We start from the raw sequence: 144,179 nt of genomic DNA on the forward strand, positions 1-144,179 counted from the left end.
AAAGCTTTTTGAAAAACTTATCACTCCACATTTGCAACACCTATGTAGTTCAATAATAACTCCGTGCCAGCATGGCTTCATGAAGCGCCGCTCCACCTCTACCAACTTATTGGAGCTAACATCTTTTATCACGGATGGCTTCCGCAATGGCTTACAAACAGACGTCATATACACTGACTTCAGTAAAGCATTTGACTCTGTAAACCATTCGCTTCTTATAAGTAAACTCAGTCTTTTGGGATTCCCAACTAATCTTCTTATGTGGATTTCGAGCTACTTATCAGGGAGAACCCAACGTGTTTTCTTTAAAGATGTTACCTCGCGTTTAGTCCGCGCCACATCGGGGGTGCCCCAAGGAAGCCATCTTGGACCCCTACTTTTTACTCTGTTTATTAACGACTTGCCCTTTGCCTTAACTAATTCACTTGTACTTATGTACGCTGATGACGTTAAGCTATGCCTTCAGTATAAATTCACTAGCGCCCAGTCTAGACTTCAATCCGATTTGGATAAACTTCAAAATTGGTGCTTAGCAAATAACCTAAAGCTTAATGGATCGAAATGTAAACTTATGTCTTTTTACCGATCTAGTCCTCACCGATCTGTCCTCCTCCTCATGTGATCTTGGTGTACTCCATATTGAGGACTCCAGACACACGATCCATACTCAAGAATCGGACGGACCAGTGATGTATATAACGTTTTAGTTATGTACGGGTCATTAAATTCTTTTGACCATCTTTTAATAAAACCAAGCACACCCATAGCTTTATTAACCATGGTAGATACATGGTCGGTAAATTTAAGTTTCAAATCTTATAGGACACCTAGATCGTTAACCTGAGTAAATCGTTCTAAGGCGTTCCCATAGAGAAAGTACATAGCCTGGTGAGGACTAGATCGGTAAAAAGACATAAGTTTACATTTCGATCCATTAAGCTTTAGGTTATTTGCTAAGCACCAATTTTGAAGTTTATCCAAATCGGATTGAAGTCTAGACTGGGCGCTAGTGAATTTATACTGAAGGCATAGCTTAACGTCATCAGCGTACATAAGTACAAGTGAATTAGTTAAGGCAAGGGGCAAGTCGTTAATAAACAGAGTAAAAAGTAGGGGTCCAAGATGGCTTCCTTGGGGCACCCCGATGTGGCGCGGACTAAACGCGAGGTAACATCTTTAAAGAAAACACGTTGGGTTCTCCCTGATAAGTAGCTCGAAATCCACATAAGAAGATCAGATGGGAATCCCAAAAGACTGAGTTTACTTATAAGAAGCGAATGGTTAACAGAGTCAAATGCTTTACTGAAGTCAGTGTATATGACGTCTGTTTGTAAGCCATTTCGGAAGCCATCCGTGATAAAAGATGTTAGCTCCAATAAGTTGGTAGTGGTGGAGCGGCGCTTCATGAAGCCATGCTGGCACGGAGTTATTATTGAACTACATAGGTGTTGCAAATGTGGAGTGAAAAGTTTTTCAAAAAGCTTTGGAATTGCTGACAATTTAGAGATGCCTCTATAATTAGCAGCGTCGGATTTTTTCCCTTTTTTATGCAGCGGAATAATGAAGGATTCCTTCCACATAAGGGGAAAGATCGAAGTTTCCAGCGATAGATTAAAGAGTTTAACAAGCGGTTTGCGCAGTGCCTCGGCGCAGTACTTCAGAACACAGCCTGGTACTCCATCAGGGCCTGGCGAATACACGGGCTTAACCTTAAGAAGATCCGATAACACACCACTTTGATCGAAAGATGGGCAAAATATAAGGTTGGCTGATTGGATATTATAAGTGTAAGGCTGAGCTAAACTGCTGCTAGGTGAATAGGTAGTTTGAAAAAACTGTGCAAAGAGATCGGCCATTGCCTGATCGGTGTTCGCATAAGAGTTCTCAAACGTAGGCAGTGGGGGAAAAGATACATGTTTACGCTTAGTGTTTACAAAGTTATAAAACTGCTTCGCATCCTGAGTAAACTGAATCCTGCAGCGGCGAATATAACTCCTATAACATTCTGCGTTATGCACGGTGAAATTGGACCGAGCTACTAAGTATCTTGAATAACTAACTGTACAGCCAGATAATCTATGTTTGTTTAAAAGTCTACTCATACTATTCTTTAAATTTATAAAGTGCCTTGTATACCAAGGCGGATTCGTTGAAGCGGACGGATATTTCCACGGCACGATGCGATGCTTATATCCTCGCATGCCAGTAAATCAGACCAATCAAATTCCAAAATTAACTTATTTAATTTCGTAAAGTCAGCGAAAGAATACGAACTTACTGAGATTTAACTGTAGACTTAAGGTCAAAAAAGTAATTATTTTCGATTGAAACCTCAAGAGTGGGATGATATGGATCCTCAGGGTTAGAAAGGGGCAAAGTTCTGGAAAGAGTAATTCCATCAGGATCAGAAACGAAACATAAGTCCAACAGCCGACCTAAAGAATTTCTAACGTGGTTAATTTGCCCGAGTGACATGTCGAACATGCCCTCAGGGAAGTCATGGTGGGAGTTAAGCTGTAAAGACGGTGAATTTTTAACATTGGACCACCTGAGTTCTGGGATATTGAAGTCACCCAGAGCTACTAGCTGGTCACCATCAGACAGACGATCGAAAACCAAACGAATAGCGGACAAATTTTCAGTATTTTTTTTTTTGTACTATATAGACGTTTGGTCCCAAAGAAAGTGAAATAGATATTTAAAAAACCCTTTCAACGGTGTAAAGCTCTTTTTAATATCTTTCTTAATTATAAAGTTATAAATTTTTTCATTAACAAAGTTTTTTTAATTTTTTGACGTAAGCTTAAGGTATTTTAAAAAGTTGTAGAACAATAATTGCTCATATGATAGTAACAAACATTTTCCAATTTTTTTCAGGATTTTTAAGAAAAAAATAGTGCAAACAGACAAACCGACAAACCGACAACTGGCTTCATTTTGAAGAAGAAGAAAAAATCGAATTTTTCGAATAACTTCTGAATGAAATGTCGGATCGGGTCGATTGTGGTACCAATCGACGCGTATTTAGCTCTAGAATGCGAATATATAATATATAAATATTCTATCTGCGGACTAAAATGTGTCCCCCAGCTCCATTTTAGTGATTAAAAATTTGTATTACTTTCACCCTTATTTCTCCCAAACAAAATAACTTTTGGAATATGTTTCAACAAAAATTATTTAATTGAAACAATACCTTTCGATTGGTATATCATTCATTTAGATCGGTTGCCTACAGAAAATTTCTAATTCTTCGGCTATATATAGAGTTTCCTCGCGCACGCCTAGGCATGCAGGTCGTCACCTCGTGGACTTCCGTCCACAGTGATTTAGCCTTTCAATTTTGGATAAAAAACCCAGTCAAACCACTGTACGGAAATGGACAGAGTTTTCTCCACAAGGAAACGTTTTCACAGTTTTTTTGTTGAAAGCTTCAGTAGTGTTTTTTTTTATTCATTTTTAGACATTTGTTTGCCTTGCCCTCTTAAAAGAGAGGTTAGTGAGAGGTAAAGAGAGATAACTTTATAAACCGTCTATCCGCTCAAACCACCCAAATTGACGAAGCTTCTTGTATAATTTTGAGGATTCTGTTTTAATTTTTTTGTGAAAATCCCTGTCTTTACTGAAGATGATGAAATCATCAATGGAGACAGTGGCGGCGCGAGGGGGGGGGGGGGGCGAAAGGGGCAGTCGCCCCGAGCGCCAAGACTAAGGGGCGGCAAAATTGGTGCAATTTTAGAAAAAAAAAAAAAAAAAAGCAAAAAAATTTTATCAATGCAAAAAAGGGCGGCAAAAGCGTCTTTCGCCCCGAGCGCCAACGAGGCTCGCGTCGCCACTGAATGGAGATATAACATATTTTACCAATATGTTCATGACGAATATCGTTTAGTACACGTTGAAAAATTTAAGGTGCTTTTTTTACACCAAATGGGATTCGTATTACTTATATTTGGCACAACTTATATTTGGCACTGTTGACAAAAAAAGTTGTCCTTTGCTGACAGCTATAGGATATAGTCGACGGATCCTTATGAAATTCCCATATACAAATCGGATTACTTTGCCCAAAATGGAATCTGCACCAAGTCGCATCCTTCTAGCTTAAAAAACACAAAAGTTATGCCAATTCCGATCGATCTATGACCGCTTATGAAATTTAGATAAAATATTTTGGCCAAATATAACATGTATCAAAAGTTCCAACCCTCTAACTTAAAAAACACCAAAGTTATGGCATTTCCGATCAATCAGTTATATGTCAGCTATAGCATATATTTGACAGATCCCTGTCGTTCCGACTTATATACTGTGATTCGTTTTAGACAGATACTCAGACGGACATGCTTATATCGACTCAGGATGTGATCCTGATCAAGAATATATATGTCTCCTTGACCAAAATTATAATACCCTCTGAAAAAATATAAAAGTGAACTTCCTGGTCTTTTTGTCTTGTCAACGTTTTCATTTCTGCTTCTTGTCCAATTTTGACGATTTGATAGAATTCTTCTAACGATTGTTGACCACTCTGAATTATGGTAGTCATTTGGTTTTCGAGAGTATCTGAAGATGTCCTCCCAATTTAATGGAACATTGTAGGAATCGATACCCTTATCTGCTTGTGCCGAAATTTTCTGCATTGCCGTATTTCTAGACGTTTTTCAAGAATTTGATAGAGTCTGGCTAGAAGGTCTAATGTACACGCACCATGACTTCCCCGTGGGTATGTTTGACATGTCACTTGGTCAAATTAACCACGATAGAAATTCATTAGGTCGGTGCTGGACTTGTGTTTCGTTTCAGATCCTGATGGAGTTACTTTTTCCAGAACTGTGCCTCTTTCTAATCCGGAGGATCCTGAAATTCATTAGGTCGGTGCTGGACTTGTGTTTCGTTTCAGATCCTGATGGAATTACTTTTTCCAGAACTTTGCCTCTTTCTAATCCGGAGGATCATACCACTCTTGACTTTTTACACGAATCTTATACTTTAATTGACCTTAAGTCTACACTTAAATCTCATAAAGTTCGTTTCTCTCATAAGGCTGAGTTTACGAAACTGAATAAATTAATTTTGGATTTTGACTGGTCCGATCTACTGGCATGTGAAGAATAAACATTGCCTTACAAAAATTTTATTACGCTTTGAATGTATTTTTCGACGTTTGCGTGCCGTGGAAATATCCGTTCGTTTCCAATAATCCGCTTTGGTATACAAAGCACCTATTAAATTTAAAGAACGTTATGAATAGACTTATAAATAAAAAAATCAACTGGCTGAACATTTAGTTTTTCAACATACTTAGTAGCTCGGTCCAATTTCACCGTGCATAACGCAGAATATTATAGGAGTTATATTCGCCGGGTCCGGATTCAGTTTACTCAGGATCTGAAACAGTTTTATAGCTCTGTAAACATTAAGCGTAAGCATGTATCTTTCCTCCCTTTGCTTGCGTTTTAAAATTCATCAGCGACTGATCGTGAACTGTCATCAACTCCATATCAACTCCTTTATACGTAATAAGTATAAAGACAATTGATATAATGGAAAAATCATCTGCTCAGGCGCCGCCTAGCAATAGAAGCGATAAATTTGAGAAGATGAGAAAAATAGCTGGAGCAGACCCTGGAGAAATAAGCTTCATAATCTGCGCCCGCCATTCAGATGTATCTATCTATCTGTATCTATCTGTAGTAACTATTCTACTACTGTTATCTGCATCATTATAAACGCCAAAAAAATATTGGGCAGTACTTTTACGTACACCGTCGCTGCAACTGCGGCCAGTAGCTTATGCTCAACTATGACTTCGCTAACAAATGTAGTAATTTTTCTTGGCGAATAAAACAAGTAATTTGAAATGTCTAAGCTCCTGGACGTAATGTCAGTCGAAAACGCAAAAACGTGGTTCAGCCCCCTTAACTGTTCGTAACTCGGCCCCAAACCACAAACTATGTTTCAGTCACATCGCCGCTCAACAAGCCGATTCTTCCTCTGCAAAGGCATAAAAATCGATTCGCGATTCTGGCTGCTGAAGCAGAACAAACGGAACACGATCTGGAGGATCTTGACTCTACACACGTGCCATTTAGTGGAGCTAAGAATGCAGGGATCTTGTTAGATTTTGCAGATTTCTCTGGATCTTATCCTTGGCTTCTTAAACTACAAAATTCGCACTTCAAAATCAAAGTGCGAAAGCGCAAAGAAGTCAAGGCCCACAGAGTTGTGCTCAAATAAATCCATTCAAAAGTACCGAAATATCGAATTGAACAGGGATTTACTGACAACGGCTTTGAGATTCTTAGCATATACTACCCCAAAACGACTGACTGGAAGAACATTCAGGTTAATGAACATGATAACAAAGCTTCAATAAATTATAAAACATATTTGTTTTACGTCAACCTTAAGCCTCAACCTCAAACGTAGCGGAATCCCCAAATTAACACAACTTGGGAGATACAGAGTCACTGTCGAGCGTGCTTCCTGTAGAAAGGAATTACTCCAATATCAAAGATGCCAAATTATTGGGCACTCTAAAAATTACTGTATCCTGGACCCTGTTTGTGGTAAATTTAGTGGCCATCAAGCTAATGGTTCCTTACTGTGGCCCACTTTATATACCCTGCAGAGGGTATATTGAATTTGGTTAAAAGTGTGCAACGCAGTGAAGGAGACATCTTCGACCCTATAAAGTATATATATTCTTGATGAGGATCACCTCCTGAGTCGATATGATCATGTCCGTCTGTCCGTATGTCCGTTTCTACGCAAACTAGTCTCTCAGTTTTCAAGCTATCGAGTTGAAACTTTGCACACACCCTTTGGACAAACTTATACGATCTGCCAAATTTTATAAGGATCGGCCGTCTATATACTATAACTGTCATATAACTGATTGATCGAAAATGCCATACCTTGGTTGTTTTTCAAGTTAGGACGATGAGAGTTTCCATGTATTCCTCTTTGGGCAAAATAATTCGATATGCCAAATTTCATAAGGATCGGCCGTCTATATACGATCCGCTATATATCTAATAATATAAGATGCGTGTCGCCACCTAGCGGACTGCGACTCAACTTCAAGGATATATAAACTTCGGCTCCGCCCGAAGTTAGCTTTCCTTTCTTGTTTATAGACAATTTTGTATAGCATTTTTTATAGCTTTATAGCCTATATAACAGTTTTTCGTTACCAAAACTGATATCAGATTTTTTGGCTTGGTATGCAGATTTGTCACAATTATTTTACCTCGTCAAGTGGCTTCCTTATATGATAATATATTATTAAGTTGGCCAAAGCTATAGATAGTCTCAAAGTTCTGTATTCAAAAACACCAAAATTTTGTCATTTACGATCGTTAATTTCCTTTTGAAATTAAGTAGGATCAGTTGATTGGATCAGTTGATCGAAATAGAATCTTATCTCTGAATGTACAAAAACACCTTTTGGATGTTCCGAATATACTCAGTGCAAAGAATCCAAGGATGTGGGCTAAGTTTGAAGGTTAAGCCTTATAGCTTTAAAACTGAGAAACTAGTTTGCGTAGAAACAGACAGACGTTTATGCTTATATCGACTTTGGAGGTTATCCTGGGTCGAAAAGGGGTATAAAAACTGAAGCTAAAAATCTGTTTTGCTTTACTTCACTAACTATTACTTGAAATGAAAGGAACTTGAAACTTGTAGCTTTATCTCTTATAGTCTCCGTTAAAAAAGGCTTAGGATATGAAATTAGGCGTCAATCAGGAAACCGAATAAAGGTCAATCTGATAGGGTCAGGATCTAATACTTCTTTCGATTTGTGGAATCAGGGCACCAGGTTTTAAAATTCAATTTCACAAAATGTTGCAAATCGGACTATAGACTTTTTATTCTGCTTCCTACATTTATTATTTCCAATGAATAAATAATTAAACCACAGAAATTTTTAAATACTGCGTTTTTTGTAACTTGTTCATTGAATTTTTTTCCAAAAAGCCTTTCTCTAGGGTATGTTTGACCAAAGTTATGCCAATTCCGATCGTTCCGAGCTATAGGATATAGGCGGTCGATCCTTATAAAATTTGTACATAAGATATTTTGGCCAAATATTATATACCATGTGTGGAAAGTCCCGACCCTCATAAACATCAAAGTTATGGGACCTCTGATCAATGAGTTATATGGCAGCTATAGGATATAGTCGACCGATCCCGGCCGTTCCGACTGATATTCTGCGGGCAAACAAAACGATAGCAACTCGATAGCTTTAAGACTGAGAGTCTAGTTTACGTAGAAACAGACAGACGGGCAGACGGACATGCTCATATCGACTCAGGAGGTGCTCCTGAACAAGAATATATATTCTTTATAGGGTGGGAGATGTTTCCTTCAGTGCGTTGCACACTTTTGACCAAAATGAAAATACCCTCTGAAAGGGTATTAATAACTCATATATTTTTGTATCTAAGAAAATTATAAATTATAAAAAGTTAAAATTTTAAGTGGCTATATTTTTTTCATTTGAAAAACAAAATTGAAAATTTTTCTCGTTCGCCGGCACATTTTTTGGGTTCCTGATTTCCAAATTCTTTTCGAAGGAACAATAAAGACGGGCATAGGCAGTGCCGTGGACATAATCATTGTATACAATCTGCAACCACGCGGGGAGCAAATTACACGGACTGACAACGGAAATTTTTGGGAGCCTAATTTGGCAAGTCCGGCACATTTTTGGGTTCCTGATTTCCAAATTCTTTTCGAAGGAACAATAAAGACGGGCATAGGCAGTGCCGTGGACATAATCATTGTATACAATCTGCAACCACGCGGGGAGCAAATTACACGGACTGACAACGGAAATTTTTGGGAGCCTAATTTGGCAAGTCCGTACAGTTGCAGTTTTCGCGTAAGTTATACTAAATCTCTGCACAGGTGGCAATTAGTAAAAGAAATATTGTGTTTTTATTTAGATCGAGGAAGGTAAGACTGCGAGTTGTTCAGACTGTTTGTGCATAATCAAACAAATCTCCAATCTTGCCGAATATGTGGTGGGGAAAATTAAAGCGAGGGATAAGTTTGCGGCCTGTAAAGGGAAAGCACACTCACCCACACCCACACCTATTCCTGCTCGGGAAAGAAATCATCAAAGTCTGAAGAAAGTGAAATAAATTAGTGAAAGTTCTGATGTTAATCAGCCCCTAAGAATGTGTTAGGGTAGGTCAGGGACCCGAGAGAACGAATTTAACCCTATTTTTTTTGCCTCTCAGCTCACAGCTGTTGTTTTTCTGAGCTGAAGAGAGTTCTTTTATTATAAAAATGTAAACAGCCAACAATATTGTAAAAAGAATGGCTAGTTGAATTAAAATTGAATTATTGATATAAAACTGTTGTTCAGTTACCGAGCGTTTTCGGGAGCTATATTCAATGTTCTAAATATTGGCTTTAGTAAAAACAAGCACAGTTCAATTTCATACAATTTATTTAAAATTTTTTGGCTTTATACAAAGTGATATATGTATGTATAGATGCGACTGCAAGGGGGTGAAGACCGAATTAGAAACAAGACGCGGGAGCGCGGCTCAACGCTTGATGCTGCGGAGCAGGATCGAGAGAGCTAGTGCATGACGGCAGATGCAGGTGGCCGATCGAATGCACGACGCGAACATATAAATAAACGAAAGTGACGTCACGAACTCAATAAATCATGCCGGCCAAACTTCTTTCCGGCGGATGCTTGACTCGACATACTCCCCCCGTTGGAAGATGGGCTTTCAACAGCATCATGAAGGGGCAGCAAACACAATTTGTTGGCACTATGTCATTTACTGCTATGCCTTGACCAGAGATGCGCCATTTGGACCGTTGCTGCAACAGTTAACTTTGTTACTATACTCTTCCTTCCATCTGGACCAGAAACACTGCTGAGGAAAGACGACACGTTGCCAAGCATCTTGCCGATTTATGTTAAGTTTCGTCAGGTCTGGCTCACTGAAACTAGAAGGAGGCCCTCCGTGCAGAAAATGATTAGGAATCAGGACATCCAGATCAGCAGGATTTTCAGAGAGTAGGACTAATGGCCTCGAATTAATCACTGCAGCTATTGTACACCAGCGTCTGCAAATCGTCGGCCTTTAGTACAGCCGAGCCCACGACCCTATAAAAATGATACTTGGCGGTCTTAACAGCAGCTTTCCACAAGCCGCCAAAGTGGGAAGAACTGGGAGGGATAAACTTCCACTCAATGGATTCTGGAAGGCAAAAATCCAAGACAGCTCTCTGGTGCCCGTCGCTAAAAATAGTCTCTTTAATTCCCTCAACTGGTTTTTGACTCCAACGAGATTGGTGGCGTTGTCGGACCAGATCTGTCGAGGCTTGTGGTGGAAAGATCCCTCACCAGCTCTAAATGGACGGCCTTTGTCGTGAAACAAATGAAGACGCTAATATAACATTTTATGGGAGCCTTGTTGCGAACCTCCGTCTTATATAAGAAAGGACCGCAAAAATCGATGCCGGTTACATCGAAGACTTGATAACCTTCCACTCTCTCCTTCGGAAGATCGCCCCTTACATGCTCCAACAAACGAGGTTTCATCCGAAAGCATCTCACACATTTATTTGTCGCCTTGAGCACAGTTTTTCTCCCCCCCATTTTGGATGGTTGACACGCGGTTAGCGACAAAAACATTAAACCTGGCAGGCTCATCTCGAATCCACGATAACACGGTTGAAGAGTCGCACCAACAAAAATACTTTGCTCTGTAAGCGCCTAGACTATGAACCTCTGCCATCATTCTCGCCAACAACTTAGCTCCTGCCAGCTCCAACTTCGGCACAGTTAACGTCTTAAGAAGCGATACACGAGATTTCGCACATAGAAGGCGGCTCTCAGCCCCTGGCGACCTGAAAACTATGTAGACACATGCTCCGTAGGCTTCAATGCTGGCGTCACAAAATCCATGAATCTCCACAAGTGCTCCAGACGTAAGTGCCAGCCGAGGAAATTCTGCACGTTGGGTGTGACTGAAGCTCCGGCAGATCTCTCAGATCACTCGGTGTAAAAACCCTGAAGTAAGCTTTCATCCCAAGAAAGATGCTCTCAGCACAGCTTCTGCAAGAATATTTTTGCTTTAGTAACCACTGGACCAACAAGGCCCAGCGGATCGTATAACCACGCTATTGATGACAGGACAGAACGTCGAGACGGCTTCGAAGTGGACCGAAGAGAAGAAAACGAAAGCAGAAGCTGATCTGTTGAAGGATCCCAAGCCAATCCTAACGTTTTCGTGAAGTTGCTGCCGACATCAAAAGTTAGATAAGACTCCCGATCCTCTTTAGGCCTAACTTCGCCTAAACGGTCCTTAGGCGACAAGCTTAAAAACCTTCGGCAGGAGTTTATTATGTGAGAATGGCCATCAAAAATCATGCATGCGGACGAGTTGGTAATCACAAATGCAGAGTTACCTGGATGAAAAGGTCTACGCCGGCCTACCGCAGGGCTTGGTGCATACGATGTCGTCGGCAAATCCATGCTCTCCAAAGTCCGGCACGTTAGAATGGAATCCAAGGAATCCGAGTCAGCTTACATTTCCTTCCACTTAGACTGCGTGGCATCATCAACCTTCTGCAACAGCACTTGGATAATGATGCAGCTAGCAATCTGCTTCTGCCCATGCATAACAGGGCTCGCATATGCGTATTAAATTTGTCCGAAAGCTCGCGAAGCCTCGTCGCCGATGCGGACTCTACGGCCCTCAGATTCATTATCTCATTAACATGAGCTTGAAAAATGAGCCTGCGATTACTAAACCTTTTGTTTAGCAGCTCCAATGCGACGTCATAATTTTTGCCCGTGAGCTCCAACAATCGAACAGTCTCCCAGGCCGATTCACGAAGGCAGGACCGCAACCGTTGAAGCTTCTTGACCCGACTGATGAATGGGTTTGTGTCCAACATGGTCGAGAACAATGACCGAAATTCAAGCCACTCCGCATAACCTCCACTAAAAGTGGGAAGTGGCAGTGGCGGCAAAGCCTGAAAGGTTCTGCCAAACGATGGATCGAAATTGGTGGCAGAAGATGGAGCGCCTCATAATCTCCGGATCCAGGATAAAGCGTGCCTCCCTCGCCGCATCGTTGAAGTTGACGCGCAGCTCGCTCCTGAGTTCTGAAACATCCATCTCGGACAGCTCCTTATGTGTGCTCTTCAAATCCGCAACGATTCCCTCCAATTCGCTGAACCGCACATTTAACATCGCCTCCGGAAATGTCTCCACTGATTTCAAGGAGAACAAAAATCCTTGAAGATCCTCAAAAAGAACAGCTGCACTTTGGCTCAGGAATACTTCCCGGAGAGGCACAATCAAAAAACGAATTCATTTTCGCACCAAAAAATTTATTTTATTTTGTTTATTTATTGTCAGCTCACGACCCACTGTGCCACTTCTATATAACGGGGTAATATATGTATGAGCGATTGTAGCACTCTGCAAACAGCGTATGTATGTATGTCAACAGATGCTAATATTTCGCGCACAAACCGAATTATGTGTTTTATTTGTTTATGTTTATATGTTTTAAGCCGAGCAGCTCAAATTTTCAACGGAAAATAATTAAACAACTTAGTTTCCTTAGCACAATCACGTCGGGGTTCACCAAATGTTCAGTTACGGAGCGTTTTCGGGAGCTATATTCAATGTTCTAAATATTGGCTTTAGTAAAAACGAGCACAGTTCAATTTCATACAATTTATTATAATGTTTTGGCTTTATACAAAGTGATATATGTATAGATGCGACTGCGAGGGGGTGAAGACCGAATTAGAAACAAGACGCGGGAGCGCGGCTCAACGCTTGATGCGGAGCGATCGAGAAAGCACGGGAGAGAGCGAGACAAACGCTAGTGCATGACGGCAGATGCAGGTGGCCTACAGAATGCACGAGAGCGGGCGACGCGAACATAAATATAAAGAAAGGACGTCACGAACTCAATAAATTATTGTTGGCTTCTTTCCGGCGGCTGCTTGACCCGACAATTGTAAAAATTCAATCGGAATAAATGTTACACAATAAATGTTACACTTTTCTCTAAAATCTTTAAAATTTAAATAGTGCCTTCTGCAAACTTATAAGAAAATATGTAAAATTCAAAGAAAATTTGCATGATTAGAGATGAAAGTTATTGACTATAAGCGAAGTACAATTTATAAGAATTTAAGTGAGGCAAATGGGTTTAGTCTAATCTTCTACTGTGGCTCAAGTAATTTGTTAAAATTCTGCACCAAAAATTTACAGCAACAATGGCCACGAGCCATAAGGCTCCTTTACAGCTGCACCTCGAGGATCGATCTTTCGTCGCAGGATTGTAAGAACTGTAAGTCATCAACTCCTTTATTAATTTATCTTTCTGTTTCTGACACCAGATTCGGAAAAGTCAGACTTTCTATAATTTCATAAGCCCTGGTGGGGATGATAAACTGTACCTCAATTAATTTCACCCTTTAAACATAGCTAAGTTAATCTTAATCAAATCAAAAGCTAAAGAAACGAAAGAGTTACGAGTAGTTAAGTTGTTACATTGTATTTAATTAAACAATTCATACATCTACAAATTCATACAAATTCAACTATTATTAATTCAGTTAAAATCCTAACATCATGAGTAGAAATAACTGTGCAGTGAACTCAGAGATGCATATATTAACAAACTGCAATAAAATCATGAATAGCTAAAATTTTTCGTTGACTGAACTCAGCTGGAGTTGGGCCAAATGTAGGGCGTATTAGAGATCACCAGAGCTTCTTGTATAGCAGAGTGTCTTGCTAAACAAGTAGTAGTCTCTCTGTCTGCCTGTCAATTCTCTTCCGAATTATTCTTCCGATTTAGTTCTTTTCAAAATCTTCAGTTTTTCAACTTAAAAAAATTTTCTTTGCTTTCAAATTCGTCCTGGAACACAGCTGTATAAAACAGTAGCGTTTGTAGCTGTCCGGAAATTAAGATTCAAACGAAAAGTTTCCTAAAAGTAGATGAGATGATAAGGTGATTCTTATACTGAGGAAGACAGAGCCAAAGTCGGATCTCAGGCCGAACCCTGTACCGGTTTAAACACCAAGTCATCGAACTAGCCACCGAATTTGACATAGTTTCGCCTTTGGCTGCTTGGCTCAACATCCTCCCCCGTTGAAGGATGGGGCAGTAGACACAACCTTGACACCGTACGCTTAGTCGTTCCAACCGCTGTCTTAAGTATGGCTACACGGTTCACTCCGTCACGCCCAGGAACCAGCTCCTGTACCCTGGCCAGAGGCCACCTCATTGGGAGTAGATTCTCATCTTTCACCAAGACTATTTCCCCAACAGAAATTACAGGGCCAGGGGTGCGCCAATTGACAGCGTGAGATACTCCTCCTTCCAACGGGCCAAGAAAACTTGCTGCAAGATGGAGACTCTCTGCCGGAGTTAGCACATTTAGGTCCGCAGGATTTTCTGAAGTCAACACAAGGGGTCTAGAATTAATGATTGAGGCTATTCGGCACAACAAAGTCCTCAATTCCTCGAAGCCAAGATCTGCGGGACCAACTGCCCGATAAAGGTGGTGTTTCGCCGTCTTTACTGCCGCTTCCCACAGTCCGCCAAAATGGAGGAATAAATATCTCAGTGGGAAGAGAACCTCTTGACAGTAGATTGGATGGGTTAAAAGCAGTAGGAACGTAACGCCATTTCATTGCCTTGGTGAGCTCCTGTATGGAAGAGACGCGATTAGAAACAAGCACGTTAAATCGAGCACGTCCATCTTGAATCCAGGATAGGGCAACCGAGGAGTCACACCAACAATAATAATCTCCTTTATATGTTCCAAGATAAGCAACTTTAGCCATCAGTCTAGCTAGTACCTCAGCTCCAGAAAGTTCTAGCTTTGGTGTTGTCTGAGTTATAATAGGTGCCACTCGACTCTTTGAGCATAACAGCCGACAATCAGACCCTGACAACACATATACGCAAGCTCCATACGCATCCAAGCTAGCATCGCAGAATCCGTGGACCTCCAGCCTTTCTTTGCAGGGAATGACTAAATGAGGAAAGTTAATTCGCTGAGTTTGGTACAAACTGGAACGCAATTGGAACCACTCGGAGAGTAGGGATTAAGGAAGGCATTCATCCCATGACAAATTTTCTCGGCACAGCTTCTGCAATAGGATCTTTGCCCTGGTGACGACAGGACCTACCAAGCCCATCGGGTCATTAAACCGAGCGACGGAAGATAGTATAGATCTCCTGGTTGGCTTGGCGGTGTGCTGAAGAGCTTCAAAGGAAAACTGCAGTAGGTCAGCAGAAGGATCCCATGCTAATCCAAGCATCTTTGTGAACGGACTGCCATCGTCAAATTTTAAGTATGACTCTCTCTATGGATGTTGGAGCACCCTTTCCTTAATTGAAACTGGCCCTTGTTCAACAGGCTCGATGTCTGAGCTATTATCTCAATGGCTTCAGTCTTTGTTGGGGCACCAGATATGAGGTCGTCCACATAAAAATCCTGGAGGACAACACGAGAGCCAACGGGAAAACCGGCACCTTCATCGTTAGCCAGCTGGTGCATTGAGCGAACAAATAGAAACGACGCTGGCTTTGTACCGTACGTCACGGTGTCGAGCTTAAAAACCTTCACGTCATCATGGATAGAATCTCTCCAGAGGATGCACTGCAGCAAACTATCATCCGGAAAGACCCTTACGCAGCGGTACATCTTGCAAATGTCTCCAGTCAAAGCTACAAGGTGAGACCGAACCTGAAGCAAGGTATGAAAAAGCTTCGGTAGAATCACAGGGCCGGACATCAGGACATCATAGAGGGAATAACCAGAGGTGATATAAGCTGAACCATCAAACACAACTCTTAGCTTAGTAGTGGAACTGTCTTCCTTCAGGACGCAGTGATGGGGGAGGAAATACTGGCACTTACCTCGCAATTCCTGCGGCACCAGAGACATGTGACCCAGATCCAAGTATTCCTTGATGAAAGACGTATATCGGGTCCTTAAATTCGGATGACGATCCAGCTTGCGGTCAAGTGAATGGAACCGCCAAAAAGCCTCCGCGTAGGATTCCCCCAACAGCTCCCCACTGTGCTTGTTTGGAAGGCGAATTGAATAAGCACCTGATTAAAGACAGACGTGGTACTTGACGAAGTGGGCCTCGCAATCGAGCTCCTCCTTATTAGCTTGAACGATAGGCGCAGTGCAGGCATCCAATTCCCAGAATTGGTGGAGAAAATATTCGTGGCGATCGTCAAAAGGGTTTTGCGGAGTCAGCGGGAATCATCTTACATGAGGCGGCCAAACGAGGTTTTCCTGGGGTGCCACCTCCTCCAGAAACTACCCATTCAAACCGTGTCTTCTGCACCAGACGTAGACCATCTCCTAGCTGGATTTTCCCGACTGAGAGCAGATCAAAAAACAGTCTTGCTCCAATTAGCAGATCCACACGCTGAGCTCTGTGGAAGTTCGGATCAGCTAGAACCACATTGGCGGGAACCTTCCATTTGGACACATCTATGTTCAGGCAAGGTTGACGCTCTATGATGTGAGCCGCCACAACTGCCTCAATGTACATAGAATACGTGGATAGGCGTGACTTTAGGCAAACGTTAACCGATGCTCCATCCGTAGAAATGGGCAAGAACACTTCTTCAACGCAGCGATCATGGGCAACAAGAGTATTAGAAGGAGGAGCCTGAGGGGTCGCAACCACAGCTTCAATGGACGGATCCAAACCGGAAGCGGGAACGAAAGTGGCGCTAGATAATTGCTCGCAAGGATGCAATAGCGCATGATGTCGACGATTGCAAGTTGGGCAGCGGGAGGATGAGCATCCGCGGGCCAAGTGCTCAGACTTGAGGCACACAAAGCCGAGGGCAAGACGTCGGACCTCATCGTATCGTGCCTCAACTGATAAGGCGAGGAACCTTGGTCAAGAAGGGATAGCGTGTGCTAGGATGCCGCACAGGGCATACGAAGAAGGCGGAGCATTCAGGAGCATGGAGGATAGGTTGTTGAATGGCCTACGTCGGCCCGCTTGATTCGCTGACAAATGCGGAGCTAAGGCCAAATCCACCGTCTCCAGGGTACGGCACCTTTGTTCCAGGAACCGAGCCATCGACTCCCAACTTGGTAGGCTGGCATCAGTGCTTCCTGCCAGAGAGTTTTCCCATTTCCCATTTTTGGCAGGGTCCAGCTTTTGGAAGATGATCTGGATGAGGAGGCACCCTCGAATTTCGGCCGACGTCCCGGAACTCATGAGGGCCCGCATATGTCCATTGAATCGGTCGGATAATTCCTCAACCACCCTTAGCTGTAGCATTTCGTTGATATGAGCCTAGAAGATTCGGTTGCTGAATTGGTTGCGCAAAAGGCCAAGGGCAACATTATAGTTCTCAAGCGCCCTCACAGTCTCCAGGTCTGAGTCCCGCAGACAGGAAATGAGCCACCTCAGCTTCTCCATCTTGGTCAAGTGCGGATGACTGTGAATGGTTGTCCTAAATAGGGCGCAGAAATTCAGCCGTCGCTAAATGTTGGCATTGGCAACGGGGGCAATGGGGGAGCAGGCCTGTATGGAGTGGCTGAAATCCCAGCACCACTGGTAGCATCCAAAAGCGTAGAGTGAGCAGCAACTCTCATGGAACGTTTGGCCACCACCTCCTGGATGTCAACGTGTTTAGTGGCACTTTCAGTGCTGGTCACCAAAATGTTGAGCTTTTAATATTTTTAAAAGCGGCCAAATAAATAAACGATTCCACAATTTTTTTTCAATCAAAGTTCCATGTTTTTATTTTGAGGGCTCAATCTAACTAAACTCGCAGCCGCTCAAGTTAGTGCCAAAAAATACAAGTCATCAAAGCTTAGCAATAGAAACTCAGAAAATGCATTTTTTTATCATTTCACTGGGAAGAGGCGAGGCGGGGAAACGCACACAAATGCAAGATGTGCTAGTGTACAGCAGCTCTACAAAAAAGCTCCTCAAAGCGCATGCGCTTTAAACAAAAACAGCTGATGAACCCGCCGGTGCCATTCAGATTTAGATGTTAATTATTTTACAAGCTTTCTGGACTTTCCACGTATCAGCTGATGGATACAAATCGTCCACCAAACCGATCTCTGCCGGAGTTCCCGAAGACAGCGTCCTCGGCCCTACCCTACCTGCATACAAGTACCTCCATGTCACTTTGCACAAAAAACTCACTTTGGCAGGCACATTACTTGTATCCAAAACTCGCACCACGCAATAAGCTGGCATTTGGATGTAAGGTCAAAACATATAACATGGTCCATATTAACGCCAAGTCTTTTCTACGGATTCCACGTTTATGGTATCGCCGCAGAAACCAACCTCATCAAAATCCTAGCGAATCCAAAATCCTTTTGCTAGCGAAAACTCTTTGAAGAATGTCTGGAGCTCCGTGGTTTATGCGAACCAGAGACATCGAACGTGATGCCAACGTGCCTTTGATACAAGCTGCAAAAAATTGCTCGAAAATACATGGAAAGACTAAATGAGCACCCCAACATCCTATCCAAAAAAACTTGGCACTGCTGCTGTTAGCAGCTCCGATCCAAGTAATCGGGTCAAAAAAAGACTGGTACGACTCACCTAGGGCTTTCTCTATGGGTACGCCTTAGAACGATTAACTCAGGTTAACAATCTGGGTGTCCTATTAGATTTGAAACTTAAATTTACCGATCATATATCCACAGTGGTTAATAAAGCAATGGGTGTGCTTTTATTAAAAGATGGATTTCATTTTTAGGAATATGAAACAATTTTAAGAAGGGATTGTGCAAAAAATATGTTAGCAAAAAATTAAAGAATGATTCACTATTTTATATAAATACATTTTTATAACAAATATATATATTTTATTTATTGAATATTAAAAAAACAAAGCTATTTTGAAATTTAATTGATATAAATTATTGTTTAAATATGTATATCTAAACTACAGAAACTGGTTTATCATTTCGAATATACTCTTCAAAATTTTTATCATCTAGAAGAGAAGGGTCAAAATCATTTATTATTTGGCTTAAAATTGGATTATCTAACATCGTTGTATGATTTCCTTCAATTACTTTCAGAGTGACTTTACCAGACGTCAATAGGGAAACACAATAGTCTTCTTCAACATCTTGTAAGGAGACTTCTGCTGGACGGACTAAGGTAATATCTGCTTTAAGGTTTCCAAAACTTTCCAAATCTAAATTTGAAGTCATTTTAACTCTATTAAACATAGCTGTTACCATTGTTTTGGAGTACTCTTTGGTATAAACATTTTGCTTCTCCACATACTCCATGAACAAAGCCATTTTATCATCAATATTGTCAATTTTTTGAAAAATTTGAGCTGCTGATTCTTTTGTTTCATCGGGAAATATTTGATTGACAATACTAGAAAAAAGCAAATTATAAACATCGTTTTCTGAAAAATGTTCTCCTAAGTGCAAATTTGTAAGACGTTTTAGAAAGTGAGGGGCTCCATCCAGCAACGTAATATGACCTCGGAATCCAGCCGTTTCAAGCAACTGCGCTATTTTTAAAGCCACAAGTGTTCCATATGAATACCCAATTATGTAATATGGTTCTGTTGGCATTAAAATTTGTTTGATATGCTATAAAATAGAAAAAGTTAAAAGACTGTGTATTTATTTAGTTAAGTATACCTACTTCAATACTCTTTTCGGATATATCGTTTACGGTTAGTAAGTTTGAAAATTGATGTAGTTGTAAGACGATGGCACGACTGTGTAAAGCAGACCCTAATTGATACCATGCTCGTCCAGCTGTACCTTCTAATCCAGGTATAATAATATTGGGAGGAAGACTTTGTTTTGACAGCGTCGCACGAGTAGCTAAGGGAACCACAATTTTATCACAGTGCGCTTCATCCCCTAAGTTTCGAATAAGTAAATCCATTCCTAAAAGCTTGCTTTCAGATGCAAAAATCATTGGAAGTCCATCAGTATTTTCCTTCTTCTTTGCATCAACAAACTCCTGAAGCTTTTGGAAAGTGAGCAAACGTAAATCTTGTGGTGTCAAAATCAATTCAAAGTCTCGTTCTAAAGTTTGTTTGATTTCAACTGCCATTAATGAGTCCATACCCATTTCTGATAATGTAGTTCCTAAAGAGACGGATTTTAAGTCTCTGATGCCCATGATATTCATAACAGCATCAATAATATTTTCATTGCCAGAACGTCCAGATCTTTTTTCGGCCACTACCATGCTTGAAACTATTGGATCTTCGGAACTCAATAAACGGTCCAGTTCTTGAAGGCAGGATGAAATTCTTTGCTGAAGCGTACCTCCAATCTCCATGTCTATTTTATCATCAGCCATATCAGCCACTAACCCCACTTCTCCAACAGCACCCCATTGAATTCCTTTAGCAGGTAATCCGTCCTTGTGGCGGCGTTCGATTATACGCTCCATTATAGAGTTAGCCATTCCATAGTTTGTTTGGCCAGCATTTCCTCGACCACATGAAACGCTTGAAAATATGGTGAAATATTCTAAGTCTGGGCAGGAAACTCGGGATAGCTCATCGAGATATTTCGTTGCTATAGCTTTAGGAGAAAAGCAATCAAGAAATTGTTTTGCACTTTGATTAGAAAAAATTCCATCGCGTAATGTAACTGCAAGGTTAAAGATTCCACCCACTGGACCCAAATTTGCTGCTCTAGAAAGCAGTTGCTGGCATCCCTCTTTTGTAGTTATATCATCTGTGCTAATGAGGACTTCACAGCCATATGTATTCCAAAGCCTAAAAAACATAAAATTAATATTTTTTGCATTAAAAATAGATATATAATAATTACGCAATTCTGTAAGATTGGTAATCTTTCGTTATTCCTCGACTGGAACTAAGAACAATTTTACGGGCCCCACGGATTGCCATCCAATCAGCTAATTCCATGCCGAAGCCGCCTAGGCCTCCTGGTATGATATAGGATAAGCTCGGCTTAAAGTAAATTTGATTTATAGCGCAAACGGGGAGCGTTGCAGCATCTTCCGGATCTTCACGAACTTGTATCACAACTTTTCCTATGTGTTTACCTCCGATGAGATGTCTAAAAGCTTGTTCAATTTCATGAGCCGGAAATACCGTAACTGGTAATGGTACAATAATTCCCTGAGAAATATCAGAATCAATCATATTTTTTAAGTGCTGAAAAAGTGGAATATTAAATAATTATTTTTTTTAAGGTTTGATTTTTTTTACCCAAATGTCCTGATCGGATGCTGTTAAAAGATTATCTGCAAGCACCGCATGGAAAGTTATTTCTTTTAGAAAGCAGCCCATTCCAAGCTTGCTGTCATTAGCCATGTCGAATTTACCAATTTCTAAAAAGTGGCCGGACTTTCCCAGACAACGTACTGAAGCAAGAAGCTTATCTTCTGATAAGGAATTCAACACATAATCAACACCTTTTCCGTCAGTCTCACGATGAATCATAAATTCAAACGATGTGTCTCGAGAATTTCCAATGTTACTCTCTGCAATTTTAAAAATTGAAACAATATATGTACAAAAAATATAAAATATAACCATTAATTTTACCTTTAAGTTTCGGAAAGGTATCCAACAAAAATTTTTTTTTTTTTTGTGTGCTGCATGTTGTAAAAACTTCCAAGTTATAAGCTAATGCTACTCGAATAGCCGCTAGCCCAATGCCGCCAGATCCAGCATGTATGAGTATTGTTTTTGCTTTCCTAATGTCGCCAATCATAAAGAAAGCGTAATAGACAGTTACATAAACTACTGGCACGGTGGCTGCTTCTTTTAATGACCAATGGCTAGGAATATCCCACATAAGTTTTGAAGGCTTTTCCACATATGAAGCTACTCCTCCTTTAACGACCATGCTCATTATTCGACGTCCTGTTACCATATTAATGCCAGAGTACTCAAATCCTAAAACACAGTTTTGATCTATTCGGCTAGATCCGTATAACTCAACGGCTAAGCGACCCGTAGCAAGCATAACATCTCTAAAATTTAACGAAGAATATGCAATTTTAATAATGCAGTTTTGTGGATTAAGCGGACCCTCAAGCCATTGTAAAGTGGATAGGTCCCCACGTTGAATGACGTTTCCATAGATATGATCCAATCTAGAGATACGTTTATCACATTTGGGCAACAATAGATGTCGATAGCTGCCCCAACGACCCTGTTAAAAAAAAAAAATGTCATATAGGTTTCAACATCATCATAATAATTAATTTTAATAATAATTATTATATAATTATCACAGTATAAATTAAGAAAGATCGGCTATAGCAAATGACGCATTTCTGAAAAGGAATAGTATGTCAATAATATAGTATGTCCTCTATAGGATGGAATAGTATGTCCTCTTCCTCTCTTTATCTTAAAGCGGACGGACGTGTTTTTTTTGTGCGCACTACGTTTTTGTAAAATTTGCAATAAGCTTTCTATAAACAATCGGTGTTTATTTCTTTACAGATATAAAAACAAATTGCAATTTTTTAGATCCGTATCGCGTCGCGTGTGCAGTGATATATTTGGAGGTAAAATAATAATTTATTTAATTTACTTTCCTTTAAACATAGCCCTGCTCTGCTTCTTCATCTCCTACGGTGTTGTTGCCATTCTTTTGCTTCTACTCTCGCTCAATAGAGATTCTTATCTCTATTTCTTTAAATCTTACTAAATTGCACTAACTGCTCTCTTTAATCTCCCTTTCTCGTTTCCTTGGTACAGTGGTTCAAGGTTCCTCATTAATAAAATCAAATAATATTTTTAAATTAATTATTAATTTTTTTAATAATTTTTAATAAATTAAATATTTAATTTTTAATAATTTTTAATAAATTAATTATTTAATTTTAAATAATTTTTACTAAATTAATTATTTAAATTTTTAATAATTATGGATTTTAAATTGGTCTGTGCATTAAAGTCTTGCAATAAGACAATCTCGTCTTCCCAGCCTACCATCCATTGCTGGCTCTGTGAAAACGTTTTACACGCTAAGTGTGCCGGGTTCACGGCCTCAGTTTCGGATGCAATCTCGCGTAGGTCTGGTCTCCACTTTTGCTGTGATGGTTGTCGTGCTGTTCAGGACGAAATGAGGTCGTTCATGAGGCAGACTAAAAGCGGTTTCAAGGAGTTGATTAGTGGTTTTCGAAAAATCAATGCCCAACTCTGTGCGCTTGATACACAGTTTAGTAGCCTTCAACTGCTAAATGAGTCTCGAAAGCGTAAGAAATCCGCTTTTAGTGATGTGAAAAAATCCGACGCTGCTAATTATAGAGGCATCTCTAAATTGTCAGCAATTCCAAAGCTTTTTGAAAAACTTATCACTCCACATTTGCAACACCTATGTAGTTCAATAATAACTCCGTGCCAGCATGGCTTCATGAAGCGCCGCTCCACCTCTACCAACTTATCTTTTATCACGGATGGCTTCCGCAATGGCTTACAAACAGACGTCATATACACTGACTTCAGTAAAGCATTTGACTCTGTAAACCATTCGCTTCTTATAAGTAAACTCAGTCTTTTGGGATTCCCAACTAATCTTCTTATGTGGATTTCGAGCTACTTATCAGGGAGAACCCAACGTGTTTTCTTTAAAGATGTTACCTCGCGTTTAGTCCGCGCCACATCGGGGGTGCCCCAAGGAAGCCATCTTGGACCCCTACTGTTTACTCTGTTTATTAACGACTTGCCCTTTGCCTTAACTAATTCACTTGTACTTATGTACGCTGATGACGTTAAGCTATGCCTTCAGTATAAATTCACTAGCGCCCAGTCTAGACTTCAATCCGATTTGGATAAACTTCAAAATTGGTGCTTAGCAAATAACCTAAAGCTTAATGGATCGAAATGTAAACTTATGTCTTTTTACCGATCTAGTCCTCACCAGGCTATGTACTTTCTCTATGGGAACGCCTTAGAACGATTAACTCAGGTTAACGATATAGGTGTCATATTAGATTTGAAACATAAATTTACCGACCATGTATCTACCATGGTTAATAAAGCTATGGGTGTGCTTGGTTTTATTAAAAGATGGTCAAAAGAATTTAATGACCCATACATAACTAAAACGTTATATACATCACTGGTCCGTCCGATTCTTGAGTATGGATCGTGTGTCTGGAGTCCTCAATATGGAGTACACCAAGATCACATTGAATCTGTACAAAAAAACTTCCTTACTTTTGCGCTTAGGGGACTTAATTGAGATGCAAATCTTTACCTCCCCTCTTATCATAGTAGACTTTTACTAATCAACTTACCATCATTAACAAATCGTAGAACGATGCTGGGTGTCATGTTTCTATATAATCTTATTTATTGAAATATAGACAGCCAGCATTTACTAACACGCTTAAATTTTAACATTCCTAGTAGAAGGACCAGAAACTTTCGTCCTCTGCTCCTCAGCCATTGTAGTTCGACATATGCCCAACGCGATCCGTTCAGGTTATTATGTTCGGACTACAATGGTCTCTACCACATCTTGTCACTTTGCTCTACTAACAATCTTAAATCGCTTATATTAACCGCCTTATCTGTGCAACACTCTTCCTCGTAATATCTTTCTCCTAATCCTCGCTTATCTATCTCGGATCTATTTCCGCGATTCGAGCCGTACGTTACGCGGCAGCGTCCCTCGGTCGGTTGGACGGGAGGTGGGCTGTACGTATGCAGTGGGAACCGCGCAAATAAAACTTGACAGTATAAACTTTTCTTGGCAGAAGTTTTGTTATTGCTTTTTTAACAAACTTCTGTCCAGAAAAGAAAAAAAATAGCATCTTTGGTTTTAACGAAACTATAAGGGTTTTAATTGTAATAATTGGCTGGATTGTGAAGACATATTGTATAATAACACGGTGCGACAGTGAAAAAACACTTGTGAAACGAGATAGTGTAGGTTGTTAATTTGGTCGAAGAGAACTCAAAAATATTTTTTTTATATTTTTGGAACCCTCCAATTTTTATTTATTAAAAAAAATCCGTTTTTCGGGACTTTTTTGCGCTTAAAAATTCCTGAACGCGTTTTTTTTCAACCGATTTCAAAATTTTTGCTGTTTTTCAATAGTTAAATGGTGTAGCTTTTGAAAAAAAATATATCTTCGATTTTGTTGAACAAAAAGGACAACATTTTTACACCTGAAACTGAAGTTTTCGACTTTTATTCGTGTTTTTCGGATTTTGATGCCAGTTTTTCGGTACAACTTACAAAAATTCGGCCGTTTTTGATACATATCAATGTTGTCTCATTCATTCTGAATAAAACGAGACAAATTTCATCAAAAAATAATGAAAATTGGTGAAGTTATAACGCTTTTCCCAAAAAAAGTCAATTCAACCTAGCGAGCGCTTCTCGATTGGGGCACTCTAAATGGGTCAAAACAGGATTTTTTGGAATTTGACCTTTTGGGTACCTACACGTTAAAACAAGGGACATCAGAATTCATTTTAGAGGTATGGTCTCTTGAGCAAAGATTCTTATTTTGATCCCTAGAATCCGAAAATCATATGTGCCTAAGCGATTTTTCAATCGACCCACCCTAAAACATACCATTATACTCTAGGTGTTCTTGGGTATAATAATAACATAAAATATAAATTGTTCATACTTACATTGTGAAAAACATTGAACGCCATTCCTAATGAAAGCTGTGTCGCATATAAAGGATGTGACAAATCAAATGCAGGAGCATTAATGTCATTAATAAACACACATCGAACTAAATTGCCATCAGGTTCTTTTCGTAAACAGTTTACAAACCCTAACACTCCGCTAAATATTTCATTAAACGAATAAACAATTACTGGCGTTTTTGTGGTAAGCGCAGTCTGTATATGGGAAATCCATTCAAATGCTTTATCATTTTCAGATACTTCTACAAGTATTGGCTGAATTTGTAATTTTTGTGGCACTTTTTGAAGTAAAACAAAAGTTTCATCATTTTCATCAATTGGTATAATTGTAATTTGTCGGAACTGATCTGATATTTCTGTTGTGTCCATATTAAACAGAGAGGTTTCTCTGACAAGTAAGTAGCCATTATCAACTAATGCTTTTTTAGAAGTTTCAATTACATCTCTATTATTATCCCCTTCAAAACCACTGCATATAACAAAGTGACAATTTGATTGAGTACAAAGCCTTCCATTTTCAATGTGCACACCTGGAATTTCATCTATGTTTTGTGAAGTCAACAACATATATTCCCCAGTAATGACTGGTAAATCTTCAATAGATTCTACAAAAGTATTTATCAGAGATTTTTTCCCATTTGTATCCACTTCGACAATCTTCATTTTCAATGTTGGATTATTCTCAAGAGCAAGTTGAACGCAAACCCTCGTGGCATTTTCAATAGAAAGGGCTGATGAAGCATACGGTATAAATAAATATTTTTCAAGAACGGGAATCCCGGGGGGCCTTCGTCTTTGAACAGGACTGGCATGTAGTCCAATAAGTTCGATGCCACCCGCTATTATGCGGTCATACTTTTGATCGACGTACACATCAAAAATTCTGTTATCTGGATCCATCTTAGTCATTAAATCAAAATGATGCACACCATTTATTCTAAGCTTTCTAATTTTTGTTGGCAGTAAAAGAGTTCGTGAATCTGTTCCAAGTATTTGAATTTGAAGCATAGCATCCATGAAGGTAACCCAATTGTAATGCCATTCAACCTGGCCAAAAAGTCCATCTGAACGAGCACTAAAAACTTCTTTGAATGCTCCATTGTAATGATATCCGCGCAATCTTAGTTCTTTATAAAAGTCCTTTTTCGAAATCATTGGAAAATTTGATTCTTTTTGGAAATGATAAACTTCGGGAATTGTAGGATTATATATCTCTCGAATATTTCCAGTGACAACTAAGCTTCCTGCTTCGGTTATCTAGAATAAAGTAATTTTAATATTATTAAGTTTAAACTTCATAAAATTATGCAATGGAAGTAACTTTATGCGATATACTTACTTCAAAACGGCCAGTGCCATAGTGAATCATTACGTTTAATTCTACTTCTCCGCTAGTTGGCATATTTGTAGCTCTTACAAAGCGTACATCTTCAAATTCAACCGGAACATCCATGTAACTAGGGCCATGATACATTAATGAAAATGTTTCCCAAACATATTGAAGATAACAGGTAGCTGGCACCAATATTTTTCCATCTATAACATGACCACTCATAAACTCTTCATTATCACTAGCTAAATTAACAGTAAATACGCGTTCTCCACTAGACTTTGTTTTCATATTTTCGTATTTGGTCACAAACCAATCTTCACTGTGATCCCAGCGAATAAGGGAGCTAATTTTGGGTGTGTTTCGAGAAACCGGGAAATCAATGGGGCTATATAATTTCGCAACCGGTACTAAGACTCCATTTTGATATATTCTACAAAGAAAAAAATATTTTATTATTACCCACTTTTTCTATGAAAATATTTGTAATTTAACTAATTAAAAATAAAAACCTTCATTCTTAAAACAAAATTTGTTTGCTTACGCATCCATTTTTAACAAGAGAGTTGTAGAGTAGTTACATGAAACCAGTTCATCGAGCTAGGGCTTTTAAATCGATTGGCTCAATACCCAGTTACTTGGCAATCACTTAAAATTTTGAATTCAATGTTTTATAAACAATACACTCAAAAAAAAAACAAGAATTTCATAAATATCCTGAACAATTTGTATACCCAATTATTTTTTTTTTAATTTTGGTCAAAAGTGTGCAACGCAGTGAAGGAGACATCTCCGACCCTATAAAGTATTATATTCTTGATCAGGATCTCTTCCTGTGTCGATATGAGCATGTTCGTCGCAGTCTGTCTGTCGGTTTCTGCGCAAACTAGTTTCTCAGTTTTAAAGCTATCCAGTTGCAACTTTGCACACATCCTTCTTTTCCTTGCAGGTGGTATGTAAGTCCGAACGGCCGACTATATCCTATAGCCGCCATATAACTGATTGATCGGAAATGCCATATCTTGGGTGTTTTTACAGTTAGAGGGTTGGGACTTTCCACGTTATATTTGTCCAAAATATCTTACCTACAAAATTTCATAAGGATCGGCCGACTTTATCCTTTAGGTGTTGTAGAATAATCGGAATTGGCACCACTTTGGTGTTTCTTAAGTTAGAAAGATGGGAATTGGTCCATTTTGGGCAAAATAATCCGATTTGCCAAATTTTACATGGATCGGACGACTATATCTTATAGACGCCATATAACTCAACGTACGGAAATGGCACAACCTTGCTATATTTAAAGTTGCTTGGGGCTGTTTCTTATATTTTTATTAGAAAATTGATTTAAGGGTGAAATTCTCATGAGGATCGGTATATATAAACCATCCGGTATCCGGTATATCGGTACCATCCGATATATATATATTATTTGCTGCTACTTTACTGTTAATGCGTCGGTACGCAACAGAGGTTGGATAGAAAAACGGTCTGAGTCGCGACTCAGAATCGGCTACATATTTTGCAACCACCTTTCGTTTGAACGGTCAAAATGTAAGCTATTTAGTACGGTATAAAGTACTGGTAGCAATATTGTAAGGTATAAATAATAACATAACTTCTTGTTGTGATCACGTCAGAATGGTCGACTTCAGAGCTATTTTTCCTTCGCAAAAAATTGTCTTTGCAGACATGCATTATTTAATGTATAATGAGCGAGAATACAAATTTAATTTGGAGAGGCATTTTAGTAATTGCTATTCCAAATTATCTGCATCTAAAGATGGAAGCTCAATATGGCCTCGCAGTAAAAAGAATTATTTAAACTATTTTTTTTACTGATGCTCGGAAAATTATTGAGCATGTTAAAATGAATTTTATTGAAATTAATAATACATTATCGGTTATGAAATTAATAATTAACAAGAAAGGAAAGCTAACTTCGGGCGGAGCCGAAGTTGATATACCCTTGCAGTTCAATGGCAGTCCGCTATGTGGCGCCACGCATCTTATATTATTAGATATATAGAAGATCGTATATAGTCGGCCGATCCTTATGAAAATCGGCAGATCAGATTGTTTTTCCCAAAATAGAATCTGTGCTAAATCCCAGGAGGTGATCCTGATCAAGAATATATATACTTTATAGGGTCGGAGATGTCTCCTTCACTGCGTTGCACACTTTTGACCAAAATTATAATACCCTCTGCAAGGGTATAAAAATCTCCATATGTAGCTTAAAGCAAACTTTTGGCGTGTGTACGGATGGGATTTCTGCCATGCTTGGTAGGAAATGTGGTTGGCTATTGAATTAAAAACTGGATACAAGTTTCACACACACCAATAGGCATTGTGCGCTAAATTGATGTGGTAATTACAATTTTCAACAGAATTAGAGGTAGGCACAATTTCCTTACCCATAGAACATTAAAAATTTTTTTTGAGGAATGTGAAATTGAATATGTGAATCTAGTAATGTATACGTAAATTAGATCACTCAATAAAAGTAAAATGTTTAGAAGGGTTTTTTAACTTCAGAAAGGAAGTGGCAAAGTTCATGGAGATGGAAAAACTTGACATGGTCCGCAAAATTAAATTTACTCACAAATTTTATATTTTTATACCCTTGCAGAGGGTATTATAATTTTGGTCAAAAGTGTGCAACGCAGTGAAGGAGACATCTCCGACCCTATAAAGTATATATATTCTTGATCAGGATCACCTCCTGAGTCGATATGAGCATGTCCGTCTGTCCGTCTGTCCGTCGGTCCGTCTGTCCGTCTGTCCGTCTGTCTGTTTCTACGCAAACTAGTCTCTCAGTTTTAAAGCTATCGAGTTGAAACTTTGCACACACCCTTCTTTCCTTTGCAGGCAGTATATAAGTCGGAACGGCCGGGATCGGTCGACTATATCCTATAGCTGCCATATAACTGATTGATCGGAAATGCCATAACTTTGGTGTTTTTTAAGTTAGAGGGTTGGAAGTTTCTACACATGTTATAAGGATCGGCCGACTATATCCTATAGCTGTGGTAGAAACGATCGAAATTGGCATAACTTTGGTGTTTTTTAAGTTAAAAAGTTGGGATTTAGTACAGATTCTATTTTGGGAAAAACAATCTGATCTGCCGATTTTCATAAGGATCGGCCGACTATATACGATCTTCTATATATCTAATAATATAAGATGCGTGGCGCCACATAGCGGACTGCCATTGAACTGCAAGGGTATATCAACTTCGGCTCCGCCCGAAGTTAGCTTTCCTTTCTTGTTAATTAAAATTATCAAATTAACAAGAAATTATCAAATTATCAAATTACCAAAATATCTTATGTACAAAATTTCGTAAGGATCGGCCGACTATATCCTATAGCTGTCATAGAACGATCGAAATTGGCATAACTTTGGTGTTTTTTAAGTTAGAAAGATGGGATTTGGTAGAGATTCTATTTTGGGGAAATCTGATTTGTCGAATTTCATAAGGATCGGCCAACTATATCCTATAGCTGCCATATAACTGATTGATCGGAAATGCTATAACTTCGTTGTTTTTCAAGTTAGAAGGATGGGACTTTCTGTGCATTCTAATTTGGGCCAACTTATATGATCTGCTAAATGTCATCAGGATCGGCCGTCTATATCCTATAGCTGTCATATAACTGATTGATCGGAAATGCTATAACTTCGTTGTTTTTCAAGTTAGAAGGATGGGAGTTTCAATGGATTCCTCTTTTGGCAAAATAATTCGATTTTCCAAGTTTCATAAGGATCGGCCAACTATATACGATCCGCTATATATCTAATAATATAAGATGCGTGGCGCCACCTAGCGGACTGCGACTCAACTGCAAGGGTATATAAACTTCGGCTCCGCCCGAAGTTAGCTTTCCTTTCTTGTTTTTTTTAGCATTTTCGACCGACGTAACATCACACATGAATCGCCCTTATACTTCTGTTCAAGGTAAAAATTAATGTGATTTTGATTTAATCAGTCAGGGTTCTTACAAAAATGTATGTATTTTTATACCCTTGCAGAGGGTATCACTGTGGACGGAAGTCCACGAGGTGACGACCTGCATGCCTAGGCGTGCGCGAGGAAACTCTATATATAGCCGAAGAATTAAAAATTTTCTGTAGGTTATAATTTTGGTCAAAAGTGTGCAACGCAGTGAAGGAGACATCTCCGACCCTATAAAGTATATATATTCTTGATCAGGATCACCTCCTGAGTCGATATGAGCATGTCCGTCTGTCCGTCTGTCTGTTTCTACGCAAACTAGTCTCTCAGTTTTAAAGCTATCGAGTTGAAACTTTGCACACATCCTTCTTTCCTTTGCAGGCAGTATATAAGTCGGAACGGCCGGGATCGGTCGACTATATCCTATAGCTGCCATATAACTGATTGATCGGAAATGCCATAACTTTGGTGTTTTTTAAGTTAGAGGGTTGGGACTTTCCACACATGTTATATTTGACTAAGATATGTTATGTACAAAATTTCATAAGGATCGGCCGACTATATCCTATAGCTGTCATAGAACGATCGAAATTGGCATAACTTTGGTGTTTTTTAAGTTAGAAAGATGGGATTTGGTACAGATTCTATTTTGGGGAAACCAATCTGATCTGCCAATTTTCATAAGGATCGGCCGACTATAAACGATCCGCTATATATCTAATAAAATAAGATGGGTGGCGCCACCTAGCGGACTGCGCTGAACTGCAAGGGTATATCAACTTCGGCTCCGCCCGAAGTTAGCTTTCCTTTCTTGTTTTATTTAACTTGAGAAAAAATTTTTAATTTTGTTTGCCTGAAAATTAATTTAACATTTTGGTTTTTGACTTGACTACAATTGAAATAACATTTAAAAATAAACTTTAAACCCGTTTTTAAAATTTGAAAATGGGAAAATGCTATTTTTTTTATACATTTTTTTATGAATGAATTATGAATTTTTTCAAGAAAGGTCCAAGAAAGGAAATCCACTGGAAAATTTTCAAAGTAGTGACCTGGTGCGCAGGACCTAATTGTAGGAGAAAATCCACTGGAAGGCAAGGCTCTGCTCATTACACTAAGAAAACGGCTCTCATAAAATTGCTTTGCAGGAATGACAATTTAACGGCAAAGAAACTCCAGCATCAACAGTGTTCAATGTTTCAAACAGCTACCCTGTGGCTGACTGTAAATTCTTTGGTCTGTATGGAAGCGAATTGGTGACACCGCTCCTGACAAAATGGAAGATAATGAGACCAGAAGAAATTTTTGGTTTCGGTCGTCATGGTGCATGCGGCAAATATAGCGCTAAACTGCGTTTACTGTTAACACATTGAGCTTACAGCGTTACTATTCGTCAAGCGTAAAGATCATGGTGCATGCGGCAAATATAGCGCTAAACTGCGTTTACTGTTAACCCATTGAGCTTACGGCGTTATTATTCGTCAAGCGAAAAGATCATCCCGATCCGTAACATTTATTTAGAAAGAAAGAACGCCTAAGCCGGTTAAAGTACGTGGTGCAAGATTTTTTATTTGTTTGGATATGCTCAGCGGGTTTCACCAAATCCCCCATTAATCTAAATTCTATAGAGCACACAGTGTTTGTATGCTCAGTGCACAGTCAATTCAAATTAAAAAAAAAAAGATAAGACTGGTCTTAAAATTTTTATCACAGACTGGATTTTTTTTAATTCCGCCAAATGCTTATTTCTTTATTCACCCATCAAATATCTTGTTAGTGAAAGTAAAGTTCCGCTAAATCCATACCACGAAACCGTTACTCCAATTGCAGTCCATTACTCATATAAGACAATTTATTTTCCTTCCTTCTTATTTTCGACAATTTGTGCGGAATTTTCAGAAATCATGACAGCTTTATTTTGTTCGAGCTGTAAAAAGTAATAAAAAAAAAATTATCAAAACTTTAACAGGTGAGCCCGTTCGATCGGATTTGATCCTGAGTATTACATTGAGCTGCATACTGATGTCAGTATACAAGGATACAAAGCTATTTTACTTCATAAAAATCGATAAAAAGCTTCACGTTAATGTTTATTTTAACAAACAAACTTCTTCATTGCAACAAAAAGATTCAGAGATGTCGCCCATTGTTTTTAAAATTCAAAACAATGAACTCGAGAAGAATTAATCAAGGAGTTATGGTATAAGTTAAGAGAGCTCAAAAATGTTCTTAGTCTCTCCGAGTTTCCCCAAGAGCATTTCGATATGAATTTTCCTGGTTTTAGGATATGGCCAAGTACGTCTGTAAACTTTTTGAAATTTTTATAAGTTGTAAGTAACTAAATCTCCTCCGGGATAGTTGCCAATCGAACCCTATACCCAAGGTAGAAATACCATGGCATACGATCCATATGGATATCACCGGAAAATTATGCGGCAAAACACATCAGAATGAATTTTATATTTCAAATGGACGCATTCACAAAGTTTTTTTATTTGCATCCATCGTTATTACTTTACTATTACTTTAATATTAATATTAATAGTAAAAGCTGTAAGACGCTTTGAAGTCAGCCATATCTGTATTTGGAATACCAATGTGAATCATTCCAGATCAGGTAATGGGTGTGCAAAAACGTATGTAACTGCTACTTAAAGTAGCCTACGTTCTTGAAAAGATGCCTTAGGAGACATACATTTTTTTTATAAACTGTAATGCGAATCGTATACCAAAAGCTTGACCTCTCGAATTACTCATTGAAAAGGAGCCCGACCTTTTAACATGTTGCCAATATGTGAAGAAAAAAAACAATTCCGAAATTTCCTAAGAAATATTTTAAAAGAAAATATGAAAACAACCTCATTGCATGGCCAAGCTAGGTTTGATAAGAACAAAGCTTAATTCAAAAAGTTGGCCATGCTAAAAAAGTTGGCAAAAAGGTTTCTGCGAGGGATCCTTGCAGAGGGTATTTTAATTTTGGTCAAACGTATGCAACGCAGTGAAGGTGACATCTCCGACTCTATAAAGTATATATATTCTTGATCAGGATCACCTTCTGAGTCGATATAAGCATGTCCGTTTGTCTGTTTCTACGCAAAATAGTATTTCAGATTTAGAGCTAACGAGTTGAAGCTTTGCAAACAAACTTTCCTTCTTTTGTTTGCAGGCAGTAATACTTGTATAAGGGCAAACTAATCCGATCTGCAACATTTTTGTAAGAAGAATTATTGAACATGGCACTACTTTGCTATTTTCAAAGATGCTTGGGGCTGTTTCCAACATTTTTATTGGAAAATCGATTTGATGGTGAAATTCTCATAAGGATCGGATAACTATATACTCTCCGATATATATTTATAATAATATAAGCAGCTACCTAACTGCAAGGGTATATCAACTTCGACTCTGCCTGAAGTTAGCTTTCCTTTCTTGTTTTGGTAATTGTTATAGTAATAGTTATAGTATTTAATAATGCAAAATGGGACACTATACTAAAACAGTGGACGGTAGGGTCCTTTGGTGGTATATGTTAACTTTGGTATTTTTTTAGGATAGAAGCATGAGTAATTTTTTTCAAGTATACAAAATTTCTATATAAAAGAAGCTAAAATCATCTTTCATTACAATTAATTAAATAAATATATAAACAAAAAAATATTATATATAATATATATACATACTTGCCCAACGCTGACATGAAAAACAAGGCATTGTTTTTATTTCCCCGATTAGTAAGTGGAATGTGAACTCCATTTGCCATTGATCGCTTTAAAATAGCACCTAATAGTCCATGAGGTGCTACTTCAATAGTCATCGAATTTTCGGGTAGCAAAGAAAATGTTTCCTCAAAAAGAACACTGTTCAACAAGTTGTTAGTATGATATTCTGCCGAGCACAGTTTTCTTGTAGGATGCTCCCATTCTAATTTCGGTACACTCGTACTTAGCCACTTTGAGCTTCTTTTCTTCGGATTTGGAATAATTTCTTTCATATATTGAAGTAACGGAGGGCCCATTTTTGCTATGTACTTAGAATGATAAGCAATATTTGAACATGGAACTTCTTTTGCAAAAATACCCTTTGCTTTAAGATCTGCCACAAAGTTGCTCACATCATCAATTGGCCCCGAAATTGTACAAGAATCTGGACTGTTGTGACAAGCCACTTCAATAGATTCAGGCAGCATATGTAAAATAGTCTTGTAACCAATACCAACGGCAGCCATGGATCCTTTTATTTTCTCCATGTCTACACTTACTCTGCCACGATAGTAAGCAGCTAAAATCATTTGTTGAGGAGTCAACCCTCCGTCAGCATAGGCGCAGCCTAATTCTCCAACGGAATGGCCAATAATAAAATCTGGTTCCAATTGCAAAGACCGTAGAACATCAGTTAATCCGATTTGTACCGCCGCAATTCCCACAAATGAATGCAAAATGTTCTGATATATTTCTGGGTTATCGGAAGTTAATATTTCTATAAGATTTATATTCTTTGATAATAATGTTTCATGACATATTTCAATTGATTCCCGAAATCGTGGTATTATCATAAGCGATTTTCCCATTTGGGTCCATTGGGAACCCATTCCGCTATAAACCCACACGATAGGTCTTTGAAGGCCAGTGTAATGTTGAACATCTCTCACTAGGGCTTTGGCGGGCTCCTTTCCTTGTTTGACAAACACAGAAAATCCTCGAAAAACCATTCCAGCCACATCTTCCTCTTGAATATTTTGAAGTAGTCCGATAAATTCTGCATCTAGGGGTCTTTTTTCTATGTCGCTAAAAATTTCATGCACTGCATCTTCTGTCCTACCGGCCCATGTAAGAAGTCGAGGTACATCATCCTCAGGAATCCCAAAATTTGTCTTTGATTTGGTAAAACCTTTCAGAAGTGCATGTGCATTTGCACCTCCAAATCCAAAAGAATTTATACCGATGTATGGCTTTGGTAGAGGCGTTTTATCTTTAACAACAAGCAATCTTCCTTCTGCTAGAGGTGCAATAATTGGTTTTACTTCTGCAAAATTTATATTCGGTGCAATCATGCCAGTTTCAAATGCAAAGCAAGCTTTAACAAGTGAGCATATTCCTGATGCAGCTTCGGAATGTCCAATATTTGATTTAACAGATCCAATTAATAAAGGCTCGCGTCTTTGGCTACAAATTACATTGTCTATTGCTTTGCATTCTTCTGGATCACCAACTACAGTTCCAGTACTGTGAGCCTCTAAATAGCCCAAATCTGAGGGGGTAAGTTCGATCTCTTTATAGAAATTTTCCAACAACTTTTCTTGGACTACCCCAGATGGATACGTTATACCCTCTGGCTTATATCCATCACAATTAGTTTTTGAATACACAACACTAGCATACACACGCTTTGCATCCCGTTTTCGTTGCAAAAATAGGCAATTGATAGTTTCAGATCTGGTATAGCCACTTGCATTTTTATCGAATGGACGACAAAACCCATCTGGAGCAAGTACGCCGAGTCTATGATGTTATGGAATTTAAAGTTTGTTAGGAAATAAAATTTTAAAAAAATCAAAAAGCTTACCGAGCAAATTGAAGAGTCACAAATGGATGAAGAAGTAAGTTGGAGCCACCAATTATTGCTGCATCTATTTCTCCATTTCGAAGTGCACTAAAGGCATTATCCAACGCGTACATTGAACTTGAACATGCAGTATCTAATAGAAAAGAAGGTCCCTCGAGTCCTAAACAGTAAGATATTCTATTAGCCATCATAGCCCGACTGCAGCCAGTTATTCCAAATCCACCAGATGAAACTTTTTCATAAAACCATGTTTTTTCTGATTCAGAAATACAAGATCCAATGTACACTCCAGTTTTTGATCCCCGAAGACTTTTTGGGTTTATTCCGGAATCTATGACCGCTTCATATGCAGTCTCAATCAAAATTCGAGTTTGGGGATCCATTGTATGAGCTTGCTTAAAATGAACTCCAAAAAATGTTGCATCAAATTTTTCAAGCTCACTAATTTTTCCAGATCGTTTTGGTATTTCCGGGTTAAAATGACGCCATCTGCGCTCATCATCGTCAACCATATCTATCTTAAAAGTTAAAAATTAATTAATAATTATAATAATATTTGGTAAAATGCGTTAATTTTTAAAAACGTATGATAAAATACAAATCTTTTTATGAAAAGGACAGCCTCTCTTTATCTGAAAGCGGATTTTTGTGCGTTATTATCAAATCTTTTATTAGCTAACAATCCAGTGTTTATTTTTATTTATTTACATTTATAAAAACAAACTTTCGCATTCGCAAACATCCGTATTGCTTCGCGTGTGCAGTGATATATTTGGAGGTAAAATAATAACTTAATTAATTTTCTTTCAAAAATAGCCCTGCTCTGCTTCTTCATCTTTTACGATTATGCTTCTATTCTCTCTCAATAGAGATTCTTATCTCTATTCTTTGCAGTTTACTAACCCACACTAATCGCTCTCTTTAATCTCCCTTTTTCATTTCACTGTGTGAAAACGTTTTACACGCTAAGTGTGCCGGATGCTATTTCACGTAGATCCGGTCTCTACTTGTAATGTGACGGTTGTCGTGCTAAAAGTGGATTCAACGAGTTGATTAGCGGTTTTCGTAAAATTAATGACCAACTCTGTGCGCTCGATATACGGTTTAGTAGTCTTCAACTACTAAATAAGTCTCCAAAGCGAAGAAATCCTCTTTTACCGACGATTATGCAGCCGCTTATATCTCTGGCAACCCCAAGGGCCGAACCTGAGAAAAATTCGGCTTCCGAATATCTCAAAATAAATGTGCAATTGTCTGATATGTCCTTTTTGGCATCGCTTCAAGTGATTCCAGACCCAATAATTCAAGACCCCTGAGAAGTCCGAACAGGGTAATCAAAAGTCTGGACCCCCGGTACGAACTGATGTCGCAGAACTAGTTACGACGGCACCGAAACTGTTGCAGGTGGTTCCTCCATCGAAACACATTTTTATTTCCCAGCTTGCCTCTGATACTTCTGAGATTGATATATCGGCTAACATCAAAGCCAAAACAAAAGCCGACATAAAGGTGGTGTATATTACAAAATTTAAATATTCATACACCAGGCACAGGTATACGTGTGCCCTTGCAGATATTCAAGACGATTTGTTTCGCCTGTTCTTGGCCAGAGAACATTTTCGTCAAAAAAAACAAAATGACCAAACCTGTATGAGTAAAATTGCCAGATGTTACAGCCACTAAACAACCTTTAATCTCATCTTCATCAGATTCGAAAAAATTAATTTTTGTTACTAACATTTACCTATCAGAATACTCCAGGGTTACGTAGTAAACTTCCCAAAATGTATTCTTATAGTTCTTCCTTTGCATCTCACATTAGGTTCTTTACATAAACTTGGTTAAAGCCGGAGATCTTAAGCTCTAAATTTTTTCCAAGTAAGTACATTTTGACGTCGACCCCTGCGAAAGGGAGGAGGAGTGTTAATTCTGTAAGTAATATCTCCGTGCCAGCATGGCTTCATGAAGCGCCACTCCGCAACTACCAACTTATAGGAGTTAACATCTTTTGTCACGATTGGTTCCGGAATGGCTTACAAACAGACGTCATTTACACCGACTTCAGTAAAGGATTTTTCTCTGTTAACAATTCGCTTCTTATAAGAAAACTCAGTTTTTTTGGGATTCCCAACTGACCTTCTTATCTGGATTTGGAGCTACTTATCTTAAAGAACCCAATGTGTCTTCTTTAAAAATGTTACCTCGCGTTTATTGCGCGCTACATCTTGGGTGCCCCAATCTAGACTTTAATCCTATTTGAATAAATTTCAAAATTGGTGTTTAGCAAATAAGCTAACGCTTAATGGATCGAAATGTAAACTAATGTCATTTTATCGATCTAGTCATCATTAGGCTATGTATTTCCTCTATGGGAACGCCTTAGAAGGATTAACTCAGGTAACGATCTAGGTCATATTAAATTTGAAACTTAAATTTACCAACCATACATCCACCATGGTTAATATAACTGGTTAATAATGGGTGTATTTGGTTTTATGAAAAGATGGTCAAAAGAATTTAATGATTCGTGTCACTGGAGTCCTCAATACGGAGTACACCGAGATCAGTTCAAAAAAATTTCCTGATTTTCGCCCTTAGTGGACTTAATTGGGATGCCAATCTCCACCTCCTCTCTTATATTAGTAGACTTTTATTAATCAACTTACCGTCATTAATAAAGCGTTATGTTTCTATACAATCCTATTTATGGTAATGAAGACAGCTAGCATTTACTAACTCGTTTAAATTTTAACGTTCCTAGTAGGCGGACTAGAATCTTTCGTCCTCTACTCTTCAGCCATTGTAGTTCGACATTTGCCCAACACGATCCGTTCAGGGTATTATGTTCGGACTACAATGATCTCTACCACATCCTGTCCCTTTGCTCCACTAACAATTCTAAATCCCTTATACTAAACGCCTTATCCGCAACTCTCTTGGTCGTGATATCTTACTCCTACTTTCTCGGATCTATCCCCACGATTTGAGTACGTTATGTGCAGCGTCCCTCGGTCGATTGGACGGGAAGTGAGATTCTGTCTGGGGCCTCTGGGGGCAAGTCGCAAGAAATTTCTGCTACTTAGGCTGCGCCCAAAGTTATCTTTTCTTTCTTGTGTTTTTTACTTTTCCATTTCCTGCGTACTGTTCTTTTTAATCAACTATTTTATTTCAATTCACAGTTTAAAAATGCTCTTGTTATGTTTTATTCACCAAATTTTTTTCATATCAGTATTATTAGATGGTTTTCCCCATTGGACGTTTTATTTTAAACTTTGTTTCTAACCTTGTTATATAGTTTAAACTCGTATTCCGATATGTTGCTACAGTTTGGAAATTTTCCGGCCATTCCAGAAATTACTATATCATCTCCGTCTGATTCTGGCAGAGACCGGGAATATTTCTTATTTTTTGCCATCTCCATTTAAGTTTTTGTTAAATTTCTAATTATTTAAAGTCGTTGATGTTTAAAACGGTGTATATGTTTGCGGCGTTAACATTAAATAAATTGAAAGCGTATTAACGAATTGCTAAGCAATTGGCAACTAACCCGTAAATACTCGAGTGTGAGTTTATATATGCGGTTGCAACAAAACTGACTTTATTATCAATTCCAAAAAAATATACCTAAAATACTTTGACCACAAACAATCCAAAGTAATTAAAATCGTGAACTGTGTAAATAGGCTTTTTCATGTAAATTCAAGAATTGGTTAACATTGAAATGTAAATAGATGAGAAATTGCAATAATGTAAGTATTTTGTATGTATAATTAATTTGGAAATTCAAATTAAGCTAAAAACACGAAAATTGGACACACCCTTATAATATGGAAATTTTAATATCTTTTTGTTGAATCATTTAGTTACAATCACTTAGTAACAAACAGTATCAAACAAAAGTAAAAGCGTTCTTGAAAGTGGATCAAAGTTATATTTTTTTGGCATTTATCATTTAATTTATATACAAATATTCAAATTGCTTTCAAGGTTGTTGACTTTTTAAGGTTGTTGCCTTTTGCACTTATGCGCTTCGGTTCGAAAGAATTGAAATGTCGTATCGCATGCCTTAATGTGCTCAAGGAGTATTAAAATGTTCATTCACTATATTTTTGGAAAGTTATAGTCACCATATCTATAAAAAAGTATTTCTTTCTTTATCTTTAATAACACTATAATATTGAATGCGCATTGATTGACATCTTGATATTCTCAATTTTTACGGCATTTACAATTTTTTTCACTTTTCTGTAAGCGGCTTTGTGGTGGCTTTGTAGCTTTCCATCTTTTTCTTTAAAAAATTATTTTTTTAATTTCTAACGTAAACAAATTATAACAAGAAAGAAAACTCCACATCGGGCGGAGGCGAAGTTGATATTTACCGGCTTGCAGTTAGTTGGCAGTTTATATTATTAGATATATGTATGTTGGAAATATCGTCAGGAAAATCAGGAATTTTTTTGTACAGATTCGATGTGATCTCGGTTTACTCCATAATGAGGGCTCTACTACACGATACTTAAATATCGGACAGACCAAAGAAGTTAAGTTAACTATGAAACTATGTTAAACGTTGTTGAGCCACGCAAAATTTTTTTTTATTAATTTTCATCGCCTATACTGGGAGCAGCACACGTATATGACATTGCTCTTCCCATATGACAGAGCAATCTAACAACAGGGCCATCCCTGCTCTAAATCGATAAAATGACACGAATTTACAGTTGCATACAATAAGTCTTAGGTTATTTTCAAAACACCAATTTTAATATCTGGCCAAATCGGATTGAAGTTTAGATTCGGCACAAGTGAATCCATAATGCAGATATACATAAGTAAAAGTGAATTGGTTAAAACAAGGGGAAAGTCGTTAATACACAATGTAAAATGTAGGATGGTTAACAGAGTCAAAATCTTAACTAAAGTCAGTGTAAATGGAACCCATCCGTGACAAAAGATGTTAGCTCCAAAAAGTTGGTAGTGGTAGAGTGGCTCTTCATGAAGGCATGCTGGCACGATCATATTATTGAACTATAAAGGTGTTTAAAATGTGGAGTAATTCGTTTTTCAAGAAGGCTTGCTGACAATTTAGAAATGCCCCTATAATTGGCAGCGTAAGATTTTTTCCCTTTTTTATGCAGAGTATTAATGTGAGATTCCTTCGACATCACACTGGTCCCAATGCCCCAAGTCAGCTGTTCGTTGATCGGAAACGTTGACTTTTTGGCGCGCTAAATAATATCACATTTTAAAGTAAGATTTCAAATGTTATACTGGATATTTTAAAACAACGTAAAATGGAAATTATTAGTGTAGGTATGTAAAATTTAAGTGTTTAATTCCATATTTGTTTAATGTGATGTGTATTTGTGTATAAGCGCATATACATATTGTAAAGTTGAATATTAAACAATTTCAACCTAGCATTTTTCATGGAATAAAAGTAGGTTGGATAGTGCCGGATTATAATTTATTAGATATATTGACCCAATTTTCAAGAATATTTTGTAAATTTTTGTCCCAGGGAGCATTGGATTCTATGGGGCAAAAAGAAAGTGGTGGCCCGATCGGCACAAAATTTTGTCCAGACTTTGCATATATATAATAACTATATAGTATAGCTTCATTTTTATACCCTTGCAGAGGGTATTATAATTTTGGTCAAAAGTGTGCAACGCAGTGAAGAAGACATCTCCGACCCTATAAAGTATATATATTCTTGATCAGGATCACCTCCTGAGTCGATATGAGCATGTCCGTCTGTCTGTCTGTCTGTCTGTCGGTTTCTACGCAAACTAGTCTCTCAGTTTTAGAGCTATCGATTTGAAACTTTACACACATCCTTTTTTTCCTTGCAGGTAGTATATAAGTCGGAACGGACGGGATCGGTCGACTATATCCTATAGCTGCCATATAACTGATTGATCGGAAATGCCATAACTTTGGTGTTTTTTAAGTTAGAGGGACTTTCCACACATATTATATTTGACCAAAATATCTTACGTACAAAATTTCATAAGGATCAGCCGACTATATCCTATAGCTGTCATAGAACGATCGGAATTGGCATAACTTTGGTGTTTTTTAAGTTAGAAAGATGGGACTTGGTACAGATTACTCTTTGGGCAAAAATATTCAATATGCCAAATATAAGATGCGTGGTGCCACCTAGCGGACTGCGACTCAACTGCAAGGGTATATCAACTTCGGCTTCGCCCGAAGTTAGCTTTCCTTTCTTGTTTTAGTTTATGCAAGAATTTTGGGTATTGGGACCAGGGTGCACATGAGGAGAAATATCTCAAATCTGCAAAGATATCTTTAACCAGTTCTTCAGAACACAGCCTGGTTCAATTGGGGCCTGGATAATACCCGGGCTCAACCTTAAGAAGATCCGATAATAAATCATTTTTATGAAAGGATGGACAGAAAATTACGTTGGCTGATTGAGTATTATAAGTGTAATGCTGAGCTGGAATAGTGGTGGCTCGGATGACAAGAGAGTCTTGCAACCGCGTTCAGGGTGCCACACACAAATGGAACTCCAAGTTTCTTTTGGATGTCCTTGTTGCGGATGTACAACTCTGCACCCGTGGAAAGCGTGGGAAACGGCATTGGAAATCTCGAATCCCGTTTAGGTTGGTCCTTGCTGCCACGCAGTATATGGCTAGGCCGTATTTTCATATTGGCGCAAGGATCGCCTTATAGATCCGAGTTTTATTTGAAAGACTCAGTTTTCTGTTACCTTTTATCAGTCAGTGGAGCTTTTTTAGCTTGTCTTCTAAGCTGGCCCTGACTCTTTTTGTGTGCGCCGCGAAAAACAGTTGCTTGTCAAGCGTAAGTCCCAAATAGGTGTGCTTATTTACCTGTGGAAGCACCGAGCCCCAGGCAGCAGTCTTTCCTAAAGTGTGAGAGCGTCATGGGTGATAAGGCTGTACAGGACGGACCCTAGGAATCTGCCCTAAAGATACCTGCTGAGATTGGCCTAGGCTTCGAGACTGCTCCATCTTGACATACTGACAAGGTCCTTCCATTTAGGAAGCTACCTATTATCTGAAAGAGCTGCGGGTGTAGCAGGCTTTTTAGCTTGTAGAGGAGACCCTGGTGTTAAAAGGAGACCTCACATCCTGTCAAAAGTATGCGGCCACTAAATAGTTCTTGCGCTGGAATCCATCCAGGATGAACTTTCCGACACGGTGCAGCTGTTCAGGGGTGCCGTGAGCTCTTCGGATCACATTCTCCACTCCGGGAGAGGAGAGTAAACGTGCCAAAGTCAGGAAGAAGGCTAATTGGGTATCTGCTTACGTCCCTCGGTGACTTTCCTTTTTGTGTATCCCAACAGTATTCAAGGATCGGTCCAACCAATTTATGAGCCAAATCAGAAATAAAATGGCTCGTTGAGGGAAGGATTTCAGGGCACTGTTGGTGATGCCACCAGGACCAGGATCTTTCCCATTTTTTAACTTGGCTACTACGTCCATAGTCTCCTTCATTGTGACAGGCCACGCAGGTAAGGAAAACTATAAGAGAGAGTGGAAGAAGTCTTCCACATTTTCGCATCTGCTCGGCGAAGCGGTCTGGAATGGCTTAAAGCGCTGTTCTAGATCCTGCGGGGGCCGTGCCCAGAAACCGTCCTCTTTCCTGATAGGGAACTTCTGGAGCTGCCTGCCTCTTGAAACGACCACAAGGCCACATGGCGAAGGTTGAGTACTGATTTGGGGTAGCTTCTTTGAGCTTCGATCCTAAGGAATTCGGCCGGAAGGCCTAAAGGCGTTTCCGTACCCTGTTTGCAAGCCTGCGACAAATTCTGTAACCTCCATATCCTGGGGGCGGATGAAGTCCTGCCTGAGCCGGTGTTTGAGTCTGAACAGGGAGACTACGGGAAGGAAGAAAACCAGGCAAGGATAGCCTAATAATAAGAGGAAGGTTATCCGAGTTTAAAGCCCGAGTATCTGTTATGTCCGCTCTCGCAAAGAGGATTCCACTACAGAGAGCCAATTCTAATCTATGCATCTATCAGGATAGAACGTAGGCTAGGACCTGCACAGAAATCAGGATTAATTCCTCAGCGGTGCTTGGCGTTGAAATCGCCTTCAACGATGAACCTTTCTCCTGACTGAACCAGGAGATCCCCAAACGCTTTTGCTGACCAGGAGATAGTTGGCGGGAGGTAAGACGGCAGTCTGATTTCGACCAGAGGAATAGGTAGGACTACTATTGTATAGGTGAAGATGCCTCAAGCGAATAGGCATTTATGATAGTGCTGGAAGGATGATCATACCAGGACGGCGTAACCACCTCTGGAATGGGCACCAGGATAATCAACTTTGTACAGGTAGTATCCTGGGAAGCCCACGAGATTCCCAGGCTTCAATAATGCCTCTGAGACCAGCAATACATTCATATCTCGATCGCGGAGGTACTGCTAGAGCTCGTCCTTGCTGACAGAGATGCCTCGGGCGTTCCATATGCCGATCTTGAACATCCCAGGCATCAGCTGAGTGAAGAGGTTGACGGCTGCTTTCCTCCTTCTTAAGCTCTGCTTTCGCTGTAGATATGGTGGCCATAGCAGCTGCCCACTGTGTTACGCAGATCCATGAGCATGCTCACTAAGCCTGTTATGTCTCACAAATCTATAGCCGCAGCGAAAGGTTGGGAAAGGTATGGCCTTGGCCTTTTCCTTGGAGAGAACCTAGGGCTGGGTAGTCTTGTTTAAATGAGACCGACTGTTGAGAGCAACGCTCCCGGCACCATGTGAAATTTTGCGAGTGGCTTTGCGCTGCCTGAGAAAAGGACTGGCTGGGATGTAGGCCTTTAGTGGACGAGTCAGTTGTTGCGATCGATGTCCTTGACGAAGTGGGATTTTAGGTAGCCTGGCTTGCATTTTCCTTATAAATATCCTAAAATTTTTGTCATAGGCCGCACGGTTACCACCACGCTTTAGCCTGACAGGTGGCTGAGCCGGTGAAGTGGCTATCACCACAGTATTCACCGCAGTAAATCCAAAACAGTGGTTGCATTGAACTACACCTGAATTTTGAATTTTTCCCTTCTGGATTCTTTGTATGTCAATTGGACCCGTTTAAGGTTCAACAACCAAATCTTGGGTCGCAGAGCTTCGGCAGCGCCTTCTTGCTGCGAGTCGCGGTGCCTACGTCCCCGTGTAAATATTAGTCACCGTGTGACACAATTACTCAAATTCCCGTAAAAGCACTATGACTGCCTTACGGCCAGCGACATCATTTAACGCGAGTTGTTTGCTGACCTATCAGTTCATTTCCCAGACCTGGGGACCACTTCCGAAACACGTTCGAACGGTTCGAAAGACAAATGAACGAAGTGTGAGTATGCTAAGTGAATGTTGTTTGAAAAAACTGTGCAAAGAAATCGGCCATTGCCTGATCAGTGGTTCAAACGTAAGCAAAGGAAGATAAGAAATTGATTACGTTTAATGATTTAAAAGATATAAAACTGCTTCGGATCCTGAGTAAACTGAATCCGGCAGCAGCGAATACAACTCCTATAACATTCTGCGGTATACACAGTGAAATTAGATTGAGCTACTAAGTATCTTGAATAACCTATTGTAGTAGCTCCAAAAAGTTGGTAGTGGTAGAGTGGCTCTTCATGAAGGCATGCTGGCACGATTATATTATTGAACTATAAAGGTGTTTAAAATGTAGAGTAATTCGTTTTTCAAAAAGGCTTGCTGACAATTTAGAAATGCCCCTATAATTGGCAGCGTAAGATTTTTTCCCTTTTTTATGCAGAGTATTAATGTGAGATTCCTTCGACATCACACTGGTCCCAATGCCCAATATTTTTAGCAAAAACCCATTTTATGAAGTTACGAAAGAAAAACATCTATCTCCTTAGAATAATATACATTTCATTTAAAATGGCAATTTCGTTACTTAAATGGCAGTCCTGCTAAATTCGGTAGCCTTAAAAGTCAGCTGTTCGTTGGAAACGTTAACTTTTTGGCGCACTAAATAATATCACATTTTAAAGTAAGATTTCAAATGTTTTACTGGATATTTTAAAACAACGTAAAATGGAAAATATTAGTGTAGGTATGTAAAATTTAAGTGTTTAATTCCATATTTGTTTAATGTGATGTGTATTTGTGTATAAGCGCATATACATATTGTAAAGTTGAATATTAAACAATTTTAACCTAGCATTTTTCATGGAATAAAAGTAGGTTGGATTGTGCCGGATTATAATTTATTAGATATATTGACCCAATTTTCAAGAATATTTTGTAAATTTTTGTCCCAGGGAGCATTGGATTCTATGGGGCAAAAAGAAAGTGGTGGCCCGATCGGCACAAAATTTTGTCCAGACTTTGCATATATATAATAACTATATAGTATAGCTTCATTTTTATACCCTTGCAGAGGGTATTATAATTTTGGTCAAAAGTGTGCAACGCAGTGAAGAAGACATCTCCGACCCTATAAAGTATATATATTCTTGATCAGGATCACCTCCTGAGTCGATATGAGCATGTCCGTCTGTCTGTCTGTCTGTCTGTCGGTTTCTACGCAAACTAGTCTCTCAGTTTTAGAGCTATCGATTTGAAACTTTACACACATCCTTTTTTTCCTTGCAGGTAGTATATAAGTCGGAACGGACGGGATCGGTCGACTATATCCTATAGCTGCCATATAACTGATTGATCGGAAATGCCATAACTTTGGTGTTTTTTAAGTTAGAGGGACTTTCCACACATGTTATATTTGACCAAAATATCTTACGTACAAAATTTCATAAGGATCAGCCGACTATATCCTATAGCTGTCATAGAACGATCGGAATTGGCATAACTTTGGTGTTTTTTAAGTTAGAAAGATGGGACTTGGTACAGATTACTCTTTGGGCAAAAATATTCAATATGCCAAATTTCAAAAGGATCGGCCGACTATATACGATCCGCTATATGTCTAATAATATAAGATGCGTGGTGCCACCTAGCGGACTGCGACTCAACTGCAAGGGTATATCAACTTCGGCTTCGCCCGAAGTTAGCTTTCCTTTCTTGTTTTAGTTTATGCAAGAATTTTGGGTATTGGGACCAGGGTGCACATGAGGAGAAATATCTCAAATCTGCAAAGATATCTTTAACCAGTTCTTCAGAACACAGCCTGGTTCAATTGGGGCCTGGATAATACCCCGGCTCAACCTTAAGAAGATCCGATAATAAATCATTTTTATGAAAGGATGGACAGAAAATTACGTTGGCTGATTGAGTATTATAAGTGTAATGCTGAGCTGGAATAGTGGTGGCTCGGATGACAAGAGAGTCTTGCAACCGCGTTCAGGGTGCCACACACAAATGGAACTCCAAGTTTCTTTTGGATGTCCTTGTTGCGGATGTACAACTCTGCACCCGTGGAAAGCGTGGGAAACGGCATTGGAAATCTCGAATCCCGTTTAGGTTGGTCCTTGCTGCCACGCAGTATATGGCTAGGCCGTATTTTCATATTGGCGCAAGGATCGCCTTATAGATCCGAGTTTTATTTGAAAGACTCAGTTTTCTGTTACCTTTTATCAGTCAGTGGAGCTTTTTTAGCTTGTCTTCTAAGCTGGCCCTGACTCTTTTTGTGTGCGCCGCGAAAAACAGTTGCTTGTCAAGCGTAAGTCCCAAATAGGTGTGCTTATTTACCTGTGGAAGCACCGAGCCCCAGGCAGCAGTCTTTCCTAAAGTGTGAGAGCGTCATGGGTGATAAGGCTGTACAGGACGGACCCTAGGAATCTGCCCTAAAGATACCTGCTGAGATTGGCCTAGGCTTCGAGACTGCTCCATCTTGACATACTGACAAGGTCCTTCCATTTAGGAAGCTACCTATTATCTGAAAGAGCTGCGGGTGTAGCAGGCTTTTTAGCTTGTAGAGGAGACCCTGGTGTTAAAAGGAGACCTCACATCCTGTCAAAAGTATGCGGCCACTAAATAGTTCTTGCGCTGGAATCCATCCAGGATGAACTTTCCGACACGGTGCAGCTGTTCAGGGGTGCCGTGAGCTCTTCGGATCACATTCTCCACTCCGGGAGAGGAGAGTAAACGTGCCAAAGTCAGGAAGAAGGCTAATTGGGTATCTGCTTGCGTCCCTCGGTGACTTTCCTTTTTGTGTATCCCAACAGTATTCAAGGATCGGTCCAACCAATTTATGAGCCAAATCAGAAATAAAATGGCTCGTTGAGGGAAGGATTTCAGGGCACTGTTGGTGATGCCACCAGGACCAGGATCTTTCCCATTTTTTAACTTGGCTACTACGTCCATAGTCTCCTTCATTGTGACAGGCCACGCAGGTAAGGAAAACTATAAGAGAGAGTGGAAGAAGTCTTCCACATTTTCGCATCTGCTCGGCGAAGCGGTCTGGAATGGCTTAAAGCGCTGTTCTAGATCCTGCGGGGGCCGTGCCCAGAAACCGTCCTCTTTCCTGATAGGGAACTTCTGGAGCTGCCTGCCTCTTGAAACGACCACACGGCCACAAGGCGAAGGTTGAGTACTGATTGGGGGTAGCTTCTTTGAGCTTCGATCCTAAGGAATTCGGCCGGAAGGCCTAAAGGCGTTTCCGTACCCTGTTTGCAAGCCTGCGACAAATTCTGTAACCTCCATATCCTGGGGGCGGATGAAGTCCTGCCTGAGCCGGTGTTTGAGTCTGAACAGGGAGACCACGGGAAGGAAGAAAACCAGGCAAAGATAGCCTAATAATAAGTGGAAGGTTATCCGAGTTTAAAGCCCGAGTATCTGTTATGTCCGCTCTCGCAAAGAGGATTCCACTACAGAGAGCCAATTCTAATCTATGCATTTATCAGGATAGAACGTAGGCTAGGACCTGCACAGAAATCAGGATTAATTCCTCAGCGGTGCTTGGCGTTGAAATCGCCTTCAACGATGAACCTTTCTCCTGACTGAACCAGGAGATCCCCAAACGCTTTTGCTGACCAGGAGATAGTTGGCGGGAGGTAAGACGGCAGTCTGATTTCGACCAGAGGAGTAGGTAGGACTACTATTGTATAGGTGAAGATGCCTCAAGCGAATAGGCATTTATGATAGTGCTGGAAGGATGATCATACCAGGACGGCGTAACCACCTCTGGAATGGGCACCAGGATAATCAACTTTGTACAGGTAGTATCCTGGGAAGCCCACGAGATTCCCAGGCTTCAATAATGCCTCTGAGACCAGCAATACATTCATATCTCGATCGCGGAGGTACTGCTAGAGCTCGTCCTTGCTGACAGAGATGCCTCGGGCGTTCCATATGCCGATCTTGAACATCCCAGGCATCAGCTGAGTGAAGAGGTTGACGGCTGCTTTCCTCCTTCTTAAGCTCTGCTTTCGCTGTAGATATGGTGGCCATAGCAGCTGCCCACTGTGTTACGCAGATCCATGAGCATGCTCACTAAGCCTGTTATGTCTCACAAATCTATATATCTAATCTATATAGGTGAAGATGCCTCAAGCGAATAGGCATTTATGATAGTGCTGGAAGGATGATCATACCAGGACGGCGTAACCACCTCTGGAATGGGCACCAGGATAATCAACTTTGTACAGGTAGTATCCTGGGAAGCCCACGAGATTCCCAGGCTTCAATAATGCCTCTGAGACCAGCAAGACATTCATATCTCGATCGCGGAGGAACTGCTAGAGCTCGTCCTTGCTGACAGAGATGCCTCGGGCGTTCCATATGCCGATCTTGAACATCCCAGGCATCAGCTGAGTGAAGAGGTTGACGGCTGCTTCCCTCCTTCTTAAGCTCTGCTTTCGCTGTAGATATGGTGGCCATAGCAGCTGCCCACTGTGTTACGCAGATCCATGAGCATGCTCATTAAGCCTGTTATGTCTCACAAATCTATAGCCGCAGCGAAAGGTTGGGAAAGGTATGGCCTTGGTCTTTTCCTTGGAGAGAACCTAGGGCTGGGTAGTCTTGTTTAAATGAGACCGACTGTTGAGAGCAACGCTCCCGGCACCATGTGAAATTTTGCGAGTGGCTTTGCGCTGCCTGAGAAAAGGACTGGCTGGGATGTAGGCCTTTAGTGGACGAGTCAGTTGTTGCGATCGATGTCCTTGACGAAGTGGGATTTTAGGTAGCCTGGCTTGCATTTTCCTTATAAATATCCTAAAATTTTTGTCATAGGCCGCATGGTTACCACCACGCTTTAGCCTGACAGGTGGCCGAGCCGGTGAAGTGGCTATCACCACAGTATTCACCGCAGTAAAACCAAAACAGTGGTTGCATTGAACTACACCTGAATTTTGAATTTTTCCCTTCTGGATTCTTTGTATGTCAATTGGACCCGTTTAAGGTTCAACAACCAAATCTTGGGTCGCAGAGCTTCGGCAGCGCCTTCTTGCTGCGAGTCGCGGTGCCTACGTCCCCGTGTAAATATTAGTCACCGTGTGACACAATTACTCAAATTCCCGTAAAAGCACTATGACTGCCTTACGGCCAGCGACATCATTTAACGCGAGTTGTTTGCTGACCGATCAGTTCATTTCCCAGACCTGGGGACCACTTCCGAAACATGTTCGAACGGTTCGAAAGACAAATGAACGAAGTGTGAGTATGCTAAGTGAATGTTGTTTGAAAAAACTGTGCAAAGAAATCGGCCATTGCCTGATCAGTGGTTCAAACGTAAGCAAAGGATGATAAGAAATTGATTACGTTTAATGATTTAAAAGATATAAAACTGCTTCGGATCCTGAGTAAACTGAATCCGGCAGCAGCGAATACAACTCCTATAACATTCCTATAACATACACAGTGAAATTAGATTGAGCTACTAAGTATCTTGAATAACCTATTGTATTTTTTTTATTGTTCATACTGCCATTTTTTTTTTATTAAGAGTCTTAGGGATTTTTTTTTAAATTTCGGTTGCGGTTGAAGAATATTTTCACGTAATGCAAGAGTCGAAAAATATATTCAAAGTGTATTCAAATTTATGTAAGGCAGTGTTTATACTTTTACAAGCCAGTAGATCAGACCAATTAAATTCCAAAATTGACGTAATTTATAATTTTTTTCGATTAAAATAGGGATGTTCAATCCTATTGCTCGTTTTCCTCCTTTTTTGTTGGATTGCTCTATCATATGGGAAAAGCAATATACGTGTGCTGCTCCCAGCATAGGCACAATTTTGCGTAGTTTAACAACAATTAACATAGTTTCAACACTTTTCGGTCCACATGTTTCAAAAATTTTTTTCAGCGATACTATACGAAATGAAACATAAAATCTCGTACTCGGTTAATTATCAACATTAGACCACATGAGTCAAATTCAGATAAAAGATTAAAAACGAATCAAATAGCGGACAAGGGTTTCCAGTATATGAACCGCCCAAGAAGGTGGTATGTCGGAACAGGTAACGTGGAAAGATTGATTGGATGAGATGATTTTATTGCAAAGAAATTCTTTGTCCCCGAACTCATGTGTTTTTACCTCTTCAGAAGCGAATTTTGAGTTTATAGAAATTAACACACCTCCCCCTAGAAGTCGATCACTTAGTTGGAAAAACTTAGCAGCTAACCTCCGGTTTTAACCAAGTTTTTGTAAAGATTAACCTCTTATTATGTGGAATGAAAGAATTATCAGATTACATTTAGTCAAAAAATTGATATTTGCAGCTAAGGGATGTGTGACTCCCACATTTTCTTCACAAAAAATTGTTTTCTTCATCGTACTTGGCTGATATACTTAACCCAAAATATTCTCTGACTAAAACTGACGGACGGATGACGTATAGGTATATAGGTGACGTAGACGTATATGACAAGTATAGGTGTTCGCCCCTTTTATGTCAGCTTTGGTTTTGTATGTGAGCCGAAATATCAATCTCAGAAGTGTGTCATGCCGGGAAATTAATATATGTTGCGATGGTAAGATCACCTTTAATGGTTTTGATGTCACAGTTCCTAATACTGAAACATCAGTCGGTACCGGGGTTCCTTACGGTAAATTCAAGAAAAAAATCTGTTTGAACGCTGGCTCTGAAATGCTTTAGAGATTTCGTATACAGCCGAAAATTTTTTGGACGAAAATTTAACTTACCTAAGTAAAATTTGAAGAGCTTTTTCATAAATTAAAATTAAAACCTTGTGTGCTCTACTAATTTAAAAAAGAAACAAAAAATCTTGTATTGAAAAGTTTTTTAAGATAAATCATTGAAGCAAAAAAATCATTTCAAACATGAAAGGAAAACTAACACAGTGGTGCCGAAGTTGATATACCCTTGCAGTTAAGGTTGTGCCATTTCCGATCGTTCAGTTATATGGCGGCTATCGGATATGTAACGTGTAGCGATTGGAAATGTTCAAAATAATCGGAGAATCTAACCTAGTGGTGCACGCTATAGGATACAGCTAGCTCGTCGGCTTTGGGGGTGGTGGTCTTTCTTTTGTCAGACTCTACTATTATTACACATTATTGTTACTAAAGCTGAAATGACAGACAGACAGAGAGACTACTACTTGTTTAGCAAGACACTGATGTGCTGTGCTTGCGAATTACTCACCTTACCTACGATCACGGCCGCTAGAGCATCGCTTTGGTGATCCCTAATACCTTAAATTTTTACTTTTTATACTCTTGCAGAGGGTATTATAATTTTGGTCAAAAGTGTGCAACGCAGTGAAGGTGACATCTCCGACCCAATAAAGTATATATATTCTTGATCAGGATCACCTCCTGAGTCGATATGAGCATGTCCGTCTGTCCGTCTGACCGTCTGTCTGTTTCTACGCAAACTAGTATCTCAGTTTTAAAGCTATCGAGTTGAAACTTTGCGCACATCCTTCTTTCCTTTGCAGGCAGTATATAAGTCGGAACGGCCGGGATCAGTCGACTATATCCTATATCTGATATAACTGATTGATCGGAATTGCCATAACTTCGTTGTTTTTAAAGTTAGAAGGATGGGACTTTCTATGCATTCTAATTTGGGCAAATTTATCCGATCTGTCAAATTTCTTAAGGATCGGCTGTCTATATTCTATAGCTGTCATATAACTGATTGATCGGAAATGCTATATCTTCGTTGTTTTTCAAGTTAGAAGGATGGGAGTTTCAATGGATTCCTCTTTATTTATCCGATCTGTCAAATTTCATAAGGATCGGCCATCTTTATACGATCCGCTATATATATAATAATATAAGATGCGTGACCTAGCGGACTGCGACTCAACTGCAAGGGTACATAAACTTCGGTTCCGCCCGAAGTTAGCTTTCTCTTTTTTTTTAATTCCATAGATTTTGACATTCAAGAATGTGGAATAATTAAAAACCTTTCCAAGGACGCAAAGAATTTTTCGATAGCTTCAGTGGCTCTGAAGTTTTACTTATTTTTAATTTACAAATTTAATTGGGGGAGAAACGCATGAGCTCATGTGCCGTAACTGTGTACACCGATGGTAGTGCGACTATACTCTCCACGTGAGGGCGGCTGGTAACAGGTCCCGGTAAGGTCATGTCTCTGCCGAGGATGCTGGCGAATTGTAGTCGGGCGGGGAGAAGAAAACTCCCTTCCTCAAATCACCCCAATCCAAGGTGGAACAGCATATGCTGAGGGATGCATGTCCGGGGGATGCACGGACGTTAATATGCGGACTCTGGGGGACCGGCCGACCCCTCAGTTTTAACCAGGCTTATCATGACAAGCGGGCTATGTCATTATGGACGAACCCCTTCCCGCCTACTCGTGGGTCCAAAAATGAACAACAATAATATTAAAAGAAAAACAAACAGTGGAGAACGGAACTCCCTAAGAAAGTCCGAAAATGGGATCTCGGATCCGTCAATCTCCAAGGCAGATAGAGGCCAAAGAGATGCTGGGATGGCGAAGCTCCCCACTGAGGGACAACATCCGGAGGCGAGCGGCGCCGGTGTAGGGGGAGATGCCAAGGCACCGACCCCCAAAACGGGGCCCACTATGGGACCACCAAACGGTGTGGGGGGTAAGATCCCTGAATCGAGCTCCTTTCGCACCGGCGGCACCCCTAAGGAAGGCCCCGGTCCGACGACTGCTGGCCCCCTGCAGCGGAAGGGCTCCTATAAAGATAGGAGGAGAGCGGCCTTCATCCTGATGAGGGCAGACCCAGAAATAGTAAAGTGGGCGAGGGAAATCCTGCCTGACTTTCAGCCAGCAAGAGCGGGAGCCAGATTGGACCCAAAGAAGCCGACAGGAGTAGGCGACTCTGCCAAGGAGAGTGCACAGAGTGCGAAAAGGCAGAGGTCGACCGACGGTGGAGCGCCCCTAGCTAAGAAGAAGAAGGTGCAGACACAAAGTAACAGATCCTTCGCCGAAGTTACCAAGGGCAGGACCATCATTGGGGTCATTGATAATGGCTCCAAAGATGGCCTGATCCCCAAGGAGCTTTGGCGTAAGGTAGTGAATGAGCTGCATGGGCGCTTCATGGAGGAGATGCTCAAGAGCGGAGGACCTCCACCGGCCTGCGAAGACGCAGGGTGGTACCAGGGTAGCATCAAGGTGATAGCGTGCCAAGATGCGAGGTCTGTAAGTCTCTACAAGCGAATGATTGCGTCGCTTGGGGAGGTCTACCCAGGAGCCAGACTGGAGGCGGTGGACTGGGACAAGATCCCCAGCAAACCGAGGGCCCGCGTATGGCTGACAGAGAAGCCGGCGGACCCTGCCACCATTCTGGCCATGCTCAAAATGTGCAATCCCACACTCCCTACGGCGGACTGAAGAGTCGCCAAGGTGGAGGAAGCAGTGGGACTGAGAAGGCAGGTTGTCCTCACTCTAAATGAGGAGACTGCGAAGATCCTGGAGGGTGCCGGTAGCCGTATCAAATACGGGTTCGAGCACGTTGCGGTGAGGATCTACAAGTCGGATGCGAAGAGTAAACCTGGAGGCATCGACTTTGAGATGGACGCACAAGAGCTAGACTCGGGGGAACCGACCGAAGAGGTCCGCCCAGAAGGAATGTCAGACGTGGAGGAGGACATTCTGGAAGGGTACACCTCAGAGGAGAGTGACCTGGCGCTCTGGGGCTCTTGGTGGCGTCGGCATGGAGGAGGACTCATTGCTGGGCTCCGACACCGAGGCGGAGGTTACTGTGGTGGAGAATCTAAAGGATGTCCCTGACATTCCTGCAGATAAACCTCCATCACAGTAAGGTGGCTTCCGCCGCCCTCCTGCTCCATCTTGCAGAGAATGGAGCTGACGTGGCCCTCATCCAAGAACCCTGGATCCACGGAGACAGGATTCTCGGTCTGGGGGCGTCGGAATTCAGGCTGTACACAGCCGATGTAACAGGTAAAAAGCGAGCATGCATACTCGCAAAAAAAAGCCTTAATACCTTCTTGCTACCAAATTTCAGCAATGAAGATCACGTAGCCGCATCGATAGAGGGCCCAGACGGCCATCTAAGAATATGCTCGGCATATATGGGTCACGACCACCTAGGACCTCCACCCCATTCGCTACTCAGGCGGCTTGTGGAGGACAGCGAAAGGAAGGACATCGACCTAATAATAGGATGCGATGCCAACGCTCATCACAATCAGTGGGGAAGCACTGACACTAACGAGAGGGGTGAGTCAATCTTTTTTTTCCTCAGCTCTAATCTTCTAGTGGGTAGCAGAGGTTCAGAACCCACCTTCGTAGTCAAGAACAGAAGGGAGGTTCTTGATGTCACATTATTCTCGCACTCCCTGGCTGATGCAATCACCAGCTGGAGAGTCCTTGACAAACACTTATTGCGACTAGTGCAAAAGCTTACAACAAGGCCTGCCCCAAGAAATGAATAGGTAGCAACAGATCGAAGAAGCCTCCGTGGTGGACCTCGTCTTTAGCCCCCTACAAAAAAAATGCACGTAGGGCCTTCAACCACGCGCACCGTACCAACACAGACGAGGCGTGGGAAACCTATAAAGCTGAACTTAGGCTATATAACAAAGAATTGCGCAAGGCAAAGAGGGTTGCCTGGGCCAATTTCTGCACCAACATTCAGGAGACATCAGAGGCCGCCCGCCTAAGAAAGATTCTCTCTACTACAGCCCCCATCGCAGGTTACATTAAGAACACGGAGGGGTGCCGGAAGAGTGCGAAGAGCTAGCTCACGTACTAACCGCCCTGATGACCAGAGACAAACAGATCAAGAAAATAGTCGTATTGCTATGTCAGAATTGCGTTCTTTAGTGAGTGACAATGTAGTAGATAGGCTTAGAATTCAGCGAGTTCGTGCACATCAAACACAACAACAGCAAGCTAGACATAATGGAATTGAGCGAATCCGCAGACGCAGTGCTCCTGTGATTATTGAACGTCCTGCATTTCGCTATGATCCGGCAATTGATTAATGTGCCGACAAATCGGTAATTGGAGAAATGAGAATAATTTGTAAATATTGTTATTGCTGGATTATGCTGTGCTGGAGTCAAAATAAAATGGCCACATCTGGTCCCTCCATCGGATCCTTTACACTCTTTAATTTTTGGGATTGAAAGGGGATTTTGGTGTGTTTCTAACGACGAAGGGTCAATTTTAAGTTTTTTACAGTTCCACAAAGTTCAAATCCAATCAATGTCCCGTTTCGAAATTAAACAAAAGTGAATCGCGATCGCGAAAAAATTTCAGAGTCACAATTGTAATAAGTCATTAGAAGTAATGTTTTTTAATTTATTTGGTCAGCTCCGCGAAACTTAATTTTAGCTATCTTCAGTTCTTACTGTATCAGATAATTTGTTTCAGTTTGAAAAATTTTAAATTTTGTCACAAAAGAAGTTTCTGAACGCAACAAAACAAAAACAACAGCTGGCAATACGAAGTCTGCCGGGTCAGCTAGTTTCTAATAAAAATATTGGAAACAGCCCTAAGCATCTTTAAAAATAGAAAGGTTTTTGATCGTTCAGTATGGCACGTATAGGATAAAGTCGGCCGATTTTTATGAAACATAGCATAAACATATAACAGCTATAGGATATAGCCGGCCGATCCTTATGAATTTTTCCCATAAGATGTTTTGACCAAATATAACATGTTTTGAAAGTCCCAACCCTCCAACTTAAAAAGCACCAATGTTATGGCATTTCTGATGCATCCGATGGGTCGGCCGATCCTTATCAAAATTTGTCAGATCGGATAATTTTTTGCCAAAGTGGGATCCATAGAAAGTCCCATCCTTCTAACTTATAAAAAAAAACAAAGTTATGGCATATCCGATCAATCATATAATAAACCGCCTTGATATACAAGGCATCTTATCAACTTAAAGAATAGTATGAGTAGACTTTTGAATAAACATAGATTATCTGGCTGTACAGTTATATTATTAGATATATAGCGGATCGTATATAGTTGGCCGATCCTTATGAAATTTGACAGATCGGATAAATAAAGAGGAATCCATTGAAACTCCCATCCTTCTAACTTGAAAAACAACGAAGATATAGCATTTCCGATCAATCAGTTATATGACAGCTATAGGATATAGACGGCCGATCCTTAAGAAATTTGACAGATCGGATAAATTTGCCCAAATTAGAATGCATAGAAAGTCCCATCCTTCTAACTTTAAAAACAACGAAGTTATGGCAATTCCGATCAATCAGTTATATGGCAGATATAGGATATAGTCGACTGATCCCGGCCGTTCCGACTTATATACTGCCTGCAAAGGAAAGAAGGGGATGTCATGTTTCTATACAATCTCATTTATGGAAATATAGACAGTCAGCATTTACTAACACGCTTAAATTTTAACGTTCCTAGTAGAAGGACTAGAAACTTTCGTTCTCTATTCTTCAGCCATTGTAGTTCGACATACGCCCAACACGATCCGTTCAGGGTATTATGTTCGGACTACAATGGTCTCTACCACATCTTGTCACTTTGCTCTACTAACAATCTTAAATCGCTTATATTAACCGCCTTATCTGTGCAACACTCTTCCTCGTAATATCTTTCTCCTACTTTTCGCTTAACTATCTCGGATCTATTCCCGCGATTCGAGCCGTACGTCACGCGGCAGCGTCCCTCGGTCGGTTGGACGGGAGGTGGGCTGTACGTATGCAGTGGGGATTTTATCTAAAATAAATGCGTAAAGATAAAAAATTAAAAAAAAAAAATGTTTTTCCAGTTTTTCTTTTTAAACCAATTGTTGAATGTAACAATTTATTTTGGGTGTGAGATATAAAATAATAAATATTAGAAAAGTATTGGCGGAGTTGGTTTGCCTGTTTTTTTTTAGCTTTTAATCCATGATTTGGCCCAAAAACGGTGGTGGCTGTAATTTAAGTAAAGCAGAGTTTTATTTATATGCATTATATGCTCAGTGGGGTCATATGCATATAAAGCTTTCTCCTCGTAAAATTGTGCATTTGTAACTCTTCACATTAAGACATGAGACACTGAAACCCAAAGCAGAATTACATCAACATTTTCCATCAATCAACAAAGTTTTAGGTTAGCCGAGTGGAGAGCGTTGTGGTTTCTAACACGGAGGCCCTGAGTTCTAGTCCTAGTTGAGGCAATGTTTCTATTTTACTTGTTAAGCCCTTTTTTATTTGGATTTTATTTTTAAATAAATAAACTAAAAGCTGAAAAGATATACTCCATATTTTTTAGGGTATTGACAAAATATATGCAGACTTCAAAAAGCAACCCTGCAGTACCAAAAAATCACTAAGGAAAATATTCCTCAACGATAGAGAGGGACACACTGAGAAAAGAGTGAGATGCAACGTCTTTAAAAACAATAGAAAATGCAAAGACAGTCGATGAGAGAAAAAAATTCTCTCAGCAAAGTAAGTGAGCGGAGAGGGAGAGTATGATCACATATTCTTGGGTTTCTAAATATTTTTCGCGTGAAACTTTAACCCAATGGTTCAATGGTTAAGATGTCTGCCTGTTAATCCTAGATCGTTGGTTCGATTCCCACCGGAAGACTATGAATATTATGAGTTTTCTTTATGTTTACTTTTATTTATTTTTTAATATCGCAACCTCAATATAAAATTTTACATTTATTCTTTTTTTTAAATGGGGATTTAAAAAATAATTGAGATTGATTGATATATACACCTTTGTAGAGTCATATTATTGTCAATCGCAGTCTACGCGCGATTCCTTGATAGCTTAGAGGCTTGCATGTTGGTCTATTAAACAAAAGCACGGAGGTTCGAATCCCAGTCCAGGCGAAAGTAAGTAAAAATAATACAATGTAGTTTATGATATTTGTAAAATGTTTCTTAACATTTAAACTCGTTTACGATTTGCGAAAACAAATTAATACATAAAAACATTGGTGTGGTGGGTTTCTAAAAATAGACAATGATTTTTTTTCAAAATGTCTTTCCAGGGATTTTTTTGCAAAAAATGACCAAGGAGTTCTTTGATGAGTTCTTTGCAAAGAATACCAAATACCTTCCCTAGGATTTCTTTGCAGGTATTCCTGGGGAAATTCCCTAACCAGTTAGGGAGAAAATTCCCCAGGTCACCGATGCATAGGACATCCCATACAAAAATTCCTTAACGAATTTCATATACCAGCACTGGGGAATTCCTAATGCATGGTGAGCAGGTAATGGAGAGTTCCACAAGGAACTCCTCAACACTGGAACTGCAGGGAAAGTTACCAATCAAATACACACACATGTATAAGTAAATGCAAGCTTCACAGGAGGCTGGACATAATTGGTAGCTGCACTTACAGGACTATATCTTGAGTTAACGAATTTTGCCAGATATGAGCGATATATCAAAAGTTGCGTCATCTCAAAAGCTATCTCCACGTGCAATATAAAAAGAATCAAATGAGCCAATTTTGAAAAATAATTTTTTTTCTTAAACATTTTCTTTATTTTCAGTGTATTTTTATACCCTTGCAGAGGGTATATAGTCCGACCTATAAAGTATATATATTCTTGATCAGGATCACCTCCTGAGTCGATATGAGCATGTCCGTCTGTCTGTCGGTTTCTACGCAAACTAGTCTCTCAGTTTTATACGATCTGCTATATATCAAATTATATAAGATGCGTGCTCGGGTGGTAAAAAAGGGTGCTCGTCTTCGCGCGTTCGATCGCTGAACAAAAGTGCAGACGCATTGCGCCGCAGGACCATCTCATTTTTTGGTGTGCGTCTAATTGCCGCCTTCGATGGTTCCTTGCGTGCCCAGTGGGGTATGGCTTTGCATATCCAGTGCATAATTTTTGTAATGGGGCTGGCGGCTGCACCTCGAACCGTTCGCACTGGATAGCCTTGTGGTGGACCCTTAGGGTTCGACACGAGTGCGTGCCAGTGGTTTTGTGCGCTGAGCCCCGCCTAAATAATAAATTTGATTCCTTCTCGCCTCTTACGTAGGAAGGTCCTTTATCCTTATTCCGTGGCGCCACCTAGCGGACTGCGACTCAACTGCAAGGGTATATAAACTTCGACTCCGCCCGAAGTTAGCTTTTCTTTCTTGTTTTAATTTACAAAGTTTTTGGAAGTGTGAAGGTTAGTTTAAAAATTTTTATTAAAAATTTGTCAAAAATTTCACAATTTTTTTGTAGTTAGCCCAAAAATCCAAAATTGTAATTCAAAAATACTCTATCTGGGAACTAAAAGGTCTCCTTCAGCCCTAATTTAGTGATTCAAATTTTTTTTTACTTTCACATTAATATCTCCCAAACCAAACGGCTTTTGGAAAATGCTTGAACCAAATTATCTAATTAAAACAATATCTTTCGATTGGTATATAATTCAATCAGATCGGATGCATACAGAAAATTTTTAACTCTTTGGCTAAATATAGAGACTTCTCGCGCACGCCAAGAATATCGAAAAAATATATCTCGAATAGCAATATTTCATCGATTGCCTTCGACAGTGATAAAGCAATTTTATTTGTTTGATTTCATTGAGAAATTGAGAAATTGAGAAATTGAGAAAAAAAAACAAGAAAGGACGACTATTGTCAAATTTCCCGATACCCCATACTTATTTTTGCCACCCAAACATTAAATTACCTTTCAATGTATAAACCAAAAAATGTTTTTTGCATATTTTTGTATGTTTTGGAATAAACCACCCAAATTATACAGTGGGGACAGTACCACTCTAAGCTGCGAAGTGTAAAGACGTGTGACTAACTACCAGTAGGCAAAAAGAAAAAACCAATCCTCATCAGTAAAAAAAACCAACAACTAAGCCAGTAATATATAAAAACAAAAAACACAAAAAACGAAAGCAAAAAGACGAAAAAAAGAGACAGAAAAAAAAGGGCAGGTGCCCAAAAAATATTAAAAAGTGCCCCCCGACATAAATAGACTATTTAAAACATCCAACACAGAATCGAAATTCATGACCATAAATAGAACAGACAATAATACATTTAAAAACCTGAACCCATTCTTTATTAAAAAAGTAATAGACTACACGTGCAATGGGAAAGTGGAGACAGTCAAGGTTACAAAAGTAGGATCATTAGTAATCTAAACAAAAAACAACCTGCAAGCACTAAAACTTAAAAAAATTACCACCTTCCTCGACTTTTCTGTAATAGTAAGCGAACACAAATCGCTTAATTTCTCCAAGGGAGTCATATATTCCAACGATCTTCGCAACATCGATGACGAAACTATTTTGCAGGAACTAAAACCACAAAACGTCTCAGAAATACGCAAAATTAAAAAAATTGAAAACAATGAAGCTAAAGAAAGTGGACTGATCATCGTAGCCTTCGCCTCATTAACCCTCTTAGAAACTATGATGATAGGATATGAGAGAGTAAATATACGCCCATATATCCATCTCCCAATGAGATGCAGAAACTGCCTTAGACTTGGACACCCCACAATCGCTTCAACATCAAACAAAACCTGCACCAACTGCTCAGCCGAACAACACACAGCCGTAGGCGAAATATGCTCCAACGACAAATTCTGCATTCATTGTAAATACAGTCTAACAGACAATAAGCACAGCCCATAAGACAAATCTTGCCCTGAATTTGTTAAACAAAAGGAATTGACATCTATTAAAACAATAGAAAAAGTGAACCACAAAACCGCACTTAATATGTACCATTTTCGACACATCTACCAGCCAACTCTATACTCCACCGTTTCAACCGAAAAATCTAAGCTCCTATTTCACCACTATACTCTTCCATATCGGAAGAACTTAAACTTAGAATCTACACTAACAAAAAGCAAATTAGTTCTATCAATCAGTCAAACCCAAAAAAAGAAAAAAAAATTTAAACAATGCTCAAAATAATTCAGTGGAACATGAACGGATACATTAACAACTACAACCAATTACAAATTATTATAAAAAACCATAGCCCTAAGATAATCTCCATACAAGAAACACACCTTCATGGTAATCAAAATATACCTATCCCAATAATTTATACACTCTATCAAGTAAACTCTGCCACAAACAGATTTGGGGGAGTTGCACTCCTCATCCCCAACTCAATGCAACAACATAATGAACCAATTAACGCCTTTGACTTTGACACAATAGCGGTAACAATATATTCAAAAATTAAATTCACCATAACATCTTCGTACATACCACCCAACAAGAACTTCACAATTCAAAACCTAAGAAACATATACGACAATTTACAACCTCCCCTACTAATCCTCTACTACATAAGCTGGGGTCAAAAACAACAAAAAAAGAGGTAACACACTATTTAAATTTATAAATCAATCCTTCCTCATAACATTGAACAACGGCTCAGCAACCCACTTTACCACACATCACACTTTCACACACATAGATCTCGCAATTGCTTCTCCCCCTCTGAATATGAACTCCAAATGGCATACATATAGCTCCCTGGCCTGTAGCGACCACTACCCAATACACATCGACCTATTCGAAGAACACAACATGAACAATCCCACTGAAAGACCAAGATTTAACCTTAAAAAAGCAAACTGGCCCCTATCAAGGATATCGCAGACAAGTTGTCAACTGACAAACCCCCTAGCTCAAATTTTAATAAAGAAGCCGCCAATATAACTAGAATAATAATTCTAGCCGCCAATGAAGCCATCCCCCAATCACACCACCCTAAGAGAAAGCGTTATGCGGCAACTACGTCAAACTTGAACTCGCGGGAGTAACGGTAGGTCCCGGAGTCGTAGTCAAGGAACGTAAATAGTCTGAGTAAATTTACCTGGATTCTGCAAGGGACTGCTTGGGTTGACCAGACGCTTGCTGTGATCAGGCTGGAGTTGATGTGCTTGAAGTCCTGGGGTGGTTTTCCTCAAGTACCGGTGGTGTGGTGGTTTGGCTGATTCCTTATCGGCCGGTCTTACTAGCGGTTCGTTTCACGGGAGCAACACTCGAAGTAGGTTAGGTAACGCGGGGTCTGCTGGTGGTCGGTTTCACGGGAGCAGCACTAGAACTAGACTGGCATGCCGCGGGGTCCCCTCGTGGTCCGTTTAACGGGAGCACCACTCGGAGTAGTTAGGTAACGCGGGGTCTACTGGTGGTCCGTTTCACGGGAGCAACACTCGAAGTAGGCTGGTATGCCGCGGGATCAACTCGTGGTCCGTTTCACGGGAGCAACACGCGAAGCAATGAGGTGACGCGGGGTCTACTTGTGGTCCGTTTCACGGGAGCAACACTTGAAGTAAACTAGTTTGCCGCGGATCCTACTTGTGGTCCGTTTACGCTGGAGCCACGCGAAGTAGAAGTGTGTAGAGCGTCCTACCTTGTGAATCGTTTTACACAGGATCACGTGATGTAGGTCAATTTTAAGTGCCGTAGTTTCAACACTGAGTAACGAGACGATTGATTCTGATTTCGCAACTATCTTTATTTCAGAAGAACAATTCTTATATAAGATGCTAAATTATACATTCTTAAATCTAAGGAAGGTCAATGTTATGGACGTGCTCAAACTTATGTTAATGCCAGGGTCACCCACCTCTGAGTCTGCTGACTCAGATTGCTTGTTTATGCATTGCTAGCACATGCTTGGGTTTTGCTTGGTTTTGGTCAGTCGGTCATTCTTCTTGCTGATAATGCTGATTTCTGCTTTTGGCGGCGTCTACTAGTGCTGAATTATTAGGTTGGATATTGTTTATGCTTATTACTAATTATTACTAGGTGTGTCAATAGGTTAGTGGGTTGTATATTGTATTGTATATTGCGACCTGCTGATTTATATTGGATCAAATTACTAGCGTGTATTTAGGGTAGTAGGTCTTGGCAATAGGTGCCAACATTCTCCCCCCCATTGAGGTACTCAATAATAGGGGCTGTTGTGTCATTCTATGCACCACTTTCAGTATCTCTCTTGATCATGTCGTTGCTCTTCTTTCAGGTTATTGGTCCTTACTGCCTCGTCGTTCCAGCCTGCCTCGTTGTCCACATCTTCCTGCGTCTGCTTCGTCCATGTTTTTAGCCCCTGCACATCTGCATGTAGTCGGTCTAGCTGGTCCAGTGTTGACTCCAATTTCCCTTCTGTGGTCCTTATCCTTTCCTGTGACGGCCATTCGTGAACATAGCTCCCTGACATCTTTACTGTTCCTTATAAGTTAAATGAGCTCGACCCAACAATGTGATTGTACGGCTTTGGATCACACAATCTGGCCTGATTGTCAGTTTGCCCACGCTTTTGATGACGATTTGATCTTTTTCGGCTGAGCATACATATGTCATTGTTATTGGCTTTGTGGTCCCATAGATCCAAGCATTCGGTTCTGTCAATTGAACTCAATAATTGGTCCCCTTGATTGGCTCTGGTTTACACTCCCCTATCTGATGTCTTGATAGTGCTGCCATTGTACACGGAAGTTGATGGGCATCCGGACCAAAGAGTGTCTGTTTGAATTCGCATACCTTATTTCCTTTCGTCCCGCTGATACACTGCTGAAGGTGTTCTTGACTGATTGCGAAGTGGTGTTTTCAGTGGTCGTCTATTGCCAGATATCTAGTTTCCGTCTTGGTTATCACCAAGCCTTCCCTCGTTATTAGAGGAATTGGTTCCATCCGATACACCGTGAATTCGACTTCTTCGACCAATGGGATGCTCGTATGGAACATTAATAAGTCCTCGGTTTCTTGTACCCTAGTGGTCGCCAGTCGATATAAGTCTCGTGCTGTCCCAATGGTGATGGGTAATCGTCTTCCCGGCGAAAGGTGTGTTTGTATTTTTGTGATCACCTGCTTTACTTGTTCCACCGACACCAATGCAGGGCTTAATTTTAATTCGTGTGCCCCGATTAGCACATTCAATACAGCATCCTGGCCTCGACGAATGTGGCTTGCCACGACGACCAATTCTAAGACTGCATGCGGATGATCGGCGCATGGCTTCTCACCTTGATTCTGGCCAGACTGGCTTCTAAGTCCTGCATCCTCTTCTGAGTTTCGAATGTTGATGGTGGTATCCAGATTTGACGTCTGGTTCTCCACTATTTTATGCGTGATGCTTTCTTGGGCTCTTAGTTTACCAATAATCTCTTCCATCCGTTTGGCATATTGATCATCGAGTACTCCGAACAGTCCATTCGCGATATCGTTGATGATGCATTAACTGATCGGCGTCTTGGATTTCCGGCACTTCCTGTTGCAATATTTGTATGATCGTGGGGCAGACCTCGTATGCCGTTGGGCAACATTGTTTTATCGATTGGATACCTCGTTTGACTGTCTCGATCTCTCGTGCCAGTTGACTGAGGTCAAAGAATGTGATGAGTGTCCATTCGGCAGATTTGATTGATATCCTATCGGTGGCTTCTATGATGGTCCCGGTCACGTTGTTGATTAGAGTGATGACAACCGGGTTACTAGCCTTCCTTTCTGGTGGTGGGGGTGTGGGCAGAGTCAGTCCGGGTATCACCCAGATGAGTATTATTGTTAGGACAAGCATTTTTTTTTTTTTTTATTGATTGGTTTCCTCCTTCTTATCGTTGATTGGTAGCACCGCCAGTCGATGTATGGCCCGTGTTATATTGCCGGATGTCGTTCGTATTTCTGCCACTTGGATCTCGCCGTCTTTACAAGGATGGACTGCTACGATGCGTCCGAGGGGCCAGTTCAACGGAGCGATGTTGTCTTCCTTTATTATAACCAATCTTTACCGTCTTCATGTAGCTCATGTAGATACTCGTGGCTCCATCGTGCCCAGAATTCTTTTCGTAGTTGTTCGATCCGCTTCCACCGAGTCAGTAAACCTGTGCTTCGCCTTGATTGGTGAATATCGGGTAATGCCGTTTGTTGTCTCCGGGACGTGTGGCCCCACGTTTCTTTAGCAAACACTTAATGTTCCTTAATAATAATCTTTATTAATCTTTATTAATCAAAAGCTTGAAACAAAAAGTGTAAAAGGGCGCTAAAAACCTTGCGTGTTTTATCCACACGTTAACTTCACCGTATTTTTCTTGTTCTTTCTAATAGCGATGGCCGACGCTTGCCTTCTTTTGGCCGTTACTAAACCTATCGATAAGTTTACATATGTGTGCTTATTCTAAACAATCCAAATTTAAATCAAAATTCTATTACGGCGGCAACATTCCCTCCCCCGTAATTGATCCCGGTTCGTGGTCAGTTACCATCCTCCAAGCCGCCGTCCAAAACCGCTATCTTCGTTGCTGGTCTTTCCAAAACGCGGTGCTGGGTCTTTATAGTCACTCGTCGAACTTGTCCATCCTTGGCCATCATTGTGTCGATCACTCGTCCCTTTAACCACAAGTTCCTGGGTAGAAGCTCATCTACGATGACTACGATGCTCCCAATGGTTATGGGAGGTACCTTCTCGAACCATTTGGTGCGCCTGGTTAATACGGGCGCATACTCTTTAATCCATCGCTGCCAAAAACGGTCCCCGAAGCGCTGAGTCTCAATCCATCTAGGCTGCAGATTCATCCCTTCCTTTGGTAGTGGCTTGTATCCATTCGCTGACCCCAACAGTAGGTGGTTCGGGGTCAGAGCGGCGTCATCCTCAGTGTTCAGACTTACGAACGTGAGCGGTCGCGAGTTGATGATAAATTGTGCCTCCACCAAGGCGTTTCTCAGGCCCTCGTCGTTGAAGGAGTAACTTGGGCAGATGTTTTTCAAAATTCCTTTTGTTGTACGGACAAGTCTCTCCCATGCTCCACCCATGTGTGGTGCTCCTGGTGGGTTGAATCGCCACTTTATGCCATCGAACTTAATGGTGATCTTATCGTGCTCGATCTTTTTCAGCTCTTCTCGCACGGCTTTTTCCGTGGCTCTGAAGTTCGTACCATTGTCTGAGAATATTTCCTTTGGAGTCCCTCGAAGCGCCATACAATTGGAGATGATGCATGAACTTGTGTCAAGACTATAGGCGATCTCGAAATGCACCGCGCGCAACGTGAGGCAGGTGAACAGAGCTTCCCATCTCTTCTCCTTGCGCCTGCCGACGTTCACCAATTACGGGCCAAAATAATCGACGCCTGTGTATGTAAACGGTCTTTGGAAGCTTCCTATTCTTGCTCTCGGAATCGGTGCCATCTGGGGTGGTCTGGGAGCTGCACTGTCAACCTTGCACCGTTGGCATGTACTCCGCACGGATTTATACAACACTCGGAGGCGGCTGATGTAAAACGAAGCCTTGATGTCGTTTATTGCAGTCTCGTGAGCAAGATGATGGTACTTCTCGTGAAAGCTCCTCGCTATTAGGTTAGTTATCCGGCATCCTGGAGCTAGTATAATTGCGTCTTCAGCTATGTCAATTGAGTTCAGTCTGCCTCTAGCCCGCAGTACTCCATCGTAGTCTACAAATGCGTTCAATCCGACCAATGTGTTTCCTTTGTGCAGCGTCGCTCCCGCGGATAGCACTTTCAACTCTTCGGCGAAGGCGATGGCTTGGGATTGCTTATAAAGTAGTATTTTCGCTTTCCTCACATGGTCCATCGTCGTGGCTGTTGGCATGTCTTGCTTGGCGCATTTCGCTCGTAACCGATCGACGAACAGTAATATTATCGCCACTGCTTTATACAACCGCCGCCAGCTCGAGAAATGGTGCGCATTGAACATAACCGCTGATCTCGCACACGTTGTCATCACATGCTTCCGTATTTCTGAAGTATCGATGATGCTCTCCTGCTTTGTCGATGTTGGCCAACGGCTGGATTCAGCTTTTAGGAACCCAGGCCCCGTTATCCACGTCTTCTGCTGGGTTTGGTCGGTGATCTTTGTAGCTCCGTCTGCTACGTTCAGCTTCGAGGGTACCCACCGCCATTGCTCGATTTGCGTTGTTTCCAGGATTTCGGCGACTCTGTGCATCACGAACTGATGAAAGTTACGGGGGTCCATAGTTAGCCACTGCAGTACTGTCTTTGAATCTGACCAGTATGTGGCGTTGTCGATTCGGAGGTTGCGCGTGCTCATCACCTTGTGAGCTAAGCGTGCTCCCATAACTGCTGCCTGCAGCTCCATACGCGGAATCGAGAGTGGTTTTAAAGGTGCCACCTTCGACTTCGCTATCACCAAAGAGACGTCGACTTTGGCATCCATTGCTACACGCAAGAAGCAAACAGCAGAATTCGCATACTCGCTGGCGTCGACGAATGTATGGAGCTCCGTTTGACGTGGGTCTGATGTGTCTGGGGAAAAGCAATATTTTGCCGCCATATACGCTGGAGAAGTATTTTCAACCCAATCGTCTGGCACGACAAGAATTCTAATGGATCGAAGATCGACATAAGGACTTGCAGAACTTCTCGCTTGGTCGGGACTACGTTTTCTGCCAGGACGTCGCGTTTCAGCCTTGCAAATCTGCAGAGAAACTTAAACACATCCTTATGTGGGTCCTAGGACCCACACCAAGACATACCAAGTATCTTTTCAGTCGAACAAAAATCCACAGGTTCTTGGCTACCAACATTGCCATTACTTTGCAAGCTCTTAAGGACTTCTTTTGAATTAGAAGACCAGTTGCGGATCTCGAATCCGCCTCTTCGATGAACCTCTATGACTTGTCTGGTGGTCTGGATGGCCTCCTGTTCGTTTCTCATGCTATCGATGTAGTCGTCGACGTAGTGCGCCTTTTGGATGGCGTTTAAGGCCAATGGGAAATCTTCTTGATGGGCTTCTGCATTTTTATCTCGAACGAAGTGAGCGATGAATGGTGCGCAACTGATCCCAAAAGTCATAGCCCGCATAACATAGGTTTCTACTTTATCGTTGCTTCTGTCATACCATAAGAATCGCACGTGCATATCCTCCTCACGGATGTTGATCCTGTGAAACAGTTCCGCAATGTCTCCGCAAATCGCAATCTTGTTGACACGAAAGGCTAGTAAGACCTCTATGAGTGGGTTCAGGCAATCTGGTCCCTTAAGTAAGTAGTCATTCAGTGCACATCCGTGTGACTTCGCGGCTGCATCCCATACCAGCCTTAGCTTACTCGGCTTATTTGGATTTCGCGCTATGAATATCGGCAAATACCACGTACGGCTGTTCTCACGGCAGGTTTCCTCCTTGGATAGCTTAACCGCGTATCCTTTGTCTAGAAGGTTCCTGACTTGGGCGTCAATCTTTTCGTACATATCAGGTTCCTGAGATACCTTTTTCTTTATGCAGGTAAGGCGTTTCAGAGCGTTACCGCGGCTCTCTGGCAGTCTGTCGATGCCACCACGCCACGGAAAACCGACTTCGTATTTTCCTGACTTCTCTTGGCAGGTGGTCTCCAATATTTTGACTGCTAGCTTATCTTCGGCTGAATATAGCTTACGTGGTACGAGCGTCTCGAGGCTGTAATGGTCCTTAATGTCGTCATGAAGCTCCTGCCAATCGCAGTCGCAGTGATGCATGACAATGGATCGTTGGGGGTTCGTCGATCCTTGAATGGTCCATCCTAGCATACACTTCGATGCTATCGGTTCGTTCCATTTCCCTTCTCGGATCCTGCGAGGGACTGCTAGCTTCCAATTATTCGACCCGGTTAGCAATGTCGGCTGGGCAGAATAGGACTCTAGCGGTAAGTCTCTCAAATGCTGGAATCTGTTCCGTTGTTCTTTCACCTCGACTGTCTGTTTTAGCAGTGCTAGGTTCTGAACGGTCTGGACGTTGTTCAACCAATAAAATCTATCGGAATTGGTTTCAGAGATTTGGACTGATGCTTTTACGGATTCGCTCTCAATTCGAGTTGTTTCTGCGGTCCACTGTAAACACATTGGCGCAGCTTGGCCTTGTATTCCTAATCTTTGGAATACAGATGCGTCTACTAAAGTCACGGATGATCCTTCGTCTAGGAATGCATGGATTTCGATCATCCTGCTGCCATTGCGTAGCTTAACTGGAATGATGCGAAAGAATTGAATTCCGTAGTTGTCGTCTTGATGCGTACTCACGAGATTTTGTGTACTGCCTTGTCCCGTGTGAAGTAGCTCATGGTGCCGCCTTGTACATCCGTTAACTCCACAGTTTCCGGTTCGGCATCTATTGCGATGTACTTTGAGGCAGCAGAAACATGCTTTACTCGATGTGATTATCTGCCACCTGTGCTGCGTGTCGAGGTTCAAGAACACCTGACATTGTAGTGGGCGGTGACTGATGTCGCCGCACGCCACGCACCCCGATTGAACTTGCTGCTGAGCTGCTTCCGTTTGGCTCGCGTTCGATCGTGCTTGTCCTTGCGTTGCGCGACTGTTGTGAGTGCTAACGATGGCGCCACTACTGAAGATGCTGCCTCTGCGATCTTGTACAACCAATCGCTGAATGCTTTAACTGCTGCTATCCTATCATCACGAGGTTGCATTGCCCAGTTTAGCTTGTGTTGGTTGGGAAGCTTATCTACGAGCTCCTTAACCAGCATTGGATTGTTAAGATGTGCCTTCAGATCGCATGCCTCCATAATCGCACAGACGTTGCGAACTGCTAGCGCGTACTCTATTAACGCCTTCAATCTGTCTTTGGGTGGTGCTGTCTTTGGATATGCTCGGTCTGCCGAAGAACATTTTCAGAGTGCTGATGACATCTGGAACTAGGTTCGGAAGTAGAAGTTTATCCCTAATCAGTTCACGAGCCTTTCCTTTAAGCGACTTTTGCAGACGTAGCATGTTTTCCACGTTGATGTATCTAGCTGCTGTGGTGCTGTATTCGAACGTGCTGATAAATAACGGCCACTTCTCCGGATCTCCACTGAATGTTGGAAGATCTTTTGGTATAGCTTGCCGGGCCGCTATTTGACTGCTCGTTGGTGAATCTGTAGCTCGAACCCTCCCGGCTTCCGGTACATCAGTGGGATTCATCTGCATGAGAAGTTTATACTTTTCTTCTATAAACTTTGGCTCCGATTGCCTTTTCTCCTCTAGCATCTTTAAAAGCAGTTGGTTCCTAGTCCTTTCCGGATTTCCTTCCTGCGCGTGTGTGTTCTCTCCGCTGCCGGCCATATCGATTAGAGTATCGACAGCTAGCGCTTTGTCGTGCGGTTCGGGGGTGGCCATTGCGTCTTCGCGTGATTGAGGCTGTACCGGTGATCTTTGCATACTGTCGTACGGTGCTATGTGACTGCAACCCGCGAGGCAGAAATCGCAACTCCAGTCCTTGCTCTCAATGTCGTCCTCTACGCCGGCACACTCAAAATGGTACCACCTTCCGCAAACGTCACACTGAACCCAATTCTCTGACGCTGTCTCGTTCTTGTTCTCACAAATTTGGCACACTTCTATGTTCATGCTCCACTCTAATCGTGCGTGTTCTGACGCGTCTGCATGTATACGTGTGCTTCTTTGGTCGATCTGCGTGCTTACCTAGCTTTTCTTTCTAGGGCAGCCACGCCTTTACCTCTGCCTTGATCCGCAAAAGTCCTTTCGTTCCTGTAATCGACGTGATCAACTCGACCTAGCTGTTATCTTCTGGGAATCCGACGCTTTGATCCGTAGGTAACGAAGTTTTTTCAGAACGAGGTCTTATAGAACGAAGTTTTTTAGAACTGGGTCCTATAGAACGAAGTTTTTTAGAAATGTTGTCTCCGGGACGTGTGGCCCCACGTTTCTTTAGCAAACACTTAATGTTCCTTAATAGTAATCTTTATTAATCTTTATTAATCAAAAGCTTGAAACAAAAAGTGTAAAAAGGCGCTAAAAAACTTCGTGTTTTATCCACACGTTAACTTCACCGTATTTTTCTTGTTCTTTCTAATAGCGATGGCCGACGCTTTGCCTTCTTTTGGCCGTTACTAAACCTATCGATAAGTTTACATATGTGTGCTTATTCTAAACAATTCAAATTTAAATTAAAATTCTATTAAGGCGGCAACACCGTTAGAGGTTCCCCAATCAGGAAGTGCCCTGGCGTTAATGCCGTAAGATCCCTTGGGCTGGAAGAGACGGATGTCAATGGACGAGAATTTTCAATAGCTTCAATTTCAATGACTATGAGTTCCAGTTCTTCATGAGTTAGTGTGGCGGTATATAATGTTCGTTTCAGTAAATGCTTTGCTGATTTTACCGCGGCTTCCCACAGGCCTCCGAAATGGGGTGCCCGAGGTGATATAAATTTGAATTCTATGCTCAGATTTGCGCAGGTCTTGTGTATCATTGCTTGTGCCTCCTCGACGAAAATTGCTTCCTTTACTTCTGATAGTTCGTTGTAGGCTCCAACAAAATTAGTCGCGTTGTCACTATAGATTTTCGATGGTAGTCCTCGTCGTCCGCAAAATCTTTTTAATGCCGCCAGGAAGGCTTGGGTAGTCAAATCTGTTACCACCTCTAGATGTACCGCCTTGGTTGAAAAACAACAAAAGACTGCTAGATACACCTTATGTGGTCGTTTTCCTCGGATTTTATAGTGAGCCCATAGTAGTCCACTCCGCAATTCTTGAATGGCCTATGTTGTTGAACTCGATCTGCCGGTAGTGGACTCATTATTTGATTCAACAACTTTGGTCGAATTCGGCAACATCTGACACAACGGCTAACTGTTTTTTGAGCCAGCTCTTTTCCTATTAATGACCAAAATCTTTGTCTAATGTTGCATAATAACGCCTGTGGTCCGCAATGTGCCAGTTGCTGATGTTTCCATTGAAATAAGAGTATTGTCAATGGATGGTTTGGAGATATTAACATTGGATGTTTGGCATTATACGATAATGCGGCGTTTGGTAGCCGTCCTCCTACTCGAATTATTCCGTCCGTGTCTATGAACGGGTCTAGTGCTCGTAATGAATCGTTTCGTCCGACAGTTTTCGTCTTCTTGAGTTGTAACATGGATGTTGAAAAATGCTGAGACTGTATATTCCGAATTACTCCTAATGCCTCATTTAATTCTACTGATGACAATGGTCCAGTCCTTTTCTTCTCTGGCTTACGGCAATTAAAAATGAAGCGCCGCATTCTTCCTATCATTTGCAACATCGTATTGAATGATCCGTGTTGGTTGATTTGTTCCATCCAGTCTTCAGATTTACTGGCTAGGTTGCAGACCGCCTCCTTCTTTCTTTCTTGATCTTCGATTGCATTGTTTGTTCCTGTTGAGTGAAATCTCGGCCAAAACTCTGGGTCTTGTACCAGGAATGGTGGTCCGGTGTACCAAAGTTTTGAATCTCTTAATTGGGCTGCCGTGCACCCTCTGGAGAGAATATCTGCAGGATTATCTGTTGATGCTACATGTCTCCACCACTCTGGGTCTGTCAGTTCTTGAATCTGGGCGACCCGGTTCGCCACAAACGTTTGGAATGAGGAAGCAGTGGCGTTAATCCACTTTAATGCAATCTCCGAGTCTGACCATAAATGTATTACTTCTAAGTTTACGTTAAGATCGTTTTTTACATTTTTTGTGACCTGAGCTGCTAGTATAGCTCGTAGAGTTCTAAGCGTGGTAGGGTCTGTTTCATCAGGGGGGCTACTCATGCCTTTGAACATAGCAATCGTGTGACAATATTGCCTGTCTTATTCCTTGCTCGTAAGTATGCCACTGCCCCATATGCTGCTTCTGATGCGTATGCAAACACATGTAACTGAATGCCTCCGGATATGTCAGCTGGGAGTGCACATCTTGGAATTCTTATTGTTGTCAGGATCTGAATATCATGTCTGAATGCTTGCCATTGATGGGTGAGTTCTGAATCCAGTTCCGTGTCCCAGTCGATCTTCAGCTCCTATAATTGTTGCATTCTTATTTTTGCCGTTGTTACAACTGGACCAAACAACCCTAGAGGGTCGAAGATTTTTGCAAGTTTTGAACACACGATCCTCTTAGTGATGACTCCTGTGTCTTCGGTCGCTGCACATCCTTGAAGCCAATCTCCGGGTGGATCCCAAATAATTCCGAGCGTTTTGACAGTTTGTTCAGTAAAATTGCTAAAAAAACAAGATTCATTTCTTGGTCTTCTGCTGGAATGTCTGCTAAGTCTTCTCCCAACAAGTTTATTAGTTGATCCCTTTTTCTTAGTGCTTCCTCGATGGTGTGCCCTCCGGTAAGACAATCATCTACATAACAACCCAGTCGCAGTGCAGCCGCACCCTGGGTCAGATGTTCAGGTGCTGTGTCTGCCAAATATTGCAAGCATCGGGTGGCTAAGTATGAAGCAGTTGCTGTGCCATAAGTAAAAGTGATCAGTTGATAATATTTTAATGGTTCCATAGATTTGCGTCTCCATAATATAATTTGAAACTTGCGGTCATCTGGGTGTATCATAATCTGTCGGTACATTTTCTCTACATCGGAAAACCATAAGAGAATGGATAGTAATTCACTTTGAACTGTTGGTCCAATCCGTAATAGATTATTTAAGCTTTTTCCACTTGTTGTCGTTGCTGAAGCGTCAAATACAACTCGAAGTTTGGTAGTACTACTGTCAGGTTTTAATACACAATGATGGGGAATGACATAATGGTTTGATGTTAGTGGTTTAGTTGTTAATCTAGTCATATGCCCCAATTCTTAGTATTGATCCATAAATTTTACATATTGTTTCTGGAGATCAGGATCCCGTTGAAGTCTTTTTTCCAATGCATAAAAACGCCGAAATGCCATTGGAAGGGAATTTCCCAATGCTTGTGGATCTTCCTTAAATGGTAGGCGTACACTTAATCTTTTTTCTGCCCCCTTTTTATATTTTCTTTGAAATGCTGTTCGCATAACTTCTCGTCCGTTGTAAGGGCCTTTTGGTTTTCATCGAGGGTGTCTAATTTCCAAAACTGTTCGAGCAGTCTATCGATTCTTGGTTCCTCCATGGTGGATAGGGCACTGCTTACAGGTGGATTTGTGTGTACCACCGAACTGGTTGCTGCTGGTCCGGATATAATCCATCCTAATGGGGCCCGTTGAAGAAATGGTTGTCCTTGTCATAGGTTTATATGTAACGGTTCGATGAGTTGTGGGAGACATTCGGCCCCAAGCAGCAAATCGATCCCTTGTTGCTGATTAAAATTGGGATCTGCCAACCGCAGTTCTGGTGGAATATTTTTCGGGCGCATAATTGGCTCAGATGGTTCTGGTAGTACATAAGCCACAACTTGTGTTTTGAAGTTTGTGGTTCACGAGTACATATTTAGTACTGTTCGGGAGTTCGCTTGTTTCGTGCCTCCTATGCCCCTTATGGTAATGTCGGATGGTGTTAATTGCACTCCGAGTTCATCAGCCAGTTCTTGAGAAATTAAATTCACTTGTGATCCGGAATCGAATACTGTGCGGCATTTGTGTCGTGCTTCGGTAGGACCTTGGACTTCCACTTCGGCGGTTGCTAGTAGTACATAAGGTGTTGTAAGTTGGCTGGTTGTGGATGCGCTTGTTCGCGTAGAGGTACTATGCAGCATTGTGTGATGATTCCTTTTGCACACATGACATGAGTCGGAGTCATGTCCAAAAACCTTTGGCAGGTTTGAAGTCGATGATTGCCATGGGTGCATATGCTACATTTTTCAACCGGTGCTTGAGTTGATGAGCGAACCCAATTTTTGACCGCTGTCTTTTGTAGCGTAACTAGGCTGGTTGCTTGCCGCTCTAGATGGTCAAGCATTTGTTTTAACGATGGTTGGCAGGTTGGGTTTGTGATGGCGGGTTCTACACATGATAGATGGCGTGTCCTCCAAATGTTGTGGAGATTAAATTCTTGGCCTCTCCAATCACGTTGTTTGCTGAGATTATTTTATCTCGTCGCGAAAACGAAAGGAAAAATAGGTGGCTGTAGAAATTAAATTAAATTATGAAAAAAACGAACGAAAACGAAAATGCGTGGACTCTTCGACGTTATAAATTCGGTTATATTCAATCAGCAACAACTTAAGCCTAGCTTATCTAGTGCGGCGAAGCGGGGCGAATTCATGGGAGAGCGCAAGTGAGAGCTTCACTTGCGCTCCCGCTCCGCCCTAAACTAACTTATACTAGACTTCATACAATTCCACTTAATTATCTACATCTAATTATACACACGTGATTCTTCAGGTACCGGAATTTACCGCATCGCTGTACTCTTGATTGTGTACCAGTTCCGTAAAGATGTCGCAAAATCGTGGCCACTTCAAATAATCTCCATCAAATTTTGGAATGTCGACTGGTGGTATAACAAAGGGAGGGGCCATCGCGGGTTTTTGTGTTGATACTGACGTCGATTGTATTTCTTCGTTCAGAAATGAAAAATACTCTGCTCGTACGACCTGAAATCTGTCATCGGTATGTCCATAATTTTTTAAGGTTGGCTCCAGATCGATGAGATTATGGTATCCCGTGACGATTTCTTTCCATAGGTCCTTCATGTGTTGTCTGATGTGTGTGGATAATTCCCGTCCTTCGGTGCGGTTGCACAGAAAGTCTTACATATAATCTAGCCGTACTTCATGTCTACGTTTTAATGATGTTAAGTGAGGGTCTTCTCCCTCGGTTCCTTGTGCTTGTGCCTTTGGCTCAAGATTTTCTCCTGTTTTCCGGGGCCTTTGTGACGGGCATGACCCTGATGGGATTCCATCGGAAAATATGGCTTCATATTTGTTCACCAGTTCTTCTAGCGCCTTTGCCTTTGTGAAATAATCATTTTCCGGGCTTAGCGCCAGCTCACGGAGCTTGGCGTCGTTCCTTTTAAATTGGGTCCATGAGTGAGTGAGCTGTTTTAGTCTCTCCTCGAAGTATCCGTCCTTCAGCCTTCGCTCTGCGGAGTACTTAGTGAAGTTTCTTATTAGCCTTTGGATGGCTATGTTGTTTTCAATTTGCTCATCAATGAGCATCTGGGTTACAGGGTCTGATTCAGATCCCACGGTTACGGTGTAAGTTTTTTTTTGAGATGAACTGCCGTGTGGCTTATGTTCAGGGTGTGATCCTTTAGTAAAGGATCACATCGGGGTCACCAAATGTTCGTTTTTTTTTTCTTTCTTTTTTTTATATTCGTATTTTATTTATTTACTCTTATATTAAGTTAATCCTACCAGTACATTATTTACATTATTTATTTTACATTATTTATTAAGTTTATTTTTGGGGCTAGGAGAACTTGGTGCTGCTGTGTTGGGCGGTACGGCCGTGAAGAAATGCTTCGCCAAACTCCTGCGACTTAATCCTCCCTCCCGTTACGCACCCTCTCCAGGGCTCTCAGCTCCTTCAAGACTTTAGCCACAAACTTGGCTGTGGCTTCCCATTTGTGCCCTGACTCCAGCATTAGTGGCACCATGCTCTCCGGTGAGAAAGTCTCCTCCAGGCTCTCCTCGAGGACATGGTAGGCGTCCTCCATGACCCCCCTGCCAAATGAAGGGCAGCCATCTTCGCATTCGTGCCCGAATCGCTTCAGATAGCTCCTAAAACACCCGTGTCCACTAAGGGCCTGAGTCAGGTAGAAGTCCACCTCGCCGTGCTTTCTTCCGGTCCATACGCCCACGTCCGGAATGAGCCTGTGCGTCCAACGTCCCTTTGTTGAGTTTCCCCATAGTTCTGCCAGTTGGCCAGGCTTCTGGCTCTCGCCGCTGTCTTCCTAGCCGACGCCGGCGCGGTTTCGTCCTGGGCCGTCTCGGCCAGCTCTGCCCTCTCCCGGACTAGTTCCCCTAGTGGAATGAGTCCGGCGATCACCAGTGCCGCGTCGTCAGACACCGTTCTGAAGGCGCATGACGTGCGTAACGCACAAAGCCGATAATCCGCCTCAATGCCCCGCGCATAAGACCGCACAGTAATTGCATCAGCCCACACCGGGGCGGCATAGAGGATCTGCGAGCTTACCACGCTGGTGATGAGCTTTCGCCTTTCCTGCCTCGGGCCTCTGATATTAAGCAGCATGCGTGAGAGTGCCCTTGTCGTCTCGCTTGCCCTCTTGTGCGCATACTCCAGGTGCTCCCGGAATGAGAGCCGCCTGTCCAGCATCACTCCGAGGTATTTGATGGCCCTCTTTGAGGGCCATCCTCTTGAGGGCCTCACTCCTCCCACGCGGACCGTCGTTGTCTCCACTTTTTTTCCGGCTTGAGATTAGCACTGCCTCCGTCTTGTGCGGTGCCAATTGTAGTCCGGCGGTGGACAGCCAAGCCTCCACTTTTTCTATCCACTGGTTGTTTCCACCTCCCCTTGTCTCCCCCTTGTATTGTCTTCGCCACGACCACCACTGCAACATCATCGGCGAATCCAATCACAGAAGTTCCCTCGGCCATTGGGATGCGAAGAACACCGTCATACATCGCATTCCAGAGCAGTGGCCCAAGCACTGAGCCTTGGGGCACTCCAGTGGTGACCTCGCGCTCTTTGCGTCCCTCGTTCGTGTCGAATAAAAGTGTTCTGTTGCTCAGGTAGCTGTCCACCATCCTTAGGAGGTATCGGGGTATATTCATCTTCCTCAGCGCCTCTAACGTCCGCGACCAGTTCGCTGTGTTAAAGGCGTTCTTGATATCAAGGGTTGCTACCAGGCAGTACTTTTTGGTGCCCCCTCCCCACCGGGTGCCTTGAATGGCGCGTGCTGCCAGGTCCTTTACCCGTCTGATGGCGTCCACCGTAGACCTGCCCTTTCGGAAGCCATATTGCTCCGCTGCCAGGCCGCCGACCCTACTTATGGCCGCCTGTAATCTCGTTGCAATTATTTTTTCTAGCACCTTGCCCACGTCTAACAGGCACATCGGTCTGTACGATGCTGCTTGCCCGGGTGGCTTGCCAGGCTTTGGCAGGAGGAGTAGCCTCTGCATCTTCCAAATTGCCGGAAAGGTGCCCTCCAGTAGACACTGATTGAAAATGACGGCCATCTTCTCCGGTATCAACGCCAGGATGATCTTCAGCGCCCTATTTGGCACCGCATCCGGGCCGGGGGCTTTACTGGGGGCTAGTTTGCTGGCCGCCTTACGCACCTCCTCCGCCGCGACCAACTCCGCTTCGTCGTTCTCGTTCAGGTTCGGCCGCGATCCCTCGATCTGCTCGTTTGGGAAGAGGACATCGATAATGCCCCTCAGTTCCTCGGGGTCAGAAGGCGCCTGGTTGCCTGCCCTTACCTTCTTGGTGACAATCCTGAAGGCCTGGCCCCACGGGTGGTGTATGGCTTTTTTTAGGGCTTTCCTCGCCGCTTTAAATTCCAATCGTCTCTGTTCCTGCGCGTCCGTACCGCGCTCGCGTTGCAGCGCTCTCCTGGCCTTTAGGCACTCCTTACGGAGTAAAGAGATTTCGTTGTTCCACCACGGCGTCGGTTTGTGGTGACGCGAGTAGGTCGTTCGAGGCTTCATACTTGCCCTGCAGACCTCGTCCAGTACCTCAGCAAGTGCTGCCGCCGTTTCGTTGGCCGAGGCAAGGGGGACAACAGTCGCGCTCTGCGCTCGGTTTATTACGGTTTGGACGTCGAGGGTGTCCTGGCGGTACGCCTTCCCACTGTACAATATGGCTTCATGTTCGCTAGCCGTGAAGGTGTTGGAAATTCTCCACTTGGAGCCGCGGCCCAAGCTTCCACTCGCAAAGGTCAGGTCGATTATAGATCCTGCGCCTGCTCTGTTGAAGGTCTCCTGGTTGCCCTCGTTGAGTAGCGCCAGGTCCACTGGCGTTTGTGGTGCTACACCCCCACTCTTAGGCCCTTGCGTTGAAGTCCCCTGCTATGAGCACTGGGTGCTTGCCGCTGGCATCGATCACTAATTCTTCCAAGACCTTGCAGAAGGCATCGTGGGACAGACTGGGTGCTAGGTAACAGCTATATACCCAGGTGCCTCTGCATTGTGCTCTTACGAATCCTTCGTCCCTCTTGACTCGACTTGGCGCTTCCATTGTCCCGTTGCAGAACCAGATTGCTGCCTTTCCAGAGGTATCCGTCGCCCACTCCTCTCCCAGTCCGACGCTGTACGGCTCGCTTAGGATAACCAAGTCTTCCCTCGCTTCGACCACCGAATGCCGCAGGAGGTCTTGCGCCGCTCTACAGTGATGCAGATTGAGCTGAATCACTTCCATCCTGCTCTATCTTGTACCGCCACCTTGGAGTGCGGACACCGCCGGCTACCGGTTTGGTGTTTGGTGTCCCGCTCACCCCTCTCTGCGCACACAAAGCATAAGCTATCATTGGGGCATCTGGCTATTTTATGCCCTTTCTCTCCGCAGCGGATGCAACACCCGCTCCTATCAGTGGTGCTTCTGCACTTACCAGCAATATGACCGACTTCCAGGCATCTGTAGCACCTCGGTTGGTTGTCCCTTTCGCGGATGCGACACACTGTCCAACCAATCCTTACTCTTCCTTTGCTCGCAACCTCCGCCGCTTTCTTGCTTGGGAGTCCAATGATGGCCGTTTGGGTGTCCCTTGAGCTCCGTCGCAGGCTCCTGATCAGGACTGAGTCTCCGGCCAAGCTGAACTGCTCGACCATTGCCTCGCGTATGTCCCCTTCCTTAACCAAGGGATCGAGGTCCCTTAGCTCCATGAACCAGAGTTTGCTGTCCTCGGACAACGCTCGCACCTCTGCAGCTCCCTGGAGCACCTTCTCGAGATTCTCCCTCATAACGTCTGTGCTGGCCGTGCGATTCTTGTTAAGCTCCAGCAGAAGTTTCCCGCTTCGCCGTTTCCCATCGCGGACCTGCAGCGGCGTTAGCTGGAGTGCTCAGTCCCGCGCCCTCGGCGCTTCCGTTGCTGGGGCGGTTGACTGTCCTTTGGAAGGGACCTAGCCTAGCGGATTTCCTCAGAGCCTGAGCTGGTGCTCGTTGCTCATCCTGCAGATGGGTCTTCGTGCCATGGCTCAGTCTGTACAGATACTTCTTTTCTCCGTATTGGCAAGGTCTGCGCCTGTTTGTCGGCCATCGAGACGTCTTGCTGGCCACATCTCGAGCAGATAGCCTCCGATATCGACCCCGGTTGGCTCTCGTCGATTTGGCAAATGAGAGCACCACTGAGTCCTTCCTGCAGCTAGTCTGACTAAATTTACCTGGATTCTGCAAGGGACAGCTTGGTTTGACCAGACGCTTGCTGTGATCAAGCTGGAGTTGATGTGCTTGAAGTCCTGGGGCGGTTTTCCTCAAGTACCGATGGTGTGGTGGTTTGACTGATTCCTTATCGGCCGGTCCTACTGGCGGTCCGTTTCACGGGAGCAACACTCGAAGTAGGTTAGGTAACGCGGGGTCTGCTGGTGCTCCGTTTCACGGGAGCAGCACTCGAACTAGACTGGTATGCCGCTATCCTATGCTGAAAAACTTATCCACAACACTACAAAATAGACTTCTGAATCTATTTAACAACATACTCAAATCACACATCCCTCAGCAATACAAGGCAAGCAGTGTAATACCCTAAAGCAAACTTGAAAAAAACCGACGTCAACTCATACCGACCCATCTTCCTCAACCCATGCATATCAAAGGTCCTAGACAAAATAATAGCTAAATGGCTACGGTGGCTAGCCACAAATGGCAAGCTTCTAGATAACCGTCAAATGGGATTTAGAAAGGAAAAATCGGTTTCTGATTATCTAGCTATGCTAGATTATCAGATAATTACGGCTCTTTCAAGGAAAAGCCGTACATCGATTATCTCGCTAGACTTCGCCAAAGTATTCGACAGGATAGGCATCCACAGCAACATTGGTGAGCTCAATGCTTGGAAAATTGGCCCAAAGATCTTAAGATATACGAAAAACTTCCTCACCAACAGAAAAATTACAGTTATTGTAAACAAATCGTACTTCAACCCCCATCCACTATACAACGTAATACCGCAAGGATCTCCATTGTCCGTGATACTCTTTGCAGTACCCCATAACCAACTCAACAAAATACTAGCTACCCACAAAAATACAGAATTTACTGCATACGCCGACGACTTTACTATAATGTACAAACTAGGTAATATACAAAACAGCCTTAACATATACCCACTGCAAAACGACATCAATCAATGGTGCAACTACTCTGGTGCATCACTCTCAACCAGCAAGTGCAAGCACCTGCATATCTGTAGAAAGAAAAACTGCAATTTCACTCTGCACTCCAACAACTCTCCCCTACAGAATGTCACGTCCCTTAAAATACTTGCCATAACAATAAAAAAAAATTACAAATGGAACAAACACATAGACAACCTTGCTCTGGAACTATCCAGAAGACTAGACGTAATCAAATGCCTGTCTAGCAAAAAATTCTACAGCAACACAAGCACAATCATATACGTGGTAAATTCCATTTTAATGTCTAAAAGTGACTTCGGCACACATCTATAAGGAAATGCACCAAAATCGACACTAAGCAAGCTTAAAACGATTTACCACTCAGCAATAAGAATCGCCTTAAACGCCTTCCGCACAACCCCAATCAATAACCTATTATTCGAAGCCAACATACTACCGATAGAACAGAGGACAACATACGCAACGCAAAAGAATATCAAAATTTTAATAAACTCCAAGAACTCTCCAATAGAAAAAATATACAACAAAATAGTAAACTCTAAAATAAACCCAAAATTCCCGTCTTCACTACACAACACAATAGAACATTTAAAAAATCTTAATATACACATATCACCGCTTACATGCAAAAAGGAAAAGACCCCTCACTGGCTGCACCACATCACAAATATAAACACTTCACTTCACACTCTACCCAAAGAAGAAACACCACCCTTAACCTACCAACTAAAATTTAACGAACTGAAAAACACACTACCACACAGACACTTTCTGTATACAGACGAATCGAAATCAGCTGACGGAGTGTCATTCAGCGTAACAACAGAAAATGAGATTATAGAACACCACATTCTACCACAATACTCCTCCATATACACAGTTGAAATATCAGCGATCCTTAAAGCATGCAATTACGCCAGCAAACAAGAAGGGAAATTTGTAATCTGCACAGATTCCCTCTCAGCTTTACAAGAAATCGACAACATTAAAAACCATAACTTCTACACCTCCTCCATAAGGAGTATATTAAATAAACACAATAAAAATAAAATTATGCTACTGTGGGTCCCAGGACACTGCGGGATCATAGGTAACGAATTCGCGGACGAAACTGCAAAAAGAGCCCATAATTTCCCTCTTATCACCTAAACCTAAAACACATTAAACGGAACACCCAATCCCTCAAATACGAAATACACAACCACTCCTCATCCCACTACAAAAACATCAACCACGACAGTGAACCAAGAAACATCTCTCGAGCAGACTCAATTAAATTCTCAAGAATCAGACTAGGACACACCAACCTAACCCACAGCCACTTACTTAATAAAACACAACCTCCAATCTGCCCAAACTGCAACACAATAATAACCCTACAAAATTTATTAATCGACTGTCCTGCCCTCCAGCAAGAGAGATCAAAACTAAAATTAAAACAAATGTTGGCACTTGTGCCAGCATCAAATATAATAATTATTTATATTTAAGTTTCTCAGTGTAACTAGCCGCAGCGGTCCGCTAATTGCCCGTTATCAGCTGTTCCATATTCTTTGTTTCTCCCAGATTCGCATGCGCTTTGTTGTTCTTTTGTAGCGCATGCACTTTGGTGGAGCTTCTGCGCAAGCTCTTAGGTTTATGCACTTGCAGTTGTTTTGGGGTTAAATTGACCCTATAAAAATATTGAAATTGAATTGTGGAGTCTTTATTAATTCGTTCGCTATCAAAACGCTGATAGCTCAAGAACCAACATTAACTGAAAAATCCTCATTTGATAATATACAACAAACAGTACAATTCCTAAAAAACATAAAAATGTACCACACAATATAAATAGAAACTTCCATATATGTACCTACATATGTAAATAGAATCTAATTAAAATACTTAGTCATTAACATTATAAAATAGATTTTAAGCAGAAGGCCATTGTAGTTATTGCTTAACACAAAAGCAAAACTTGCCCGCACTTTAGAATTGTTGGCAATTTCTTTATAATAATAATAATAAAGTAGGTAATCCGATTTAAAAGTAGATAACTCCTTTAAAAACCGTCCGATTTGGCTGAGTTTTGTTTTCTAGATACAAATTAGAACTTGAAATAGTTGGGCATTAAAACTTTTTTAAGAAACTTATATAAGCTGGCGCTACATCAAATTTCGTCTTTTTAATAAGAGAGGGCGTGGCAAAGTTTTAGGGCTTTAGTTTTATAACTTTTCATAACATTCATTTTGAGCGATGTACCAAATTTTATATGGATCGGCCGACTATATATTATATCTGCTGCATAACATAACTGAACGATGAAATGGCACAAGTTTAATATTTTTAATTAACGATGAAATGGCACAAGTTTAATATTTTTTAGAATAAAAGTTTGGGACTTTTTTAAAATATTTTCATGTAGAAAATTTATTTAATAACAAGAAAGGAAGCTAATTTTGGGCGGAGCCGAAGTTTATATACCCTTGCAGTTGAGTCGCAGTCCGCTAGGTGACGACACGCATCTTATATTATTAGATATATAGCGGATCCCATATAGTCGGCCGATCCTTATGAAATTTGGCATATGGAATTATTTTGGAATTATGGAATGGGTTCCAAAGAAGAACCCATTGAAACTCCCATCCTTCTAACTTGAAAAACAACGAAATTATGGCATTTCCGATCAATCAGTTATATGGCAGCTATAGGATATAGGCGACCGATCCCGGCCGTTCAGACTTATATACTACCTGCAAAGGAAACAAGGGTGTGTACAAAGTTAAAACTCGATAGGTTTAAAACTGAGAGACTAGTTTGCGTTGAAACGGACAGACGGACATGCTCATATCGACTCAGGAGGTGATCCTGATCAAGGATATATATACTTTATAGGGTCGGAGATGTCTACTTCACTGCGTTGCACACTTTTGACCAAAATTATAATACCCTCTGCAAGGGTATAATAATTTCTTCTAAAGATCGGCCCACTATATCCGATCCGAATTCCATATAAAAATACTATTTAACTGCAAGGGTATATCAACTACTGTTTCGCCCGATTTTGGATTTCCTTTCTTTTATTTTATGTATCAATTCTTATAAAAAACATTTCGCTGCTGTTCGTAATAAACGGTACCCAATGACGTCAAACCGCAAGTTTCGTTCTGCACATTTCCAATAACCCGTAACTATTTAACGATTTATTTAGAAAGCCACGAAATAATTATGTTTCCGAAATATATTTTCTTTCTCTAACTATTTATTTATTATACAGATCATCCAATTTTTAACAAATTTTCAATTAAAAACTAATAGCCGAAGATTTAAAAATTTTCTGTACTTATCCGATCTAAATGTCAATACCAATGACAGGTATTGTTTTAATTAGATAATTTGGTGCAAACTTTTCCAAAAGTCGTTTCGTTAGTGAAAAATTAAGGTGACAGTCAAAAAATTTTGAGTCACCAATTCGGGGTTGGTGGAGAATTTTAGTCACCAGATAGATATTTTCCTTTATTCGCATTCTACTCCTAAAGAAGCGTCGATTGGTACCTCACCGACCCAATCCTACATTTCGTGCAGTTATTCAAGAAATTTTTACAGCTCTCCAAATGAAGGCAATTAGTCCCTCTGTTGTCTGTTTGTACTATTTGTTTCTTGGCAATCCTGAAAAAATTGACAAGTTTGTTACTAAAATATGAGCCACTTTTGTTCTACAACTTTTAAAAATACCTTAAGCTTACGTGAAAAAATTAAACTTAAATTAAAACCTTAAGTTCCTTAAGGTTTTTTAAATGGAATATCTCACTTGGTATATGGTATATCTCACTTTCTTTGAGACCAAATATCTTAACACGACAACAAATAATACACTAAAAATAATTTTTTTGTTCTGACATTTTTTTTTGAGATAGAGCTATCCAATTTAAGACGTAGACTCCCATGATACCCAATCATATGCAGTGTGTGTCAATATTTTGCCACGCATTTATAAAAACAAAACAAAATATTGCCAAATCGGAAATATTATTTAATATTAGTTGTTAAATAAAAAATGTCATATTAAATTACATTTAATATAGCTTTAATTAATGTTCAAAATCCAGCCTTTAATAATCAATAAGCTCTGTAGATTTATATATACATATAAACACAATTTATTTTTTTAACTTGATGGTTTTGTTGATACACAAAATATGGGATCTGTGCGTAGGGTTGAGCGGGAGAACGAGGCAACGTTAGCTCATGACGGCAAATGCATGTGGCCAATAGAATGCACGAGAGCTTTCATGTGCGACTGCCGGTTCTTCTCCTGCACCACCAGAGCCTGGCCCAGCTCCTTCTTGTGCTTGAAGCGTTTCGATCACGTCGACCATGTCGCGCACCTTCTTCTCCTGCGACTTGAGCGTGAATCCCAGATCGGCGTTCTGTTTCTATAGCTTTTGAGTGTTCTCCGTCTCGCCTTTAGAGATCTGTTCCATTTCCACCAGCTGCTTTAGCGGGGAGACGACATTCTCCTTGATGTTCGCGTGCCCTCGTCTTCTGCTCATTCTCCAGGTTCCTCCACCATCAGCGCCTCCACCAGTAGCGCCTCAACCAGCAGCGCCTCTGCCTTCTTGCTCAGCTCTATCTCCTGCTTGACCTTTTGCATGGCGACCTTGTAGTTGTACAGGCGCAGGGCCAAGTCCTTCTTGTACTCGGCGGCAATGCGTTGCAGCTCCGCCTCCCGCATGGTGCTAAGGTCAATCTGCTGCCGCAGTCCGACGTCCTGCTGCTCCAGAGCTTCCTTTGACGCCTTTAAATCGGATCGGTGCAGGTTTCCACTTCCCAGAACTATCGAAGAAGGTGATCGAGCCGCTCATTCATAAGGACCTTTTGGGCAGATCAGTCCCGACTGCTCAGCTGCTATGAGGACCTCACCATTGTCTCGGCCTCCGCCTCCACAAACGACCCAACCTAGCCGAGTTTTTTGGATTGACGGCAAACCAGGAGACAAATGAATTTTCCCCACTCGTAAAATAATCCAGCTCCAATTAGCAAATCAACTCGACTGTTGAAAATGAGGATCCGCTAGCTTTGCATGGGCGGGAATTTTCCAAGAGCACAGAAGCACAAAAAACCCATCTGTAGAGAACCCTGCGTCACCTATACCGGATACAGACACCGGAGACTTTATCTTCCGCAGTTGCAGCTTGTTCGCCAGCCTATGAGTAGGTGTACCTGTGAAACAGAATCGAGCAGTGCTCGACAGGGTAGAAGAACTCCGAAGCGGTTCCTGACTAGAATATTGGCAGTGGCTAGCAGCACCACATCACCAAAACGGTCCTTCGCGACGAAAGAAATGACGGCGGCGGACGCTGAACGAGAAACAGCGTCGCTAGATGCGGAAACCTCGGGAGAGGGGTATTGGCCTTGAATACCAGCTGGCGAGTTGCCACCAAAATGCAGCAGTCCACACGAACGGCCAAATCCAAGGCACTTACGGCATAAATCCAGTCGCTTAACTTCGCCTAAACGATCCTCAGGCGACAAGCTTAAAAACCTCAAGGTTTTGTGCATATGATGTTGACGGAAAATCTATGCTCTCCGAAGTCCAGCATCTCTGCTCAAGGAAACTGGCGATGGACTCCCACGTTGAAATGGAATCCAAGGAATCCGAGTCATCTTGCATTTCATTCCACTTATACTGCGTGGCATCATCAACCTTCTGCAACAGCACTTGGATTATGATGCATCTAACAATCTGCTTCGTTGCGCCCATGCTTGGTCGCATATGCTCGCGAAGCCTCGTCGCCGATGCGGATTCTACGGGCCTTAGATGCATTATGTCATTAACATGAGGTCGAAAAATAAGCCTGGGATTACTAAACCTTTTTTTTAGAAGCTCCAAGGCGACGTCATAGTTTTCGTCCGTGAGTTCCAACGCATGAAGGCACGACCGCAACCGCTAAAGCTTCTTGACCCGACTTATAAATGGGATTGTTTCCACCATAGTCGAGAACAGTGACCGGAATTTAAGCCACTCCGCATAACCTCTACTAAAAGTGGGGAGCGGCTGTGTCGGCAAAGCCTGGAAAGTTATGCCGAACGACGCATCAAATTGGTGGCAGAAGTAGCATTGATCAGTGTCGAACTCGGTGGCAACAAACTAGAGCGCCAGTTCGTTAATCTCCTGGTTCAGGATGAATCGTGTCTTCCTCGCCACATCGTTGAAGTTGACGCGCAGATCGCTCCTTTCTACAACATCCAACTCGGACAGCTCCTTGAGCGAGCTCTTGAAATCCGCGACGATGCCAGAAATGTCTCCACTGCTTTCAAGGAGGACAGCAATCCTTGAAGATCCTCAAAAAGGAATACAGCACTTTGACTGAAAAGTAACTTCCTTCCAGGAGAGGAACACGCGAAAAACGGATTCATTTTCGCCACAAAAAAATTTATTTAGTTCGTTTATTTATTGTCAGCTTACGACCTACTTTGCAACTGCAATATAACGGGGTAATATAAGTTATCACTCGGCACCCGGCAAAATAAGTAAAGAGAAGAGAATATAAAAGGGAAAATGGGAATGAAATAAAAATGAAAAATTGCATAATGAAACGAAAAATAAAATAAAATTTGTGTTGAAATAAAAGTAATGAAGCAACTACGCACTGTGGCGGTTTGCTACCACGGCATATGCGCGAGTGCTAAAATATTGCTTCATATAAAGAAATAAGAAAACCACCGCGAAGGCATTCGCTAGTGGCAAGAATTATAAATTAAAAAAATATATAATATATATTTTATATAAAAAAATATATAAAAAAGGGAGTTTGTGTTATGTTATAAAATAAAAAAGAACAATTACGCACTACGGCGGTTTGCCACTGGCATATCCGCGAGTGTTAAATCTGCGAGTGTTTTATATAAAAAGATAAGAGAACCACCGTGAAGACATTCGCGAGTGACAAGAAAGTATAAATCAAAAACAAAAATAACAAATGGTGTGTGGCAACCTACTGCAAACGCAAACAGGTGTGGAATGCACCCAAAAAAAGCTACCCAGTCTGTTGTGTGTGCAATCGTACCTGAGTAGGCCTAAAAACCAACACGGAACAATACGGACCACCGCGTCCAGTGCCAAAAAATAAAAAAAAACATAAAAAACCAAACTCACAAAATACACAACACAGAAAAAACTAAAAGTAAGCAACACAGAAAATATTAAAAATATGCAACGCAGGAAAAATTAAAAATATGCAACAGAAAGAAGTAAAAGAATATAACAAAATATGCAACAAAATGGCATCCGTAACACACGTTCACTTTACACTCTACTATAATTAAATAGTATTACATTCGGTTATTCTTCATAATTAAAATTTCTTTTTTCCTCTATTATCAAGACGAACACGAACACGATCCATACCCCTATACCTTGTAAAGCGTGAGTAAAGCGCTTTCTCGTACGTCATTCTCTTGCGGCCCCTTGGGACTGATTCCATATGTTTCCGAATACAATTTTTTCCCTCTCTCCTCTCTTGCAATGGAAGAAATCAAATCCCTAAGACCCTCAAGACCCTATTAGACCAGATAATAGGAGTTCAAGAGGATATTAAGAAAGTCGGGGCGAGGGTAGCTACGCTAGAAGAGGATCACGAAAAACGTAACCCTACGGTAACCCAACCCCTTCCTTTGGTTCGCGCTCGCACTGAATAGCTTAAAGAAACATATACTTTGCCAGATTATGTGAAGGAACTCCAGATTTTTGAGGGGGAGCCTGGGAAATACGTATCCTGGGATAGCAGGACGCAAGCCATTGTTAACGATTATGAGATTATTATAGGCAAGCCTTTGTATAGGTCCATCATTCTTTACATTTACATTTTGCTCTTATAATGTAGAGGATGATATTGGCCGGAAATTAAACGGGTTCTCTCACTTCACTACGCCGACAAGCGAGACATCCGAACCCTCGAATACCAACTAAGCCAATTAACACAAAAAAATAAAACCCTGGAACAATTTTATAACGAGGTCAATAATCACTTTTCCTTGATTCTGAATAAACTAAAACAATCAGATCATGCCCCTACGTGGCCAGCGCCCGTATTGAAATATATAGAGACAAGGCGTTGGATGATTTTGTAAGGGGGCTCAACGGCGATGCCTTTAGATTACTGATTATCCGGGGTCCGAAAAATTTTCCTGAGGCATATTCGTTTTGCTTAGAGCTGCAGAACGTATCGGTCAGGGGAAATGTTCGTACTGAACACACGAAAAGTTTCACCCCATTTCTTCAACCCCGTTACCCAACAAGCGTCTCACGCTATGCGTCCCCAATAACATCCCCACGATATTCGTCTTCGTTCCAATCACCAATCATAAGGGCACCGGCGGGTATGAACTTTAACGATAACTCATCCGGTGACTCGCGAGGTTTTAATAGATTCCAAGGACCACGACCAGCCATTAAGATGGAGTCAAACCGGTCTGGCCAGTCTAATCAGCCTGGCTTTGGCGTACGCCGTGGAAACAACTCTGATAATAGGTTCCTAAATAACTCGCCTGGTTCAAATCCCTTCAGGGAAGCACAACAGTTGTACCACATGACAGCGGTTCCGTCTAGTGTGGTGGAGAGAACAACGAGAACGCTAACGAAGAGGCAAATTTTATGACAGACGCCTATCCAGCATGCCATACATAGAATACAACACGAAGAAAGGTTTCTTATAGACACCGGCGCGAGTAAGAACTTTGTTAGCCAAAAACACTCCACCGGTTCCACCCCATTACCTACTCCCTTTTACGTTCAATCCACCCTTCTAAGACTCTTAGAAATCAACTGGTTTTCGACGAAAACCAAACTGAGTACTCATGTGAGCATCCGCACGTTGGTTACGTCCGTCACTTAATTCCACTTCACAACGAGACAATGTCCGATCTAATAGGTATACTCGGAAAATATCTTAAACCCTCCATAATTAATGGAGCAAAAATTGCCGAAACCTACCTCCCATAATTCCTCAAATTATTTTTCCAAGCGTCGGGGTCACCAAATGTTAAATTACCGACCTTTTTTAGGAGCTTTTATTAAATTTTCAAATTCAGTCTTTAATAAACAACACGCTCTGTTAGATTTATATATATAAACACAATTTATTTTTCTAACTTGATTGTTTTGTTGATATAAAAAATATGGGATCTGGGCGAAGGGTTGAAGACCGATCTAAGAAGTAAGTGGCATGCAGTTCATCACCCGTGGACTGCCGTTCGCAGTGATATAAAAATATCCTAAGGTATGAATAAAATATGTCCGCCACGTCTGATTATGACGTTATAATGTATGAGAAACAACATATTTTGGCTTAATAAACAGTTATAAAGTGCATTAAAATAAATAAAAAATGTTTTTATGTTCAATTTTGTACACCTATATAGCATTTTTTCGTCACCAAAATTGATTAGTATTAGTAATTTATTATTAGTAAAGGTAAAGAAATTTACAAAACTAAACTAACTTGGACGGTATAGCATTGCTAGCCTTTGGCTATTAAGTCTGATAGTTTCGGATGTTGGTTATGTGATATGTATTATTATTTAATTTTATGATTGGGTGAGATATGAACAGGCCCGGCAGGAGTAGTGGGTTGAGGGAGGACCTAATCCATACTTGGGAGTCGATGGCTGAATTTTTGGAGCAGCGTTGCAGGACTCTGGAGACTATGGCCGCCCACAGTTCGTTACAACATTAAATTACCTTCAGTAATAAACCGTAGACCAAAGCTGGGTGAAGTCAGAACCTTAACACGCATAAGATTTAGCGTTCCTTAAAAGGACAAGAATCTATCGTCCTCTACTCTTTAGCCATTGCAGTTCGACGTGAGCCCTATTCCTACAGATAAATCTTCACCACAGTATGGGGGCATCGGCTGCCCTCCTGTTCCACCTCGCTGAGAGTGAAGCTGATATAGCCCTCATCTAGGAACTTTGCATCCATGGAGAAAGGATTCTTGGTTTGGGGTCTTCGGAAATCGTTGTAAATGCGATACAGTAGGTAAAAGGAGACCCTGCATTCTAGCAAAAAAGAACCTTAACATTTTTTTGCTACCAAATTTTAACAACAAAGACCATGTAGCAGCAGCTATTGAGGGCCCAGGCGGTCTCCTATCGACCCCAACGCGGCGATATAAAGAGAGGTGGTAAATCAATTATCGATTTTATCCTGAGCTCTAAGCTTATGGTGGATAATAGGGGTTCAGAGTCCACCTTTATCGTTAAGAATAGAAGAGAAGTTCTTGACATTACTCCCATCTCGGACTCTCTGGGGGACGCACTCACTAGCTGGAGGGTCCTAGATGACCATTCTTTCTGACATCAACGGTACGTTGAATTAGTTGTCAAATTTGAGAACTTCACCATATGGCCTGTCCTAAAAATAGAATGGGCCAAAAAGAGGTCGAAGAAGCCACTATGGTTGTCCTCGGTGCTGGCTTCCAGACCCTTTAATTTCGCTATCAAACGAATCTTGGGAAGCAAAAAAATCAGACCTCAGGCTGTGAAAAAAGGAACTACGAAGGGCAAAGAGGAATGTCTGGGTCAGTTTTTGTTCGGAATTTCAAATATGGTACCTTTAGGATATATTAAAACTGCGAAAAGACCCTGGACTACTTCCGGCAAGGAATCCCGGGAGGCACTTACCAACGCACACTCTTCAGGTTGCTCCCAAGAAACGACAACCCAGGAAATGTGGAGCCATGGAAAGGAATCCCGGGAGGCACTTACCAACGCACACTCTTCAGGTTGCTCCCAAGAAACGACAACCCAGGAAATGTGGATCCATGGGCCCGAGTTCACTAAGTAACAGAATTCTTAACTGGGCCATTATCAGTTTAAAATCCTGTAGATCTCCAATTGATCCATTCCCTTTAATTAATCCATCAAAGACCGAAATCGATCTGTTCACTAGGAAGTATAAAATATCAAATTGTATGCTTCCGAAGCTCTTGGGAAAAACTCTTACTGTCAGTAGTAGTGCAAAAACCTAGCCATCACGAAAACTGACATCACGAAACAAAGCGAAAATCGCGCTCTACACTTGTCAAAATGCTTTAGAGCTGAGATGAGGTTTTTTAACAAACAAGTTATACATGCGGTCATTAGACCAATTATATTCTTCGTGGCTGTGGTTTGGTGGCCCGCCCTGGAGAACACGTCTTGCAGGGAAAGGCTTAGGAAAACGCAGCGTGTGACGGAAGCCTGCATTACTGGTAGTCTGCGCACCACACCCAGTGCCCTTGACTTACTACCAGTAAAGATAATGTGGGTAAAGATAGTCACACCATCGGCAATAGGGGTACAAGAGGAGGAATTATAGAATGCACTGACAATGGAAATATAAAAAAATGAATCGTGTGTTGTATTCTCCTTAGTCGGAGTGCAACAAAACGGAACAATTAATATGCAAATATCCAAATTAATCGAGAGGAATTTAAAGTACTTCGAAAAACCCACAAAATGGAAAGGAATCATTCCCTCCTTCTTCAGAAAAAAACACTTTCTTATACTTATAGTGGAGCATTGACAATGCTACCAAAAAGATGGGATAACAGACTACTGTATACCAGTCGATCATGGGAACATGCGATCGATCATGCGATCGAGGGAGGGATGGAATGCTCAAATCTGACGACCAGTGGGCTCCCTACTTATTCCCTACTGCGAGAGTCCTTGTCTCAGAGGGTTGTTCAGACTCGCAGACATCTATAGTGTTTAATAAGCAGAAGGCATAGTTATTATGGAAGACCTTAAATTCTCAACACTCGTTGGCAATCAGGATACAATATGCATATTTTCAGTCAGTCAGGCAGTACTTAGATAACTTAACGGATCTTTTAAGGGACTGTTCAAATAATACTTTATCAAGTAGGTGGAGAGAAAGGGTTAGCGAAATGATTAAAAATTATTTTAAAATCCATAAACTTCTATCCCTCAAGCCTTCTCTAATACAAAAAAATAATTCCAAAAACAGATTTTAAATAAAAATAATTAAAAGTGAGGCTTTCATTGTGGACGCTATTGTGGATTTAACCCGCGTGTGCCGTGATTTGGCACCCTTATGATATATTTGGCCAACCTTATATTTTTCCCATCTTTCGATCTAAGTGGTGTGTTATCGGATCTTTTTCAGGTCAAGCCCGTGTATTTTCCAGGCCCTGATGGAGTACCAGGCTGTGTTCTAAAGAACTACCCAGAGGATCTGTGCAAACCGCTCCTTAAACTTTTCAATCTATCGCTGGAAACTTCGATCTTTCCCCTTATGCGGAATAAATTTTTCATTATTCCGATGCATAAAAAAGGGAAAATGTCCGACGTTGCAAATTATAGAGGCTCTAAATTATCAGCCATCGCAAAGCTTTTTGAAAAACTTATCACTCCACATTGGCAATACCTGTGTAGTTCAAAAATATCTCCGTGCCAGCGCGGCTTCATGAAGCGCTGCTCCACCACTACCAACTTATTGGAGCAAACATCTTTTATCACGGATGGGTTCCGGAATGGCTTACAAACAGATGTTATTTATACTGACTTCAAAAAAGCATTTGACTTAGTTAACCATTCGCTTCATATAAGTAAACTCAGTCTTTGGGGATTCCCAACTGATCTTCTTATCTGGAATTCGAGCTACTTATCTGGGAGAACCCAACGTGTATCTTTAAAGATGTTCCCTCGCGTTTAGTCCGCGCAACATCTGGGGTGCCCCAAGGAAGCGATCTCGGACCCCTACTTTTTATACTGTTCATTAACGACTCGCCCCTTGACTTAATTAATTCACTTGTGCTTATGTACGCTGATGACGTTAAGCTTTAATAAATTTAATTTGGATGCAATTTAAATTTGGATAAATTTAAAATTGGTGATTAGCGAATAACCTTAAGCTTATGGATGTAAACTCATGGCATTTCATCGATCTAGTCTTCACCTGGCTATGTACTTTCTCTGTAGGAACGCCTTAGAACGATTAACTCAGGTTAACGATCTGGGTGTCCTATTAGATTTAAAACTTAAATTTACCGACCATATATGGTTAATACATTTACCGACCACACATGGTTAATAATGCTATGGGTGTGCTTTGTTTTATTACAAGAAATGACTTTTGCTCTTAGGGGACTTAATTGGGATGCAAATCTTCACCTCCCCTCTTATCATAGAAGACTTTTATTTATCAACTTACCATCATTAACAAACCGTGGAACAATGCTGTGTCATGTTTCCATATAATCTAATTTATGGAAAAGTAGACAGCTAGCATTTACTAACACGCTTAAATGTTAAAGCTGCTGCACGGACGTTAATATGCGGACTCTGGGGGACCGGCCGACCCCTCAGTTTTAACCAGGCTTATCATGACAAGCGGGCTATGTCATGATGGACGAACCCCTTCCCGCCTACTCGTGGGTCCAAAAATGAACGACAATAATATTAAAAGAAAAATAAACAGTGGAGAACGGAACTCCCTAAGAAAGTCCGAAAATAGGATCTCGGATCCGTCAATCTCCAAGGCAGATAGAGGCCAAAGAGATGCTGGGATGGCGAAGCTCCCCACTGAGGGACAACATCCGGAGGCGAGCGGCGCCGGTGTAGGGGGAGATGCCAAGGCATCGACCCCCAAAACGGGGCCCACTATGGGAACACCGAACGGAGGGGGGGCAAGATCCCTGAATCGAGCTCCTCTCGCACCGGCGGCAACCCTAAGGAAGGCCCCGGTCCGACGACTGCTGGCCCCCTGCAGTGGAAGGGCTCCCATAAAGATAGGAGGAGAGCGGGCTTCATTCTGATGAGGGCAGACCCATCGGCGGAGTCCAATCCCGATCAGGCTGAAATAATAAAGTGGGCGAGGGTAATCCTGCCTGACTTTCAGCAGAGGAAAAGGCAGAGGTCGACCGACGGTGGAGCGCCCCTAGCTAAGAAGAAGAAGGTGCAGACACAAAGTAACAGATCCTTCGCCGAAGTTACCAAGGGCAGGACCATCATTGGGGTCATTGATAATGGCTCCAAGGATGGCCTGATCCCCAAGGAGCTTTGGCGTAAGGTAGTGAATGAGCTGCATGGGCGCTTCATGGAGGAGATGCTCAAGAGCGGAGGACCTCCACCGGCCTGCGAAGACGCAGGGTGGTACCAGGGTAGCATCAAGGTGATAGCGTGCCAAGATGCGAGGTCTGTAAGCCTCTACAAGCGAATGATTGCGTCGCTTGGGGAGGTCTACCCAGGAGCCAGACTGGAGGCGGTGGACTGGGACAAGATCCCCAGCAAACCGAGGGCCCGCGTATGGCTGACAGAGAAGCCGGCGGACCCTGCCACCATTCTGGCCATGCTCAAAATGTGCAATCCCACACTCCCTACGGCGGACTGGAGAGTCGCCAAGGTGGAGGAAGCAGTGGGACTGAGAAGGCAGGTTGTCCTCACTCTAAATGAGGAGACTGCGAAGATCCTGGAGGGTGCCGGTAGCCGTATCAAATACGGGTTCGAGCACGTTGCGGTGAGCACAAGTCGGATGCGAAGAGTAAACCTGGAGGCATCGACTTGGAGATGGACGCACATGAGCTAGACTCGGGGGAACCGACCGAAGAGGTCCGCCCAGAAGGAATGTCAGACGTGGAGGAGGACATTCTGGAAGGGTACACCTCAGAGGAGAGTGACCTGGCGAGGGCTCTTGGTGGCGTCGGCATGGAGGAGGACTCATTGCTGGGCTCCGACACCGAGGCGGAGGGTACTGTGGTGGAGAATCTAAAGGATGTCCCTAACATTCCTGCAGATAAACCTCCATCACAGTAAGGGGCTTCCGCCGCCCTCCTGCTCCATCTTGCAGAGAATGGAGCTGACGTGGCCCTCATCCAAGAACCCTGGATCCACGGAGATAGGATTCTCGGTCTGGGGGCGTCGGACTTCAGGCTGCACAGCCGATGTAACAGGTAAAAAGCAAGCATGCATACTCGCAAAAAAAAGCCTTAATGCCTTCTTGCTACCAAATTTCAGCAATGAAGATCACGTAGCCGCATCGATAGAGGGCCCAGACGGCCATCTAAGAATATGCTCGGCATATATGGGTCACGACCACCTAGGACCTCCACCCCATTCGCTACTCAGGCAGCTTGTGGAAGACAGCGAAAGGAAGGACATCGACCAAATAATAGGATGCGATGCCAACGCTCATCACAATCAGTGGGGAAGCACTGACACAAACGAGAGGGGTGAGTCAAGCTTCGATTTTATCCTCAGCTCTAAGCTTCTAGTGGGTAACAGAGGTTCAGAACCCACCTTCGTAGTCAAGAACAGAAGGGGGGTTCTTGATGTCACATTATTCTCGCACTCCCTGGCTGATGCAATCACCAGATGGGGATTCCTTGACAAACACTCATTTTCAGACCATCGCTATATTGAGATAGTAGTAAATTTTGAAAACTTCACCAAGCAAGCAGTACGAAATCCTAGAAAGGCAAACTGGGAGCTCTATAAAAATATACTAGATAGATCCTTAGGCGAACCGCCTTCAGAGACCATCGAGACCTATGAGGGGCTCAACGCCATGGTAGAGAAGCTTATTGCGACTAGTGCAAAAGCTTACCACAAGGCCTGCCCCAAGAAAATAATAGGTAGCAACAGATCGAAGAAGCCTCCGTGGTGGACCTCGTCTTTAGCCCCCTACAAAAAAAATGCCCGTAGGGCCTTCAACCACGCGCACCGTACCAACACAGACGAGGCGTAGGAAAAGCTGAAAACCTATAAAGCTGAACTTAGGCAATATAACAAAGAATTGCAAGGCAAAGAGGGTTGCCTGGGCCAATTTCTGCACCAACATTCAGGAGACATCAGAGGCCGCCCGCCTAAGAAAGATTCTCTCTACTACAGCCCCCATCGCAGGTTACATTAAGAACACGGAGGGGTGCTGGACAACCTCAAGCCTGGAAACCCTGGAGACCCTTATCAACGCACACTTCCCGGGTTGCTCATCGGAAGGAACAACCCAGGTGATGCGTAGCCAGGGTCACCAGGGCTCGCTCAACTACCTACTTAGTGACAGAAACCTTAAATGGGCAATAGACAGTTTTAAACCCTTCAAATCTCCGGGACCGGACGGTATTCTACCAGCTCAGTTATCCAGAGCCGGTATTAACCTAAGGAAATGGGGGGGGTTAGCATCTCGGTGAAACCCTTGCTCCAGCGGCAGCACAAGGAGCCCTAGCGGCTCAAGTGGAAGCGAGGGGTATTCTATGACCCCCTTGCATCACCGCCCTAACCTAACCTAACCTAAAACTCCAAAACAACACCGTAACAACTTCTACCGAAGAAAATGCCAACATCATTGCCCGAATTTCTTAGAGCTGTCAAGAAGTTCCGAGAAGAAGTTCTCAGAGAAGTTCCGTAATAACTATCAAAAAATCAACACTACCAAATACACCTCTTACCTAACAGAACTGCTAAAAAAATAGAATAAAATAGATTTTAAGAACTTTTCAACAACATTTTAGACAAACACATACCTCAACCGTACAAAGCAAGCCTGATTAAATTGGTCCATAAGCTTAAAACTGAGAAAACAAAATGAAATTATGCTCAACAGTAAAATTATTTTTCGTGAATGACCACACATATCCAATTCACACCCTTTATCTATTGGTATCCCCCAAGGAACACCTAAGTATATCGGCATTTCTATTTCGAACAAAAAAACTTGCTAATAATTTTGTTGGCACCTAGTGCCAAGACCTACTACCCAATATTCACACTTAGTAATCTGATCTAATTAATGGTCATCAGCATGTCGCAATACACAATAATCAGACCCACTAACCTATTGACACACCTAGTAATAATTAGCCATAAGCATAAAAGAATATCCAACCTAATAACCCAGCACTAGTAGACGGCGCCAGAAGTGGAAATCAGCAGTATCAGCGGGAAGAATGACCGTCTGACCGAAGCAAGCAAAGCCAGCTAGCTAAGCCGAAATGCATGTAAAGCGTTTTTCAATATGTGCGCTTCAACTTTTTGCCGCTAGGGACTGCGAACGACGCCATGTTTTTCCATATGAAACTTAATTAGTATACATTTCATCATGGAACGCTACACCCTTGAACAGCGATTGCAAATTGTGCAAATTTTTTATCAAAATAATCGTTCTGTTGCTGCTACTTTAAGAGCATTACGGCCATTTTACAGTCCATTGAATAAGCCAGCCCGTTGGACAATCGACCGTCTAGTGGCAAAATTTGAGTCTACGTTTTCGCTACATAATGTTCCGGTGCCCGTGAGAGCAAGCCGCCAGCGCTTCATTTCAAGAAGACGCGAATGTGTCGCTCACACGACGTTCGCAACAATTGGGCCTTTCTGTGACGTCTCGGGTGATTTGACACCTCCAGACTATTTTCTTTGGGATTATGTGAAGTCGTTGGTCTATGCCAATAAGCCGGCGACGTAGCAAGAGCTCAGAGCCAATATTGAACGCGAAATTGCTGGAATTTCGACCGATTTATGCGAAAAAGTGGTTGAAAATTGGGTTCAACTGTTGGACTTCGTAAAACATGCACGCGGTGGTCATGCGGAAGAAATCGAGATTAAATGTATATGTTCAAATTCGATAATAGAAAAAAAAGTTAGTTGAAAAGTCAATCCGTTTGTGTTTTATTCAAAAAAAAGTTGAAGCGCTCCTATTGAAAAACCCTTTACAAGCAATGCATGAACAAGCAATCTGAGTCAGCAAACTGACATTAATATTGGCATTACCACGTCCATAACATTGACCTTCCCTAAACTTAGTTATGTATAAATTAGCATATTATATAAGAATTGTTATTCTGAAATAAACATAGTTGCGAATACAGAGTAGATCGGTTCGTTACTCAGTGTTAAGGTAAGGCACTTAAAACCAACCTACTTCGAGTGATCCTGTGTAAAACGGACCACAAGTAGACCTTCGGTATATAGTCTACTTCGAGTGTTACTCCCGTGAAACGGACCACAAGTAGGATCGGCCGATAAGGAATCAGCCAAAACCTCGTACCATCTGTACTTGAGGAGAACCAACCCAGGACTTCAAGTATCTCACATCAACTCCTGCCTGATCGCAGCAAGCGCCTGGTCAACCCGATCAGTCCCGTGCAGAATCAAGGTACATTTAGTCAGAACTTTTATACATTCTTTGACTACGACTACGGGACCTACCGTTATGCCCTCGAGTTCAGGAAGAGTAGTAGGGAATAGTAGAGGAATAGCAAAGCGTATGTGGATCAAGAAAAATTTTTGTGAGATAATTTTCATAGTTGTTAATATTAATAAATCAATTTGATACATTTATTTTTGTTGAGATCATTCTACATAAACGTAAACAACAACATGAAAATCGTGTCATTTCCCCAAAACAAAATTATTTGCGCAAAGCACCGAGGGAACCCCACCCCAATGGAGGACCTGATCGCCAAGTTGCCGCTGAGCAAGAGGTTGGGCTGGGCGAAGCACGCGGTCACGGTACAACTGTATCCGACAGTGGTGCACCTAAGCGAATGGCTTCATGAATTCGCAAGACTGGTGTGCACTGTCACGGACGTTGGAGCCAAGGAGCAACCGAAGCGAAGGATCCAGCACGCGAATAATGTTCGCGAGGAGGAGCGGTATGCCAACCGCCCCAGATGTTGCCCTATATGCGAGGGCCAACACCAGTCCCTGGACTGCACAGAATTCAACGGCGTTTCTACGACGACGCGGATCGAGACTGCAAGGAAGTTGAGGCTATGCTTCTCGTGTCTGGAGCCCGGACACATGTCCCGGTTCTGCAGGAAGAGCCGCGGATGCAACGTCTACGGATGCCAAATAAGGCATCACTACCTTCTCCACGAGTCACCTGGACATCCTAGACGGTCGTACGTCGCAGAGGGAGGCCGCAGGAGCGACCAGAGAAGCAGTCAGGACCGACGGCTGTTCAGAGACAGCAGCAAACGGAGTGGAATGCCACGACCAGTGGATTCCAACGAGAGGAGACGTCCCACGTCAGCCCGAGTTAAAGGCGATCAACGTGTGACCGCCAGGAATTGACGCATCGGAACCCGAGCTGCGTTGACTCGATTGGATGGCACCTACTATCCCGGATTCTACCCGTGACGCTGTACGGGGAGAATACGTAGGTCGACACCTATGCATTGCTGGATGAAGGATCGTCTGTCACGCTCATCGACGACGAACTCATCCGCAGCCTGAACCTGAAAGGCGAGAGTCGCCAAGTGAACGTGCAATGGTTTGGTGGGAAATCTGCCAAAGAGCACACGAAATTGGTCAGCCTGCAGATCAGTGCAGCGGGCAAGCCAAAGCGCCATGGGCTAAAGAACGTGTACGGAGTAGCCAATTTAAACCTTCCGATGCAGAGCCTGCGTCGGGATGATGTACAGGCAGTGAAGGCGAATGCGCGCCTGCCTCGGTGCGACACCGAGGATCCTAATTGGACTGGATCATGCGCATCTTGGAATACCCCTCAAAACAAGAAGCTATGCATCTGGAGGACCATTTGCAGCAGCCACCGCACTTGGATGGGTGGTGTATGGACCGGTGAGCGGAAAGGTGAGCTCACCGCTTCAGAGTTCGTGCCTCCTAGCCGTGCCCCAGGATAATCTTCTGGAGAAGATGGTCAGCGATTATTTTGAAATCGAAAATTTCGGAGTAAAGCCGGCACAGCCAGTCGCAGCTGGCGGAGTGGAGCTGGCGCCGTCAGTCGCAGATGGCGGTGACGCACGGGCCCTGAGAATCCTGGAGGAGACGACTAAGCGAGTAGGTCGACGATACGAAACCGGGCTGCTATGGAGAGACGACGAGGTGAGACTGCCGGAGAGCTACAATATGGCGCTCAAGAGAAAAAGTTCGGGGTGGAAAACCCGAACAAACCTGGAAAAATCCGGCTGGTCTTCGACGCGGCTGCCAAGGTGAACGGCGTGTCCCTCAATTCAGCGCTACTGAAAGGCCCACAGCGCTACAAGCCACTCCCCGCAGTGCTCTTCCATTTTCGGGAAGGAGCAGTTGGGGTTTGTGCAGACATCAAGGAGATGTTTCATCAGGTACTAATGCAGCCACAGGATAGAGGTTCCCAGAGGTTCCTGTGGAGGAACGGAGATGACCAGCGGTAGCCGGACACATACGAGATGCAAGTGATGACGTTCGGAGCAGCTTGCTCACCATGTTCGGCGGACTATGTGAAGACCGTGAATGCCTCTGGCCATCAAGGAATACCACTACGTGGACGACTACGTCGACAGTTTCACCAGTGAAGAAGAAGCTATCACCGTTTCGACACGGGTGAGAAAAATTCATGCAGATGCAGGATTTGACTTGTGTCGATTTACTTCCAGTTCGGCAAGTGTGGTCAGAGCGTTGAACCCACTTGAATCCATCGCTAGCGACAGATGGACCGAAGCTGAGGAGAAGTTACTAGAAATGTACTGACAGCCGGCTGCAGATGACTTCAAGTTCGGCATCAAATATCATCGAGTCCCGAGATCGTGATGACAGGGGAACGCGTCCCTACCAAGAGGAACTCCTAAGCCTGGTCATGTCCACGTTTGACCCGATTGGATTCCTGAGCTGCTACACGGAGATCGGAGACGTGCAGGCGCATTTCATAAGCTCCAAGACGAAATGCGCTCCGATGAGGACTATGTCGATCCCGCGACTGGAACTTCAAGCAGCAGGATTGGGCACGAGACTGATGGACACCGTCAAGCAAGAGCACGGTGTGGCGATCAGCAGCTGCGTATTATGGACGGACTCTAAGACTGTGTTGCACTGGATAAGCAGCACCCACCGGAGATACAAGCAGTTCTTCGGTAACCGGGAGGCGGAGATCTTGGAACCCACGGAGGCGTCCCAGTGGAGGTGGATTCCGTCGGGCGAAAACGTGGCAGACGACGCGACGAGGCCGCGCAAGGCCGTGGACCTGAGCATCGGTTCGCGATGGCTAAGCGGTCCACCATTTCTACGAGGACCAGAGGAAAGCTGACCAAGATCGAGCGAGGGGTGGATCCCTCCGACGCCCGACGAAGAGGAAATGAAATGTGAGTTTGCCTTGGTCATGGTAAACTTTATATCCTTGCAGAGATTCTCGAACTACAATCGACTGTTGAGGAGCACCGCATGGGTGCTCAGATTTATTCGACGGCGTCGTGGAAGAGGTGTTCACTGGGAGAGATGGAGTACCTCGTCGAGCGGCAGTGCGGACTAACGATCGAGCCAAGAAAATAATGCGTCCCGCTTCGAAGTTAGCTGTCCTGGATGTGGTGAATGCGGCTGCTTCACGGGGGTGGGGATGTCGCGGAACGGATTAGGGTTATCGATAGTTAGTCAAGTTTAAACTTAGCGCCGCAGTATTATATGTATCGATAGCTTTGGTATTTAAGTTCAGGTTATTCGGTCCCACTAAATAGGGTAAACAGAGGAACATAATTTGGCGGAATTAGACCGATTTGCGCCATCACATCAAGAGGGAAGAGAAACTGCGGTGGGTTAAAGACAAACCGAACTCCAACTATTGTCCAGCACTAGTGTGTATTGTTTAAAGGCATTCCCCGTGATCGGCCAAGCGGCGACAGTAGCTAATATTTGCTAATATATGCAAAGGTATAAAATTCTGCCAACTTTACAAAAGAAATTCCCATTGCCGCGCTGTTTGAAATTCTTGAACAGTACATAAAACGTAAATTTATTGAAAAAAGTTATTTTGTGAAGAAGGATATCCCTCCCCTAGTGTGATAGTATATGATCATTTTGAGAACACCCCCCACGCCCATGAGTGTCACGTAATACTTGAACGGCCCCAAAATTACATCAAAATTTGCCATCAAGTAACAGAGTCCAAGGTTAGCCAAGTGCAGAGCGTTGAGGTTTCTAACACGGAGAGCCTGAGTTGGAGTCCTAATTAAGTCAATGTTTATATTTTACTTTTTAAGCCATTTTTATACCCTTGCAGGGGTATTATAATTTTGGTCAAAAGTGTGCAACGCAGTGAAGGAGACATCTCCGACCCTATAAAGTATATATATTCTTGATCAGGATCACCTCCTGAGTCGATATGAGCATGTCCGTTTGTCCGTCTGTCTGTTTCTACGCAAACTAGTCTCTCAGTTTTAAAGCTATCGAGTTGAAACTTTGCACACACCCTTCTTTCCTTTGCAGGCAGTACATAAGTCGGAACGGCCGGGATCGGCCGACTATATCCTATAGCTGCCATATAACTGATTGATCGGAAATGCCATAACTTCGTTGTTTTTTAAGTTAGAAGGATGGGATTTTTAATGGATGCCTCTTTGGGCAAAATAATTCGATATGCCAAGTTTCATAATCGGCCGACTATATACGATCCGTTATATATCTAACAATATAAGATGCGTGGAACTCCGCCCGAAGTTAGCTTTCCTTTCTTGTTTTATTTGGATTTTATTTTTAGATAAATAAACTGAAAGCTGAAAAGATATACTCCATATTTTTTGGGGTATTGCCATTTGGGCAGCAGACTTATTGCCATATGCAGACTCCAAAAAGCAAAGTGTACTATAAAGAAGTTTGTTCTCAAAAGAGGTGAAATGGATATTTAAAACACCTTTTCAACGGTGTAAAGCACGTTTTAATATCTTTCTTAATTATAAAGTTATGAATTTTTCAATTAACAACGTTTTTTTAATTTTTTGACGTAAGCTTAAGGTATTTCAAAAAGTTTTAGAACAATAGTTGCTCATATGATAGTAACAAAAATCTCAAATTTTTTTTGCCCACAGTGATATTGAAAACAAAAAGGAAAACAAGAAAGGAAAGCTAACTTCGGGCGGAGCCGGAGTTATATACCCTTGCAGTTGAGTCGCAGTCCGCTAAGTGGTGCCACGCATCTTATATTATTAGATATATAGCGGATCGTATATAGTTGGCCGATCTTAATGAAATTTGGCATATCAAATTATTTTGCCCAAAGAGGAATCCATTGAAACTCCCATCCTTCTAACTTGAAAAACAACGAAGTTATGGCATTTCCGATCAATCATTTATATGGCACCTATAGGATATAGACGACCGATCCTTATGAAATTTGCAGATCGTATACGTTTCCCCAAATTAGAATCCATAGAAACTCCCATCCTTCTAACTTGAAAAAAAATGAAGTTATGGCATTTCCGATCAATCAGTTATATGGTAGCTATAGGATATAGTCGGCCGATCCTTATGAAATTTGGCAGATCGTATACGTTTGCCCAAATTAGAATCCATAAAAAGTCCCATTCTTCTAACTTGAAAAACAACGAAGTTATGGCATTTCCGATCAATCAGTTATATGGCAGCTATAGGATATAGTGGGCCGATCCCGGCCGTTCCGACTTATGTACTGCCTGCAAAGGAAAGAAGGATGTGTGCAAAGTTTCAACTCGATAGCTTTAAAACTGAGAGACAAGTTTGCGTAGAAACAGACAGACAGACAGACAGACAGACAGACAGACGGACAGACGGGCATGCTCATATCGACTCAGGAGGTGATCCTGATCAAGAATATATATACTTTATAGGGTCGGAGAGGGGGGCCTCGTAGCCTAGCGGTTAGCACGCTAGCTCGCTAAGCATGAGGTTGTGGGTTCGATTCCCACTCATGACAAGTGCATGACCCTACACTTTCGGCTTGTAATATTTATACTGTGTAATTGTAAGCAATTCATAATGGCCTCTTGCTAGCTCAGCGGTAGCGTATTTGCCTACCAAACAAGAGGTCGTGGGTTCGATCCCGACCCGATATTTATGAAAAAGTCAGAAGCGGAACTCCCAGATGTCGACAAGTGGCAGCCCCACTACATGGGATAAGTCGCGTCCGGCCAATCACCGGGCCGAACGAAAATAAAAATGATTACAAGAACAAATACAAGTACAATCGAACCAAATGACACTCCAAAACCGATGACGACCCTTCGCATCTCGAAACGGACACGAATTGGACAATGGAAGTTCCATTATGGAACGTTAGGACTCTGATGGAGCCATCCAGATTGGCGCAGTTGGAGAACGAGATGGACCGACTGCCGATCGCAATTGCTGGCATCAGCGAGATGAGATGGAGTGGGAAGGGAGCAACAACAACATCACAAAGTAATCTAGTGTTGCATAGCGGAAGCAGTGATGGTGGACGAAATGGAGTAGGGATTTATGTGTCGAGGAAATTTAAACAGACACTTATCTCCTGGAACCCCCCCGTCTCTGACAGAATCATCACCGCCAGATTCCGATGCAACGCCAGGCACATCACCATCGTGCAATGCTATGCCCCAACAGAAGACGCCAGCGATGACATCAAAGACGACTTCTACAACGCACTCATCTCATCTCTCAACAAGGTCATAAGAGGCGACATCAAGATTCTCATGGGTGACTTCAATGCGAAAGTCGGCCCCAACAACACCGGATTGGAATCAACCATGGGCCGGCATGGTATCGCCAGTTCGGCAAGTGTGGTCAGAGCGTTGAACCCACTTGAATCCATCGCTAGCGACAGATGGACCGAAGCTGAGGAGAAGTTACTAGAAATGTACTGACAGCCGGCTGCAGATGACTTCAAGTTCGGCATCAAATATCATCGAGTCCCGAGATCGTGATGACAGGGGAACGCGTCCCTACCAAGAGGAACTCCTAAGCCTGGTCATGTCCACGTTTGACCCGATTGGATTCCTGAGCTGCTACACGGAGAACGGAGACGTGCAGGCGCATTTCATAAGCTCCAAGACGAAATGCGCTCCGATGAGGACTATGTCGATCCCGCGACTGGAACTTCAAGCAGCAGGATTGGGCACGAGACTGATGGACACCGTCAAGCAAGAGCACGGTGTGGCGATCAGCAGCTGCGTATTATGGACGGACTCTAAGACTGTGTTGCACTGGATAAGCAGCACACACCGGAGATACAAGCAGTTCTTCGGTAACCGGGAGGCGGAGATCTTGGAACCCACGGAGGCGTCCCAGTGGAGGTGGATTCCGTCGGGCGAAAACGTGGCAGACGACGCGACGAGGCCGCGCAAGGCCGTGGACCTGAGCATCGGTTCGCGATGGCTAAGCGGTCCACCATTTCTACGAGGACCAGAGGAAAGCTGACCAAGATCGAGCGAGGGGTGGATCCCTCCGACGCCCGACGAAGAGGAAATGAAATGTGAGTTTGCCTTGGTCATGGTAAACATTATATCCTCGCAGAGATTCTCGAACTACAATCGACTGTTGAGGAGCACCGCATGGGTGCTCAGATTTATTCGACGGCGTCGTGGAAGAGGTGTTCACTGGGAGAGATGGAGTACCTCGTCGAGCGGCAGTGCGGACTAACGATCGAGCCAAGAAAATAATGCGTCCCGCTTCGAAGTTAGCTGTCCTGGATGTGGTGAATGCGGCTGCTTCACGGGGGTGGGGATGTCGCGGAACGGATTAGGGTTATCGATAGTTAGTCAAGTTTAAACTTAGCGCCGCAGTATTATATGTATCGATAGCTTTGGTATTTAAGTTCAGGTTATTCGGTCCCACTAAATAGGGTAAACAGAGGAACACAATTTGGCGGAATTAGACCGATTTGCGCCATCACATCAAGAGGGAAGAGAAACTGCGGTGGGTTAAAGACAAACCGAACTCCAACTATTGTCCAGCACTAGTGTGTATTGTTTAAAGGCATTCCCCGTGATCGGCCAAGCGGCGACAGTAGCTAATATTTGCTAATATATGCAAAGGTATAAAATTCTGCCAACTTTACAAAAGAAATTCCCATTGCCGCGCTGTTTGAAATTCTTGAACAGTACATAAAACGTAAATTTATTGAAAAAAGTTATTTTGTGAAGAAGGATATCCCTCCCCTAGTGTGATAGTATATGATCATTTTGAGAACACCCCCCACGCCCATGAGTGTCACGTAATACTTGAACGGCCCCAAAATTACATCAAAATTTGCCATCAAGTAACAGAGTCCAAGGTTAGCCAAGTGCAGAGCGTTGAGGTTTCTAACACGGAGAGCCTGAGTTGGAGTCCTAATTAAGTCAATGTTTATATTTTACTTTTTAAGCCATTTTTATACCCTTGCAGGGGTATTATAATTTTGGTCAAAAGTGTGCAACGCAGTGAAGGAGACATCTCCGACCCTATAAAGTATATATATTCTTGATCAGGATCACCTCCTGAGTCGATATGAGCATGTCCGTTTGTCCGTCTGTCTGTTTCTACGCAAACTAGTCTCTCAGTTTTAAAGCTATCGAGTTGAAACTTTGCACACACCCTTCTTTCCTTTGCAGGCAGTACATAAGTCGGAACGGCCGGGATCGGCCGACTATATCCTATAGCTGCCATATAACTGATTGATCGGAAATGCCATAACTTCGTTGTTTTTTAAGTTAGAAGGATGGGATTTTTAATGGATGCCTCTTTGGGCAAAATAATTCGATATGCCAAGTTTCATAATCGGCCGACTATATACGATCCGTTATATATCTAACAATATAAGATGCGTGGAACTCCGCCCGAAGTTAGCTTTCCTTTCTTGTTTTATTTGGATTTTATTTTTAGATAAATAAACTGAAAGCTGAAAAGATGTACTCCATATTTTTTGGGGTATTGCCATTTGGGCAGCAGACTTATTGCCATATGCAGACTCCAAAAAGCAAAGTGTACTATAAAGAAGTTTGTTCTCAAAAGAGGTGAAATGGATATTTAAAACACCTTTTCAACGGTGTAAAGCACGTTTTAATATCTTTCTTAATTATAAAGTTATGAATTTTTCAATTAACAACGTTTTTTTAATTTTTTGACGTAAGCTTAAGGTATTTCAAAAAGTTTTAGAACAATAGTTGCTCATATGATAGTAACAAAAATCTCCAATTTTTTTTGCCCACAGTGATATTGAAAACAAAAAGGAAAACAAGAAAGGAAAGCTAACTTCGGGCGGAGCCGGAGTTATATACCCTTGCAGTTGAGTCGCAGTCCGCTAAGTGGTGCCACGCATCTTATATTATTAGATATATAGCGGATCGTATATAGTTGGCCGATCTTAATGAAATTTGGCATATCAAATTATTTTGCCCAAAGAGGAATCCATTGAAACTCCCATCCTTCTAACTTGAAAAACAACGAAGTTATGGTATTTCCGATCAATCATTTATATGGCACCTATAGGATATAGACGACCGATCCTTATGAAATTTGCAGATCGTATACGTTTCCCCAAATTAGAATCCATAGAAACTCCCATCCTTCTAACTTGAAAAAAAATGAAGTTATGGCATTTCCGATCAATCAGTTATATGGTAGCTATAGGATATAGACGGCCGATCCTTATGAAATTTGGCAGATCGTATACGTTTGCCCAAATTAGAATCCATAAAAAGTCCCATTCTTCTAACTTGAAAAACAACGAAGTTATGGCATTTCCGATCAATCAGTTATATGGCAGCTATAGGATATAGTGGGCCGATCCCGGCCGTTCCGACTTATGTACTGCCTGCAAAGGAAAGAAGAATGTGTGCAAAGTTTCAACTCGATAGCTTTAAAACTGAGAGACAAGTTTGCGTAGAAACAGACAGACAGACAGACAGACAGACAGACAGACGGACAGACGGGCATGCTCATATCGACTCAGGAGGTGATCCTGATCAAGAATATATATACTTTATAGGGTCGGAGAGGGGGGCCTCGTAGCCTAGCGGTTAGCACGCTAGCTCGCTAAGCATGAGGTTGTGGGTTCGATTCCCACTCATGACAAGTGCATGACCCTACACTTTCGGCTTGTAATATTTATACTGTGTAATTGTAAGCAATTCATAATGGCCTCTTGCTAGCTCAGCGGTAGCGTATTTGCCTACCAAACAAGAGGTCGTGGGTTCGATCCCGACCCGATATTTATGAAAAAGTCAGAAGCGGAACTCCCAGATGTCGACAAGTGGCAGCCCCACTACATGGGATAAGTCGCGTCCGGCCAATCACCGGGCCGAACGAAAATAAAAATGATTACAAGAACAAATACAAGTACAATCGAACCAAATGACACTCCAAAACCGATGACGACCCTTCGCATCTCGAAACGGACACGAATTGGACAATGGAAGTTCCATTATGGAACGTTAGGACTCTGATGGAGCCATCCAGATTGGCGCAGTTGGAGAACGAGATGGACCGACTGCCGATCGCAATTGCTGGCATCAGCGAGATGAGATGGAGTGGGAAGGGAGCAACAACAACATCACAAAGTAATCTAGTGTTGCATAGCGGAAGCAGTGATGGTGGACGAAATGGAGTAGGGATTTATGTGTCGAGGAAATTTAAACAGACACTTATCTCCTGGAACCCCCCCGTCTCTGACAGAATCATCACCGCCAGATTCCGATGCAACGCCAGGCACATCACCATCGTGCAATGCTATGCCCCAACAGAAGACGCCAGCGATGACATCAAAGACGACTTCTACAACGCACTCATCTCATCTCTCAACAAGGTCATAAGAGGCGACATCAAGATTCTCATGGGTGACTTCAATGCGAAAGTCGGCCCCAACAACACCGGATTGGAATCAACCATGGGCCGGCATGGTATCGGCAAGCGAAGTGACAATGGAGACAGGCTGATCCACTTATGCCAGACCTTCCAGTTGGTCATTGGAGGAACAGTATTTCCCCACAGGGAAGTTCATAAATATACATGGACATCTCCAGATGGAAATACCCGCAACCAAATCGACCACCTGTGCATAAGTAAGAGATGGAGGCGTTCGCTGAGAGATGTACGCAATAGGAGAGGCGCGTCAATAGACAGTGACCACGAGCTTGTAGTTGGAGAGATCTCAATCAAACTCCAACGAAAGCACACTGCCACCAGGGCCACAAGAAGACCGACCCCCCTGAATATACATCGACTCAGAGATACTACCCTATCCTCCAGAATGGCAACAGCACTACGCGAACAGTTGACACCACAGCGGAACTGTCCTTGGGAACAAACTTGCAGACTACTGAGAAGTACCGCAGAGGAGATGCTTGGCACGAGACAACGCAGCTGCTCTGAATGGATCTCGGCGGACACATGGGAACTCATCAGCAGACGGAATAGACTCAAGTCGATAGCGAATCACGACGGCAGAGCCAAGAAGAACACAGGAATCTCTGCAAATTGGTGAAAAAATCAGCTAGACGCGACAAGAGAGCCGTACTGGACAGCATTGCAGAAAACGCACACTGTACCAGTTGATAGGCAAACTATCTGGAAGCTACCAGAGGCAAACCCAACCCATTCGAGACTCAGACGGTAGGCTCCTAGTAGACGACGATGCTCAACTTGAGAGATGGAGGCAACACTTCATGGAGATCAGCTGTACAGAGCAACCAGGCAACACACAGCCCGACTTCAGAAGTATCATACCCAACAGCAGCGTTAGGATACCCCCAACCCCTCCCTCAATCAGAGAAATACGAGATGCAATCAGGAAGTTAAAGAGCAACAAAGCGGCTGGAGAGGACGGCATATCTGCCGAACTCCTCCAGATTGACCCGCAACTAATGGCCGAAACATTGCACCCGCATTTCAAAGATATATGGGAAAGTGAGCGAGTTCCTGACGCTTGGAAGAGAGGAGTAATCGTTAAGCTACCAAAAAAGGGAGACCTCAGTGACTGTAACAACTGGCGAGGGATCACCTTGTTGAACACCAGCTATAAAATATTAGCGACCCTGCTAAACGAACGACTTATGGAGAAACTAGAGCCAACAATTCGAGATGAACAAGGAGGTTTTAGACCACTTAGGAGTTGCGTAGACCAGGCAAACACGCTACGCACAATAACCGAACAAGCCGTGGAATGGCGTTCGCCACTATACCTTCTATTCATCGACTTCCAAAAAGCGTTTGACTCAATAGACAGGGCGGCGATATGGCGTGCACTTGCAAGGAAAGGAGTGCCAATCAACATTGTAAACATAGTAAGAGCTATGTATGATGATGCGGACCTGGACCGGAGTGGAAAAAGATGTAGAGAGCAGACTGTGCAAGGCAAGATCTGCATTCGGAAGATTGCACCGCATTTGGAGAAATCAGCAAATAAGTAGAAGAACAAAGCTGCGGATCTTCAATGCGTGTGTAAAATCCATTCTTCTGTACGGAGCTGAGACGTGGCTAACCTCCCAAAGGATGATGACAAAGCTGCAGTCATTCATTAACAAGTGCCTCAGGATCATATGTGGGATATTCTGGCCCAACAGAATTTCCAACAGTGACCTGTGGCGCAACACGGGGGAGGCTCCCATCCATCACCAAATCAAGAAGAAAAAATGGAAATGGATAGGTCACGCACTCAGGAAGAAAACAGACAGCATAGTCAGGAAGGCACTGGATTGGAACCCACAGGGAAGCAGAAGAGTGGGCCGCCCCAAGCTTACCTGGCGCCGTACTATAATACAAGAATTATCCCGCAGCAACATCACGTGGGATTACGCTAAGCAAACTGCACCAAACAGAGTCAGGTTCAAAGTCCTTGTAAATGCCCTAAGCTCCCAAGCGGAGTAATAGGAGAAAAAAAAAAAAAAAAAAAAAAAAAAAAAATAGGGTCGGAGATGTCTCCTTCACTGCGTTGCACATTTTTGACCTAAATTATAATACCCTCTGCAAGGGTATAATAAATGTTGATATACCCTTGCAGTTAAGGTTGTTCCATTTCCGATCGTTCAGTTATATGACGTCTATAGGATATAGTGAGCCGATCCCTATGAAATTTGGCAGATCGGATTATTTTTCCCAAAATAGAATCTGAACCAAGTCCCTTTCTTTCTAACTTAAAAAACACCAAATTTATGCCAATTCCGATCGTTCAATGACAGCTATAGGCCTATTATAGCCGATCCTTCTGAAATTTTGTACATAAGATATATTGGCCAAATATAATATGTGTGGAAAGTCAAAACTCTCTAACTTAAAAAACACGAGCTATGGCATTTCCGGTTAATCAGTTATATGGCAACTATAGGATATAGTTGACCGATCACGGCTGTTCCGACTTATAAATTAATTAAATTAAGGTGGTGATAGTTATATGTTCTTCGCTGGAGAGGATGTCTTCAGTGATGAGGATAGTTGTATGTTCTTCGCTGGAGAGGATGTCTTCAGTGGAGGTGATTTAATATCCCTGGCGGTTGCCTAGGGTTCTTCCTTCTGACAGGAGGTTATGTTGGGAGTTTCTAACTCCGTTGTTACCGCCCTTGAGGCTGAGTAACCAATCAAGTACAAGTGAATTGAATTTTACGGCTTGTGCCGGAGTTTTGGTAAATGAGTTCTTTATTGTGTGAGACTCAAGTACAAACTGAAACTTAAAGCTAACAAAATGTATTTCATAGCGGCCACGCAAATATGCAGTGTTCGCCGGCTATGCACGAGCATCCGGTCAGACGCTGTGTCAGCAGTTTGGCCAGAACGAGCTCTTAAGAAATCGGACATTGCCGTTGCGCGGTTAACTTCAGTTAACTACTCCCCCTTCAAGAATGAGGCCGCCCTGGGCCGACCCTATTTGGGCGATCATCTCCTTTAGTTGGGCCGCGGTTCTTCGAGCCTGAGTGACCCGCCGATAGGCCAAGCCGATGCAAATCAAAGCGCAGCATATTGCTCCCGCTATGAACACCATCTGATATATTTGATGATGGTTGATCTTCTCCCCGAACTCCTTGATGTGTTCCAAGTTACGTTCACTGAGCCGATGAAGGTAAGGAAGACTGAGAACGTTGCGTTCCATAGTGACGTTTAGGGCTGTGTCATGGTTGACCAATCGGGTTTCGTTGACGGTGGCACCTTCTTCAAAGGTGACGAGGTATGTGCCCCTTATTTGGGCACAGGTGCCATTATCCACACACACTCGAGCCGGGCTATCATTTATGATTACAATCCCCTCATCAACATAGGTGATGGAGTGTAAATCGCTTTGCTGGATCTCGCAATGTGCCGTGCCTCCAGCGTGGAGCTCTTAAGAGCATGATCTTCTTCGCGCCAGCCGACAAAATGTAGCCCCTGCTGTCAAAGAGCAGTTTTCTACTGTGTGGATATTGCCGTCGCATTCAGCAATAATATTGTCCTCCAGCCTGAGTATGGTGTCGTGATGTGACACCGGGAAAACGGTGATCTTGTTGCAGGCCGAATTAATCTTTGGAAACTTAATAATAAAGTGTTAGATGTTATTGGATTGTAATATCTTAACGGACGATACGGACAAAACATCTCTAATCGTGGTCTCGGTGGGCTCTTCCATCCACACACCTTCCCGGTCTGCATGATCTAAGATGCTAGGGCTAACGACATTAACTTTGGCAAGAGCTACTGCCAGTATTAAACCCTGCAGCTCCATTGTTATCATCCTATTTTGAGTTAAAAGCATCTCGAATAGGTGCCCTGTATTAATTTGGGATTTTTTAGCTGACCCCAGAAGTTGGTTGACGGTAGCGGAAATTTTATTAATTTGAATTTGTACCTTGTTGTAAATATTGACCTGTCTATTGTTTGCATTTGTTAATTCGAATTATCTAAATTTAATCTGGATGTGCTGTAAGTTTTATTAAAATTGGGTAGCCCACCACCAAAGCGTGATTAAAATAATGGAAGCAAAACTTATGCCAAGTGGCTACAAAAAAATGGATAATAAAAAATTTAAAAATTATCAGGCGACGGTAATATAGTCACGCTCGGCCTACCTAAGGTTGTCTTCGTGGACCACCCTCCCCTTAATGAGGACTTTAGGTCCCCATGTCCGCTTCAACGGTTTTTTCTTCACACAAAGGTGAGAGTTTGTTGCCCAGGCGTTTGTTGGACTTCACTAGGACTTTTTCGCCAACCTCGAACACTCTTTTTTGTCGGGAAGCGTTTTCCCTGTTTCGGAGCTTGTCCTGGGCTATTTGAATCTTATCCTGTATTTCGTATTGTGGCCCATTTGATTGAGTCTGAACCACGTCAGCCGGCCGATGACCGAATGGATAGATTTGTTGTATTTGGTTGTAGCCAGTAGGATCAGCTCTACGGTATCGCTGATGCCTTTGTCGATTTTAAGGCATCTAGCAAGCTCTAACAGAGTGCTGTGAGAGCGTTCCACCTGTCCATTTGAGACACTGTGGAGGGGCGGAGCATTTGAAATGCTAACGCTGAAATGGTTTTCCAGCATGGCCACCATGGTGTGCGAGTTCAACGATGATTCGTTGTCGACCTTTGCCTTAGGGAAAATGTTCATAAGCTGTAGTAGCGCTGGTTTGAGCTCCTCTATGGATCTAGAGGGGACCGGTTGGACGACGGCAAATTTCGAGAATTTGTCGATTCTCGTAAGGAAATACTTTTTATCCGTGGAGAAGATGTCTATGTGTAGCATTTCTCCTACATGAGATGGGATTGGTGTTTCGCCAAGCTCCTGTTTCTTTGGATGTCTGTCGTATTTAGCCTTGGCGCAAGACCTGCAGGAATCGACTATTTCGTTCGCCATTTTGGTCATTTTTGGGAAGTAGTACTCGGAGAGTACCTGCTTCACGTTTTCTTGGGCAGACCTGTGAGCTCTGTTGTGCTCGACAGTGAGAATCTCCCGCCTCTCGTCAATTGCAAAAATGTCCGTTACTCGGTTTTTGCTGTGCCAAAATTTGGTGGCAGGGAATTGCCGAACCAATTTGTCCTGTACCATAGCTAGCGTGTGCAAATCGCAATGGATGGCGTTTACGCCTTTAGGAACTATCACGTCCGCGATCTCCTCCAGCAATGACTCCTCGCAAGTGAAGTCAATGTTATGCCGTCTCTTGTTTCCAAAGAGAAAAAAGCTGCGTTTAGACGAAAAGCGAGCTTCCTCCAGAGTTATCTGGTTTTGGAAGCAATTGAGAGGCTTGTCCGTGGATGGGATGGTGTGAGTTAGCGACAGCTCACTGTGGATTGTGGCCGCGCTTGAAAATGCCTCTTCCTCTTCTACAACGTTGAGTTGTTGCCTCGAGAGGGCATCTGCAACGAGGTTGCCTTTGCCAGGCATGTAATGAACCTTGGCACAGCACTCGTCGCCTGATGACGGGTAGTAGGGACTTTCCCCTAAGAAATTAATGACGTCCGAATCATATTCGTTAATGGCGTCGTCGAAAATTTCTTGAGCCGCGCCTGAAGCTGCGACGGTATATTTCATCCCGGATTCACCTGCGCCCTGCACGACGTGGTTAACCCTCTGCCTTTTGTGTGGGCCCGATCGATCGGACTCTGCCGGCTTCCTGTTTTGGTATGCCGGGGCTAGAAATGGCTTGAGCAACCTAGACATTGAAGGGTCAACATCCATGGGCTCTGGCGTGTTTTCGCGACGCCTGTCGCTGCTCGGAGCGGAGTGCACCTGAGCCTTGTGTTGTTTAGTGAAGTGCGGGTTTTTACCCGCCCTCACTTGGGAGTGCCCTTGATAGGACGTTTGTTGGCGATCCTGCGCCTTTGGAACTTGTTCCCTGTCCCTATCTTCCAGGCTCTTCGCGAACGATGCTGCGAAGGTGTACCTCTCGTGGTTTGATTTCACTTCTTGAGCCAATGCCAACGCAGTTGGCATGTCCTTCGGCTTTGCCGAAAAAGGACATCGGAGAGGTTGCGCTTGAGGCCCGAAATAAAAATGCGGAGCGCATCATCCCGGATCTTTTCGCATAAAATTCTTGCCGCCGATGCTTCGTACGACATAGTTGCCTTATTAGTAAGCAAGGTGAGTTTTTTCTCGACCTCGTCATAGTATTGCAGAAGCGTGAGGCTTCCCTGTCTGAGGGTACCCATTTCCTGCTCGATAACGTGAATCTGGCGCTTATCACTGTACGTAAAGTCGAGTCGATTTATAATCACGTCGAAATTCAGTCCAGTGCCAAACGAGGATAGCACGGCATCGGCAGGGCCTCTTATTTTACTCCTAATAATTATAACGGCCTGATAATGGTGAGAGCTATTTACATATTTCCTAAGAATATAATATGCGGCTACCGCCGCTTGCCGCCAGGAAACGTATGCTTCCTGCGCTCCCGTAAATTCGGGTAGGCACTTGACGGCATCCAGGGGCTCGTCACATTTTACGTTGTCCCTAATTTCTATGGGTTCATACGCTTTGATTATGGGAGCTTCCGCTTGCGCGGGAGCGATTTGTACTGCGTTGACTTGTTCGGTCAGCCGCTGTATAGCCAGGCGAAGTTCATTTTCAATACGTTGGCTTTCAATGTTGGCTTCTTGGACGACATGTTGAACGGCCGCCTGTATAGTGGCTGTCATTTGTTCCATGCTGAAAGCCATTTTCGCGTGTTTGAGTGCTCTAGCGTTCGCGCATTTTGGGGTGGAAGATCTGTCTTTTCCGGTCTTTCGGACTCGGACTCAGAATCACTGGAGAATTGTCTTACGCTTCTATATCGTCGGTAGAGATTGCTCATGTGGAGCTGCAGTTATGTATAAAACCCGAGAGAAAAAAAAAAAAAAATTCATGATCGAATTGCATGCCCACAGAGGCGATTGGTAGGGTGAAGGGGCTCGCGCGGGCCGAGCCGTCGTTTTGGTTACATATGTGTGCGGGGTCGTCGAGCTGCACTATTGTTTTGCCAAGTAGAGGCAAGGTGAGGGATATGCGGGGACTGAGCCTCCGCTATGACACAAAGATAAAAAAAAATAAAAAAAAAAACAAAGTGCCACACACTGCATGCGCGGCCGTATCGTATTCCCAAAAAAATGGAGTGGGGAAACAAAACGGAAAGGGAAAATAAATAACTAAGACTGTGCAGCTAATACCAAGAATATTTGTGTATTATTAACTGAATTAAATGCACACAATTATATGAATTATTTTTGATTACAAATTAAATTTTGAGCTAGTGACTTTTTTGTCTTGGTTAAGAATTTTCTATTCTTCAACTTTGCGTTGTTGTATAAAAATATTTATTTATTTATTCATACAGAAAAAGAAATGCAAACAATATTGGGAGGCAGATATCCCAAAAATGGTTTATATAAAAAATGTGTATACAATTTGTATTGTTATAAAAAATTTGTATAAAAATACAATGCTAAACCGTCAGCCAATTAATGGAAATTATTTAGTTTAAAAAAAAGTTAATGGGGCTGCAGTTTTTCAGCTTTCAGTGTAACACATTTTCACTACTTTTCTATTTTTTATTTAACATAAAACCAATGCAGACTTGAAAGAATTATGAATGAAAATGCTCACTTGCATGTTTTTACGATGGGCGCCAATTAATTAAATTAAGGTGGTGATAGTTATATGTTCTTTGCTGGAGAGGATGTCTTCAGTGATGAGGATAGTTGTATGTTCTTCGCTGGAGAGGAAGTCTTCAGTGGAGGTGATTTAAGATCCCTGGCGGTTGCCTAGGGTCCTTCCTTCTGACAGGAGGTTATGTTGGGAGTTTCTAACTCCGTTGTTACCGCCCTTGAGGCTGAGTAACCAATCAAGTACAAGTGAATTGAATTTTACGGCTTGTGCCGGAGTTTTGGTAAATGAGTTCTTTATTGTGTGAGACTCAAGTACAAACTGATACTTAAAGCTAACAAAATGTATTTCATAGCGGCCACGCAAATATGCAGTGTTCGCCGGCTATGCACGAGTTAACTTCAGTATGCGCGGTTAACTTCAGTTAACTTATATTCTGCCTGCAAACAAAAGAAGGATAAGAGCAAATTTTCAACTCGATAGCTTTAAAACTATGAGACTAGTTTGCGTAGAAACGGACAGACATACAGACGGACGTGCTTATATCGACTCAGGAGGTGATCCTGATCAAGAATATATTACTTTATAGGGTCGGAGATGTCTCCTTCACTGCGTTACACACTTTTGACCAAAATTATAATACCCTACCCTAATAATTAATTTTTTTATTAATTCTTTTATTGGATAACATTAGAAAATCCGGTGCTTTTTTTATACAAATATACTGATTTGGATATTTAAATATCCGTATCGCTTCTCAGGTGCAATGTAAATAATAAATTTATTATTTTTCATCCAAGCATAGCATGGTCTGCTTCTTCATCTCTATTCTTTACAGTTTCACTAACCCACACTAATCGCTCTCTTTCCTCTTTCGTTTCCCTGGAACAGTGGTTCGAGGTTCTTAAATATTGTAATAAAAAATTTAAAGAAGAAATTTTTAAGAAGTCTGTGCGCTCGAGTCACAGTTTAGTAGTCTTCAGCTACTAAATGAGTCTCTAAATCTTCAGCCGACAATTATGCAACCGCCCATATCTCTGGCCACAAGGGCTGGACATGGGAAAAATTCGGCTTGCGAATTTCTCAGTATAAATGAGCAATTGGCCGATATGTCATCTGTGGCATCGCTCCAAGTGATACCACCAGACCAATCAATTCAAACTGCGACACCAAAACCTTTACAGGTGATCCCTCCATCGTAACGTATATTTGTTTCCTGGCGTGCCCCTGATACTTCTGAGATTTATTTCTCGGCTTACATCAAAGACGAAACAAAAGGAGATAAAAGTGGAAAATATTTATAAATTTAAATAAATCCACACCAGGCGCACGTGTTAGTAGATACTGGCTGTCTACATTTCCATAAATAAGATAATATGGAAACATGACACCCAGCATCGTTCTACGGTTTGTTAATGATGGTAAGTTGATTAGTAAAAGTCTACTATGATAAGAGGGGAGGTAAAGATATGCATCCCAATTAAGTCCCTTAAGAGCGAAAGTCAGGAAGTCTTTTCTTACAGATTCTATGTGATCTTGATGTACTTCGTATTAAGGACTCCAGACACACGATCCATACTCAAGAATCGGACGGACCAATGGTGTATATAACGTTTTAGTTATGTACGGGTCATTAAATACTTTTGACCATCTTTTAATAAAACCAAGCACACCCATAGCTTTATTAACCATGGTAGATTTATGGTCGGTAAATTTAAGTTTCAAATCTAATAGGACACCTAGATCGTTAACCTGAGTTAATCGTTCTAAGGCGTTCCCATAGAGAAAGTTCATAGCCTGGTGAGGAATAGATCGGTAAAAAGACATAAGTTTACATTTCGATCCATTAAGCTTTAGGTTATTTGCTAAACACCATGTTTGAAGTTTATCCAAATCGGATTGAAGTCTAGACTGGGGGCTAGTGAATTTATTCTGAAGGCATAGCTTAACATCATCAGCGTACATAAGTACAAGTGAATTAGTTAAGGCAAGGGGCAAGTCGTTAATAAACAGAGTAAAAAGTAGGGGTCCAAGATGGCTTCCTTGGGGCACCCCAGATGTGGCGCGGAATTACGCGAGGTAACATCTTTAAAGAAAACACGTTGGGTTCTCCCAGATAAGTAGCTCGAAATCCAGATAAGAAGATCAGTTGGGAATCCCAAAAAACTGAGTTTACTTATAAGAAGCGAATGGTTAACAGAGTCAAATGCTTTACTGAAGTCAGTGTAAATGACGTCTGTTTGTTAGCCATTCCGGAAGCCATCCGTGATAAAAGATGTTTGCTCCAATAAGTTGGTAGTGGTGGAGCGGCGCTTCATGAAGCCATGCTGGCACGAAGTTGGTATTGAACTACATAGGTGTTGCAAATGGTTAGTGATAAGTTTTTCAAAATGCTTTGGAATTGCTGACAATTTAGAGATGCCTTTATAATTTGCAGCATCAGATTTTTTCCCTTTTTTATGCAGCGGAATAATGAAATATTCCTTCCGCATAAGGGGAAAGATCGAAGTTTCCAGCGATAGATTAAAACGTTTAAGGAGCGGTTTGCACAGAGCCTCTAGTTCTTTAAAACACAGCCTGGTACTCCATCAGGGCCTGGCAAATACACGGGCTTGACCTTAAAAAGATCCGATAACACACCACCTTGATCGAAAGATGGGCAAAACATAAGGTTGGCTGATTGGATATTATAAGTGTAAGGCTGAGCTGAACTGCTGCCAGGTGAATACGTTGTTTGAATAAAAGCAGTGGAAGCAAAATATACATATTTGCGCTTAGTGTTTACAAAGTTATAAAACTGCTTCGGATCATGAGTAAACTGAATCCGGCAGTGGCGAATATAACTATAAGTTTAAACCTATAAAAGTCTGCGTTATGCACGGTGAAATTGGACCGACCTACTAAGTATCTTGAAAAACTAACTGTACATCCAGATAATCTATGTTTATTTAAAAGTCTACTCATACTATTCTTTAAATTTATAAGGTGCCTTGTATAACAAGGCGGATTCGTTGAAGCGGACGGATATTTCCACTGCACGCAAACGTCGAAAAATATGTTTAAAGTGTAATTAAATTTTTTTAATGGGATGTTTATATCCTCACATGATAGTAAATCAGACCAATCAAATTCCGAAATTGACTTATTTAGTTTCATAAAGGTCGTAGAATTAAGGTCAATTAAAGAATTAGTTTCGTTTAAAACCTCAAGAGTGGGATGATATGGATCCTCAGGGTTAGAAATGGGCAAAGTTCTGAAAAGAGTAATTCCATCCGGATCAGAAACGAAACATAAGTCCAACAGCCGACCTAAACAATTTCTAACGTGGTTAATTTGCCCGACTGACATAATCTTCTCTCGGATTGTTACCAGCTGATAATTGATAATTCAGCGTCTTTATTGCACATTGCAACATGCTTTATGACTTCCCCGTGGGCATGTTTGACATGTCACTTGGTCAAAGTTAGAAATTCGTTAGGTCGGCTGCTGGACTTGTGTTTGGTTTCAGATCCTGATGGAGTTACTCTTTCCAGAACTTTGCCCCTTTCTAATCCGACTGATCCATATCATCCCACTCTTGAGGTTTTAAACGAAACTAATTCTTTAATTGACCTTAAGTTTAAATTTAAATCTCATAAAGGCTGATTTTACGAAACTGAGTAGGTAAGCTAGAAACTGAATAGGTAAGGTATAAACATTGCCTTTTTGACGTTTGTGTGCCGTTGAAATATCCGTCCGCTTCAAAAAAACCCGGTTTGGTATACAAAGCACCTAATAAATTTATAGAACGTTTTGAATAGACTTTTAAATAAACATAAATGTGGAAACCGCCCCTCAAACTCTTTAATCTATCGCTGGAGACTTCGATCTTTATGTGGGAGGATTCTTTCATTATTCCTCTGCAAAAAAAGGATAAAAATCCGATCCGATTATAGAGGCATTTCAAAATTGTCAGCAATTCCAAAGCTTTTTGAAAAATTAATCCCCCCACATTTGCAACACCTATGTAGTTCTTTAATATCACCGTGCCAACATGGCTTCATGAAGCGCCGATCCACCACTACTAACTTATTGGAGCTAATATCTTTTATCACGGATGAGTTCCAGAATAGCTTACAAACAGACGTAATTTGCACTGACTTCAGTAAAGCATTTGACTCTGTTAACCACTCGCTTCTTATAAGTAAACTCAGTGTACCCTAAGGAACGCATCTTTGACTCTTACTTTTTACATTATTCATTAACGATTTGCCCCTTGCCTTAACGGATTCACTTGTACTTATGTACGCTGATGACTTTAAGCTTTGTCTTTACTATAGATTCACTAGTGCCTAATCTAGACTTCAATGCGATTTGGATAAATTTACAATTGGTGTTTAGCAAATAACCTGGAGCTTAATGGATCGAAAATTTATCGATCTAGCCCTAACCAAGCTACGTACTTACTCTATGGGTACGTCTTAGAACGATTAACTCAGGTTAACGTCCTATTAGATTTGAAACTTAAATTTACCGACCGGCTTGGTTTTATTAAAAGAGGGTCAAAAGAATTTGATCATCCCAACATGAGCCTTCCGTTCTTGAGAATGGATCAACACAGAGTACACAGTGATTACATAATTGATTCATAATTGGGATGCAAATCTTCACCTTCCCTCTTACCAAAGTAGACTTTTGAAACTTTTAAAAAGACTAGAAACTTTCGTCCTCTACACCTTATCCATTGTAGTTCGACATATGCCCAAAAGTATCCCTTTAGGGTATTATGTTCGGACTACAGTGGTCTCTGCCATATTTTATCAGTATGCTCTTCGTAAAACCTTGTATTATTAACGCTTTATCTTTAGAACACTCTTCCCCGTGATACTTACTACCCTCACTATCTCGAATCTATCCCCGAGAATATGCACGTTATGCGGCAGCGCCCCTCGGTTGTTTGGGCCTGAGATGGCTGTACATATGCAGCGGGAACCGCGCGATAATCGTAATCCAAGACTAGTTTCACCTGCTCCACAACCTTTAGGCTCTTCTGAACTAAAGTCCAGAACAAACATAGGTTCCATCACCCACAGTTTCCGCGGTACACCTTAGAGAAGAAATTGATCAGATTTTACCATATATAGTTAGTTAAACAATATTTTCGTCAATTAAATATGAGTTTTTAGTCTCATTTTTTCAAAAAGTCATCTACGAAATTTCTAGAACTTAACTGAACCAGCTGAATCTGCAAGAGATTTGTTTTGAACATGGGAACAGTTCTAGGCGACCAATCTGGAACGGTGATTGGTGAACGACGGGAGCCGGAGGAGCAGCAAGGATCCGGCGGAGGAGCAGATTTCGGTAGGATCAATAATTGAGATTTGTTCATTTGTAAATAATAATGGCCTTTGAATAAAGGAGGCTGTCGGGTCAGCAGCAGCCATGGCATAGATTTTTCAATAAAATATAATAAGTATTATTTTTCTTATCTTTATTTATCTTATATCGTTATTGTTGGTCGCAATTAGACTCTTCTCGGCCGATATTCTCTTCTCTTGGATATTTAAGAGATTAGCAGCGACTTGCGATGGACCGTGTCTAAGCTTGCATGCCGAACGAGACGTCGCTGCAAGCGACCCCCTTTTCACCATTGCCAGCGGAGTTTCCAGCATTCAGGCTAACGCAGCGGTTGGTCGGGGCTACCAAACCTTTCCTCCTTTTCTCCTTCTTGCTTTCAGCGGAGGATATTTGGAGTGGGCTGAGTTTCACTCGGCTTTCTCGACAATCGTGGGCTGCCATCCTAACATTAGTAAGGTGAAAAAGCGGCAGAGGTTGCGATCTTGTCTTTGGGCCTTAGATGCAGATCGTTCCTTGGAAATCTCCGAGGAGAATTATGATGTCGCGTTGCACATCTTGGAAAAACGATTTAATAACCGTTGGTTTATATTTCAAGCTCATGTGAACGGCATTCTGGGCCTCAGTCTATTGGAAGGTGTCTTAGTGAGGTCACTTCGAGGGCTTTCAGATAAATTCAATACGAGCCTTGAAAAATTTGGGGACGACAATTCTGATCAGCAGCAGTATCATTGTACAAGTGCTCCTTCAAGGGTTGGACCCAGCTACCCAAGTCAAGTGGGAGGAGGGTCAAACCTAATCAGGAAAGTTCGGACCTAATCCATACTTGGGAGTCGATGGCTGAATTTTTGGAGCAGCGTTGCAGGACTCTGGAGACTATGGCCGCCCTCAGTTCGTTACAACATTAAATTTCCTTCAGTAATAAACCGTAGACCAAAGCTGGGTGAAGTCAGAACCTTAACACGCATAAGATTTATCGTTCCTTAAGAGGACAAGAATCTATCGTCCTCTACTCTTTAGCCATTGCAGTTCGACGTGAGCCCTATTCCTACAGATAAATCTTCACCACAGTATGGGGGCATCGGCTGCCCTCCTGTTCCACCTCGCTGAGAGTGAAGCTGATATAGCCCTCATCTAGGAACTTTGCATCCATGGAGAAAGGATTCTTGGTTTGGGGTCTTCGGAAATCGTTGTAAATGCGATACAGTAGGTAAAAGGAGACCCTGCATTTTAGCAAAAAAGAACCTTAACATTTTTTTGCTACCAAATTTTAACAACAAAGACCATGTAGCAGCAGCTATTGAGGGCCCAGGCGGTCTCCTATCGACCCCAACGCGGCGATATAAAGAGAGGTGGTAAATCAATTATCTATTTTATCCTGAGCTCTAAGCTTATGGTGGATAATAGGGGTTCAGAGTCCACCTTTATCGTTAAGAATAGAAGAGAAGTTCTTGACATTACTCCCATCTCGGACTCTCTGGGGGACGCACTCACTAGCTGGAGGGTCCTAGATGACCATTCTTTCTGACATCAACGGTACGTTGAATTAGTTGTCAAATTTGAGAACTTCACCATATGGCCTGTCCTAAAAATAGAATGGGCCAAAAAGAGGTCGAAGAAGCCACTATGGTGGTCCTCGGTGCTGGCTTCCAGACCCTTTAATTTCGCTATCAAACGAATCTTGGGAAGCAAAAAAATCAGACCTCAGGCTGTGAAAAAAGGAACTACGAAGGGCAAAGAGGAATGTCTGGGTCAGTTTTTGTTCGAAATTTCAAATATGGTACCTTTAGGATATATTAAGACTGCGAAAAGACCCTGGACTACTTCCGGCAAGGAATCCCGGGAGGAACTTACCAACGCACACTCTTCAGGTTGCTCCCAAGAAACGACAACCCAGGAAATGTGGAGCCATGGCAAGGAATCCCGGGAGGCACTTACCAACGCACACTCTTCAGGTTGCTCCCAAGAAACAACAACCCAGGAAATGTGGATCCATGGGCCCGAGTTCACTAAGTAACAGAATTCTTAACTGGGCAATTATAAGTTTAAAATCCTGTAGATCTCCAATTGATCCATTCCCTTTAATTAATCCATCAAAGACCGAAATCGATCTGTTCACTAGGAAGTATAAAATATCAAATTGTATGCTTCCGAAGCTCTTGGGAAAAACTCTTACTGTCAGTAGTAGTGCAAAAACCTAGCCATCACGAAAACTGACATCACGAAACAAAGCGAAAATCGCGCTCTACACTTGTCAAAATGCTTTAGAGCTGAGATGAGGTTTTTTAACAAACAAGTTATACATGCGGTCATTAGACCAATTATATTCTTCGTGGCTGTGGTTTGGTGGCCCGCCCTGGAGAACACGTCTTGCAGGGAAAGGCTTAGGAAAACGCAGCGTGTGACGGAAGCCTGCATTACTGGTAGTCTGCGCACCACACCCAGTGCCCTTGACTTACTACCAGTAAAGATAATGTGGGTAAAGATAGTCACACCATCGGCAATAGGGGTACAAGAGGAGGAATTATAGAATGCACTGACAATGGAAATATAAAAAAATGAATCGTGTGTTGTATTCTCCTTAGTCGGAGTGCAACAAAACGGAACAATTAATATGCAAATATCCAAATTAATCGAGAGGAATTTAAAGTACTTCGAAAAACCCACAAAATGGAAAGGAATCATTCCCTCCTTCTTCAGAAAAAAACACTTTCTTATACTTATAGTGGAGCATTGACAATGCTACCAAAAAGATGGGATAACAGACTACTGTATACCAGTCGATCATGGGAACATGCGATCGATCATGCGATCGAGGGAGGGATGGAATGCTCAAATCTGACGACCAGTGGGCTCCCTACTTATTCCCTACTGCGAGAGTCCTTGTCTCAGAGGGTTGTTCAGACTCGCAGACATCTATAGTGTTTAATAAGCAGAAGGCATAGTTATTATGGAAGACCTTAAATTCTCAACACTCGTTGGCAATCAGGATACAATATGCATATTTTCAGTCAGTCAGGCAGTACTTAGATAACTTAACGGATCTTTTAAGGGACTGTTCAAATAATACTTTATCAAGTAGGTGGAGAGAAAGGGTTAGCGAAATGATTAAAAATTATTTTAAAATCCATAAACTTCTATCCCTCAAGCCTTCTCAAATACAAAAAAATAATGCCAAAAACAGATTTTAAATAAAAATAATTAAAAGTGAGGCTTTCAGTTCCCTTACATATTTTACCATAGATCCCACAACACCTTCATCCAAAATATTGTTCAACATAAGACGCTATTGTGGATTTAACCCGCGTGTGCCGTGATTTGGCACCCTTATGATATATTTGGCCAACCTTATATTTTTCCCATCTTTCGATCTAAGTGGTGTGTTATCGGATCTTTTTCAGGTCAAGCCCGTGTATTTTCCAGGCCCTGATGGAGTACCAGGCTGTGTTCTAAAGAACTACCCAGAGGATCTGTGCAAACCGCTCCTTAAACTTTTCAATCTAGCTGGAAACTTCGATCTTTCCCCTTATGCGGAATAAATTTTTCATTATTCCGATGCATAAAAAAGGGAAAATATCCGACGTTGCAAATTATAGAGGCTCTAAATTATCAGCAATCGCAAAGCTTTTTGAAAAACTTATCACTCCACATTGGCAACACCTGTGTAGTTCAAAAATATCTCCGTGCCAGCGCGGCTTCATGAAGCGCTGCTCCACCACTACCAATTTATTGGAGCAAACATCTTTTATCACGGATGGGCTCCGGAATGACTAACAAACAGACGTCATTTACACTGACTTCAGTAAAGCATTTGACTCTGTTAACCATTCGCTTCTTATAAGTAAACTCAGTTTTTTGGGATTCCCAACTGATCTTCTTATCTGGATTTCGAGCTACTTATCTGGGAGAACCCAACGTGTTTTCTTTAAAGATGTTACCTCGCGTAATTCCGCGCCACATCTGGGGTGCTCCAAGGAAGCCATCTTGGACCCCTACTTTTTACTCTGTTTATTAACGACTTGCCCCTTGCCTTAACTAATTCACTTGTACTTATGTACGCTGATGATGTTAAGCTATGCCTTCAGAATAAATTCACTAGCCCCCAGTCTAGACTTCAATCCGATTTGGATAAACTTCAAAAATGGTGTTTAGCAAATAACCTAAAGCTTAATGGATCGAAATGTAAACTTATGTCTTTTTACCGATCTATTCCTCACCAGGCTATGAACTTTCTCTATGGGAACGCCTTAGAACGATTAACTCAGGTTAACGATCTAGGTGTCCTATTAGATTTGAAACTTAAATTTACCGACCATAAATCTACCATGGTTAATAAAGCTATGGGTGTGCTTAGTTTTATTAAAAGATGGTCAAAAGTATTTAATGACCCGTACATAACTAAAACGTTATATACACCATTGGTCCGTCCGATTCTTGAGTATGGATCGTGTGTCTGGAGTCCTTAATACGAAGTACATCAAGATCACATAGAATCTGTAAGAAAAGACTTCCTGACTTTCGCTCTTAAGGGACTTAATTGGGATGCATATCTTTACCTCCCCTCTTATCATAGTAGACTTTTACTAATCAACTTACCATCATTAACAAACCGTAGAACGATGCTGGGTGTCATGTTTCCATATTATCTTATTTATGGAAATGTAGACAGCCAGTATCTACTAACACGTGCGCCTGGTGTGGATTTATTTAAATTTATAAATATTTTCCACTTTTATCTCCTTTTGTTTCGTCTTTGATGTAAGCCGAGAAATAAATCTCAGAAGTATCAGGGGCACGCCAGGAAACAAATATACGTTACGATGGAGGGATCACCTGTAAAGGTTTTGGTGTCGCAGTTTGAATTGATTGGTCTGGTGGTATCACTTGGAGCGATGCCACAGATGACATATCGGCCAATTGCTCATTTATACTGAGAAATTCGCAAGCCGAATTTTTCCCATGTCCAGCCCTTGTGGCCAGAGATATGGGCGGTTGCATAATTGTCGGCTGAAGATTTAGAAACTTATTTAGTAGCTGAAGACTACTAAACTGTGACTCGAGCGCACAGACTTCTTTAAAATTTCTTCTTTAAATTTTGTATTACAATATTTAAGAACCTCGAACCACTGTTCCAGGGAAACGAAAGAGGAAAGAGAGCGATTAGTGTGGGTTAGTGAAACTGTAAAGAATAGAGATGAAGAAGCAGACCATGCTATGCTTGGATGAAAAATAATAAATTTATTATTTACATTGCACCTGAGAAGCGATACGGATATTTAAATATCCAAATCAGTATATTTGTATAAAAAAAGCACCGGATTTTCTAATGTTATCCAATAAAAGAATTAATAAAAAAATTAACTATTAGGGTAGGGTATTATAATTTTGGTCAAAAGTGTGTAACGCAGTGAAGGAGACATCTCCGACCCTATAAAGTAATATATTCTTGATCAGGATCACCTCCTGAGTCGATATAAGCACGTCCGTCTGTATGTCTGTCCGTTTCTACGCAAACTAGTCTCATAGTTTTAAAGCTATCGAGTTGAAAATTTGCTCTTATCCTTCTTTTGTTTGCAGGCAGAATATAAGTTAACTGAAGTTAACCGCGCATACTGAAGTTAACTCGTGCATAGCCGGCGAACACTGCATATTTGCGTGGCCGCTATGAAATACATTTTGTTAGCTTTAAGTATCAGTTTGTACTTGAGTCTCACACAATAAAGAACTCATTTACCAAAACTCCGGCACAAGCCGTAAAATTCAATTCACTTGTACTTGATTGGTTACTCAGCCTCAAGGGCGGTAACAATGGAGTTAGAAACTCCCAACATAACCTCCTGTCAGAAGGAAGGACCCTAGGCAACCGCCAGGGATCTTAAATCACCTCCACTGAAGACTTCCTCTCCAGCGAAGAACATACAACTATCCTCATCACTGAAGACATCCTCTCCAGCAAAGAACATATAACTATCACCACCTTAATTTAATTAATTGGCGCCCATCGTAAAAACATGCAAGTGAGCATTTTCATTCATAATTCTTTCAAGTCTGCATTGGTTTTATGTTAAATAAAAAATAGAAAAGTAGTGAAAATGTGTTACACTGAAAGCTGAAAAACTGCAGCCCCATTAACTTTTTTTTAAACTAAATAATTTCCATTAATTGGCTGACGGTTTAGCATTGTATTTTTATACAAATTTTTTATAACAATACAAATTTTATACACATTTTTTATATAAACCATTTTTGGGATATCTGCCTCCCAATATTGTTTGCATTTCTTTTTCTGTATGAATAAATAAATAAACATTTTTATACAACAACGCAAAGTTGAAGAATAGAAAATTCTTAACCAAGACAAAAAAGTCACTAGCTCAAAATTTAATTTTTAATCAAAAATAATTCATATAATTGTGTGCATTTAATTCAGTTAATAATACACAAAAATTCTTGGTATTAGCTGCACAGTCTTGGTTATTTATTTTCCCTTTCCGTTTTGTTTCGCCACTCCATTTTTTTGGGAATACGATACGGCCGCGCATGCAGTGTGTGGCACTTTGTTTTTTTTTTTATTTTTTTTTATCTTTGTGTCATAGCGGAGGCTCAGTCCCCGCATATCCCTCACCTTGCCTCTACTTGGCAAAACAATAGTGCAGCTCGACGACCCCGCACACATATGTAACCAAAACGACGGCTCGGCCCGCGCGAGCCCCTTCACCCTACCAATCGCCTCTGTGGGCATGCAATTCGATCATGAATTTTTTTTTTTTTTTCTCTCGGGTTTTATACATAACTGCAGCTCCACATGAGCAATCTCTACCGACGATATAGAAGCGTAAGACAATTCTCCAGTGATTCTGAGTCCGAGTCCGAAAGACCGGAAAAGACAGATCTTCCACCCCAAAATGCGCGAACGCTAGAGCACTCAAACACGCGAAAATGGCTTTCAGCATGGAACAAATGACAGCCACTATACAGGCGGCCGTTCAACATGTCGTCCAAGAAGCCAACATTGAAAGCCAACGTATTGAAAATGAACTTCGCCTGGCTATACAGCGGCTGACCGAACAAGTCAACGCAGTACAAATCGCTCCCGCGCAAGCGGAAGCTCCCATAATCAAAGCGTATGAACCCATAGAAATTAGGGACAACGTAAAATGTGACGAGCCCCTGGATGCCGTCAAGTGCCTACCCGAATTTACGGGAGCGCAGGAAGCATACGTTTCCTGGCGGCAAGCGGCGGTAGCCGCATATTATATTCTTAGGAAATATGTAAATAGCTCTCACCATTATCAGGCCGTTATAATTATTAGGAGTAAAATAAGAGGCCCTGCCGATGCCGTGCTATCCTCGTTTGGCACTGGACTGAATTTCGACGTGATTATAAATCGACTCGACTTTACGTACAGTGATAAGCGCCAGATTCACGTTATCGAGCAGGAAATGGGTACCCTCAGACAGGGAAGCCTCACGCTTCTGCAATACTATGACGAGGTCGAGAAAAACTCACTTTGCTTACAAATAAGGCAACTATGTCGTACGAAGCATCGGCGGCAAGAATTTTATGCGAAAAGATCCGGGATGATGCGCTCCGCATTTTTATTTCGGGCCTCAAGCGCAACCTCTCCGATGTCCTTTTCTCGGCAAAGCCGAAGGACATGCCAACTGCGTTGGCATTGGCTCAAGAAGTGGAATCAAACCACGAGAGGTACACCTTCGCAGCATCGTTCGCGAAGAGCCTGGAAGATAGGGACAGGGAACAAGTTCCAAAGGCGCAGGATCGCCAACAAACGTCCTATCAAGGGCACTCCCAAGTGAGGGCGGGTAAAAACCCGCACTTCACTAAACAACACAAGGCTCAGGTGCACTCCGCTCCGAGCAGCGACAGGCGTCGCGAAAACACGCCAGAGCCCATGGATGTTGACCCTTCAATGTCTAGGTTGCTCAAGCCATTTCTAGCCCCGGCATACCAAAACAGGAAGCCGGCAGAGTCCGATCGATCGGGCCCACACAAAAGGCAGAGGGTTAACCACGTCGTGCAGGGCGCAGGTGAATCCGGGATGAAATATACCGTCGCAGCTTCAGGCGCGGCTCAAGAAATTTTCGACGACGCCATTAACGAATATGATTCGGACGTCATTAATTTCTTAGGGGAAAGTCCCTACTACCCGTCATCAGGCGACGAGTGCTGTGCCAAGGTTCATTACATGCCTGGCAAAGGCAACCTCGTTGCAGATGCCCTGTCGAGGCAACAACTCAACGTTGTAGAAGAGGAAGAGGCATTTTCAAGCGCGGCCACAATCCGCAGTGAGCTGTCGCTAACTCACACCATCCCATCCACGGACAAGCCTCTCAATTGCTTCCAAAACCAGATAACTCTGGAGGAAGCTCGCTTTTCGTCTAAACGCAGCTTTTTTCTCTTTGGAAACAAGAGACGGCATAACATTGACTTCACTTGCGAGGAGTCATTGCTGGAGGAGCTCGCGGACGTGATAGTTCCTAAAGGCGTAAACGCCATCCATTGCGATTTGCACACGCTAGCTATGGTACAGGACAAATTGGTTCGGCAATTCCCTGCCACCAAATTTTGGCACAGCAAAAACCGAGTAACGGACATTTTTGCAATTGACGAGAGGCGGGAGATTCTCACTGTCGAGCACAACAGAGCTCACAGGTCTGCCCAAGAAAACGTGAAGCAGGTACTCTCCGAGTACTACTTCCCAAAAATGACCAAAATGGCGAACGAAATAGTCGATTCCTGCAGGTCTTGCGCCAAGGCTAAATACGACAGACATCCAAAGAAACAGGAGCTTGGCGAAACACCAATCCCATCTCATGTAGGAGAAATGCTACACATAGACATCTTCTCCACGGATAAAAAGTATTTCCTTACGAGAATCGACAAATTCTCGAAATTTGCCGTCGTCCAACCGGTCCCCTCTAGATCCATAGAGGAGCTCAAACCAGCGCTACTACAGCTGATGAACATTTTCCCTAAGGCAAAGGTCGACAACGAATCATCGTTGAACTCGCACACCATGATGGCCATGCTGGAAAACCATTTCAGCGTTAGCATTTCAAATGCTCCGCCCCTCCACAGTGTCTCAAATGGACAGGTGGAACGCTCTCACAGCACTCTGTTAGAGCTTGCTAGATGCCTTAAAATCGACAAAGGCATCAGCGATACCGTAGAGCTGATCCTACTGGCTACAACCAAATACAACAAATCTATCCATTCGGTCATCGGCCGGCTGACGTGGTTCAGACTCAATCAAATGGGCCACAATACGAAATACAGGATAAGATTCAAATAGCCCAGGACAAGCTCCGAAACAGGGAAAACGCTTCCCGACAAAAAAGAGTGTTCGAGGTTGGCGAAAAAGTCCTAGTGAAGTCCAACAAACGCCTGGGCAACAAACTCTCACCTTTGTGTGAAGAAAAAACCGTTGAAGCGGACATGGGGACCTAAAGTCCTCATTAAGGGGAGGGTGGTCCACGAAGACAACCTTAGGTAGGCCGAGCGTGACTATATTACCGTCGCCTGATAATTTTTAAATTTTTTATTATCCATTTTTTTGTAGCCACTTGGCATAAGTTTTGCTTCCATTATTTTAATCACGCTTTGGTGGTGGGCTACCCAATTTTAATAAAACTTACAGCACATCCAGATTAAATTTAGATAATTCGAATTAACAAATGCAAACAATAGACAGGTCAATATTTACAACAAGGTACAAATTCAAATTAATCAAATTTCCGCTACCGTCAACCAACTTCTGGGGTCAGCTAAAAAATCCCAAATTAATACAGGGCACCTATTCGAGATGCTTTTAACTCAAAATAGGATGATAACAATGGAGCTGCAGGGTTTAATACTGGCAGTAGCTCTTGCCAAAGTTAATGTCGTTAGCACTAGCATCTTAGATCATGCAGACCGGGAAGGTGTGTGGATGGAAGAGCCCACCGAGACCGCGATTAGAGATGTTTTGTCCGTATCGTCCGTTAAGATATTACAATCCAATAACATCTAACACTTTATTATTAAGTTTCCAAAGATTAATTCGGCCTGCAACAAGATCACCGTTTTCCCGGTGTCACATCACGACACCATACTCAGGCTGGAGGACAATATTATTGCTGAATGCGACGGCAATATCCACACAGTAGAAAACTGCTCTTTGACAGCAGGGGCTACATTTTGTCGGCTGGCGCGAAGAAGATCATGCTCTTAAGAGCTCCACGCTGGAGGCACGGCACATTGCGAGATCCAGCAAAGCGATTTACACTCCATCACCTATGTTGATGAGGGGATTGTAATCATAAATGATAGCCCGGCTCGAGTGTGTGTGGATAATGGCACCTGTGCCCAAATAAGGGGCACATACCTCGTCACCTTTGAAGAAGGTGCCACCGTCAACGAAACCCGATTGGTCAACCATGACACAGCCCTAAACGTCACTATGGAACGCAACGTTCTCAGTCTTCCTTACCTTCATCGGCTCAGTGAACGTAACTTGGAACACATCAAGGAGTTCGGGGAGAAGATCAACCATCATCAAATATATCAGATGGTGTTCATAGCGGGAGCAATATGCTGCGCTTTGATTTGCATCGGCTTGGCCTATCGGCGGGTCACTCAGGCCCGAAGAACCGCGGCCCAACTAAAGGAGATGATCGCCCAAATAGGGTCGGCCCAGGGCGGCCTCATTCTTGAAGGGGGAGTAGTTAACTGAAGTTAACCGCGCAACGGCAATGTCCGATTTCTTAAGAGCTCGTTCTGGCCAAACTGCTGACACAGCGTCTGACCGGATGCTCGTGCATAGCCGGCGAACACTGCATATTTGCGTGGCCGCTATGAAATACATTTTGTTAGCTTTAAGTTTCAGTTTGTACTTGAGTCTCACACAATAAAGAACTCATTTACCAAAACTCCGGCACAAGCCGTAAAATTCAATTCACTTGTACTTGATTGGTTACTCAGCCTCAAGGGCGGTAACAACGGAGTTAGAAACTCCCAACATAACCTCCTGTCAGAAGGAAGAACCCTAGGCAACCGCCAGGGATATTAAATCACCTCCACTGAAGACATCCTCTCCAGCGAAGAACATACAACTATCCTCATCACTGAAGACATCCTCTCCAGCGAAGAACATATAACTATCACCACCTTAATTTAATTAATTTATAAGTCGGAACAGCCGTGATCGGTCAACTATATCCTATAGTTGCCATATAACTGATTAACCGGAAATGCCATAGCTCGTGTTTTTTAAGTTAGAGAGTTTTGACTTTCCACACATATTATATTTGGCCAATATATCTTATGTACAAAATTTCAGAAGGATCGGCTATAATAGGCCTATAGCTGTCATTGAACGATCGGAATTGGCATAAATTTGGTGTTTTTTAAGTTAGAAAGAAAGGGACTTGGTTCAGATTCTATTTTGGGAAAAATAATCCGATCTGCCAAATTTCATAGGGATCGGCTCACTATATCCTATAGACGTCATATAACTGAACGATCGGAAATGGAACAACCTTAACTGCAAGGGTATATCAACATTTATTATACCCTTGCAGAGGGTATTATAATTTTGGTCAAAAATGTGCAACGCAGTGAAGGAGACATCTCCGACCCTATTTTTTTTTTTTTTTTTTTTTTTTTTTTTCTCCTATTACTCCGCTTGGGAGCTTAGGGCATTTACAAGGACTTTGAACCTGACTCTGTTTGGTGCAGTTTGCTTAGCGTAATCCCACGTGATGTTGCTGCGGGATAATTCTTGTATTATAGTACGGCGCCAGGTAAGCTTGGGGCGGCCCACTCTTCTGCTTCCCTGTGGGTTCCAATCCAGTGCCTTCCTGACTATGCTGTCTGTTTTCTTCCTGAGTGCGTGACCTATCTATTTCCATTTTTTCTTCTTGATTTGGTGATGGATGGGAGCCTCCCCCGTGTTGCGCCACAGGCCACTGTTGGAAATTCTGTTGGGCCAGAATATCCCACATACGATCCTGAGGCACTTGTTAATGAATGACTGCAGCTTTGTCATCATCCTTTGGGAGGTTAGCCACGTCTCAGCTCCGTACAGAAGAATGGATTTTACACACGCATTGAAGATCCGCAGCTTTGTTCTTCTACTTATTTGCTGATTTCTCCAAATGCGGTGCAATCTTCCGAATGCAGATCTTGCCTTGCACAGTCTGCTCTCTACATCTTTTTCCACTCCGGTCCAGGTCCGTATCATCATACATAGCTCTTACTATGTTTACAATGTTGATTGGCACTCCTTTCCTTGCAAGTGCACGCCATATCGCCGCCCTGTCTATTGAGTCAAACGCTTTTTGGAAGTCGATGAATAGAAGGTATAGTGGCGAACGCCATTCCACGGCTTGTTCGGTTATTGTGCGTAGCGTGTTTGCCTGGTCTACGCAACTCCTAAGTGGTCTAAAACCTCCTTGTTCATCTCGAATTGTTGGCTCTAGTTTCTCCATAAGTCGTTCGTTTAGCAGGGTCGCTAATATTTTATGGCTGGTGTTCAACAAGGTGATCCCTCGCCAGTTGTTACAGTCACTGAGGTCTCCCTTTTTTGGTAGCTTAACGATTACTCCTCTCTTCCAAGCGTCAGGAACTCGCTCACTTTCCCATATATCTTTGAAATGCGGGTGCAATGTTTCGGCCATTAGTTGCGGGTCAATCTGGAGGAGTTCGGCAGATATGCCGTCCTCTCCAGCCGCTTTGTTGCTCTTTAACTTCCTGATTGCATCTCGTATTTCTCTGATTGAGGGAGGGGTTGGGGGTATCCTAACGCTGCTGTTGGGTATGATACTTCTGAAGTCGGGCTGTGTGTTGCCTGGTTGCTCTGTACAGCTGATCTCCATGAAGTGTTGCCTCCATCTCTCAAGTTGAGCATCGTCGTCTACTAGGAGCCTACCGTCTGAGTCTCGAATGGGTTGGGTTTGCCTCTGGTAGCTTCCAGATAGTTTGCCTATCAACTGGTACAGTGAGCGCATGTTGTTTGTATTTGCTGCTCTTTCTGCGTTTTCTGCAATGCTGTCCAGTACGGCTCTCTTGTCGCGTCTAGCTGATTTTTTCACCAATTTGCAGAGATTCCTGTGTTCTTCTCTGGCTCTGCCGTCGTGATTCGCTATCGACTTGAGTCTATTCCGACTGCTGATAAGTTCCCATGTGTCCGCCGAGATCCATTCAGAGCAGCTGCGTTGTCTCGTGCCAAGCATCTCCTCTGCGGTACTTCACAGTAGTCTGCAAGTTTGTTCCCAAGGGCAGTTCCGCTGTGGTGTCAACTGTTCGCGTAGTGCTGTTGCCATTCTGGAGGATAGGGTAGTATCTCTGAGTCGATGTATATTCAGGGGGGTCGGTCTTCTTGTGGCCCTGGTGGCAGTGTGCTTTCGTTGGAGTTTGATTGAGATCTCTCCAACTACAAGCTCGTGGTCACTGTCTATTGACGCGCCTCTCCTATTGCGTACATCTCTCAGCGAACGCCTCCATCTCTTACTTATGCACAGGTGGTCGATTTGGTTGCGGGTATTTCCATCTGGAGATGTCCATGTATATTTATGAACTTCCCTGTGGGGAAATACTGTTCCTCCAATGACCAACTGGAAGGTCTGGCATAAGTGGATCAGCCTGTCTCCATTGTCATTTCGCTTGCCGATACCATGCCGGCCCATGGTTGATTCCAATCCGGTGTTGTTGGGGCCGACTTTCGCATTGAAGTCACCCATGAGAATCTTGATGTCGCCTCTTATGACCTTGTTGAGAGATGAGATGAGTGCGTTGTAGAAGTCGTCTTTGATGTCATCGCTGGCGTCTTCTGTTGGGGCATAGCATTGCACGATGGTGATGTGCCTGGCGTTGCATCGGAATCTGGCGGTGATGATTCTGTCAGAGACGGGGGGGTTCCAGGAGATAAGTGTCTGTTTAAATTTCCTCGACACATAAATCCCTACTCCATTTCGTCCACCATCACTGCTTCCGCTATGCAACACTAGATTACTTTGTGATGTTGTTGTTGCTCCCTTCCCACTCCATCTCATCTCGCTGATGCCAGCAATTGCGATCGGCAGTCGGTCCATCTCGTTCTCCAACTGCGCCAATCTGGATGGCTCCATCAGAGTCCTAACGTTCCATAATGGAACTTCCATTGTCCAATTCGTGTCCGTTTCGAGATGCGAAGGGTCGTCATCGGTTTTGGAGTGTCATTTGGTTCGATTGTACTTGTATTTGTTCTTGTAATCATTTTTATTTTCGTTCGGCCCGGTGATTGGCCGGACGCGACTTATCCCATGTAGTGGGGCTGCCACTTGTCGACATCTGGGAGTTCCGCTTTTGACTTTTTCATAAATATCGGGTCGGGATCGAACCCACGACCTCTTGTTTGGTAGGCAAATACGCTACCGCTGAGCTAGCAAGAGGCCATTATGAATTGCTTACAATTACACAGTATAAATATTACAAGCCGAAAGTGTGGGGTCATGCACTTGTCATGAGTGGGAATCGAACCCACAACCTCATGCTTAGCGAGCTAGCGTGCTAACCGCTAGGCTACGAGGCCCCCCTCTCCGACCCTATAAAGTATATATATTCTTGATCAGGATCACCTCCTGAGTCGATATGAGCATGCCCGTCTGTCCGTCTGTCTGTCTGTCTGTCTGTCTGTCTGTTTCTACGCAAACTTGTCTCTCAGTTTTAAAGCTATCGAGTTGAAACTTTGCACACATCCTTCTTTCCTTTGCAGGCAGTACATAAGTCGGAACGGCCGGGATCGGCCCACTATATCCTATAGCTGCCATATAACTGATTGATCGGAAATGCCATAACTTCGTTGTTTTTCAAGTTAGAAGAATGGGACTTTTTATGGATTCTAATTTGGGCAAACGTATACGATCTGCCAAATTTCATAAGGATCGGCCGTCTATATCCTATAGCTACCATATAACTGATTGATCGGAAATGCCATAACTTCATTTTTTTTCAAGTTAGAAGGATGGGAGTTTCTATGGATTCTAATTTGGGGAAACGTATACGATCTGCAAATTTCATAAGGATCGGTCGTCTATATCCTATAGGTGCCATATAAATGATTGATCGGAAATGCCATAACTTCGTTGTTTTTCAAGTTAGAAGGATGGGAGTTTCAATGGATTCCTCTTTGGGCAAAATAATTTGATATGCCAAATTTCATTAAGATCGGCCAACTATATACGATCCGCTATATATCTAATAATATAAGATGCGTGGCACCACTTAGCGGACTGCGACTCAACTGCAAGGGTATATAACTCCGGCTCCGCCCGAAGTTAGCTTTCTTTTCTTGTTTTCCTTTTTGTTTTCAATATCACTGTGGGCAAAAAAAATTGGAGATTTTTGTTACTATCATATGAGCAACTATTGTTCTAAAACTTTTTGAAATACCTTAAGCTTACGTCAAAATATTAAAAAAACGTTGTTAATTGAAAAATTCATAACTTTATAATTAAGAAAGATATTAAAACGTGCTTTACACCGTTGAAAAGGTGTTTTAAATATCCATTTCACCTCTTTTGAGAACAAACTTCTTTATAGTACACTTTGCTTTTTGGAGTCTGCATATGGCAATAAGTCTGCTGCCCAAATGGCAATACCCCAAAAAATATGGAGTATATCTTTTCAGCTTTCAGTTTATTTATCTAAAAATAAAATCCAAATAAAACAAGAAAGGAAAGCTAACTTCGGGCGGAGTTCCACGCATCTTATATTGTTAGATATATAACGGATCGTATATAGTCGGCCGATTATGAAACTTGGCATATCGAATTATTTTGCCCAAAGAGGCATCCATTAAAAATCCCATCCTTCTAACTTAAAAAACAACGAAGTTATGGCATTTCCGATCAATCAGTTATATGGCAGCTATAGGATATAGTCGGCCGATCCCGGCCGTTCCGACTTATGTACTGCCTGCAAAGGAAAGAAGGGTGTGTGCAAAGTTTCAACTCGATAGCTTTAAAACTGAGAGACTAGTTTGCGTAGAAACAGACAGACGGACAAACGGACATGCTCATATCGACTCAGGAGGTGATCCTGATCAAGAATATATATACTTTATAGGGTCGGAGATGTCTCCTTCACTGCGTTGCACACTTTTGACCAAAATTATAATACCCCTGCAAGGGTATAAAAATGGCTTAAAAAGTAAAATATAAACATTGACTTAATTAGGACTCCAACTCAGGCTCTCCGTGTTAGAAACCTCAACGCTCTGCACTTGGCTAACCTTGGACTCTGTTACTTGATGGCAAATTTTGATGTAATTTTGGGGCCGTTCAAGTATTACGTGACACTCATGGGCGTGGGGGGTGTTCTCAAAATGATCATATACTATCACACTAGGGGAGGGATATCCTTCTTCACAAAATAACTTTTTTCAATAAATTGACGTTTTATGTACTGTTCAAGAATTTCAAACAGCGCGGCAATGGGAATTTCGTTTGTAAAGTTGGCAGAATTTTATACCTTTGCATATATTAGCAAATATTAGCTACTGTCGCCGCTTGGCCGATCACGGGGAATGCCTTTAAACAAAACACACTAGTGCTGGACAATAGTTGGAGTTCGGTTTGTCTTTAACCAACCGCAGTTTCTCTTCCCTCTTGATGAGATGGCGCAAATCGGTCTAATTCCGCCAAATTGTGTTCCTCTGTTTACCCTATTTAGTGGGACCGAATAACCTGAACTTAAATACCAAAGCTATCGATACATATAATACTGCGGCGCTAAGTTTAAACTTGACTAACTATCGATAACCCTAATCCGTTCCGCGACATCCCCACCCCCGTGAAGCAGCCGCATTCACCACATCCAGGACAGCTAACTTCGAAGCGGGACGCATTATTTTCTTGGCTCGATCGTTAGTCCGCACTGCCGCTCGACGAGGTACTCCATCTCTCCCAGTGAACACCTCTTCCACGACGCCGTCGAATAAATCTGAGCACCCATGCGGTGCTCCTCAACAGTCGATTGTAGTTCGAGAATCTCTGCAAGGATATAAAGTTTACCATGACCAAGGCAAACTCACATTTCATTTCCTCTTCGTCGGGCGTCGGAGGGATCCACCCCTCGCTCGATCTTGGCCAGCTTTCCTCTGGTCCTCGTAGAAATGGTGGACCGCTTAGCCATCGCGAACCGATGCTCAGGTCCACGGCCTTGCGCGGCCTCGTCACGTCGTCTGCCACGTTTTCGCCCGACGGAATCCACCTCCACTGGGACGCCTCCGTGGGTTCCAAGATCTCCGCCTCCCGGTTACCGACGAACTGCTTGTATCTCCGGTGTGTGCTGCTTATCCAGTGCAACACAGTCTTAGAGTCCGTCCATAATACGCAGCTGCTGATCGCCACACCGTGCTCTTGCTTGACGGTGTCCATCAGTCTCGTGCCCAATCCTGCTGCTTGAAGTTCCAGTCGCGGGATCGACATAGTCCTCATCGGAGCGCATTTCGTCTTGGAGCTTATGAAATGCGCCTGCACGTCTCCGTTCTCCGTGTAGCAGCTCAGGAATCCAATCGGGTCAAACGTGGACATGACCAGGCTTTGGAGTTCCTCTTGGTAGGGACGCGTTCCCCTGTCATCACGATCTCGGGACTCGATGATATTTGATGCCGAACTTGAAGTCATCTGCAGCCGGCTGTCAGTACATTTCTAGTAACTTCTCCTCAGCTTCGGTCCATCTGTCGCTAGCGATGGATTCAAGTGGGTTCAACGCTCTGACCACACTTGCCGAACTGGAAGTAAATCGACACAAGTCAAATCCTGCATCTGCATGAATTTTTCTCACCCGTGTCGAAACGGTGATAGCTTCTTCTTCACCGGTGAAACTGTCGACGTAGTCGTCCACGTAGTGGTATTCCTTGATGGCCAGAGGCATTCACGGTCTTCACATAGTCCGCCGAACATGGTGAGCAAGCTGCTCCGAACGTCATCACTTGCATCTCGTATGTGTTTGGCTACCGCTGGTCATCTCCGTTCCTCCACAGGAACCTCTGGGAACCTCTATCCTGTGGCTGCATTAGTACCTGATGAAACATCTCCTTGATGTCTGCACAAACCCCAACTGCTCCTTCCCGAAAATGGAAGAGCACTGCGGGGAGTGGCTTGTAGCGCTGTGGGCCTTTCAGTAGCGCTGAATTGAGGGACACGCCGTTCACCTTGGCAGCCGCGTCGAAGACCAGCCGGATTTTTCCAGGTTTGTTTGGGTTTTCCACCCCGAACTTTTTCTCTTGAGCGCCATATTGTAGCTCTCCGGCAGTCTCACCTCGTCGTCTCTCCATAGCAGCCCGGTTTCGTATCGTCGACCTACTCGCTTAGTCGTCTCCTCCAGGATTCTCAGGGCCCGTGCGTCACCGCCATCTGCGACTGACGGCGCCAGCTCCACTCCGCCAGCTGCGACTGGCTGTGCCGGCTTTACTCCGAAATTCTCGATTTCAAAATAATCGCTGACCATCTTCTCCAGAAGATTATCCTGGGGCACGGCTAGGAGGCACGAACTCTGAAGCGGTGAGCTCACCTTTCCGCTCACCGGTCCATACACCACCCATCCAAGTGCGGTGGCTGCTGCAAATGGTCCTCCAGATGCATAGCTTCTTGTTTTGAGGGGTATTCCAAGATGCGCATGATCCAGTCCAATTAGGATTCTCGGTGTCGCACCGAGGCAGGCGCGCATTCGCCTTCACTGCCTGTACATCATCCCGACGCAGGCTCTGCATTGGAAGGTTCAAATTGGCTACTCCGTACACGTTCTTTAGCCCATGGCGCTTTGGCTTGCCCGCTGTACTGATCTGCAGGCTGACCAATTTCGTGTGCTCTTTGGCAGATTTCCCACCAAACCATTGCACGTTCACTTGGCGACTCTCGCCTTTCAGGTTCAGGCTGCGGATGAGTTCGTCGTCGATGAGCGTGACAGACGATCCTTCATCCAGCAATGCATAGGTGTCGACCTACGTATTCTCCCCGTACAGCGTCACGGGTAGAATCCGGGATAGTAGGTGCCATCCAATCGAGTCAACGCAGCTCGGGTTCCGATGCGTCAATTCCTGGCGGTCACACGTTGATCGCCTTTAACTCGGGCTGACGTGGGACGTCTCCTCTCGTTGGAATCCACTGGTCGTGGCATTCCACTCCGTTTGCTGCTGTCTCTGAACAGCCGTCGGTCCTGACTGCTTCTCTGGTCGCTCCTGCGGCCTCCCTCTGCGACGTACGACCGTCTAGGATGTCCAGGTGACTCGTGGAGAAGGTAGTGATGCCTCATTTGGCATCCGTAGACGTTGCATCCGCGGCTCTTCCTGCAGAACCGGGACATGTGTCCGGGCTCCAGACACGAGAAGCATAGCCTCAACTTCCTTGCAGACTCGATCCGCGTCATCGTAGAAACGCCGTTGAATTCTTTGCAGTCCAGGGACTGCACTCGCATATAGGGCAACATCTGGGGCGGTTGGCATACCGCTCCTCCTCGCGAACATTATTCGCGTGCTGGATCCTTCGCTTCGGTTGCTCCTTGACTCCAACGTCCGTGACAGTGCACACCAGTCTTGCGAATTCATGAAGCCATTCGCTTAGGTGCACCACTGTCGGATACAGTTGTACCGTGACCGCGTGCTTCGCCCAGTCCAACCTCTTGCTCAGCGGCAACTTGGCGATCAGGTCCTCCATTGGGGTTGGGTTCCCTAGGTGCTGGCTGCCGATCGTGGTTGACTGCAGGAACGCTGCCAGGTTGCTCACCTTCGTCGCGAACGGCACGATGCTTGCGATGTTGGCCTCCTGAATTGGCTGCACATCGATCACGCTATTCAGTTGGCTACGGATGAGTAGCTCCGGACGTCCATACCGGAATTGAAGCTGCTCCATAACAGCTTCTACGTTG

At 42.6% G+C, this 144,179-nt stretch overlaps 5 protein-coding genes and 1 non-coding gene across 7 annotated transcripts; 3 read left to right on the plus strand and 3 right to left on the minus strand.

The window, feature by feature from the left end:
• Positions 1-18,739: 18,739 nt before the first annotated feature.
• On the minus strand, positions 18,740-40,076 carry LOC26514500 (fatty acid synthase). 2 transcript variants are annotated; one of them, XM_032449742.2, is made up of 10 exons: positions 39,805-40,066; positions 36,522-37,039; positions 34,640-36,457; positions 27,010-27,433; positions 25,650-26,927; positions 21,588-22,200; positions 21,249-21,523; positions 20,845-21,194; positions 19,694-20,789; positions 18,740-19,638 (listed from the first exon to the last, which is right to left on the minus strand). In XM_032449742.2, exons 1-10 carry the CDS (start codon positions 39,940-39,942, stop codon positions 18,964-18,966), a joined length of 7,185 nt encoding a protein of 2,394 aa, XP_032305633.1. In that variant the 5' UTR covers positions 39,943-40,066; the 3' UTR covers positions 18,740-18,963. The 2 variants fall into 2 exon arrangements, with proteins under 2 accessions (XP_032305633.1, XP_044571532.1); XM_044715597.1 differs by lacking the exons at positions 18,740-19,638; positions 19,694-20,789; positions 20,845-21,194; ... (2 more) ...; positions 25,650-26,927; positions 27,010-27,433 and adding an exon at positions 32,508-32,886 and having other exon boundaries at positions 39,805-40,076.
• Positions 40,077-60,543: 20,467 nt separating this feature from the next.
• Positions 60,544-60,744, plus strand: LOC6508050. Its single transcript, XR_046256.2, has one exon. It is a non-coding gene; the product is annotated as a U11 spliceosomal RNA (small nuclear RNA).
• A 6,304-nt stretch (positions 60,745-67,048) lies between these two features.
• LOC123257009 lies at positions 67,049-71,285 on the minus strand. The gene is made up of 5 exons (XM_044714194.1): positions 71,045-71,285; positions 70,822-70,909; positions 69,334-70,555; positions 67,935-69,244; positions 67,049-67,880 (listed from the first exon to the last, which is right to left on the minus strand). The coding sequence occupies exons 1-5, from the start codon at positions 71,283-71,285 to the stop codon at positions 67,049-67,051; spliced, it is 3,693 nt and encodes a 1,230-aa protein (XP_044570129.1).
• Positions 71,286-76,076: 4,791 nt separating this feature from the next.
• On the minus strand, positions 76,077-78,754 carry LOC123257010. The gene is made up of 3 exons (XM_044714195.1): positions 78,381-78,754; positions 77,982-78,291; positions 76,077-76,157 (listed from the first exon to the last, which is right to left on the minus strand). Exons 1-3 carry the CDS (start codon positions 78,752-78,754, stop codon positions 76,077-76,079), a joined length of 765 nt encoding a protein of 254 aa, XP_044570130.1.
• A 24,444-nt stretch (positions 78,755-103,198) lies between these two features.
• Positions 103,199-103,738, plus strand: LOC123257014. Its single transcript, XM_044714227.1, has one exon. The coding sequence runs from the start codon at positions 103,199-103,201 to the stop codon at positions 103,736-103,738; it is 540 nt and encodes a 179-aa protein (XP_044570162.1).
• A 2,971-nt stretch (positions 103,739-106,709) lies between these two features.
• On the plus strand, positions 106,710-107,300 carry LOC123257015 (craniofacial development protein 2-like). Its single transcript, XM_044714228.1, has one exon. It carries the CDS (start codon positions 106,710-106,712, stop codon positions 107,298-107,300), a length of 591 nt encoding a protein of 196 aa, XP_044570163.1.
• The last annotated feature ends 36,879 nt before the right edge of the window (positions 107,301-144,179 follow it).

This window comes from Drosophila ananassae, chromosome 2L (genome assembly GCF_017639315.1).
Source record: "Drosophila ananassae strain 14024-0371.13 chromosome 2L, ASM1763931v2, whole genome shotgun sequence".
NCBI classification, from domain to species: domain Eukaryota; kingdom Metazoa; phylum Arthropoda; class Insecta; order Diptera; family Drosophilidae; genus Drosophila; species Drosophila ananassae.

What these genes read in the sequence shown, in the direction of transcription:
- LOC26514500 (XM_032449742.2), bottom strand. Translation starts at nt 39,942, where the DNA reads ATGGAGATGGCAAAAAATAAGAAATATTCCCGGTCTCTGCCAGAATCA. An exon ending in GTGACTCTTCAATTTGCTCG is followed by an intron (nt 36,458 to 36,521) that starts GTAAGCTTTTTG and finishes ATAACATCATAG; the next exon opens with ACTCGGCGTACTTGCTCCAG. An exon ending in CATCCGATCAGGACATTTGG is followed by an intron (nt 21,195 to 21,248) that starts GTAAAAAAAATC and finishes CCACTTTTTCAG; the next exon opens with CACTTAAAAAATATGATTGA.
- LOC123257014 (XM_044714227.1), top strand. Translation starts at nt 103,199, where the DNA reads ATGACTTCAAGTTCGGCATCAAATATCATCGAGTCCCGAGATCGTGAT.
- LOC123257009 (XM_044714194.1), bottom strand. Translation starts at nt 71,285, where the DNA reads ATGCTGGTTAAGGAGCTCGTAGATAAGCTTCCCAACCAACACAAGCTA. An exon ending in CAGCAGCAAGTTCAATCGGG is followed by an intron (nt 70,910 to 71,044) that starts GTGCGTGGCGTG and finishes ACATCGCAATAG; the next exon opens with ATGCCGAACCGGAAACTGTG. An exon ending in AAGGCAGTACACAAAATCTC is followed by an intron (nt 70,556 to 70,821) that starts GTGAGTACGCAT and finishes CAATTCCGATAG; the next exon opens with ATTTTATTGGTTGAACAACG.
- LOC123257015 (XM_044714228.1), top strand. Translation starts at nt 106,710, where the DNA reads ATGGAAGTTCCATTATGGAACGTTAGGACTCTGATGGAGCCATCCAGA.
- LOC123257010 (XM_044714195.1), bottom strand. Translation starts at nt 78,754, where the DNA reads ATGCTGGACAGGCGGCTCTCATTCCGGGAGCACCTGGAGTATGCGCAC. An exon ending in CAGGACGAAACCGCGCCGGC is followed by an intron (nt 78,292 to 78,380) that starts GTCGGCTAGGAA and finishes TTGGACGCACAG; the next exon opens with GCTCATTCCGGACGTGGGCG. An exon ending in AGCTGAGAGCCCTGGAGAGG is followed by an intron (nt 76,158 to 77,981) that starts GTGCGTAACGGG and finishes ATGTACTACTAG; the next exon opens with CAACCGCCGAAGTGGAAGTC.